The 144,101-nt window shown below is 34.1% G+C and overlaps 1 protein-coding gene across 1 annotated transcript; it reads right to left on the bottom strand.

The window, feature by feature from the left end:
* Positions 1–27,217: 27,217 nt before the first annotated feature.
* Positions 27,218–134,949, bottom strand: LOC106709806 (glutamate receptor-interacting protein 1). Its single transcript, XM_045678223.1, has 17 exons — positions 134,766–134,949; positions 119,671–119,790; positions 36,117–36,326; positions 35,693–35,937; positions 34,858–35,150; positions 34,396–34,577; positions 33,698–33,796; positions 32,606–32,762; positions 32,286–32,512; positions 31,917–32,062; positions 31,274–31,637; positions 30,966–31,121; positions 30,705–30,833; positions 29,908–30,432; positions 29,050–29,249; positions 28,800–28,907; positions 27,218–28,054 (listed from the first exon to the last, which is right to left on the bottom strand). Exons 1-17 carry the CDS (start codon positions 134,869–134,871, stop codon positions 27,983–27,985), a joined length of 3,339 nt encoding a protein of 1,112 aa, XP_045534179.1. The 5' UTR covers positions 134,872–134,949; the 3' UTR covers positions 27,218–27,982.
* Between the last annotated feature and the right edge of the window lie 9,152 nt (positions 134,950–144,101).

The following is a 144,101-nucleotide window of genomic DNA, read 5'->3' as shown; positions in this document are numbered from 1 at the left end:
TGCAAAGCTTAAGCAATGTGCTTGATTTGCAGTGGCCGTATCTGATGTATTCATAGGCACAGAGCAGACAATGTAATGGGCGCTGTGCAGTATGACAGCCGCCATTGACGGGACGGAAGTCGGTAAGATACCTCACGGCTGTACGCTGTACATTTCCAGTTGCTGTTGGGCCAAGAAACACACAAGTACACATCAAAATGTTATTTACCCAAAGAAGCAAGAGTAAAACTATTAAGTACATACTTCATTTTATGATGTTCAATTAAATGATTGTTAGAAATTTAATATCAAGAAGCAATTATAGCTAATTAAAAAGATATGTTAACTTTTAAACTATTTTTGCATTTGTATAAAATGGGTAGGTACAAAATATATATAGTTTAACATTATATGATTACTATTCCTTAAATTTATGTCACTTTCTAAGTTTCGCGGCCGTCACTTGTTAGAACTTAGTTATATCTTCCTTGTGGTATAGAGATTAGATTAAATTATTATCAACATTGATTAAGGCCATTAATCTTACATCGCTGACTTCGTGGCCATACGTAACTACTAGTTCAACATCCGGCAGGAAGCGCGGCGCATCCTCTCGCCGCTGCAATGACCGTTTAATGTTTATTTTATTTGTTAAATTCCTATATATTGGACAATAAATAACTTTATTTATTCGCGTTATTTCTGAGATTGCCCACGAAATTTATGTAGGCAAAGAATTTAACTTTAGTGCTATGGGATATTTGATTTATATATTTCTCTATTTAAAAGGAATATTATAGTAAACTAGCACAATTTTTTTATTGAATATTATTTAATGTAAAATATTTTTGTGTAAAAGTATTTTAAAACGCTTTTAAAATACCATACGTTATTCAATAATTCCTTTTACTGAAGTTTTATAAACGAGAATAGAATATAAGTTTATTTAAATACTTAGTGTAGGACCATAAGGTCCCTAAAGATGATTAAGGACAGACACTGGCTCACCACTACCACACTGGAGCGCAGGCGCACGTCCGCTTCGTACCGCGTTCGTCACTCAACTACCCAGAGACAGCAGTCCCTCCAGTGTGGTACATGAGACAGTGAATTGTATCTATTCCATAGACACAAACACTACATCCCTTCCTTGTTAACAAGTTTCATTTTATTATTATTTTCAACTCAATAAACATCTTATATATATTTTTTTTTACTGTAATTATAAATTAATAATTTCCAACCAGATTGTTTCATTCATTAATGTTTGATGTATCTTCATTTAAATTTCCATTACATTTCCATTCCCCTTCTACTCTTTTTAGATGTGTAACGTTCATTCTTAGTATTTGTCCAGTTTCTTCATTCCTTACCGTGACATGTAGTTTTTCCGACTACATGAGGCGTAGAGATAAATGTACTTGCAAGTTTGTTTGTCCTATCTAATTCTTTAACATAAATTTCGAGTCCTCTGGGGCAACCTCAATTCCAATTGAATGGAATTCTCTGTAGTCAGCAATAGAAGTGTTCCAATTTAATGGTAACCGAAGTGTTTCCAATTTAATGGTAACCGAAGTGTTTCCAATTTAATGGTAACCGAAGTGTTTCCAATTTAATGGTAACCGAAGTGTTTCCAATTTAATGGTAACCGAAGTGTTTCCAATTTAATGGTAACCGAAGTGTTTCCAATTTAATGGTAACCGAAGTGTTTCCAATTTAATGGTAACCGAAGTGTTTCCAATTTAATGGTAACCGAAGTGTTTCCAATTTAATGGTAACCGAAGTGTTTCCAATTTAATGGTAACCGAAGTGTTTCCAATTTAATGGTAACCGAAGTGTTTCCAATTTAATGGTAACCGAAGTGTTTCCAATTTAATGGTAACCGAAGTGTTTCCAATTTAATGGTAACCGAAGTGTTTCCAATTTAATGGTAACCGAAGTGTTTCCAATTTAATGGTAACCTAACTGTTTCCAATTTAATGGTAACCTAACTGTTTCCAATTTAATGGTAATCTAAGTGTTTCCAATTTAATGGTAACTTAAGTGTTTCCAATTTAATGGTAACCTAACTGTTTCCAATTTAATGGTAACCTAACTGTTTCCAATTAAATGGTAATCTAAGTGTTTCCAATTTAATGGTAATCTAAGTGTTTCCAATTTAATGGTAATCTAAGTGTTTCCAATTTAATGGTTACCTAACTGTTTCCAATTTAATGGTAATCTAAGTGTTTCCAATTAAATGGTAATCTAAGTGTTTCCAATTCAATGGTAATCTAAGTGTTTCCAATTTAATGGTAACCTAAGTGTTTCCAATTTAATGGTAACCTAAGTGTTTCCAATTTAATGGTAACCTCAATTCCAATTGAATGGAATTCTCTGTGTTCATTGACACTGTATTAATCCAATTTAATGTATTCACATCTACTGAAAATCATTACCACCAATTTAATTTTTTGATTACCGAACTCCAACTAATGAACTTTATAACAAACAAAATTACTTAATGTCACTCAAATGTTTAAATTTAGGACTTGTACTCTCATAATGAACATAACAAATAAAAACATTAAGTCTAACATTAAACTCGAAAAAAGAGATAACAAACATAACTGACGTAACAAACACAAATTAAATCTATTACTCCGCGAACTATCTATGGAATAAAACTATTTCGTTCGAAGGCCTTCAAATGTTTAACAACTGTCAGACGAGATAAAGAATTGTAACAGTATTAATGCTTTCAAAAATAAACTTAAATCATAATCATCGTTGAACTGTAATAATCTCTCAATATTTTCTACATATATAACTTTGTCATTTCTGTCAAGTTAGATTCTCTTCTATAGTTGTGTTAAGGTTTATTTTGCTTTATATTGATCCTGTATTCTGTATCTATATTACGTATTAACCCGCAAGCCTGTATGATATACATATTTATTTTTCGGGTATATCAATAATTGTTCAGCATAGTTTAATAACATTTAAAAACTTCACAAAACATTTGTTTATAGAAAACGCTTTAAACTTACACCTTCCTTACAACGCACAGAAAAACTATAACTATTACTTTAAATAAATGCAATTACTCATAACTATTTTTTTAAATAAAATTACGAGCACGGATTTTCAGAAGTTGTTTACGCACGGCGGTACGGTTCCGATCATATCTACTCCTTTTTTTTTTTTCATTGTAAGTGAAGCATTGTGTTTTTTTTTTTTTTTTTTTTTTTATATAAAGATCTTTAAACCTAAACCTAATGGTATTCATAAAAATTAATTAAATTAATTAAATTAAAAGAAATTTACATCATCTGATTAAATGATGTACTCATCGAACAACGCCATCAGAAGTCATGTCGTCATAACCAGAACAATGTTTACATTTCCGTGCATGTGACTGTACAACCAACTTAATGGATATCTGCAATAATTAACAACTGATATAGGAGAACGGTAGGTCTTGTTGCTAACAAACATTTTACGTATAATTTAGATATATTTTGTAGTACAGAAAATACAAAACAAAACAACAAAAGTGTGAGTCATTGTCACTATCAGTGGCTGCAATGAACTCCCCTCGAAGATATACTATGATCGCCATGAATAGTACGAAGAAAAGTATATAGATTAACCTTAAATTAAGTTGAAATATAATTTTTTTTTTCTCATTATTTTGCATAATAATATGCATTATTATGCATAAATTTCATATAAACCAAACGGCCATGCCAATAAAGTATTTACTATTTAATCACGATAATTATGTGTTAGTCAAATGCACACTTAGCTAATCCATTTCCTTTTCTTTTTGAATTGCAGTTGTTGCTTTACTAAGTATCAATGTTATCATAAGTCATAAGATCATTGGTTTTTGTATGTATCAATTCACTAATCACTCAGCGTTCCGGCTGACGCCATGATGTATTATCAAGCCGGCGTATCAACAACACTCAAGCTTAATGTCAAAATAAAATATTGAATTAAATAATTGAAAAATTTTGTATGTTGAAACAAACCCGAATAATAATAATATCATGTAGCATCGAATCTTATCCCTATTCTTTCGTTTAAAGAAAAGTTCTGAAGGGGTCTTTCCTGTTACTGAGTGAGGAATAGAGTTATACATCATAAAATACTAATATAATGTTTCTCTTATATTCGTGTCTCTTTTTTCGCTTGCACTTATTCTAAGGCACTTTAAGATATCCCTATTTTGAAGCTCGACTTCCCCATTCATTTGCGGCCAATATGGAACAGTACTAAAAAGTTTAATGTTGCAATCTTCACAAAAAGTTTTAAACTCTTAATTTACAAACTGCTGGCTCATTTACAATCTGCAGTGATTGAATGTGGATAGCCGAGTCGACTAAAGAGTTCCTTCAGGATGTTAATAATTTGTGAACCTGTTATGGTCCTGGTCACAGGTGAGCACAGTTAATCAAAAGTTAACTTCGTTAATCGTTAAGTCGTTAAATAAAAATGTAAGTTCGTTAATCGTTAAAGCCTTTAATCGATGAAAATTTAACGCAAGTTAAAGTTGACAGTTAAAGTTAATTTTTTGTTAATATTATAAGGGACAATCAGGCGAATGGCCATATGAATAATCTCCGAATCGCATGGACCGATTTTGTCGAGACTATCAATAGAACCTAGGCTATATTTTTTCCGCGCTTACGAAACACGGACGAACGCTAAACCTATCTATAGTTTAGTTATATTTTAAATTCAAATAAAACTTAGACGATTGGGCCGATGTACTACTGCCTGTACAATACACATGACAGCGAGCACTAGTTACACACACTTGTATACTACACTGACAATGATGGACAAATGACCTTTTCAGTCATTTTTTTTTATCGACATTCCGACGTCACGGAATTAGAGTTAACTAAATTTAGACAACACAAATTTTCTATTAAACTGTGAGACCTGGTAATATTCAAAAGAAAATAATCAAACTTTTGTGCAGTATTTACATGTATCTGTTACTATTTGCACCCGGATATTCATTTGCTCATGCTCCCACAATTGAACATTTAATTTTACGTATAATTTGGTAATATATATATATATATATTGCTAAGGACCCACGAACAGACTTAAGTATTAACTACTTTTTTTTTTATTAACATAGGTTTATCAATAACACTTCTTAACATCAGAGGGAACTTATTGTAACATTGATAAATAAACTATATAACCAATCCAGTGATACATCTCAACGCATCAAACTATACAACTGAGATGCCATCGATAACTTCTAGCATCTAATGATATCTCGTCGGATCTAATGTTATATGTTAAATAAAGTTAAATTGCTCTCAGTGTACAGAGTGTACGTCACATGACCACGACATAACGAAAACAACCGATTGCGGGTGATGTCTTCTATCTTTCTTATCACCTATAAAATCGTTATAGTCAATTAGTAAGAATATGTTTTGACTTATTTTCAACGACATTCTATTAATTTTAAAACAATCTTTCGATATACGCAAAAATCATAATTACACTAACACAATTATTCTATCTCTTTCTTCATTTTTTCTCGTTTTAGCGTATACTTTTTTTTGTTGTAAACAAACAAATTATCTTCGCTATTGTAATAATGTACGTCTCTTTTTAGCAGTCGTTGCAATATCAGCTGCTTCCTACTGAAAATGTTCGATTTAAATCTAAAATACCTTCAATTTAATAAAAGTTCTTTTGTTTTTACTAATGCTTCTTATTTAAAAGAAGTCCGAGACACATTAAATTCAATCTAATGAATTTCATTTTGTACAATGTAATAAAATAGTTTAGAATATCTCTAATGTAATAGAAATCCAAATTATAAATGTATACTTTTCAATACTATTTTACCTTACCTTATTAGGTTTACCTATTTACGCATTCATATATCCAATTTAATGGATATCCAAAATAGACGAAGATATATCACCAATTTAATGGAAATCCAGAGCACTACATATCTGTATTATCTACGAGTATATATATAAAAGAAAGTCGTATTAGTTACACCATTTATAACTCAAGAACGGCCGAACCGATTCCACTGAAAACCGGTGGGCAGGCAGCCCAGAACCAGGAAACGGACACAGGACAATCTTTACCCCGTTTTCTATCTTTTTATTCCGCGCGGACAAAGTCGCGGGTAAAAGCTAGTTTTAGTTAAAATGATAGCCGATTTTCAAAATACGGCCTGTACCTGTCATTTTACGTGAAATACTTAGTTGCAGTTAATAGATAATAGACCCATATTTCGTATGACACTGTCTTAGATCCTTGAACGGTTCGTTGAAGAAGATTCACAAATACCTTTGCCAGAAATATAATTATTTCTGAACAAAATAAATATGTCAGTTGATACTTATTGTAGCATTTGATGTGTCTCGTTACAGAGAATATTTGATGACCAAATAGTGAGTAGATTAATATAACAGATTTAAAACATCTTTACAAATAAATCAGGCCACCCGTTGACCCCGCCTTTTATTGACGTTCCTTACACTTATGAAGATTGATATTGTAAGTACTCGAAGGTATAATAATTTACAATAATTTCAATCGCTTTTTTTACAATTAATTTTTTAAAGTTAGCAATTTTCTATTTTGTTGTTTTTTTTTTTTTTTTTTCACCTCGTCGCCATTTGTAGGACCATAAGGTCCCTAAAGATGATTAAGGACAGACACTGGCTCACCACTACCACACTGGAGCGCAGGCGCACGTCCGCTTCGTACCGCGTTCGTCACTCAACTACCCAGAGACAGCAGTCCCTCCAGTGTGGTACATGAGACAGTGAATTGTATCTATTCCATAGACACAAACACTACACTTAGTATTTACAATTCAACGAGCTTGTTAGAGTTGTTCTAATATTTCACGTCAATTTAAACAATCTAATTAATTCGCATCGCGCACGTTTGATATGAAACTTTGTGTAATATAAAATTAAACGCGTTTTAACTACGAGGGCATTATAAGTTATGAGCGAATTATTCTGTACAAACTTTATATAGTTTTTGTTCATAAAAAGACTCCTTGCAACTTAAGAATTGTAAATAGAAACGCATGGTTCTGGGGTATTCAACGAATTGTAGCTAAGCATTAGTTGGTGGGTTACTAAAAAATAAATTGTAATAGATCGCTTTTACTGGTAAATTATAAACCACAAAAAGGCAAAGATAAAGGCCTACTGTATATAGGATATCTTATCTCTTTTTATCTATTTTTTTCTGTCCATCTTTTGTCCTCTATTATATTATAATTTAAAAAGTTAGTGTGTAAGCTCTCTACTTTCATACTCAGTTAGTTGCGCTACGCAAATCGCTGCTACGTTCGAGTATTGTTGTAGCAACTGACGTCACACTTCGTACAATATCACATCATGTTTTAAACTCGTGTTAATCAGAATTGTATTTCTATTATTTCTTTAAGCGAAAAAGTATTTTTTTCTTTTTATGAGTTTGTTTTTGCTTTAATACAAAAAAAATATTTTTGAAACTTGTCGCGATTTGACACTCGTATCACAATCTCGGCGCGCATCGAGATGATCACGTAACCGTAGGATGCTGCGGACTATATCTCGGATTAATCTTTACAAAATTCTCCAATCAAGTCACGTCGTCTCAGCTACATAAATAAAACTTTATGACAAAAGCCACTATTTACTCGCCACTTAATGTGAAATATTAGTCCTGCATTTAGATTTACTTAAAAAAATTCTTCTATCATTTACATAGAATGTTTGTTATCACATTATAATAGTGTATAAGTTGAAATATAAATGTAATCGTTAAAATAATTAACCGATAAAGCTTTCAATAATATTATTGTTGCTTAATAGTTATTTATGAATCAAGAAAATTTATGTACAAAGTTAATATAAAATGCGCGTTCTCTACTCACACTGTTAGCTCGTGGGTCGCATCTCGCGGGGGCCGTGTCGTGTCGTGTCGCTGGAACTACATTAAGTCGTGTCGCGTCCATTTTTCTTATTGTTCCAAGTTCCTGCGCTCGCTGAAGTGTTACGAAGAGTAATGAATTTTGCTCCATTTACAAACTTACTCGATGTTTATTTTCTACATAACTCAGTGTGAGGTGCGACCCGACATCTCCTGCTAGAGTCACGTACTTACACTTCCTTGTGCATGTTATATATTTATCAGCATACTGTATTGTATAAGATCACTATTGTTATATTATGGATAGAAAAACTGCATGGAAAAATTATCGGAACGAAACTTTGTCATAAAGTTGTTGTTAACATGCACAAGACAACACTAAACAAACACACGAGAACTTAGAGTGAACTGAAATAATAATAATTACTGTTCTGTATTATTAATACCGAATTCGATATTTCATATATAATTCAATTTCCAAGCTGTGGCTATAGTGGTATTTCATATATATTTAAAGGAATGTATTTTTTTCCAATTGGAAACATTTATCTATCGTGAATTTGAGGCAATTGTTGTATGCAAGTCGTCTGCGGATATGTTTTTTATCGGCGCAGTGTCAAGATTTATTATTTAAACGTGATCCGCGGCGCAACTCGCCTCTAGCGATGCATTATTCAACAGAACGATAAACATCGACACTGTTTCTATTTATTGAAAAGTTTTAAATTTTAAACCAGATAACGCTTTGTTTTTTCATACAACGGTTTTTGGAAAAGCCGACACAGCCAGATAAAAATAATATTGCACGGATTGAAACTAACTAAGGATTTTTCACAATAACTGATTACTAAAGAAAAAGCTGTTCAGATATATAAAAATTAATATTTCAAGTTAAATACTTGTAATAATTTTTAAGATTTTGAATTGTAAATTAACCAAGGGCCAAAATACTATAATACCAATAAAACTTCATTACACATAATTGTCAATGTTCAGGAGGTCCGGATGTGGAGGCTGTATACACAGGGGGGGGGAGGGGGTCACAATATATGTGTAGCGAAAGGCTACACAAAGGGTTGCTATTGCTATTGCCAGTAAAGGACTTGTCAATGACAAATGTCTTGACAATGGGGTGAATTCATTCAAGGGTGCCCTTTTATAAATGCATGACCACTTGATAAGATTTTAACTACTGATATTGATGTACGAATTGTGTGTGTGTGTACACACTGGGATAATGAAATTATTCATGTTGTTTTTGTTATTAACGCGGGCGTCAGTTGAAATGAGACGTGGCTCGTATCCAGTGTCAATAGATGGCGCGCTAGCTAATTGCACCAGCAGCCAGACGGCGTACAAACAAGCTGACAATTAGCTAATTGCACATTTAGAATAAACACAAATAAATACAGACAGACAGAATGGTGTGAATTCGTTTAATATTGAACTTTTTAAAATATACTACTATCTACTAACGTAGTAAAATCCGATTTTAGAATCGATTATTCGTTCAGGTTAATATAAAATAGATAAATCTAGAAATTAAACAAACCGAAATAACAATTAAGACTTCACATATTTCGATAAATATATAAATATAGTGCATGTACTTTACTAATGTGTGTATTCCCCTAACGTACAGTCACCTAACACAGTTACTTCACAAACGCCACTATCCAAACATGAACATGGTGATGTTTAAACAACACAATTTGCGGACACAAATATACACATTTACATGACATGACACCTAGGCAGGGGAGTATGGCTTATAGTGTAACATAAACTATTTTCTTGTAACACTTTTCTTGAATCAAGTAGTTGAAAAAAAAGTTAACAACTCAGAATTATTAGAGAAGTTCAAGTTTCATTGAAATTCGAATACTAATTGTAATTTTAAGATATTGATAAAATGTTAGTATAAAACAAAAACAAACTATAATTAGTACAAGAACTAACTTTTGGTTTCGTTATCTATCTTATCTATATCTATATATATAAAAGAAAGTTGTGTTAGTTACACCATTTCTAACTTAAGAACGGCTGAATCGATTTGACTTTAAATTGGTGGGCAGGTAGCTTAGAACCAGGAAACGGACATAGGATAATTTTTACCCCGTTTTCTATTTTTTTTATTCCGCGCGGACTGAGTCGCGGGTAAAAGCTAGTCTTTCATAAAACAGAGATAACATATTGTTATAAACGGGGATTTTGTCTCAAAAACCCTCGTTGAGTAACTTCACTCGTACCGAAAATAAAAATGTTGTGAATATTTAAAATACAAGTGTTGAGTAAGATTGCAGTAGTAACGGGGAGTACATTAAAAAGTTTCCAAGTGGGATCGGAACTTGTTTGGTATCGTCTCAGTCACTTTGTAAACACTGCACTCGGTTTAATTCCACTTTGTTAAGTCAAGTTCAGTCTTAACTGCCTCATTAACGGAGATCCTTTGACTTCAATTGCTCTAACGAGCTGTTAACGCTATCCCAGTCAAATAGAAACTATTACTGTAAAACTATGAAACATTTTTAATCGTTTATTTAATATTGTTTATTGTAGTATAGTAGATAAAATTACGTTAAAATATTAAAAATACACTGATCTGGATCAATGTGGATCTCATGTCATAGTTCAATTTTTTCTTCGCGTTACATAAGGGGTAGGTAGGGTAGGGGTTAGGTAATGAAATTTATTCATATTTACGTCTACATCGAGATAATTGAGTTTCGTACTCATATACTTGATAATAATAATCAGCGCAAGGATTTTATTAATTTTTTTGTCTTTCCAAAATTTCTGACAATCGGGAGTCATAATCAAGCAATTGGATTACATTTACATTTTTGCGTTAGAATAGTTTAAATATTTGTCCTGTATTATTTTCAATGCCATTCATCGTTGTTCACGTGCACGATTGTTTTTTCTGAGGTGTGTGTCGGGCTTTTCGTCTATTAGAGATTTCCCTTAGGACACGATCTAGGCGGATTGCGTCAGCCAGTTGTGTGCGTCGCATTTCGTGAAATGACAAAAAAGCCTGTAAAATATTTTGGATGATTAAAATTTATAACATTTCATTACATGTATTTACAGAGAGAGAGTACAGTTTTTATAAAAACATATTTTGAAATGTCTTTTAAACGTGAATTTGAGTGTAACAATGCTATTAAGGTTAGGACGTGAGACCTAATTTATTTTACTTTTAGGTGTCTTTGTTATCTTGTACCAAGAAGAGTTTATTTTATTTGTACTTTATTCCTAGAGAGTTAGGATTCAAAATGTTTTGTCACGATTACAATAGCCGTGTCTGTAGCTTACGACTTGGTTGTATCTAAACCATTAGAGTCGGTTCTCGTTTCGCTAAAAGCATACAATAGTGTTTGAAAATAATACGTTGGCAGTTTAAAGTTAGTTTCAGTACATATGTGTATGTTACAACAATGTCTGCTATTATCTATTGCCATCTGTAGTCAGTCCTATTATCGTAACTCTTGTTTGATAATAATATTGACATCTTGGTCATTCTCTTATTTATTTACTTATTTGATGAAACAAAAGTAAATGTGTTCTTACATCAGTTTTAGACACTATTATAAAAGGTTTCAGGCAACATGTAATTTCACTTACAGATAAACACAACGTATATAAAGTATCGGTGCGTAAACAATCAAATAATAAAACAAAAGAAAGAGAACTCTTTGAAGAAAAGTTACGACAATGTTCCTATACAATAGTTGAAATCCACATAGTAAAAAATACTATTTTAAAGTTGAACTGTTCATCGATAATTAAGCACAATGACTCGCATCGACTTTTAACTATATTCCTGTAATTGGGTGACGTGATCGTGCATTAAATCGACTTTTACATCGTCCTACATCCCAATGATGTTCGGTGATTTCATTATAAATGTGTCCATATGTATTATATAATTGAATCCACGAATTAACGAATTTTCTCTTTTGTTTTATTCTAAAACGAGCCGAATTTGCAAGTAGAGTTAATATAATGTTATTCGTTGTTTATTGTTTGCTCTACGTGCTCGTATCAACTTCCACCGGCATTTGACAATTCGAGTCGAGGTTAGCTTAAATCCTTTTTATATTATGCGATACGCATATCTGATCTCTACTAACAACTAAATAAATAAACGTATTCAATATTTCAGTGTACAATATTGTATATGCTAATGTTTTATACAATTTATAAAGAGGTGATAAGTTTATGTAAAATACTTTTACATCATTTAAGAATACATACCAAGAAAGTTATATTATTAGTAATAATTATACTTTGTGGCTTGCTAAGTTTCACTTCTTTGAGAATAATTTGAGTCTGCGTAATAGTTTGTTAGAACCTTACTAAGCTTTTACTTACATACAAGTTACAAGTTAAATACAAAGTAATTCGCAGTTCACTGAATTCGTCTTTAATGTTAAATGAAAGTTAATTTTCTCATCTCGCCCGAGAACAAATTTTGCAGCAAATTCTCAAACAGCTCGGAGGCAATATTTGGGCTTAAGTGGGACTTAATTTAGTTAAAATACATCCCGTTTTCGCTGACAACTTAGAAGTATAAGTAGACTTTGTAGAAATTATGTAAACGTGCCCGACCGGCCTACAATACGAGTTGTACTGTGAAATATTATAAAGGAGCCAGCGAATGAAGTGTTACTCAGTGTATATTTCTTAGCTCCAAAATGACCTATTTGTTCTTTAGAAATAATTTCTACGCTTGGTTTTGTTGATTTATAATTATATCTAATTTAAGCATGGTCCTTAGATTTACAGGAGATTTTGAAGAAAGAATTCATTTTAATCATTGAGCCTTAACTTAAACACTGAGATCAACTCAACTACATCACATCAACTACCTCACTCGTTCATGCAGAAGACACTTTGGGTAAAATGCTGACCAGGATTTTACTGAATATTGAGTGTACAGTGCGGAATATTTGCGCGTGATTTCAATGGAGCACAACATCTGCTGCTGACATTGTAATAAAGGTGACAATGACAACATAAACGCACGGACATTTCGCTCTGGGCGGGACTCACAAAGCTCTGTTTGCATTAAATTGTTAAGAGCCATTTTACAAAAATATTCTTTTATGAACAGCTTAATATGTATCAAATTTTTGGGCCATAGGAATATATTCAGACTGGTTTTTGGTTTCTTTAAGACATAGGGTAAAAGCCGGATAGTTGCCTCGGACGGATACATGCCTCAGTTTCAAATGCTCTATGTTAGACGTATTGACTGTGTTTCTTTTTGATCATAATTAAAAGCGTCCCCCTCGCAGGCCTTAGTGCCGCATAAGCCGTTGAAATAGGCGTATGTGTTTTGTCTGTGTGAGAAAACATCTTCCGCGGCGATACATTAACGAGCGCCAGAATTATATTGGTAAGTAATCTCTGTTAAATATTTTTATAACTGATTGCGATTTCAGTCAAAAATATATTTCTTTGAGTTCATTAGAGTTTAAATTGCACTGTTTATTAGGTTTTATTGTTAAATATGTTTTATATATTTCGTAAATAAAAAGGGCAAGTATCCGTATCAAATCGGATAGTTGCCCTACTGTCTTTTGCGGATTGTTGCCCTGCGGCAACTATCCGTAACTACACATTGTTAACAAGCAAAAACAGATTTTTTTCTTACTTATTTTTTTCATTTGCTTTTACTGTTTTTTCTTGGTGATTTTTTATTTGATTTTACCATAGTTTATCTAAAATAAAATAAATACTCAACAGCAAAATGCCTCGCAAGTATAAACGAAAGCCAAGCGTGGTGCCACGCCACATCAACTGGACAGAAGATAGTGTAACACTTGCGTTCGAAGAACTAAATAAAAAACAAAAAAGTATCAACGAAATATCCCGGACTTATGGCATATTCTCTCGAACCTTAAGAAGACGGTATTAAAAAAGAAACCAGCTGCTGGTAACCCAAGGTATGTCAAGGATTAAAAATTGTATATTTAGCTTATAAATATAATAATCTATTTACATACTTGCCTAAGAGCGTCGGTGGCTCAGGGGTTAAGCACTTGACTTGCAATCTGCAGGTCCTGGGTTCGAATCCCGCCATGTACCAATGTGTTTTTCGATTTTCGATTTACATATGTACATTTATCCGACGTTCTTACGGTGAAGGAAAACATCGTGATGCAACCTGCACATTTCTGAGAAGAAATTCAATGATATGTGTGAAGTCAACCAACCCGCACTTGGCCAGCGTGGTTGACTATGGCCTAGTCACCCCTAACTTGGGGTAGGCTCCGAGCCCCTCGGTGGGGACGTATAGTGAGCTGATGATGATGATGATGATGATGATACTTGCCTACTTATCTAATTGTATTTTAATACTTCTAGGAAAATATGCCCTTGGCTTTGAAAATGATAAAAGACTTGTTTCCCATATATTGCAGCTCGGAGACGCAGGATTTCCTCCTGAAAGAAGTTTAATTCGCCAATTAGCCTATCAGTTTGCCGAAAAATTAGGATTGAAGCACAATTTTAATAATGAAACGAAAATGGCTGGACCGCAATGGTTGAAAAGCTTCCTTGAATGAAATCCCGAAATAGGTGTGAGGCAAGCTGAGGGCTTATCAATTCAAAGAGTGAAGGGTCTAAGCAGAGCCGAAGTAACCAAATTTTTTGATCTGCTCATAACCGTCTTAACTGATAATGATTTGCTAGATAAGCCGGAGCGAATTTTCAATATGGATGAATGCGGTGTCCAACTCAACAATAAACCAGACAAGGTATTGGCCAAGAAAGGTACTAGAACAGTGAAATCACTTACTTCTGGTGAAAAAGGCGAAACAATTACCGTTGATGCGAACCGAAATAAATAACAACATTACATTTTTATTTTGGACACTTATTTACTGTTTTGGAGTTAATTATTGTTATAATTTTATAATTATAATTTAACTTTAAGTAATACTTAATCAAATATTGTATTTAATAATAAAAACTGATTATTTAAATTAACATAAGTTCATTTTTATTTGAAAATAAAAACAGACGGGCATCTATCCTCACATTGGGCAAGTATCCCCCCAACCATTTTTAACGTTAGGCTAGTATCCGCTATAGTTGGCAACTATCCTCTTTTTTAGAGGTCATATAAAAGTGGATTTACTTAAAATTTATAATATTTATAATGTTTTTATAGTTAGGGTATGTTAGAAGATTAATGAACTATGTTGGATAATACACTTTGAATAAAAAAATGTATTGGTACACATTTTTTAAAGGAGATTTTTAAAAAGTGTGGCAACTATCCGGCTTTTACCCTAGTATATTAGAGATTGTTAATACAATAATTTCACAATAACTAAAATGATTTTTGTCTCGACTAACAGCAGCCGATTATCATAATCAGCTCACTATACGTTCCCACCAATGGACTCGAAGCCAACCCTAAGTTTAGGGTGACTAGGCCATAGTCAATCACGCTGGCCCTGTGCGTTTTTTTCACACATGTCTTTGAATTTCTTCTCAGATTTGTACAGGTTGCATCACTATGTTTTCCTTCACATAAATGTACACATGTAAATTGAAAATCGAAAAACACATTTTTACACGGCGGGATTCGAACCCGGGACCTGCAGATTGGGAGTCAGGTGCGTAACCTCTGAGCCACCGACGCTTTTCGGCCAATCATGTCCGGAGAAAATTAATGTTATGTCTATTGAAGAGCTCAGAGCTCAGCAAATTAATTCTAAATCCGTATTAAACGAGCTCGTACCATCTCATTCTCCAATAATACGAATTTAATTAAAATTTATATCTGGTCATTAAACTTGGTCTAACTTATTATTGACTCGATATTCTTAAATATATAGAAAACTTTACACAAATTTAACAGAATAGAAAAGAGTTAAACATGATCAAAAGCTGTTATATCTGTCTATTATTTTAGTTATGTGAATAAGTTCTGACTAATCTATTTGAGATGTGTAGCTTTATAAATAATTTAGACACGGCACAATTAAATATAATGTAATGTGAAACAAAATTAGTTTTTTTGTAATCCGGGGGTGGGTTTAAAAATAATCGGTCAATTAAATATACGGGTTCTTGATGAGTGTTGGCATTAAAATAAATGGTCCGGCAATCGGGTGTAACGAGGACCGAGGGATTTATTTCGTGATTCAGAGCAAGCTAATGAATTAAATACTTGTGATTCAAGAGAGTGAGTGCGTGCCTCTAATGTGTCTGTAATGCCTCACCTGGGCTAATGAGACTCTTTAAATATATCACAATTTGTGATGAAAACTGAATACTGCTGACGTGTGTAAATGTGTAAAGACCCTATTCTTCTTCGTTCTCACTTCAGAATGAGTTGAGAGAAAGCTTTTGATAGAGAGGAAACTTTTTGATTGTTTGTTTGTCTTGAATAGGCTCAGAAACTATCGAACCGATTTGAAAATTTCTTTCACTGTTGAGTAGGTACACTATCCCCGGTTGACATAGACTATATTTAGTACTAGGATTTTTTTTAATCCCGCGCGGATGAAGTTACGAGCAACTGCTAGTTTGATAGAAATGTATATTGTATCAGAGTTTGTTTAAATTTTCAACTATAGATATACAGACGGTGACTTGCAAGGCCTGGAATAATAAAAAAGTCAATTTCGTAAGTTTAAGAAATAAATTAATAGTCAGAAGAAAAAGAAATTCAACAATAGTAGAGTATTTCTTGTACGCAGATAATAGTAGTGCATATATACTTGTAGAAACTATGGAGTAGGAAGTAGGAATAGGGAGGGAATTATGCGGAGACACGCCGCCGCTGTAATGAAGTTCCCTGAGTGCATAGCAACACTGCCTTTTGTAATACTTACTCATTGTAAACATAAACGATATTAAAATAAGAACTCGTTACTTTTTACTTTGTGGATCAGTAACAATTGTGAAATGTTGTGCTAATAAATAATTAAAAGTATATTAAATTTGACTGTATTTTCGACAGAAATAGGGAACATTAATACGTGATTTAATTTCAAGGAGTGCTTTGTATGTGCTCAGAAGACGTGTGTATCGCGTTTGGTGTCGACGCGGCGTTGAGGGAGTCGATGGCTATGGCGAGATAGCGGGATTCATTATCCGGCGTGCATTATGCGCCGGCACTTTGTTAGCAGATGGAGTGCAGCCGCCGCTACTGCTCGCTCTGTGTGAATCTAGGTCTCTGGAACACGATCCTAAACGCCTTTTAGTTTTTTCCATCCTAAGTACTACTCAAGTAGACATGTCACTTACTTTTGACGAATTTATAACTTACAACAAACACACAAATACTATTAAAGAAGTTTAATTAAATTATCATAAAAAATGCTGTATTTCTATGTATGTATACTGAAGTAAAAAGTAAAATAATTAAATAATTAAATTGTCATGATTTTTTTAAAATATTTATCAGAATTCACTGAAATTAATAATACAATTGTGGATTAAAATTTAATTTAGTATAGTTGTAAGCTGGCGATGGCTTACTTTTGATCCCAGAAGATTCGTTTTATTAATTGGTTAACATCTAAATTGGAAGATAATCCTTTTTCATCTGGCTTTAATATCCAAAAACGAAACCACTGTAAGAAAGGTCTGCTCTGTTTTAGCCCAAAAGCTTTAGAAAATACGTAAGGTTTTCGTAACGAAATTAAGGTGAGATTACTTTCGTACGCATTCAATATTAACTAAGTTTTCACCGCCGAAGGAGAAAGAGAATTACCTCGCCTTTGACATTGTTCAACGAAATACAAATTATACTCTGCGTGTAGATTTCGCCGATGTCGGCCTGTCTATTTTATAAACTGTCTCTATATTGTGTACCAAATTAAATAATTTTTAATTTAAGATTTGATTATATTAACTAACTTTTGCTGTAACTAATCATATCTTAAAAATTAACGTAACTAAAAAAAATATTAGTAAAATATTTGACATTTTATCACTACTTCAGTTCATTGTTGTCAGTTTTTATTATATCTAGTGCGATTAATAATTTCCGAAGTTAATAATTGGTCGGTAAGATACATAAACTTAGTTCTAACCTATCTTATAGGAGACAAAGTGGGATTCATTAAAAGTTTTTTGCCGAGTATCTTTCTAACTCGGTGAAAATTTCCAAGAGAGAAACATGTAAAAAGTTTTGTTATATCACATGTTTATTAATTAATCGCACTCGATTCAGGTTAAAAATAAGTTAATATATTGATAAGAATCAAAACAATTATAACCCTGTAAAACACATTGTAGGTTAAATTAATATTTCTATATTGCAGTGGCTCCGTATCCGTATTCAACAGTTTGAGAACATTAGCGTCATTCTCGGCCCGCTCCCGGTCTCCCGCTTGGAGTAAATCTTCCTTCACATATCCCGTCTTACAAGTCAGGTATATAAGCAAAATAATCTGTGAGTAGGATCACGTTTGATCCCGCCGTATAAAGGAGATTCATTATTATTTCACGTCGTGTACTTTGGCTCCGCTCGATAGCTTCTAAGTAATTCTTGTTTATGTCGACTTAACTATTATTTCGCTTTAAATGGGATCGAGAGTCGAGAGTGTGCCTTACTATATTTTATAAAAGGCTTTTTGCTGAACACTAACTACTTAACTAGATTATTTCTACATTGAACACTTCTGGCGTAGTCATTATTAACTTTTATGAAACATTATCATTAATTTCTTCTCGGCAAAATTGTGGCTACTAAAAACCAGCAGTATAAATATAGGCCTCTACAGTTTTCACAACAAACAGACCCTTAGTCGTTTGAAGTTGACAAGATCGTGTATGAAATTGAATATAGAAGTGACAGTGTATTTCTTTGATTCCGGAATTTACCTTCCTTGCACCCGGTAATGGCAACTATGGCTAAAATGTGACATTACCTTGTTTTCTTCCCAAATCTGACCACGAAATAAAAGACGGGTTAAAAGCTTTACAGGTGTATGAAAGCACAGGGATATTAGTTTTGTGGGCCTTGTATAATTTGACTAAGCGGACAGAGCGACGCTGACAGCACTAGTCACTAGTCAGTGCGGTAGTACGTTTAGGTTCTCACGAGTTCAAAACATGCTCTCAAATTGGTTTGATGCAAAACCCTCTGTAAATTAGTGGAGGCGCGGACGGATTTCGAACATTAATTTGTGGCGAATCGAGTGGAAAATGGAAATTTTGTGCACCCTCCAGCATCTGCGCAGCGCGTAGATTTAAGCTTCAATTTTTTAACTAGATTCTTGTTTGAAAATGCTTCTAAAAGAGAATTCATTTTTAGAAAGTGTGTAAAACTGTATTAAATAAGAAAAAAAATGGCGGGCGCTTTGTTGTTACATTTCTAAATAAATGTATTTTCAATTTAAATTCTTGAGGTTAGAGTTTATCTACCACGGCTACTATTTTTACACGTAATAATCTAATATTTTCCATGTTTTCTATTTTATTATAGTTAAAATAAGATTCATATTCTCTCTAAACGTTACGAAAAGCAACATCTTAAAAGAAAATATGAGTCCAACAATTTGGCGTCCAGAGAGCAGCCATCACTAGCCGCATTGTGCCTGGCCGCTAGCCAGGCGTATCTCCTTTGCTTTGCTTCAACATTTTGAAAATATTGCATTTTTAATTAAACAAAATGTATGAAAAATATTTTATAACATCGTGCAGCTTCAGTACGTTAACCAAAATTCGTTACCCTCCTAAAAAGGTGAAAATATCTATGTAGTCGTCTTTGTAAAGTTTATAAGACTTCGAATGTAACAGTTACACAAAGAAATAAATAAGAGGCCTGAACAATTCCGTGCGACAGAAAGTGGCCGTCATTAAAAGTTTTGCGCCCTCTTTCGGCGGCGTGCGGAATATTTCGTGCAAAGGAAACACATGACGAAGTTTTGCTAACTCGGACACAATGCAGGCCTTGATGCTCTTTTAAAATTTAAAAGTAAAGCAAGTACAAAAGAATTTCCTGTTGAAGAATATTACAAGAAAATTAAAATGGCATTAGTAGTAAATTAACAATTGAAATGTGGAGCATATTTAATTGTATACTACGTAGAAATAAGCTCCAATGATAAGAGGTGAGAGGTTTGGTATTTTTTTTTCTTAAAGAATGTAATTTTTAAATTAAAAACACGTAAGGTTGAAGTCAAATTTAAAAGCATCCAAATACAAATATAATGATCGAAAATATCAATGAAGTTGAAAAAAAACATGGATTAAGTTGAAGTACGCTTGCGATATTAAAATTGTGGCCGTAATTAGAAACAGCTGAATCGGTTTAATTCATTTCGATGAGATTTAGTTACATAATCTGATGGCGGGGTCGCGGGTCGCGAGGTCTCGGGGGTAGCGGGGGCGTGGCGGGGGGCGGTCGCCACAGACGCCTAGTTAATTTATATCGAAAGTAAATTATGTTTTATAACTACCGGACAACTATGTACGTATTTTAACGTAATATCTTAGTATTGAATATTAAGTTTTAATTTTTGTGGTAAGGATTGATTTGTAAATATCTGAAAAATGAAAACTAGTCCTGATTTTTCAAATACGGTTCTACAATTAAAGTTCATGTAAAACCAATTGAAATTTCTATTCCACAGTGGCAAATAGTTTTCGAAACATTAGTGCAAATTTAATAGATAATAAATCCGGGCCACCTCTCGCTTAAATCTAGCATTAATTTGCAGTAAATGGTATAGAAAATGAATTTTGTGCACCGGCATTTGTGAGGGTAGAGGAAAGCTGCGAAAACTTAAAGCACTTCTCAGTCATGATGTGTTTTAAAATATATCTTATGACGAAAGAAATAAGATTCATTGTTACTTTTTAAAGCGAATAAGTTGTATTTAAATTTACGATAAGCTCGTACGTGATGAGCATGCTGCGATCATTTTAAAACGAACAGTTGGAATTTACAAACTTTATAAGATGTTAAAATCTATGTTTTGGCTACTTTATAGGTATAAAAAAAAAACAGTTTTACATATGAGACAAAATTTTAAATAAAACTATGTACTGTGTGCTTTAAATATTTTGACAATTTAAACAGCAACATTTTGCGGAGATTTAAATGTAAAAGATAGTTTGGCCGAGATCCAAACCGCGTGACCGCGAAGCTTGTCTCTTGCCGTATTGTTGTACATTAAGTAATTTAAAACACTTCCTTTGGTAACCTTTATTAACATTATCACTTTAAAAATGTATACTTAAAATTTGCTATAATGTAATTTGTAAATTTTGTGTCAAATTTTTATCATATATCAACGAATATTGGCTTACGCGATACTCTATGAACATTATGTTAACTTAATTATTAATTCAAAACGAGAAAATCCACATCTCACCATATAAGAAAAATTTTGGGATTTATTCCTATGTACAGTTAGGATTCCCTCCTCCTCGGTGTTCCATTTACAGATTTTTTTTTTTTCACTTGTGTGACATTCCGACATTCTTTACAACAAGACAAACTGCGCCTCTTCTTAAAAATAACCAATTAGGTATCTGTGAGTTGCACATCGAAGGACGAAAACGACGGAATAACAGTAAAAAAACAATTAGGCGTGTAACAATGAACGACCTTTTTCATACAAATATATTTAAAAGCTGTAGGTATCCTATTGGTTATTGGTTGTTGTTCAAACGACTGTCGCTTTTCAGAAGGAATACCGCCAGCTTCCCCAATAGTACCTAAACCTTAATAAATTCGGAGATTATTATAATTAACAGTATATTTAGTTTGTTAGTTTAAAGTTTGTTTGCATAAAATTTCGCCTGGAGCTTTAGCGAAACAACTTTTAATTATTCAGCTTATCTATATTGTATGAAGTCAAAGTTTAAGTTGCCTACCCAAGTTTTTCAACTTTTGCCTACCATTAAAATTTGATCTATGTGTGAAGTATCGTGCGTTTTCACTGTTGTAATACCTGTATCGAAGCATTCATCTTATCACTGTTTTCCAAGAACAGACATAACGAATACGGGTGCTTTGTCTGCGGACATTCAGTTACAATGACAATATGTACGTCTTTTGTTTTTATTTTTGATATCTAAATAATTAGATAATATAGTACTAGCTGTCGCTCGCGACTCCGTCCGCGTGGAATTAGAAAAAAACTTAACTAAAACTTAAGGTAGCCTATGTGTTCTTCCAGGCTATATTCTACATCTATATCAAGATTCATGTAGCCGTTCTGGAGATACCTTCAAACAAACATGCATCCATCCATCCAACCATTTATCTAAACATTCGCATTTATAATATTAGTAAGATTGAAAATGGTCAAAACATTTGTATGTAACATATTTACAATGAATAATTTTAATCTTCAAATTTTTGTTTTAACATTCCCTGGATCTGTGAAAATTATATTTGCATAAACAAGTTGCTTTCGATAACGAATTTAAAATCATCGAAACACAAACGTTGAAGTATATTTGTGCGGAGAGCGTGCTTGACACAGATGCCACCTCTGCCGGCAATAATTAATGATTTCAAACATTACTCCATTGGACTTGTGCTACACAGAAACATATTCGATACTTTACTAGAAAAATATAAATAGAACAAAAATAATTTATTTATCTTTGCAATAGCATTCTCAGCTCATTTCTGTATTTTTTTTGCTAATGGAAATTTTTCCACGTCTAATTTCTTAATGTTGTTTGAACATTTGTAAGTCAAAGTAGAAACTGTTTGGTTAAAACCGTTACTTAATCTTCACATAGGTATATCCAACTAAAGTTTATAAAATGTGCTGTAAAATTTATAGTACATTGGAACCGAATCTTAACTGATTCATTTGTTAAAATATAACGATATTAATGCATTTGGCGTCCAAATCAACCTAGAACACGAGTAGGCTTCGTTTAAAGTGCAAAATGATAAGTGCTGAGCGTGCAAAGTTTAAACCTTCTCAAGTGAACAAACAGCCGTCGCCGGAAGCGGATGCCGGGGATTACTTCCCCTAGTTCCCCGGATTGAGCACAACATCCGCTACAATAATAACCAACATTCCTTCACTTGTTATTCTTACACAATAACTACATACTAAGAAATTGAGCAATGGTTTATAACGAGGTGAATATATTCCAGAACGTAAAGTGGTTCTTAATTCTTAGTTCTAATTATTTCGAACGAGTTCAAGTCAGAAAAGGATTGACGGATGTCTGTGGCAATGTAAGAATTCAATAGCGTAAAGGATATGCGGAAAAATCACTTTGAAAGAAATTCCTCAAATTTGATCAAAGTAAACAAGCCACTCCGCGATATAAGCCTTGCGCAATAAAAAAGGTTCAAGTGTACTTTCCAAGAGAGCCTTCGGAGTGCGATCCAAACCGGATGCGCGATCGACAAATTTACATTTTTTTTCTTTTCCGGAATTCATTCTGGCCTAAATTTTATATTTAATCAAGAAATGATATTGCGTCCAAACTGTGTTTAACTTCATAATATTAGGTCCTTACATATGAAATTGGCGTTTTTCGTACTGGCCACTTTAATCACGAATTTCTCCTCTTTGGTAAGGAATTCCAAATTCAAATTTGTACAGCTATAGACTCATGTATTTGTGGTTCGATGACCGTCATTCATTTGTTTTTTTTCTTCTGTTTTTTTCTGTTTGCGTCACTCATTTTACAAAATGGAAAACTTAAAATATCGCATTATTTACGAGTACGAGTTCCGCCGTGGCACTAGTGCTGCGGAAACGACTCGAAGGGTGAATGATGTGTATGGCGGTCGTGTTGCAAAAGAAAACACAGTTCGTTTTTGGTTCCAACGTTTTCGTTCAGGAAATTTCGATCTGCAGAACAAGCCCCGTGGACGGCCTGAGACTCAAGTTGATAATGAAGAGTTGAAGGCTATTGTGGAAGCGGATCCATCGCAAACCACGTCCGAGTTAGCTGCAGGCTGCGATGTTAGTGATAAAACTGTTTTAATTCACTTGAAGCAAATTGGGAAGATTAAAAAGCTTGAAAAGTGGGTACCTCACGAATTGACTGAAGCAAACCGGCAAACGCGCGTCGACTGTTGCGTTACATTACTAAACCGGCACAATAATGAAGGTATTTTAAACCGAATCATTACCTGTGATGAAAAATGGGTTCTTTACGATAATCGGAAGCGCTCAGCGCAATGGTTGGATCCTGGCCACCCAGCCAAATCCTGCCCCAAGCGAAAATTAACCCCAAAAAAGTTACTTGTAAGCGTTTGGTGGACTAGTGCCGGTATTGTTCATTACAGTTTTCTCAAAACTGGCCAGACTATTACGGCTGATGTCTATTGTCAGCAATTGCAAACCATAATGGAAAAGCTAGCGGCTAAACAACCTAGGCTGGTCAATCGCTCCACGCCACTGCTGCTTCACGACAACGCTAGACCACACCCTGCGCAACAGACGGCTACTAAATTAGAAGAGCTTCAATTGGAAAGTCTAAGACATCCTCCGTACTCCCCGGACCTTGCTCCAACAGATTACCATTTTTTTCGAAATTTGGATAACTTCTTGCAAGGGAAAAAATTCAACTCCGATGGGGCAGTCCAAATCGCCTTCAAAGATTTTATTGATTCCCGTCCGACTGGTTTTTTTAGTAAAGGGATCAATGAACTACCTATGAGATGGCAAAAGTGCATAGAAAATAATGGTTCATACTTTGATTAATTAAATATATTATATTAAAAAATATTCGACTTTTTGTTCCTCCCATACAAAACGCCAATTTCATATGTAAGGACCTAATACATTATACTCTGGTTTATATGATTAATAAATGATTGAATTTACATTTCTCTGAAAGCTGTAATAATATTTACTAGAATATCAACAAAACTAAATAAAGTTCGTAATGAAGTAACAATGGTGTCAGTCGGATATACCTATGTTTTTAACTATAAATTAATTATTATTTATAAGTTATTCATAACTGTAATTATATTGGTCCCTACTAACTCTTATCTATAGTTTTCAATTAAATTTAAAAATATATACTTTAGCCAAATTATACACAAGTTATTTGAGATGTTTCATTTTTCAATAAATTTTACTGTTATAAAATTAATATAATAATGTCATCAAACAATGAGAAGGTACTTTTATCTGGCGTTGGGAGCTCACAGAGACTGGATTAGGTTAGGTCCTGATGAATTATTCATTCCACTTAGTTCGCATTGTCCATGAATCTCCTCTCCTGCACTCCTACACGACTGTTGCTATATCTCTATGTATATCTAAATTTTAAATTACTACAACAAATCATTTCTAAGCTGATTTGATTTATTGTTGTCGAAAATAATTCTAGTATCATTATAATTCCGCAAGAGTTAATTCTGCTTAAGTTATCTGCAAATGATGCTTAGTATTAACATCTATATACATATATGAAAGAAAGTCGTGTTAGTTTCACTATTTATAACACAAGAACGGCTGAATCGATTTAACTGAAAATTGGTGGGCAGGTAGCTTAGAACCAGGAAAAGGACATAGGATAATTTTTATCCCGTTTTCTATTTTTTATTCCGCGCGGACGGAGTCGCGGCTAAAAGCTAGTTAATGATAAAAATGATTCTGGTTGCATTGTTCATGTTTTGTGCATTGTTGACTATTAAATAAGTTATATATTATTTGCTAGGCATCTTATTGCTTCAATTTAGCTATGTAACTGTATGTACTTAAACTGTTTTAAGCACTAATTATAAAACGACATGGTCTGTAAGTTATGGAATCTTAGCAATAGATTCCAAGTAAAATTGACTCTGGACGCTGACTTTAGATAAACAAATTTATGTCACGTAATATTATGTCACGTCCAATTAAATATTTATTTAACTGATAAATCTTCTGTTAAGTCCCTATTGTTTTGATCAAAAAGATATCAAATCTTTAGTAAAGTGAAATGGTATTCTATTGTAAGAACATTTTGTTGTTTCAATTAATTCTTAGAGATCTTCTTAGTTTTATTAATTAAAGTTGTTGAATCAAATAATACTTGACTTTAACTTATTAGAAGTTAGGCATTTGTACAAATATTATAAGATTATTGGAATTTTAAATATTTGAATTGTGAAAGGGGCAAAGTAAAAGACAATTTTTCAACCACGCATACCATTTTATTAAGTCGATTGTGATGCCCTCTTCTATATAAATTAGATAAACATTAATTGACAATACAAAATTATCCTTACGTATGAGGGTACAAAAATAAAATGTCAAAAACAATTATTATCTACGCATTACGCGGACGATTACAACGATAAAAGTCCTGTGGGATATTTACTAGGAATTTAAGTATTAAATACAATTTGTTACAAATAATGCATGATTTGAAAATAAAGATTTAATTATTTGTTTTTTATAACAATAAAATTATAATTTCATTACATAAAATTTGGTAAAGTTAAAGTACTTGTTTCATGCAAGTAAATGAAAATTATAAATATTTTGTTTGTTTGTTGTTTGTGTGAAAATTTAATGAAATATTTTATTCAACAATTTCATAATGAAAATTTGAGCTAAAATATAGTACATTTATAACAAAAGGTAGACATATTATGAAAGTTCAATTCAGTTAAGCTCATGTTTACAACACAATTACATTAGTGCCGCTATGCATACATTTTTAATAATTTAAAATTTGGGATATAAATTCAATATGCAAACAATACTAGTTTGAATTTAATTCTAACTACATTAAATTACATATACGAAGAATTTGTCTGACCTAGAGTTTTCACTAACGAAACACACGACTAAAAACATCGTTACCTTTGATTTTTCAAAGAAAATGACACACGTTTTTTTGCAGGTGTTTCATCAGTGAAAACGACGGTATTACACAAGGAACTGGTACAAAATTTGCCACAGAAATGATCATCAGATGAGATTTATCTTAACCTACATATTAACATTTGATAATTAATTTGAAACTCGCTAAAATATTAGGAAAACGAAATTTGAAGCTTTTATTTATAAAATAGAAAATCTAGTACGTAATTTTACGTAATTTTTTATTTAGTAATGTATAATCTAGACAAGTTTTCATAAGTTCTATCTACCCCTATTACACATCCTATCAGTCTGACGTCAACAAATACACTACTCAGTACATGTCTACTTTATGTACACGGATCATTTATATACTAGCATTATATACTTATACATAATGAAATGAGTATATAAATGTAACTTTATATTACAATATGGTTGATGATTTGGGTTATGTTACACTTTCGATGTTCTGTTTCATAAACTGCTTAACTTTGTTAAGTTGTGATTTCGTATCTAATACTAAAGTTATACAAATAATAATTTTCAATATGAGTAAATTATCTTTGGATGAAGTACAAATTATACATATAGTGATAAATGAAATCTTTGGTATTTTCTCTTTGTTGTGCGTTACATATGTGAAAGTCTAGCAATTCTGGAAATAACATATCAAGCGTTAATTAAGTTGTTTTAGGTGAATAACTATTGTCTCACACGCTTTAAACTTTTTTGAAATATAATTGCAACGAAATGGCAATATCGGTTTTAATTTATAATCAATTGGTTAAAGTCAGGGTCGGTTTGCCAAATCTAACTCGTATACGTAATGTGGATAATTTTGAACTATATTTTTCTGTTTAACAAAGCGCAGTAATGTTTGGCAGTTGTTCAAACTCCATGCGTTCTTTATATACAAAATTATTTGTGGGTTTAAAGTATCAATAGCACAAAGGTTAACCTCAACTATTGTGCCATAAACGTAATCCTAAAAAATGATAATAATTTAGGTTTCTTTGGTAAGGAATTTTAGGATGACAGAAGGCTTGTATTACATGAATAAAAAATATTTGCATTTTTTTACTTGTCAAATTATTTTGGTTTAGGCAGTACATTTGGTGGTTATAAACTTATGTTTGCATTATATTTACAATATTACTTAATCTAAAAATTAATTTAATGTAAATTTGACCTACGACATATCAAGGTAACGTAATATTCACACTATGTCGCTATGTCGCTATGTCAGTCTATACACACACAATTTTATCACTGTAAAACAGTCTGGGGTCTTTAGCGCGGGTCCACTAAAGTCGGGTTATGCACTAGATAGTCTTTGTCACAATACTACTGTCGCTGGGGCTCGAGCTGTCATCTGAGCGCGGGCTCTTCAGATCCTGCAACAAATTCCTGATTAAATTAAAATAAAGTGATTAGAATACTCCAAAAATAAATGTTTGTAAATAAATGTTCGTGGCGACCTTTGGAGGAGGCCTTTGCCCAGCAGTGGGCGTTGCGTGGCTGAGAAGAAGAAGAAATGCTTGTTATGATAGCACTCGACAGACTGGTAAGAAGCACTGTAGCAGTCTTTTGATTTGATGGTTAATATCAAAATGAAAGGAACCACTAAAGCTGTATTTTCTCCAAAAATATTATATTAGATTGTATCGTCATCAATTTTAAAGGCCAAATGTTTCCTTCACTCACAAAATTATTCTATAGAACAGTTTGAACAGATTCAAAGTTTAATAACATTTATTTGTAGGCAAGTAGATACGGATTTTGTATGAGTTGGGCGACGTATTGGAGATGCGTTACTTCACCGCTGATATCGCGCGGTAAAGTTTTAATGTTCGCTTCTCATATCATAATTTGATTTGTGATATCATATCTATACGTTATTCAAACGCAAATTGCCTCGTGCAAGGTGAAGGTTAAAAAGTCATAGGAATGTCTTTTTCAAAAACAAAAGTATGTTAAAAGTAAAGCCTAATTAGTGGTTGTAGTATACCGGAAAATGAAAGCACTTAAACATAGACATTTTCTTATAAAAAGATGGCGTTTGTCATGGCTCGAACATGCCAAGTCAAAGCGTTTAATTACATTGCAAGTGCAACCAATAGATATGTAAGTAGAGATTACCTTAGAGGTGACGAGGCGCTGAACGACGATCTCAAGTCTGTCACCAGCCGCAGCGATGAGTGGCACAGTCAAGCAGCAGTCGTAGTCCACCGTCCGCGTACCATTCACCTGTATCATATAAACTGGTTGAACCGGAACATACCCCTATGATATTCTTGAGAAGTATACGAATTATATGACATCAAAACTCCCAACAGAAGATCAATTAACTCGGTAGAATGGAGAAAAAATACAAATGAATGTTATGCACCTGTAGAATTCTGTCATAAGGCCTGAGAAGGCCCACGATGTCTGCGGGTCCGCCCTTTCGGATGCGGTTGATGTAGACGCCGCGCTCGTACAGACCATCAGACACGGAGAAGCCGTAGTCGTCGTAGATGGCGTCCTTGTACAGGATCACTTGGTGCACAGAGCCCCGCGCCGGGGACAGGGTCTCGCTGCTGTACAGACCTGACAACATTCACTGAACTCTATTATTTGGCAGACTTTATTTTGTTAACAACAAATAACGAAGTCCGTTTATAGGAAAAAGGTAAGGCTTCTGTTTTCAATTGGAGTAACAAATTGTATTGTAAGTTTTGAGCCCAGAATAATTTATGTAAATAGAAAGGGAATTTTAGAATTAGTTCAAAGCACATATTTAAATAGAAATTATTCTTGCAGGAAATAGATATCGTGCAAGTAAACATTTTAAATGTAACGTATATTTTTAAAACAGATTTACTACGTGCTTTGCATTGACAGAAGTACACTGAAGTTGGCTGGATGTTTGAAAGTAACTGTTCAAAAGTACGTTAAAGTTGGAGGACGCGGCGTTGCGTTGTCCGCAACAAAGGTGAATATTTATGACTTACTTTTCAGTCGTGACAATTTTGAGCTTCTCAGTAGCACCAACACAAAGAGAGAATTTTTAAAATATTTTACTCGTATATTTACGGAAGGTTTATTCTGAATTCTATATTTCAAATTCATTTTTCTTATAGAATTTGAAGTGGTTATTAATCGGTTAAAATTTTACCGTTCGTTCTTTTTATACCAATGCGATTTTATATTGATATAACTTGAAGCTTATTTATGTATAACAATTTACCTGCAGATGTCTACTTACCTGGAACGTCATTTTCATAAATAGGACTGGTTGAGAATTGGAAGCTGGAGCCGGTTGCGCTGGCTTTGAGCGGCGACTTCTGCGGGGTGGTGACAGTGTAGATACCTCCTCCGCTACCACTGAGGTAGTCACCGTCCCAGTTAGGTCGGCGGCTGCGAGGTGAAACCACTCCGTAGGGTCCCATCTGCACATAGTCGCACTTGCACGAGGACTTCTCCATGTTGTGCAGCTGACAGTCCTTCATGTTGGTCGTGAGGATTTCTATTTGATGCACGTCATCTTCTCTCGTTATGTTCTGTTTGTTCTTGAGAGTGTTGTCGGGAATGATGCAAGTGTTTTCGTAGTGGAAAGTCTTGAGTGAATTATTGAGGGAGTAGTTGGGCAGCGGCAGGTCGCTGACGCCGTACGGAGCGGCAGAGCTGAAGCTGGAGGCCATCAGTTTGTCTTCGTCCGTCGGCGAGTACGGTTGCTTATCTATTATTCTGCTCTTGTCCGGTACTGCATATTCGATTACCTCCGAATTACCTGAAAATTGAACGTAACCTTCATGAATAAAATATGAAGTTTGTTCGTCCATATTAGGGTAGTAAAATACTTGGCCGGAATAAGATAAATAGCAACTACTTAGTGCTATAGTAAATTATCATAATGATAGACGTGACTTGTAAATTGAATTGTCTCGTATAACATTACGTAAAAGTAGCTAGTAGTAATAGTAGTATAAATAAATATTTGTGAAACATGTTACCTTACATCTGTTAATGCTGTCCTACTTTTCTTATGCTCATTTAACTTACCGCAGTTAGCGCTTGTTCTGATGGGTGTGTTTTGATCCCAGGACTCCACTGCACTGTCATTTGACAATCCAGGGCTCGAAGTCGAGTGGCTGGAGTCTCTCGCACTCGTTTCGGCACTTTCTAAAGGACCTTTATTGATATAAAAATTAATCATTATCCATTACTGATAAATTGCACAAGTCGCAGAAACTATGTTTAATTGCAGCTTGCACTAGTTAGTAGCGAATATTGAGAATGTCACAGTAGTTGAGAGCTGGTTACCGGTGAGTTTTCTGCAGAGCTGCAGCTGCACTCGCATCCCGCTCTGCTGCAGCAGTTTGATGGCCTCCGAGAGCGGCTTGTTGAGAACGCTCTCTCCGTTTATACTTAACAACTCGTCACCTATCGCCAGCTTACCACATTTCTCCGCTAAACCACCTGAAGCAAGATAATTGAGATATTTATCAGAAATCTTTCCTTAAGTTTTATTAAAATAAATTTTAATATGAGCAAAAGGAAGTGATTGCATGTATGCACTTTTGGTATATACAATATACATACATATGCCACTTAAAGTATTTTGTTCTTACCTTCTACAAGCCCGCTTAATAAAATAGGCTGCGTTACATCCTCGCTGCCGGCTATGGTAAGTCCCAGAGGTCCGTTCTCCTGTCGTATCAGTTCTACAACAAAGACCGCGGCGTTTCCACCTTCACTACAACTGCCGTGACTTCTCTCGCTGTCCTTGGCGCTGTTGTTGGGGCTGTCCGTGTGATGTCCGGAGTCCTCTCCGCTGTGGATCATCGCTTTCGTTTCTATGTTGCTAAAGCTTTGTAACGTCAACTTCGGATTGTGTTTGTGAACGTTAGCCCAATCTTCTGTCAGATCTCGTTTTCTTATTTTCAATGTTATTATATCGTCGGGTGAGTTTTGAAGGATATTGAACGCCGTGTCCTAGAATGAAAGTTTTAAATAAAACCTTTACTAAAAAGTATAACGTAAATGATTCAATCACATTGATAAAACAAAAGTAAAAGTTGATTAACCTTAGTTTAATATATTATACTTATCTTGTTATTATTTATTATTTTTTTATAATTCTAAGAGCCTAAAATATATCTATATATTTAGCAAAATCACATGTTTGCAAATAGTTGATTTGGAGTCACAAAATTAAATATTCATAGAGAGAAAGAGGCGGCAATTAAGGATTACAGTAGGGCAAATATTTACCAGGGATAAGTTATGCAGAGGCTGTCCGTTGATGGCCAGCAGCTGGTCCCCGGCGGCGAGCGCGCCGCTGCGGTGCGCCACAGAGCCCGCCTTTATGTCCGAGATCATCATCGGCTCCTCGTTACTTAACAACTTTTGCTTACAACCTACAAATATGAGTACTCCTATGAATATATTTTGTGGTATGTTAATAGATATTTTTTTAATTAACTTAATTTATATCACCGTGTGGTGAGGCGTAAAACCTTAACCCTTAAATATCAATTTATATAGTATCATTGGGAGTAGTCGGCTCAGTTGTAACCTCAGACTGATCAAATTCTCGATGGTTAATTTTAATGTTATGATTTAATATACAGAGATACATACCAGTGATGGTCACCCCGAGACCTGCAGAAGTCTTGGCAAGTTTGACATTGAACACTCCGCTCGAAGCCTCTATAGTATTGGGCATGCTGAACTCCACGTTCAGTGTCAAGTACTTTGGATTGTGCGAGTCGTTTCTCCTCTGCAAGATTTCATTCGCCACGTCCAGTGTCAGATTTTCATGGCCGTTGATTGACATGACGCGGTCGCGCGTCTGCAGGCAGCCTGACCTACAATTGTTACAAATTTGTAAACGTCAGGTAAAAAAAAACATTAGCTGAATCGACAAAGTAAAGTTTGCTGTTTGAATTTATGACAGTTACCTGTAGGCGGGCGAGTGCGGCTGTACATGCGATATGATGAGCTGCGAGTTGTCGTCGTGCAGCGCGAGGCCGCTGCAGTGTCCGGGCGGCACCTCCAGCTGCACACTGAGCGACTCCGTGCGACACACGCCCACGTTCATGTAACTCTGCTGGTTGTCTGTCGAATATCCTTGTCTTTTAACGAAAGAATGGGAGAGCGAAGTGGATTTGCTGGAATGGGGACGTATAGAAATATCCTCTTTCTTTACGTTCCCTCCAGCATCCATTATAGATAGGCGATGCATCTGCAACTTTTTGATTTGTTTTAGATGTCAATATATTTACCGAGTTCAGAGTTCCGCTTGCTCGTTTGCCACCTACTACTAAAAAAAATCATTACCGTCCAACAAGGTCCAATGTAAATACATTAAATTGTTTGGACCCAAACTAGTAAACTAGTTACAAGAATTAACTAGGAGACAATAGTCCTAAACAAATATTGACCCGACCTTAATACAAAGATCCCTCGTTTGTCGGATAGAGAAAAATATTTGGCCGGCGTCACTTAGGTGTGGTGGAATATTTGCTAATGAAAATTGAATAAAGTTAGAGGGCGAATATTAAATTACAATAATTATTTTTGGAGGTTGTTTTTTTTTACATTAAAAGGTCACCTAAGTCCGCCTAAATAGCAAAGCGACCGCTGCCCACAGATATCCGCAATTGCAGATGCGTTGCCTACCTTTAATCGACAAAGGAGGAGGCGCACAGAAAGAGGATGTATCCTTTTCATGTGCGTCCCCTCCTCCATTAAACGCACTTCCCCTTCCCATCCTTTCCTTATAAGAAAACGGTGGAACGGGAAAGTGGACTAAAATTAGACCTCATCAGACTATACGTGGAATTGCTTCCACTTGAGGCGTGTCTTCTGCGAGGTCGTGGTATTGCAGCGGGAGAGAGTTGTTGTTGTTAAGAAATAACAAGTCCATTTATGAAACCAAATGAGTATTCTTATATCTTATTACTTTTATTACAACATTGAATGAGAATCTGTGTACTGAATGACATTGATACATTATTTACGTGTATTTTTGTGCAAGTAATTATAATTACCGTAGTCCTCAGGAGAGCCAAGCTTCGGCATCGAGCTCTGTCTGTAGTTCCTTTGACGTTTTTTTGTGTTGAGTGTCGACGATCCCGATATAGAGTTCTCTGAAGCAAAGAATATGGGTTGATCTCATCTACTTCACATTGAGGTTAATATGGCCTGTAATTGCAGATCTCATGCGGTGCATACTCAATAATGGAAAAGTAAAAATCGGACAAGTAAGTTAAAACTTTTAAAAATGGTTACTGTTTTTTTATGTCCAATCTAAAAAGTATTTCAATTAACAATAATAATTAAATGTGATAAATTCCGTCTTCCACGATAATGTGAAAAAGTGTGTCGCAGGACCATTGTCCGCATTAGAAGGAGGTCCCCCATTGTCTTGCCTTAGTCGCAGCTATTTGCATTAAGGAATTTCTAATTATTGCACTGCATTTCCCTTAAACCTTAAAGTCTTATTCCACTAACCTTTTAAAAAATAAATGTAGATAAGAAAAGATGTCACCAAAACCTATAAAATGAAATCTATTCTCGCTTCAAAGTAAGTAGTCATTGAAGTTTAGTAAATAGTGAAACGTGTGTTTAAATCAGTTCAGTTCAGAATGCCCGATGACATAAAACATTCGTACTTGAAGATTAACAGCCTGATGCATGTAGCACTAAATTTAAACATGTCTAGGGTAAATGTTTACTCGTGACCAACCTCTGGTGCCGGTGAACCTGCCGCCGTGCGCGAGGACGTGTCGCGGCGCCACGTGCAGTCTGGTGAAGCCAGCCTCGCAGCTCTCCAGGTAACACATCACCTCCTCCGCCGTGTAGTTGTTGCCCTCTATCACGTGGTCGTCGAACGCCAGCAGCTGGTCGCCGGGGTGCAGAGCCCCGCATCTACACAGTTGACACTTCGTTGTATTACTAGCAGCAGATGTTGCATTTAAACACAGAAATAGATATTTATAATTCTACAGAAGCTTAGATCTTTAACGTGACTCTGGCCCTTATCAATATTCATTTCTCTCTCATTCGTGGTCTCTCTAACTATTACGAAAATCCATAGCTCGTAATGTTGGCGGTTTTCAGTTAGACTTGGTTCCCGCCTGTTTGTATGCTCTCGCCGCCCAAAAGAAATCTCATAATTTCGCCATAAAGGTTAAGCGATCATTCTCACCTGTCACTGATACTCGCTGGCAGAATACTGTCGATATAAATAGCATTGCAGGTGCCGACTCTCTGGTAAGTGTCGGAGCCGGAGCTGTAGACGTCGTCGGAGTAGCGGTGGTTGGTGAGGAAGAGACCGAGGTCCTCGTTGCAGGGCCGCTCTATCTCTATGAGCAGCGGTCCCGTCGCCAGCTTGACCGACTCCATGATTGACACATCGTACTCAATGGTCAGGCTCGTTACCTGCGGACAGTTCTGCAGGATCTGGTGCACCTCTGATAGCGTCTTGTTTGTTAGTGATACCTGGAAATAAGTGGAAAATTCAAATATATGGTAAATGTAGTTTAATTTATTGATTTGTAATTTTTGAGCTTCTTACTATTTTTGTTTTTTGTTTTAATATTATAAAAACGGGCGGTCATTTGGAATATTGATTCAAATCAGCTCAAGAGAAATTAAGATACTTAATTCTTATCTTGGTCATTAAACATGCAACCTGTAGTTTTATATTTATATTTCACATAGTCGTTTGTTATTAAACCAGTCAACAGTTAAGTATGTGATTTACTGTTCGTAACACGAAAATAAATCGTAAATAGCCAAGTTTTGTTATGTTCAGTTAAGTAAGAGATGTTGTAAACAAAACAACAAAGCTTTTTAATGTTTTACTGCCGTTCACAGTACGTAGATTTGCATATCCAATTTATGGAAGATATAAAAAAATGAGTAGGAACTCATTTTAATAAGAAACATTAATAAAAATTAAACCCACCATCAAGGAAATAACTTCTCTTATCAAAATCATCTCGTATTGAATAAATTCTAAGTAAATAACTTTAACTTACATGATCGACTTTCAAGAGTCTATCGCCAGGTTTGATCCTGGAGGTGTGGTAGGCAGCGCCGCCTGGCCGCACGTGCGTCACGACCAGTGGCAGCGCGTCCAACGACCGACTGTTGAGCACAAGGTCCGCACTCTGCGCCGAGTTCTCCGGCAGACCGCCGCGTATCGTCACACCCAGGGACCCGTTCACTTTCTCCACAGGGACCTCAGCTAGTTTCGTCGTTATATACAGCGAGTTTTGCGATGCTAAAGTAAAATTGTATAATGTTAGGAGTAACCTTACATAAAAAGTTACAAAATTGACTAAAAAAAAATTCCTCTGATAAAAAAAAACGCATACCATATATAACATGATTAACAGACAGACATGAAAATTATGATGTATTGTGAGATGAGGTATACTAATTATTTGGGTTAGTACTGACCGTAATTGGGCATGTAATATTCGACCTCTAGCGAGGCGCGCTCCTCCACATTGTCGAGCAGGCGCAGCAGCTCATCGTTCGTGAGGCGCGCTGTGGAGATGCCGTTCACGCTGCATATCCGGTCGCCTGGCGCAAGCCGGTCCGACTCCTGCGCCACCGAGTCCTTCGTGAAGCCCACGATACTAGGCACTACGCCCGGCTCCGATCGACCTGAATTAAAGTTGTTATAGTCAAAATACAATAGAATGTAGACTAATTTTATGACCATGTATTTTGACATCAACAAGGATATTGTCGTTAGCAGTATCCAGTACTTGAAGGAGACAAACAGGGCGCTAGTGACGCGGCAGGCGGCAGGCGGCAGGCGGCAGGCGGCAGGCGGCACATGACTGTAACCGCGCCGCAACATAAATAACAATTCTACAAAACTAATTTAAACTTTGCGCTAGTTATCGCGCGATAACGTTTGTATATAATTCAAAATAAATTGTTAAAGCTGAATATTTCGTACATAACTTATTACTTAATGTCGGCTCGAAGCAATAAATTTATAGTTATGAGTAAAATATTTTACCAATTTATATTTAATTGTAATTGTAATGGAAGGTTGGAAGCTATTTTCATTTCGATAAAGGAATTTAAATTAGCTAAGAACTAATTTGAATTTGAAAGACCAAATCCTGCGTAATGGATGCGTCACTAGACACTTTTAAGAAAGCATATAATTTCAATTTACATAATTTCGTAGACATATAATTATAAAATGTCACTGTACGAGTAGCAACCTAAACTCAACACTTGGAAATAAACAAGGTGTGACATATTTGTTCACCGTAGCTCGTAGCTCGTAGCACTACGATCGTCGGAATACAAACAATTGGTAATTAATTCATCGGTAAACAAAATTCTAATATTCACTTTGCAAACATTCGAGGAATTGGCTTTGGAACTGTCGATCCACATTTCCATTTCATTAGTTTTCAATGTTTATTCCACATTTACATATTCAAATGTTGACGAATGTTTAACATTTGATGTGAGTTGAGTTGGAAGGGTGTGCGAAGGGAAGGCTTTGAAAAGTGCCGCTTACTCTCTCATGTTGCTATTTAATGAAAGTCTGTTCACCTATCTGTAAATAAACTTAGGCTAAATGAGAACTGATAGCAATTACCTGAGAGTTTAAGTTTTTCCCTGATTATTAAGATGAGTTTTTTGCCTTATTAGTTAATTTCCATTTAAAAATCGTTGATAAAAAATCTGCACCGTTCGAGATGTTTATACGTCATGTATTACACAGCGTACAAAAACGAAGCGTAATTTTTAATAATAATTGTATTTTAGTATTATTAAAGTGAAATAATAACACATTAATTAAGAAACCTCAGATACTCAGTTAGACTTAAAACATTAAAGTTTTGAAATATCTGATTATTGTTGAAATTTCTTGAATGGGATCTCTAAAACAATAGCTCGAAGAATTTCAAACTCTCGCTCCAAACTTAGCGTATTGTTTTGCTTCGACACCGTGAGTCGCATTGTGTGATGCGAAGGAATCTTTACAACAATACCTTTTGAAATATCTTATGTATTAGATCCGTGACCCTCAAATGTATTAGATACTAGCTGTCGAGCGCGACTCCGTCCCCGCGGTTTAAAAAAAAAACTTAATAAGTAGCCTATGTGTTCTTCCAGACTATGTTCTACACCCGTGCCAGATTTTATTAAGATCCGTTGAGCCTTTTCGGAGATACCTTCTAAGAAACATTCATCCATACATCCATCTAAACTTTCACATTTATAATATTAGCAAGATTCCGAGTAATTTTAATTTTAAAACAGTTAAATTATTTCGTGTTCTTAAATATGGCGACAATACGAGTAGATTTGAAGCATGTAATACATTCAATTGGTTTCATTGTAATGCATTTTGTACGAAATATATAGAACAATATGAGTAGTCCAATTTGTATACAAAGAAAATAATTTTCTAAACCAAGCGCATGCAAACGAATAACGTAGAAATATGTTTCGTTCATAACTTAACCCGTTCATCGTCGGAGTACATAATGATATGCAAATGAGACGCGATCCATGTGCAAAATGCTCCATTAGAAAATTTTCTTGGCAAAGCTTTCTCAAATATATTTCCTTAGTTTATGTGATCATAAAAGTTTCACGAAACGTATTGTCTGAATACTATAGTGTTAGAAATGATACAAACGAATGTAGATTTGATGAGAATAATATTCAATAGAATAAAGATAGAAAATTAGAAAAATATTTATAACTATTTTGTGATCCAGAATGGCAGATAGATGTTAAATATATTGTAGGTTGTGCAAGCTCAAAGGCTTGATCTGGATCTGAAGCAGGTTGTTCTCAACGCGTTACACATTTCTCCTGTAATGCAATTACTGTATTCCCAACTCCATAATCCGAAATCACCTTTCCCCAAAATAGAATTAAAATAGTGTTGTTTTAAACATATTGGTTTTAGTCATTTTTGTACAATCTTACAGACAAAGAGATTGATAAAGTAAGATGTGATAAAGTTTTCAATGTTTTCAAAGCAAAGTTAGTTATCATCTACTTTGATTTTGTGAATGAGGCAAGATAATTATCGTTACGAGGCTAAGCTAAGCTGAACCGAATTGAGCCGAGGTCGAGGTGAGCCAGACTGAGCCGAGGTCCGCGAGACTGCGCCACCCGAGGCACGCGGAGCGATCGTGTGCTATCTATAATTCAGCAGCTCAGGGCAAAGCCACTCGGTTGGAGTGGGCTGAGCGATAAGCGCGCAGCGAGATTAGCGCTGACCTTTAAATGGCCTTTCATTAGCGTTTCTAACGTAAAACGCTGATTTTCTTAAACAAAAATAAAGTAGAGGAAAACGTTAAGTGCTTTGACCCGAAAGCCGCGCCGTGCAGTTTAGGGATATTTTGCTGTTTATTGCTTTAATTTAGAAGCTTTTTGTCAAATTACAGGTAGATTTTTTTAATAATTTTTTTTAGAATAAATATGGTTTTGTTTAAATACGAGTCTAGAATACTACCTTGAAATCTATAAAATTAACAATCAAATCAAGTTTATTAAATCTATCCAAAAGAAGTAACAACATAGTGGCTGCAATGTGTAAAAAATGAGACACATTCCAATAAATAATAATAATTGTATAGAGCAAACTTCCCCACCGCTAATGGATATATTTCCGCGGCCGCTCCCCACACCGACTGTATTTCAATATTTTTCACACGGAGAGAATTTGAAAGAGTCGAGAATTCGAGATCAGAATTTTTCTGAAAATGGATTTCTTGCCCATTTTCATATTGAATTATTTTAGAAATAGAAATGACTCGTAGATGAGAAAATGTTTTACTACATTTTCTTGCTTACATTTTATTGAAGATGTGTTTCAGTACATTTGAATTTCATGAGAATATCATTTTTACAATATGACTTATATGTTTTGTTACAATAGTTTTATATTTGGATGATATAGATCATTTGCTAAAGTGTGTGTACATATTTGAGTTTGTTTTATTATTATTTTCCGTTGAGCCGATCGGCCTGGGTGGGTTTTTTCCCATTGGGCCGATCGATCGGGAAACGCTCTTCTGGGGCATTACAGATGATCAAAGTATTTAGCTATAGTTTACGCAACTTTGGGTTTCGACTGCAGTGACACTTTTATTAATACATATTGAAATCCTATTAAAAAAACAGAGACGATGTACAGTGCGACTAGCGTTGTCAGGCGTCCAGATAAAGCCGGACATAGGTAGGCTTTTTGATTGCGTGTCCGGCCAAAATAAACGGTTTTCCGGCTTTTGTTAGGCTTTTTACATTTCCCAAACGAGAGTGTACCTATTAATACTGAGACAAAATTCTAAATAATACGGAGTGTCCGACCTTTCTACCTAAATGTCCGGCCAAACTAGCAGGTCTGTCCGGCTAGTAGGTTTGGCGACCTGGCAACCCTAAGTGTGACTGTAAAAGTGTCGCAGCAGTAGAATTTCTCTACCTTTGTCTTTTATTATGCCAGCAACGAGTAAAATCAAAAGGAACTCTAATGTGTAGTTTATAAAATAAATTCAATTTCTGTTACCAAAAATACACAATTTTTCTATTGACTTTAATATGGTAATCATGAGGTTATACTATTATTTGAAAGGAACTTTCAAATGATTCACATTAGCAACACGTGCAGTTGGTAATTAATTGCTGAGTCATGACGCTGGGGCTTGCGTGACAAGAGTGAGTCAAGTCAGGCAGCCGCTGCCGTCGCCGCAGCGCCGGCCGCTGAGCCCTCGCCTTCGCAACTGCCCCACTCTACAGTGGAAATCACGTCATTAGCATTATTGTTGGAGCGAAATAAGGCATTGCGTGACTGTGCAACCAACGCCCTGCCTTTTAACTTAATAATCGATGTCTATAAAAATCAGCATGATATATTTAACGCTTCAATAGCTCTTAGATGGACACAGTACTACAGTAGAATGGGAAGAATACAGCTTTTTTGAAAAGTAAATTAATAAAAATAAAACATTAGATTAGCAAATAATCCTTTATTTACGTAAAGAAGTCTCAATTATTATCAGATAGTGAAGTACGTAATATGACAAATAAAAAGGTTTTAATATTATTAAAAGTAATAAAAATTACTCCTAATAAAATAGGTATATTGAAGGAAAGTTGGTACAAAAAAACAAATAAAAGTCGTAAGCTCATCGCGTGACTAATCTTATCTAAAGATATGCATTACAATCGCTAGAGATTAATCATTGTTCATGTTTAATCGATAATCGATTCGATTATTACCGATAATTAATCGATTAGTAGATTCTGTTATTAGCGATGTCTACACGAACAATGAATTGGTTTAATCGCTTCCGCGGCGAGGGAGAGTCGCAAGCTCACTCGCCTAATGGTTTTTCTTTGTAATATATTGAAAGGGCATTATTGCTGAATTACGATTCGGAATTTGATTTTAACACCGACTAATTATAACTTTCCAAGACAATAGATTGAGAATATAGATAATGTTTTCGCACATTTAAACTACATTCATTTTCCAAAATTATTAACATATTATTAACTGCAATTATAAAGGGCACTTCTTGTGCATTTAATAATAAACAACAACAAAACTGACGCCCGTAACCCAGAGGGGTAGGCAGAGATCACAGACTTCCATTTGGAGCGGCTTTGATACACTCTCTCGCTTCTTCTAAATTCATATATCTACGCATACATGCTTATATTAGGTCCTTACATATGAAATTGGCGTTTTTCGTACTGGCCACTTTAATCACGAATTTCTCCTCTTTGGTAAGGAATTCCAAATTCAAATTTGTACAGCTATAGACTCATGTATTTGTGGTTCGATGACCGTCATTCATTTGTTTTTTTCTTCTGTTTTTTTCTGTTTGCGTCACTCATTTTACAAAATGGAAAACTTAAAATATCGCATTATTTACGAGTACGAGTTCCGCCGTGGCACTAGTGCTGTGGAAACGACTCGAAGGGTGAATGATGTGTATGGCGGTCGTGTTGCAAAAGAAAACACAGTTGGTTTTTGGTTCCAACGTTTTCGTTCTGGAAATTTCGATCTGCAGAACAAGCCCCGTGGACGGCCTGAGCCTCAAGTTGATAATGAAGAGTTGAAGGCTATTGTGGAAGCGGATCCATCGCAAACCACGTCCGAGTTAGCTGCAGGCTGCGATGTTAGTGATAAAACTGTTTTAATTCACTTGAAGCAAATTGGGAAGATTAAAAAGCTTGACAGGTGGGTACCTCACGAATTGACTGAAGCAAACCGGCAAACGCGCGTCGACTGTTGCGTTACATTACTAAACCGGCACAATAATGAAGGTATTTTAAACCGAATCATTACCTGTGATGAAAAATGGGTTCTTTACGAGAAGCGCTCAGCGCAATGGTTGGATCCTGGCCAGCCAGTCAAATCCTGCCCCAAGTGAAAATTAACCCCAAAAAAGTTACTTGTAAGCGTTTGGTGGACTAGTGCCGGTATTGTTCATTACAGTTTTCTCAAATCTGGCCAGACTATTACGGCTGATATCTATCGTCAGCAATTGCAAACCATGATGGAAAAGCTAGCGGCTAAACAACCTAAGCTGGTCAATCGCTCCACGCCACTGCTGCTTCACGACAACGCTAGACCACACACTGCGCAACAGACGGCTACTAAATTAGAAGAGCTTCAATTGGAAAGTCTAAGACATCCTCCGTACTCCCCGGACCTTGCTCCAACAGATTACCATTTTTTTCGAAATTTGGATAACTTCTTGCAAGGGAAAAAATTCAACTCCGATGGGGCAGTCCAAATCGCCTTCAAAGATTTTATTGATTCCCGTCCGACTGGTTTTTTTAGTAAAGGGATCAATGAACTACTTATGAGATGGCAAAAGTGCATAGAAAATAATGGTTCATACTTTGATTAATTAAATATATTATATTAAAAAATATTCGACTTTTTGTTCCTCCCATACAAAACGCCAATTTCATATGTAAGGACCTAATATAATAAACAGTATTTCAAAAATACAAGTTGTTGACGCCTATACATGAGATATTATATTTGTTTCTGGTGGTAATTCAAATTGGAAGAAACAATGGCGTTTGTCTAAAAAAATTGGCGGGAGAATCTCGACGTACAAAACTGCGCGAGGGCAGGTTGCGTGTGTCCTCCGCCAATCACAGACGAGACGCAACATAATAGTCCCTTCTGATTGGTCCATATTGATGCGTCGGCAGGTACAAGATAGCGTGCGTATGGTATCTTTAAAAAAAAATCATTAATTTCACTTCTTAATGAAAACTGTAATTCATGTTATCTGAAAACATTTAATAGTTTCCGTATTTTAATTAAACATAAAGTTCGTTGTTAAGAAACTTTGACGTGGGCAGTACAATATAGATACAAGATAAATGATCGCTTCGACGTCTGATTAATTAACAAGTTTTTGCTGCGAGAAAATCAATAACATTGATGAAATGCGCAACGTGATTATTTTATTTTATTTATTTTAAATGTTTTATTATTTACAGGATATTGTCACATCATCCACATCTTTACATTACAGTTACATCTCCAATATGTGTTTATTTATGTTGTAGTTAAGATATTGTTTTTTTTTTTGTGAAATATGGCTGCAGACATTGACGCAGCCATAATTGTCGGCGGGCAGGCGACGTGTGCTATGCGATGGCTGACACGTGACAATTTGCCCACAATATTGAGAATTAGGTTCCGTCATATAACTTTTACAAAAAAAAACGCTTTTATGTGTAAAAGGATGAATGAAAGTTTCGTTTCATCACGTTATAAAATATGCGCATATACTATGTAAATATTAGAACAATTCTATTTTTAACTCTACAAAAATCTTCACATTTCGAATATATGAAAATTGATGGGTTTAAATTTTCAGACAGGGGAAGGTAACATTATCATATTTGATTGTTATTGTACAACTTGAAGCATCCAAGTTACTTAAAGTACTTTAAAGTTTAAGAAGTAATTCCAAGTTTAGCTACACTATCAATTTGTATGAAGTATCTCTGCCGTTGAAAGAAGTGGGACGTAAATTAAATTGCAGTTAAAACTTGGAACGGTATGAGTACCGTGAGATTGTGTAAGTTATGACTTAAGCGATGCGAGAGTTTCCTTTATGTGAAAACATAAAACGACGCATGATGTATGGAATACAATAAGGACATTAAAGGAATGTTACTGTTTCTTGGGAACGTTTTATGAGTGGTTTGTTCTGTTCTCTGCGAGTTTCAGAAACATTACGCGATAAATTATAAACAATTTAATTACTTTGAAATTCTATTTACAACAAGATGTTAGCGGTGTTTTAATCGACATAGTAATTATTGAAATAAAGAACTTCGGATTATTTCGAAGAGAACGTCTATTGCTTTAGCATTAATATCATAACTATATGTAATATTTATTTAATATCTAATAAAGTAATGAATGATTTGATGGATTAGAGTACTATAATTTACTGTTAATAGATTTCTGAAACAAATTATAATATTCTATATCACTAAATAACGTTTTTTTATCATAAAGTGACAAACGACCGCTGCCCGTAAACATCCGTAATTTCAGATGCGTTGCCTACCTCTCGACGGAGACACAGAAAAAGAATATTACCCCTTCATATGCATTCCCTCCTCCGCCAAATCCACTTCCACTTCCCATCCTTTCCTCATAAGAAAAGGATGGAAAGGGATATAGGACTAAAAGTAGGCCTCTGACATCACACTCATCAGACGAAACGCATAATTGCTTCCTCTTGAAGTCGGCGTAGTCGTAGAATTTCACCGGGCGAGCCGACCAATTCGTGCAACAGATGTTGTCGTTGCTGGCGTCTTCTGTTAAAAAACTGTGTTGAAATTCAACAATTTAACAACATTTTTTATTGCTAGCAAGAAGAATGAATATTGTAGGTACTGAGTCACGTGGAGCAAAATCAGTGCTCTATGTCACCTATAACTTTATAACTTTTATATTCTAATTATTAAAGTTTAATCCGTTATAAAGCTTTTCATATAATTTATAAGCTTATATATTTCACTAAGCTGATTAGCTAATGCCTTTAAAATTTAAACCTTTTGTGCCTAAATACTTACTTAAAGGTGAGGTGATGTATGTAAAGAGGACGCGTAAAGAATTAACAAATACATATGTACCCAAGTACTGTACTAATTTAATACACTTATAAAAGTTAGTTACCAATTAGAAAAAAGGAAAAAAACTAAACTAAACCAGATTAGAGAATATCCTGGATATTTGATGTCAAAAAAGTATTAAGTTAAAAGATACCTTTATTGTTATTGTTCAGTAAAACACAAAACTTCATTTTTAAAAAACTGTTTATTTTTGATAAACAACTATAACAAGACACTACGAAATAAAAAAAAATATATAAAACAACACAAACTTGTTAAATCATGAAAAAAAAAATCACGCACTAGAAGTAGTCATGAAAAAACAAAAGAAAACTCGACTCGATTTAATCATAAATATTTCACGGCGCCAATACGTGCCAGTGTTAATTAATACGCTGGTGGCGCCATCTATTACACACTGAACTGCGCTTAAACAGTTAGAAATAGAACAGAAATAGCTACATGCTGATTATGTGAACCGTAATGAAAATCACTAGTTTGTAATTTAATAAAAAACTACTTATTCAAAAAATTGTAGCCGAAGATATAAGAAAAGAAATATGTATGCAGTTTAAAGTGTAGAATTCAATTATGTACTATTGTAGCTGTTGATTGAGGGGGTGGTTGTGTGGGGATGGGGGGAGTGAGAGCTGCTGCGAGCTGTGAGTCATTTAACTCATGGCAATGGCGTAGGCGCGCCTCGCTACAGACTGACCACTTATTTTTACTACCACTAAGTTATACTTGTTATTCATATTGTATGTTGTAGTCATTTGATATAAGTAGGCATTTTACTAAGGATAATGAAAATGTAATAAACTTGGAATATATCAGAAATTTATGATGAAATATGATTATAATTTAGTTACTCGCCGTCATTTGGATATACGTAATATTGTGTTATTGAAATTAATACAATTAAATATTACAATCGTAATTTTATTTAAAGAACAAGAAACTAACCAAACAATTATTTAATAACAACAATTATTGTTTGTTATTGTTATATTAACCTGATTTACAAAAGAGGCAGTTACATTCTTCGGTTGTGCCAACAATCTAATACATGATCCGTTTAGAGTCGGCCGACGGGCGGCGAAGGGGCGACTGTCCGTGGGAATTATAAAGGAAAATCCGCAAAAATTCTTAACTTGCCGCCTCTCGCTACGTGCTTTGGCGTTGAAAGCTAAATTGTATTTTTCGAAACCCAACATTTTGCTACTTTCTATTGTTAATTTTTTGAGATGAAAACGAAGTTATCTAAAAGATTTTTCGTTAAAAATATGCTGAGTTAAAATGCGAATACTGATTGTTTAACTACTATAATGAAAATTTTTGTCTTGTCTATGCTTCATCTGATGCCAGGTGAATAAAACTTGACGATTGTAATGTGGCGTATTTAAATATAAGTTTTAAAATGATAACGCGTGAGATCACATGTAAATCGAGCGCGTTAAACTTGTCAGAGCGGTGGTAAACTAAATTCAATCAAGAGATACGACTGCGACAAAATTGCTATTTTATATCGAAGGAGCATACGCTGCGGGCTGAAGGAAATAACTTTCAGGTTTACCTTCACCATATTTTAAAAATTATTTATCATACATTCATAAGTATGGAGTATGTAAAAATAATACTTAGCAAGTTCTTTGTTCTATTTACATCCTTTTGGACTATTAAAAGCTAAACGATGCTCATTTGAGTAGTGGATTCATGAACCATCACTCGAAATTTAAATAGATGAGAAAGTAAGTTTATACAAACTAGGATTATAAAAGCATGAATACTATTGGAAAATTATGTTGACGCAAACAACTTTGGATGTAAACATCTTTGTGTCAAAGCAGGATGTTATGTTACCTAAAACCGTTAGATAATATTCATTTTACAATTTTATATGGATAAAGTTTTAAGTGAAATTAAATTTAAGTACTGGTTGTGCCATAAATGCGGACTGGTGAGTTATGCACTCCTCGAAATTACAACGAGATGGAGAAAGTTGGAGATGTCGGGAACTTTGTAGATCTTACGATTATGGCCCTGTTCGTCCACCTATCTCAATCATTCTTACTAAACTTTTTGATTTTCAAAAGGAGTGGCAATAAGCTTATTGTGTAAATGTTCGCATTAAATTCGATGAGATATTTCTGAGATTAATTCATTCTTTTGTTTATGGATTTAGTTTGGTTTTGACGAAACCATGATGGTATAACTGACACGAACAAATTATAAGTCATTTAAATTATTAATTGTATATCTAATCTCTTAAAGGCTAAAGCTGAACCTGATAGTGGATCTCGAACCATTTCTGCTCAATTTATAAAATTGAAATATTTTCTCACGTGTGAACCTATAAACAAAAATAATTGCTTACGTGTTATATGAGTATATGACAGTTGAAAATGTGTGCAAATTTTCTCAGCCTCCTGAAATTTCTCTTTAACTGTCTTCGAATAGTTGAATCAATAATATATTTTTAAAAATAAAAACCTTACCTCAAGGCATAGTTAACGTGAGTTTAAGGTTTTGCTTAAAAACCTAAATTTTTTACCTACAATATGTTGTACGTGCGTCGGCTGCCAATCAGGGTATTTATCAGGTATTTTCAGCCATTAATTTTTATGAAAATTATTATCTAGATAACATCAGTATCTGGTATTAAAAACAATAGTCAAATTTTATATGTAATTACAAATATAAATAACAAAGCAAAGACGGTGCCTCCAGCCTCCAGCCTCCAGCCTCCAGCCTCCAGCCTCCAGCCTCCAGCCTCCAGCCTCCAGCCTCCAGCCTCCAGCCTCCAGCCTCCAGCCTCCAGCCTCCAGCCTCCAGCCTCCAGCCTCCGGGCCGCAGATCTGACTTCGCCAAGCCATTTCCAGGCTATAAATTTATCTGATGTAAGAAAATCGTGTTTCAGAAATTTCATTTCTTTGAAGATAGAATTGAATTTCTTTACGACTGCTCCAATAATAATCGAATGAATAATCCATTTACGGAGTCGCGGCTCGCGTCAGCCGTGAACGAGCAATCCGCTACAAAATATCATGTTGTTTTATCTTTTAAATGCTTTATCATGAACGTACATTACCGTAAAATTACACCGGCGTGATATTTGTATCGGCGCATATTTTTGTCTTTGTTTTTTCAAAGATATTGAGCGGAATAGCAATATTTATAACAAGTGTCACAGCAGTCGAAATTTAATGTTACAATGCGATTTGTTTTACTGTTTGGGATATATTGTAGGAAACTGTTTTACATTATATATATAATATTAACTAGCGCTTGCTTAAAAGTAACAAAATTCCACATTATAAATATTCGTTGGCAAAGTTAAGTTAACACGGCCAATAAATCGCCTGTGACATCTTGAGTAAAGTGATTTAAAGTCTTAAATAGTTTGCCTTCGCAATTTGGATAGTAAATAAAACAGGGGCAAGGAAATACTGGGCCGGGACGTGTTGCGGCAACTTCCATTAGCATTGAAATGTCTGCTGCTCATTGTTCTGTGAAGCAAGTTAAGTAATTACCCATTGCTCTTGAACATGGAGGCAGCGTACGCGTTTAACTATAACAAAAGTGCGACAGTAACTTTTAATTTTTCTCTTTTATTTTTGACTCACAAAAGCTCGCCTGTAACAAGGTATCATAAGGTTAACAAGTGTTGCCGGCGTTAAAGGTCGCTCTTATCTTCAAGCACCCTATGTCCTATATAAGGATAGAAAATATTGATAGTTAATTGAGATAAAGTAGGATGTGAACTTCATGTTCAAGCTTTTATTCTTATCTTTACCTGTCCAACATTTTTAATTCTGTGCGTAACATTTCCTTTAAATCGAATTATCCCCAAATAATTCTAATCATTAGCTGAGCTGAGATATTTCACCATTTTATTTTGTGTGTATGCCATATATCATTTTGCAATGACTGTTATATTTTCTGTAGGCATTCGGTAACAATAAAAGCCTTTTCCGAGGTACCGATGCGTGGAATGAAGTCAACCATAAAATCGGCGCCGAAATTTTATTCAGCTTTATCTTTGTAGGTTTCGGAACACGTCGCCAAGATGTGCGCGTTAGTACCGGGTCACAGGGTAACTAGTAAGGTATTTAGGTCCTTAAGGCGCCTTCGCCAACTGACACGTGACTACCCTTTTTATTTCTTCAATGTCTTTCTGAAAGACCAGTTGTTACTATTTTTATCAACTAACGCGATAATAAAAATATAGCGTATAATCTAATCCAATTATTGGGGTAACAGATCTTTGAGTCTTTGTACGTATCCATATTTACAATACAAACTGAGACTAAACAATAAGTTAAATAAGTTAAAGTCGGCTAATAACCTTTATTGAAACTACGCAACCAGAACATAAGAGGTTCATATGGCGGCCTGTTTACAATCAGGAACTGAAGCTTGAAAGAATGATAACGTTTGGCCTTTGCCACAAATAATTTATTAAAATAACATTGAATGTTGTATATTATGGATTCAATTTAAATCATCAGGAGATATAGCAAATTTAGTTTTTGCTCATACGATGTATTTTTTAAGTCTGATGAGATTATCAAACTTAAGTCTTGTTTATGACCTCAAGAGTTATCGATGTTATTTTAACAAATTTCGAGGTGATAAAAATATGAAGCAAGGTGTTGAAGGGAATTTTTTTTAACGTATTTCGACTTCCTCCGGCTGTTTGTCCGGTGGCGTGTGTCCAGAGCCATAATTAGGGTCAGACGTTTTACGCAACACACTAAATATAGCCGGGCCCTCTCAATGGGAGAGTGGCCGCCGCTGCCGATACTGACAGCTGGTAATGGATCTTCAGAGACTCGGACTGTGTTTTTCTAATGAGTGGTTGGACTATACAAGATGTAAGGGTCGACAGTCGATAACACGGAACAAAAATAAAAACACGGTAATGCATACATGATGTACATGATGTAATTATAGATGCGTATAATAGATAGGGTTTAGTCTATGTCAAAATGAATATGTGAGGCTATGGATTCGCCTTCACATATTAAATGAGAACTGTAAGGTTGAGGTATTTTCCTGCTCAAGGCAACAATTGGTGCTACTGGCTCCATCGATTTCATAATTTAGCGTTATTCAGAAACTTTTGAGTCACACTAACTATTACCCGCGACTCTATTTACTTGGATTTCTTTAATCATATTGTGAGGTATGCGATGTCAATTTGATATATCAATTCTATGCAAAGTATCTTGACGAATCAGGATGTGTTTGTCCATACGTACGCATTGCTGATCTATAGCAGACGTGTTGTCTAAACACAGGGCCGCTGGACCGTCACAGGAGCGCGTCGCCCTAATAAAATGACTGGCTGTTTACAAATTACCGCTATTTATAAGTCTTCAATCGACGCCTTACTGCCAACATTAAGCTACATTCACTGACATTTCTTTATTCCATTGACACGGAATATAATACCTATACAATACCTATGAAATATATACATTTTCCAGGATATGTGTGTATTATAATTTTTGAAACAATATTGTATACATTTCTCAAGTTGTTTCAGAATTGTGGACATTTCCTAAGGTCGTGTGTTGACATAATAATTTTAGCTGATTCAAGGAAACTGGATTTTTGTAATTGTTTACCTAGTTATATGCGTTATATGCATATTACCTAGTTATAGTTCAGCACATTGCAAGACTACTCGAATAATGGAATTGTGTGTATTTTAGTTTACATACGATGTTACTATTGGACGGCGGCTCATTAAGACCATGTTTATTTTCGCGCACGCAAACACAAATACGTATAATTTCTCGTCAAACTTACGCCTTTGATGTCGCTTGACGCGCGCCGGCGTCGGGGTCTTGGGCGGCTTGCTCTTGACGCTGCGATAGCACTGCACGCTCTCCTCTTTGCCCTTCCTCTGCACCTTGAAGCTAAACATTGTATCCGCATCTTTGACACTCACCACCACACAAACACTGTCATCTCCGAGCTGCGTACACTACGGACACGCGTGCGCTTGCGCGTGCGCGGCTCGCACGACTTTGTTCGTGTTGTTTTGTGCGCGCGTCGATTTAAAATTAGACGGCGCGCGTCGCCCTCGCCGTGTCCGTTATGATTTTTATTAATAAATACTTGTATTAGTGGCAATAAAACTTTTATGGATTATGCCGAAGTTTTCAGGCGCAGCGTTATCGTGGTGGTTTACATAGGTACTGCATTTGACCGCCACGTGTATCTATGTAAATATTTATTTAAATCAACTGTAAATTTAATTAAATTCATACGTAATTTATTTCATAAACATTACACATGTTATTTCTATGTTCTTTAATCGGCATTGATAATAAAACTTTAAGTTAGTAAAAAAACACAGTAGTAATAAAAGAGTAATTTGTTGGTGTGGTTTAGAATCTGGACTGTTTATTTTCAAAGTAAATAATTAAACAATTTGGAACATTAATTTCCTTACTTTACCCTGTTGGTAAACATTTTAAAGTTATCTTTTAGTAATTAACGCTAGCGGCACTTTTCTCTAATTGAATTTTCATGCTGGCGGCGAGAAAATAAAAATGAACACAGCACCGAGCACCGAGCACTACGAATGTTGAGACAGTACAAACATAAAGTCATTTGTCTGTCGTGTCTAGTACTTGTTAAGACATTTGGTATGCATTGCGAATCATGAGACTTGAAAATGTTGAGGTTAAAATAAATAGTTAATTTTACAAAACTAACTACGAAATATTATTAAATCCATATTCTTATTTACTATCAGACTTCGCATATGAATATATGAATGTTTTCTGAAAAAGATTATAAATGTTGTGGAAACATAATCCTTGGTTAAATGATATAGTAAGTTAGGAATACATACATAGTATCTGTTACGTGTTTTATAGCTTTTAACAATAAGTGGCGTACGATTGTAAATACCTCTTCTATGTGTGATCCGATGTGAAAGGGTAAGGTTTGTAAAGTGGTCCCTTTGTAACGTCTCAGAATTCCCGCAAGAATAGAAAATGTCTCGTTTAACCTATCCCCTTACATCGGAACCCCTATGTTATATAACCTTTATGTCCTTTTCAACCCTTTTTACTATTTAGCCAATGTGAAACTGTGAGATAAATAAATAAAGATTACAAAAAAATAGAGACGAACGTTTAGTTTTTTCATGGATCGTGGTAAATGAAAACTTATCGCGATACATGTCATGGTAAATGAAAACATATCGCAATAAACAAATGGACAATTTGTTCAACTAATTTACAACTTTATGAAAAGTCGACATGAATAGATATCCAATCACAACCGCACTGGTCATTCAGGAATATAAATAGGCAATATAAGTAGACATATATTGTCTTCCATATTTAACGAATTCAGGAAGTGTTGGTTCATATGTAGCTTTTTAGAGTTACTAATAGACGCTTTCCCCTCCGGCGGCGTCGCGCGATCCGGGTCAAGTTGATCTATGTTGAAATAAAACACGTTTTAATACACCAGCTCTCCGCTCTCGAGCGTCTTCAACAAGGAGTGTGGAAAATAAACTGATATAATGATATGTGATTCACTCCGGAAACCGACGCGGATAGAAATAGCTTCCAAGAATAATAAAAATCTGAATTTTGGTTTGTGCCGTTGACGTGTCCTGGAAAGTTTTAAAGAATAAAAGTAATATGAAGAATTTAATATCATCTCATATTATTACTTTAACTTAAATAGCAGTGAATTAAAAAAATAATAGTAATCCCGAGATCAAGAATGGTCGAGTCTTTCTAATGTGAGATAAATAAGTTTATATGTTAAAGGAAAGAAATAAATGTCTTTTTATTTATTTTTCTTTCCAATATTCATAACATCAAAAGTCCATTTACTAAACCACATTCCCGACCATAAAATGACCGTTATAGACAACAATTTTCGTGTAAGTTACTGTATATGTGCCATTATTCCCGACGTCCCGGAGGCTTTACCAAAAACTGTTGTCTAATCATGAAGTACGCTAGTGGTGAGCGGGTCCATATGAAGGTATATGGTTGTAACGAGGCGGTGCGGCGTTAGGCCGTCGTTAAGTGCGTAATTAAAGCCTCCCGAACTGTATCGGCCGCTGCTGCCGTCGGCCGGTATAGCCGCGGGAGCTTTTCTACCTACGTTAAGGTGCGTTCACACGAGTCTACTTATTGCGCTGCTTACGATCTGTACGTCTGCTGTTCCCTATCTGTGCGTGTGATTCTCGAGCTGCGCCACGCAAAAAAAAAATTAAAGTTGCAATTCGTGAACTCTATACTTTCGCTTTCGCGGCGCATTTGCTAGATGGCGATGCATTTTTATGTTCTCATATCGGAAAACTTATGGAAGCTCTCTCGGTATTCTATTGTATCAGTGGTGTAGTTAGAATTTGAAAGCAGCAGAAGCCAAGAGATGGTTCTTGTTAAAGTTTCAGTAGCGACTTTGACGGAGACAACTTTTGTGGTATAATTGTTAATGTCAAAAACACTTCTAAATATAAGTTCGTATGGTGTATCATGACGGCAACACTATACAGCGTGTATCATGTTAGATCGACCGCTACCACGCCGACACCGACGGCCGTGTTCCGGATAATGAAACAGCTTTTATTACCGGTTGCGTTATAAAGCCGACGTCAAACTGCCACGAGTGAAATTTTATTCGGCCAGCCTCATCGAGATGACCGGGTCCGGCGAAATTGTGAAGGTTTTTGTGAACTATTCCTCCCTGACGATTACACTAACATGTTTCAAGTTTTTCGGTCGATTTAACGACTAACTTAAACAAAGAAATTATCCCAAATTTGTCGGACACCGTCATCCACATAAACGTCGGTCCGCTACGGCAGTAGTTCTATTTCAAGTTGCCCTTCTGATATGCCTTCCCTTGTAATAACTTTCTTGGAGTTAATTAAACTTGTCTTAGAGGATTTAGTTCAGTGATTTACAACACCCTGTAGAATACAGAATACTCGTGTTCTCAAATTAATTCGACTTAAGACGTAATACGTATATATTAATTGAGTTAGTAGTCGTAAAATTAATTTAATTTCTAATAAAATTAAAGTTTAATGAGAGAGAAAAAGTGCTAATTTATTTATCATAGTTCAAATATGACTTAAAGTATTTAAGAACTTTAGACATATAAAATTGTTATTAACTTTGTGTTGTCTTCTTTAATATGATTGGACAATACTGTTAGCACAACTAAACGATACAGTTGCTGTTAATATAGCAACATTATCCTACATACAGCAGTCGAGTGTAGCAAGCAATTTATGGCGCCGAGTGTCCGCAGTTGAGTCTCCGGGCAGCTGCTCCTTGTGTCTAGGTACGTCTCGTCTGAATATCACCGATAAGTATACACAAGATGGTCCAACTATTGAAACTAAACAAGCTTCACAATAGACAAGAATTCTGTTGTAAAGCATAAAGTTGTTTATATAATTTTTAACTTCTCAGATTCGATGAACCTTATTACGCTGTCAAATAAAATTTAAAGCCAGACTATTACTTAAGAGTTTTATTTTACCTTAAGTTTTCAATGACTTTTAAATAACAGAAATTACTTAACGTCTATATATTTTGATAGCATGCACAGTATTTGCTTTTAAAAATGTAAAAATTGAGTGAGTCGGCACCGTCAGCTTCGCATTACCATCAAGTGTTACGAGCTTGCAATTTGTTGAGCGCCACGCCGCTCGAAGCTCGGAGCAAGGTAAAAAATGTTAAAGTTTTTCAAAGCTTTAAAATACAGCACAAACATATTATGAGTTTATCATGTTACGCGATAAAACTGTTTGCAGTCCAGGCGGCTGCAGTAAACAGAGACACAAATAAGACAATAAGATGATGCCCTGAATGGTGTTGCTAACAAAGTTCAAATGGTCGTTTCATACTAACAGCTTGTTGTGATTTAAATTAATTTAAACATAACACAAGTACAAAATATGGGCTTAATTCACTAACATAAGTTTTGTGTTCATTTTAACAATAATATCAATCAATTGTAAAGTAAAACAACTAGATTTTTTCGTAACAGTTATAGAGCTATAAACGCGGAGAACATTGTATTGTAGAAAATCAGAAAAACAGCATGATACTGTCAAAATACACTCTAAGCACGAATAATACAAACTGCTCGTAGACCGATAGTAAAATGGTGGGTTGGCATTATCATGCACGTAAAGAGGGTGTCGTCGGAAAACGTTGTAAAAATTTTCCGCCACTTCAACGTTTGCTCGAAATAAACATTTTATACGCTTAACGTATTTAGTAGTTTACGAGAGCATTTTTAAACCCGTATTTTAATTGTAATCTGGCTGGATACTTACTATATAAAAAATATATATTTTATACGTTTTAGTCTTAAGAGGTACTTGTTTGGACTACCTGAAAAGAAAGCAGAATATTGTTTAGCGTTCAGTCACTCCACTCAATAGACTAAACATTTTTACATCATCGCACTTATTTGTAAGTCTATCGTGTGTAAAAAAAATACTGCCCCAGTTAGAAATAAAATCTACTGAAAAAGTTGTACGTTCCATTGTCTCGGGCCAGAGTTATTATTATAGATATTAGTAACAATTCAATTGTTAAGAACAATATGAAACATAGTTTTCATAACGGAAAACAAACATCAATAAGTTGTACTATGATCCCCCCTCACCGTCACCCCCTCCCCGCTCACCCCCTAAAGCGTTTACATAAAGCTGATTTATAGGTGTAACGCGCTGGAAGCAGCCAAGTTTCTTTAGTTCAATGTGGCGCGTATTTACATAATATATTTCGCATGTAATATATTACGTTATGCTCACCAAAGAGCGTCATATGTTACGCTATGATACAGCCGCCTCGTAGAAAGCATCGCTTATTTTTGTAGCCGGAATGACGGAATATTTCCGGACGAATAAACCGCATCCAAGTAGAAATGTAAATGGTCCGTTGTTTTTGTGGGAACCAAGACTACGTCGCGAGTCGCGAGGAGCGAGTCGAGCGTCGGAGGGCGCAAACAACTGGCGACGTTGCGCGATTTGTCTTGTGGCGAGGTGTGCTGCATCATGTAATGTTCACAGGATAATTTATTATGAACATTTTTGATATCTATTTCGCGAGACTCAAAGTTTTAGTGATTATTTTTGCAGTGCTGTTAAAAAACTCAAGTAAAACAAAAATAAGCATTTAGTTTCTTTTGTAATTTAGTTGTTAGTCAAACCTGAAATAAACGAGACTGGGATATTTTTCCGATAACAATTGATGTTACGAGCCATTTTTATCACACACTATTTAACACTTAACGCGAATATTATACCACGGAAGGTAGTAAATTTGAAGGAAACTCACAAACTTATATAGGAAGAAGAAACTTCCGAGTTCTATATCATTATCAAAAACTTATTAAGCCGAGCTCTGGAACGTTCTGCCGATTTATTACGCTTTAGTGATATCGCTTCTTCACGCTACGTTCGTTTTTTTCTGTAACATAGCTTTTATTGCTATACATGGGGGGACAATTTTCGTGTTCCTAAAACCATTATACAAGAAATTATTTCCGCACTCACTAGATACTGTGCCAAAATCTTCTTAATACTGGTGGCTATTATTTTTTATGTACAGTGTTATTATCTCCAGTACATTTAGCGAAACAACAATTATTGTATTTTGCTTCAGGTTTACTTAATTTCGTTGGTACGTTTTGTTTCTATTCTAGTTCTATATTTTTAAAACCTCAGCCGTTAAAGATAAAGTTTGATTCCTTACAAAATACAGTTGAAATAGAAAATGTTCTTTAATTTTTATTTCTGTATAATCTTTAATTAATTATTTTTCAGATTAAATGAACTCTGATGCATATGGAAAATAAATTAAAATGAAAATGCTGTTTGTTATCGCTAATAGGATACAGGGAGTAAACAATTTATGTGATGTAGAAAGATTTCTGGTTAATATTTCCTCCTGTGATACGTTTTATTTAAAAACCTTTTTTTAATTTTTGAATAATGGAATACTAAAATGAATCAAGTTTAACTTTTTGTAAGCTATGATATAGCGGTCAGGTATTTCTCAAATATTTAACTGTGTCAGTATTTACGCTGAACACTGATGCACTCCGCAGCGGTCGTGTTACGTACGCAGATATAAATCACGATGCTATCGTACAAAACGTTTATTGTAACACTTTGAACACACAGACAATACATTATATTTTATCACAGATGAGTTGAGTTGAATATATTTATTAAATAAACATAGTAATACAGAATATAACTGCGTAGTGCGTATATTTGTAATCGTGAAATTCAAGTGATTTAAACAAGTGCCTAAACAATCGAAATTCAAAATAAAATTTTAGGACAGACATACAAAAAATTGTTATTTGTAACATGCGATACATAATTTAGAAACGATCAACAAAACTTATGTAAGAGCTTTTGCCCAAACAAAGTTGACACATAGGATTCTTACTTCCTCCTTCTTGCTTTAATAGTTGTGATAACTAAGTTGACAGCAATAATATTATTGACATAATGAATCTTTGTATTTTTTATTTATTATCGTATAGTTTTTATATAAATTAAATGTACAATCATTATGTACGGGGCCTTATATAGAGTTACACAGGTTTATATTGTTAAAGGGACGTTTGAATCACTTGTCCAATGTTATTTACACAATAGAACATGACAGATATTACATAATGTAAGATAATATATAATATGTAGATACAACAAATGGTCAATTAGTTACGGTTCGATATGTACAAGGTAAACACTAGTAGCGATTACAAAGCATTTATCAGGCGGTAGTTACACAAGGCGCCGGAAGTCGCGTGTGGGTAAAGCAAATATGGCGGCCGGAAGTGGGTCGTAACTCACGCCACAGATTCCCGGTCGGCTTCCTCCGCAACATTCGCTACGGGACGACAGCGGGACGCTTTGTGCGGTGTTGCTAATAAAGAATTACGAGGTAGATGTAGATCGAATCCAATCAAAACTAGTATCTAATCGTTTTAAAAAAAATCCAAAAGCTCAAATAATTGAATCAAAGATGGATAATCATTAGAGTTAAAAGTTTTAATACCAATCTATGTTATATTCTTTGTAGAAAGGATAAGAGATGAGATTGTCCAGACGTCAATAAATTCCGTTGAGAAGACAACGAGCTCGCGAGACACATGCAGTCACAGATCGCAGTTCGTTGCCATCTCCTTGTTGTTACCTCGTCTCGTCTTAAAGTGACTTATGTACATTGTATAAAATAAATCCTTTATGAAACGAATAAAGGATTTCTTTTATAAAATGAATGTTTATTTATTTCGCGTTATTTATGTAAAAAAATCTCCTCGAGTGTCTTTATCGTTAGATCTACTCGTTTATCTTAGAAAGATAGGTCTCAAAGCAAATAATAAATTGGGTACAATCTGATCATTATCGACTTCATTATGTACAATTATTAAATTGCCTTTGAGTTTTAATACTTTCTTTACCATAAGAGGTTGCTGTTCAAGCTCAAGTTATTTACAAACAAAACTGGTTTTCTTTTGTTTGGCAAAAATTCAATTTCGTTAGCCTCTATTAGGTGTCTTGTTTGAAATTCTTTTGTTAGTTTTATTGCGGAGACTACAAAACTAGAAGACTAAGAAAACGAATCAAATTAACTCGCTTGTAGTAAAGTTGTTGCCATAAAATGCAAGACAACAACGACTCTGTTTAATTATACAAGTTTTTTGTGAGAACTCAGTGAGAACTGGACGATAATGAATCTGAATTTCATTAACGCGTAATTTCTCAGCGCAGCTTTGTGTTGTCGTTAATCAGATAAAGAATAAATAACGCCGCGCCAACTTGAGAACATTATACTTTTTTCAATTTAAGTGAATAAGAGAATAAACTTCTGCAGACGTTTTAGAGAAAAACAATGCTTAATTTTAGCTATTTGCTTATCTTTCTTAAGTGAAAATAATTAAGAAAGTGTTTCGTTTTTAACAAAATCTCATCTGCATTTTTATTAGCAACTTATTTGACTTTAGATATAAGATTGCTGCGCAATCAACCCTTTTAACACTATCACAAATTCAATGAAACTGTAGGGTTGGTTGAATTCCTAAATTAATAATAACAAGTTGAAGCATGGTGTATAACATGTCAAATTCGTCAGGCAATATTACCGATGCGTATTACGTAACCATGGTGCACACCGCTCGTTGGCTGATCGCGCGCCTGATTAACTCGATCCACATCACGCTACATCAGTCGTGTAATGTCGTTGCTTTAATCAGATGTAATGAGAGTTTGTTATGTATTTATTTTAAACTATATCTATAATTTCCCCGTCTGTGTCTAATTAACATATTTTTTTTGTTTATTATGTAATTATTTTTTTATGCTGATGTGTTAGTTTACAAGTCAAGTATTAAACCTCTAATCCAGCGACGCTCCTATATAATATGTAAGCTTAATATAAAAAGTAACTTGAGATGTAGAAAGTCTCACTGTTACAATGATCAACAAATGAGGTAACAAATCTGTTCTCGTGTTACAAGTCAAGTGTAAAGCTTCTTAAGGTTCTTCAGAATATAATTTGATCCACGGTAAGCCCCCCGGCTACGGTGTAAGGAAAGATGTTAACCTATTTAAAGTTAAGAATATTTAATATTAACTTTTGTTAAATTGCATTAATAAAGCTAAAACCTTTATTATTTTAATTTTATTTTCTTTCTATTTCCCATAGTAAAAAGGAAATAGAGCCTCTTCATAAAAAATGGAATTCGTTTAGAAATAAAAGTCTGCATCGGAGGGATATTGCTTGCATACGCAAAAACACCTCATAATATTTTATAGTTATTGCGGTTGATGTCGGTGTCGGTGTGGGGGGCGGGGAGGGGGGAGGGGCGCGGGCCTCGAGTGTTATTGAAAAGCTACAGATTGACAATAGTACAGCTGCAAATATTAGAAGTTTATATTATGCAACAAAAATTTAAATATAACTTTTTAAACGTAATTGGATTTATGAACCACAATAATTCTATAGATTTACCCCTCTTACTTTTGAAAATAGAGTCCTAGACCATTTTTAGCATTAGGTACGTTTGTGCGAAAATATAATAATTAGTTGCCAGCAGACAAAATCTAACCAATTTCAAAAGTGATTCAATAAAACAAGTTAATTAGTGAGAACATTTTAAGAAACTATTTTGTTCAAAAAAAGTTACAAAAAAAAAAATAGCCGACTTCAAAAAAAACAATCTCAAACAAAATGCACTGAAAAGTAACCTAAAAAAACCAATTTCAAACAAAATACACTCAAAAGTAACATAAAAAAACAATTTCAAACAAAATGCACTCAAAAGTAACCTAAAAAAAACCAATTTCAAACAAAATGCATTCAAAAGTAACATAAAAAAACAATTTCAAACAAAATTCACTAAAAAGAAACAAAATAATGTCATGAAAACTCTCTAAACTCTAGTAGTTGCTCTCGTTGCGCTCTCTAATAGTAGGGGCTCAGTTTTCCGCAACTCCACGACAAGCGCGTATTTTGCGTGTCTCTAAACTCTAAAGAAAGTTCTCTTCTTTCTTGTAACATGTCTATATTGTATAATTATTGTTATTTCGCAGTCGGTGTCGGTCGAAGTAAATAGATGACTTTTTATATTTGAGATGTATTAGACATACTTACGTTTATGTCCCTACTTAGGCCGAAACCGACTCCAAAATAACAATAATTATACAATATAGACATGTTACAAGAAAGAAGAGAACTTTCTTTAGAGTTTAGAGACACGCAAAATACGCGCTTGTCGTGGAGTTGCGGAAAACTGAGCCCCTACTATTAGAGAGCGCAACGAGAGCAACTACTAGAGTTTAGAGAGTTTTCATGACATTATTTTGTTTCTTTTTAGTGAATTTTGTTTGAAATTGTTTTTTTATGTTACTTTTGAATGCATTTTGTTTGAAATTGGTTTTTTTTAGGTTACTTTTGAGTGCATTTTGTTTGAAATTGTTTTTTTATGTTACTTTTGAGTGTATTTTGTTTGAAATTGGTTTTTTTAGGTTACTTTTCAGTGCATTTTGTTTGAGATTGTTTTTTTTGAAGTCGGCTATTTTTTTTTCTTAAAATTTTTGTTTTATTTCACAATTTTTAGTGAATTTGAAGTTCAATTACAAATTTCGTTAATACGTATAAAGACATAAATAAGACAAATAAAGAAAAGGACTTTCCTATTTGATATGTGTGTACTTCAATTCAAAAACTAATTTAGAATGCAGCAGATAACCACTTATCCTCTAAACAATGAAATAATTATCAAAATCGGTATACAAATTGAAAATTACCGAACTAATACATCGTAGCGTGCCTTTAATTTTGTCCAGCCGCGCGCCGCACTAGCATTTTTCGAATGCGCGTAGTTTTTAATTATTTAATATCTCCCAAACTATTGATCAGAATTACATAGTTTAAAGGCTAATGTAATCTGCATTTAATACTCTTGCCATAAAACATATTTATTTGGATAAGGATTCATATCGAATATAATATAATAGCGTCGTAAGCTTACGGCGCTGTTTTTCGTGTCCATTTTAATCGAAGTTTGTTTACAATAACATGGTTTTTGTGAGACATCCATAGATGATAGATATATGCCACCCAAGACTTTTATTTAGCAAATTTAAGGATCTATAATTACTCCAGACATCATTTTTATGTAAGTCATATAGTTTGACCTACGTAAGCCCAGAAAGCAAAATTGTGCTTTTCATGTATCATTTTTCGTTTCCGCGTAATTTTATTCTTACGATATCTCCTAAACTATTAGACAGAATGATATAGTTTCAATTGCAAATATAATCTACATTAAATTCTCTTGATAATGAACATGTTTATTTACGTAAGGGTTAATACTGAACTCGAATAATAGCGTCGGAAATAGGGCATGAATTTAATTGATGTTTCTGAAGAAAAAAATGGTTATTGTGAGAAAACTATAAAAGATAGATATATGCTATCGCGGACTTTTATTTAGCACATTTAAAGAGCTACAATTTGCCATACATAATTTTTATGTAGGTCCTATAGTTTAGCCTACGTAAGCGCTGAAAGCAAAAATGTCCCTAATCTTCGCAACAAATTTTGAAGCTATATTCAAAATCTACTAGTCTTCTAGTTATTTAAAAAAAAAAACAAAAAAATGGGACCCACCTGCAAGCACTTCCTTTCGATTAAAATATTTTTCATCAAAATCGGACCACCAGGGGCGGAGTATCGCGGTAACACACATAAAAAAAAAAATACAGACGAATTGATAACCTCCTTCTTTTTGAAGTCGGCTAAAAATCATTTGAAATGTTGGAAATGTGGGAAATAACGTTGAAACTAGTGTGACGTTCTTAGGGATAGTTTTTCCCTCTGCTAAAGTTTCTGGTTCTCTCCATTAGTTAATTAATGGCACATAGGGCTTTTAGCTAACATGTTTGACTTAGAACTTAGGCCGCTCTAACTGTATTACGACAAACTAAAAACTACGCCTTTCCCTTTCTCTTTTTCTAATCACTTTGACGTCTAACAATTCATTTTGATTCATCCAGAATCTTGATCATTGATGATGTACAAAGAATTAAAGTAATGAAACATAATGTAATTAAAACTAAATATAAACTATGCAATGAATATCGTAACACTAAATTAAATAATGAGGCCCCATGACACATGTGTTAACACCTAAAGTAAGAAACACCATGTATGTACGTCGAGTTGGTAAATTTAAATCTATATATATAAAAGAAAGTCGTGTTAGTTACACTATTTATAACTCAAGAACGGCTGAATCGATTTGACTGAAAATTGGTGGGCAGGTAGCTTAGAACCAGGAAACGGACATAGGATAATTTTAACCCCGTTTTCTATTTTTTATTCCGCGCGGACGGATTCGCGGGTAAAAGCTAGTATACGATAAAATTTTCTAAAGATTCTGTCGCACTTTCATCAAACAACACGTATCAATGTAATTTCAAAGTGTTTAAGCTGTTGAGAAAAGTAGGTCACACTCTTTGCTGCGCCGAAAATCTTACGCGTTAAATAAATGAGTTGTTTCATCTTAATTCCCGGTAAATAATACTTGAGCAAAAGACGTCTACACTGAAGTCGGCACACGTTCCCCAGACTTAGTTATTAAACCGATTAGCAGTCGGCAATGGCGCAGAGACGGAGGTGGAAAGCGATTGTATGTGAAACACACTGCCTCTGTGAATTAACGAGGGAAATTTTGCTCGCATTTAATTAAACATTCTTTTCAAACAAAGTATTTAAATTTTACTGCAAATCAAACTATACTAAAATGTGTAATTTCCTCTAGGCAATGCACTTGCAGTAGCAAAAATATAATTAAAAACACAAATAAGCCAAGTTGAATCATTATAGTCAAAGGAAGATTACCAATTTAGACTCCTTTAACCTTAAAGTTAAGCTGTAGGCTCGGCTGCAAGACATTGGTGTCCTTTGCCTTCCTGTCAGTCGACTAACAAAATATTTAGATTTTATTATTTCGTATAACATATGAATCTTGTAGACACATAAAGAAAAATTACGACATCCAATCTCGCTAACGGCTTCAGATAGTTTATCGCGAGGCGCGCTCTCCGCACTTACTCCCATAACATTATTTTTTTGCAAACGAGAGAACTTGGCCAGGATTGTTTACAAGTTCCCTTCAATATATACTTATATGTTACAACTATCTCTTTCGTATTAAATATTAGTGTTTAACGATAACAGATGTATGATATTTCTTGATTGTATCTTTCCGGTTACATAACATAACGACCCCCTTTGTATACTCTAATTAAATATTAAAGAATTCGAAAATAATGCTTAATAATACACCCTCTTGAATCAAGAATATGTGGTAATCAAAGCACACATTTCAAATAATATCGTCAAAAGTCAGTAAAAATGTTTTTATTTTGTTTTACTTAGAATTAATTAAAGTGAAAAAGAAACGAGGCTTAATTTGATCTGAAGGAAATGGATTTGTATTGTTGAATTACGAAAACTCAGTAAAGTAATTAGGTGGAAAATGAGGAATACATTTTCTCGAAATCTAATTTTGTTTTAACAATTTCATTACAATACAAAAAAGACAAAAAAAAACATTGAAATGTTTTCAATGACACACTCCTATTTCTGTGACAATATTTTGTTTTGTATATTGTTTATTCCTAGAATTAATTACCAGGATTCGGTTTGTACTTTCAGCTAATTCTCAAAAAAATAACCCAAATTACATGTTATCTTCGGCGCTAGTCTAAAGATTTGTCCGTTTTGTTATTCTTTAGTTATTAATTGTGTTGTTTTTCCTCTCCCTCCTGTATAAATATTTACACGAGGATAAAAAAGAACAAATCAATTATCACATAATATATAGCATTGAGTCAAAGATGTGTCGTACCTATTAAGTCATCTGCTTTTTCTGTTGAACGCCACGTACCTGACAACAAAATAAAATAAAATAAAAACTGATAGAGATGTATGGAGGAGTAGTACATACTGTGCCGACTCTCCATAGGGATAAGGGCAGGTTGATGATGATGAGATAATATTTCAAATTTTTATACAGAAGATAAAAAAAAACAAAAGAGAAAGATGTAGGTACAGTAATCCCTACCTATCCCTCAAGTTAAAGGCGGTATTGAATATATTAACCGGACATGAAAACAAGCTGTACTCACAATCAGTTCTATGTCTTTTATAGCATTTGTGATCGAGGTGGAACTGAACATTTCCATCCTAAGCTATGCGATCACTTATGCGAGCTCGGAGTTCTGCCGGAGGAGCAAATAGAATGAAATTATCTCCTCTCTGCAGACGTCTTAGTGGTATTAGACATCGGCCTGCATTCACATAGCTACTGATACAATTAACAGTATTTAAATGCTCTGTACCTTATCTGCTTTTATCCAAATGGGTTATGAAGTTATGAAGTGTCATCTGTGATCCAACAAATTCATGTTGGCCTGAACATTGGCATTTTAGTTAGTTAAGTTATTTAATAACATTTACTTCGTACCGATTCTTATTAACTCTGTCAAAGCTATTCATAATTATGATGCAGCCTCGCAGCAAGGTGTAGTGAAACATTTATGAATTAATGTCACTAGCGCCCTCTACATGAGAATATTCAATATTCAGCTCATGGCCGCTGTACACGTTGAATATTAAGTGCACATACTAATTACAAATGCTAAGGATTATGTGAGGTCAATATTCTCACCAATGAAATGCTTTTCTGTGGTATTTCAAGATTTCTTTTTACATCATTTCTTAGCTTTCGACATTAACCCTGCGTTTCCACTGTGAAAATATTTGTACAAGGGAAGATTGTGATTTGCTTTTCTTTAAGGGAATAACAGTTATTTGTCAGTGGAACCCTACGGTGTGATTAAATTTTATACAAGAAAGCACATTGTTGAATAAAACACAAAATAATACAAAAAGAAATAAATTGAATATTTTTTTTGATACTCAATTAGTGGATTATTGATACTTGAGTTTTCGATGAAAGCTTTTAAGCAAGAAGTGTTTTTGCAAACAATACGAACGGGAAAATAATTTTCGTATTTGTTTGGTGAAGATAACAGATTGAAGTTTCCATCAATCCAATTCAACTCTTAAATGTTTTGTGAAATATTCGAAGTACATCGATTCGTTTATGAGTGGCGATTATTCACATTTTCCTTTTATGCTTTATTGACAAATTTACAAATGTTTTTAAGAAAATAATCAAATTTAACTTTCAAACTATCTTATATATTATTCTTTAAGTAAATGAACATGACCTTTAGAGCCTTGAATATTAAATTAAATGTAACTCTATTTAAGTTTCAGGATACGTTGGGCTCCGACCCGATCGTACACAACTTGCTTCAAGTCGGACGATGTTGACGGGCTTCAGTGATTAGTGTTCTTGTTTTGAAGGTCAATTTCTGTCCATTTCTTATAGAGTTTTTAAAACATTTTCAATTTAAATGTAATTCTTGTTTCATAAAGCACGCTATTATAAATAAATATATTAAGAAAAATTGTAAAGGATCCAAGATAAATAACATCATTTTCACAAAAAGTATTTATTTTGTAATCAATTTTGTTTCTCAATCGTAATAAATGTAATTATATTTTGTTAAATGTTATTTTATTTAACTTTAACATTGTTGAATTCAATTTCTCTTTTCCATGGGTTTTGTCGACGAGCGAGAATCATTTTTATATTTTCGTGGACCGCTAGCGCCCGCCCGGGGCCGCTCGATCTGAAAAACATCATATTTATCGCGAGATCAGTTGAATACAACTCCGACCCTCCCCAGAGGTTGTTTACGTCCTCCAATTCCAGCTATTAAAAATTAAATCATTCCCCCGTGTTGTGCTTTCGACGTTTGTCGATGAGGTTTATTATCATCAAATCAGGATATTAAATTTTGCCCTCGTTTTCTCTCTGTGTTGACTTTTCACGTGATTTATTTATAAGTTTGGAATCCTAACTCTTGAGACGTAAGTACGTGCTCTTTTCTAATATTCTACTGTTTGTTCATATGTACCCAGATTAAATGAAAACAAATCTGAACGTTTATTAGTTCCTAAATATTTTAAAAAATTCCTATTAAAATCCTTTTTTTTGTGACTGAGTAGATACTGTTTGCCTTGAGGAGGCATTTACAGTTTCACCGGGCTTGAGGTGGCCGGGCGCAGATGGCGCTTAGCCTAAACCTCGTTTAAGAGTAACTAGGCTCGAGGGCTCCCTCAGGAGCCTCGGCTCGGGCTGTTACTTCGTTATTATTACCGGATTGGGAGGTTTTGAAATCCTAAACCCCGTCGCATATTTATGGAATAGACATCAAATAAATAATTTAACATCTACATCAAATCATAAAGCTCTAATGACTATGGACAGGTTATGGCACTTTTGACCCTCGTCAATACCATGTGCTATGTCAATCTGTTAAAACGATATGCACACAGAAATTATTGGAGTAGCGCTCAAACGAGACGCACTTGTATATTATATTTTTTTTTTATTTTGTTATTAGGCACAAAAGAACCATTAATACTGATAAAGTAATTAGAACTAAGTTGAAACAATGACCTTTGATTACAGTTTTAATTGTCTAAGATTGTTTTAACATTGGTAGCGGCTTGATTGAAGCGCCAGATGTTGAGAACCATTACAAAGAATGTAGGCGCGCGAGTGGGAGCGGCTGCGACTGTTTTCAACATTAACTGTTTTAATGTTACAAGTAAACTTATTGTCGGCAATATTTAGCAATTACTTATGTTCTAAGAAATAACTAAATTTTATTATATTACGAGATATAGAAATGACCTTATATTCATCAGATTTGTAACATTATCAAAAGCTTTCCTTAATTTTTCTGACAGTATGTGTAATTTGAAAATCGAAAATTATAGCCATTTAAAAAACGAATTATTATTGTTTGTATTAATTTTATCTAAAGAACTATATTTAAATAATCTACGAAACTTCAATAAAACAGGAAATAAAGTTTCTGTTCAGTTGCGAGCGAGCAGTTGTTCAGGTGTTGCCGGCGCTAGAGTCTGCGATAAATTTTAAACACCAAATCAAATTTTATAGCGTGAAAGAAGAAGTAAGTTTCAGTGAATTACAAAGTAAGTTAACGTTAAAATTGTAATATGTTAAATATTTTTGGTTGAACTTTATTAAGACAGAGATTATTTATAAAATATTATGTTCTGGAAATTATAATTTTTCTTTAGCTGTAATGCGACGAAAAACCTATTGACTATTGATGAAATGTCTTAAATTATGTCTAAAATAAAAATAAAGCTTTTACAAAAGAATGCATTCAAACAGTATGATTTAAATCGGAAATCAAGCTCATATTTAAAAGACGGTTAACAAATAGCATAAAAAAACGAAAAACAATTGAAATGAAGAACCGGGTCAAGTGAGTATAAAAGCAACGATTCCAGGTAATTTCCCTCAACGTTGCCAGCATTTCCCGAGAGTCATTTTAAAACAGTTTAAAACTTTACAAGTTGAAACGATTCAAAGATCGTATCGTATCGCATCGTGCAGGTGAACAGAACAATAAACAACTCAGTTTCCGAAACGAGTTGTAAATCAACGTCAAAACGACAACTTGCTGAGAAAAACATGCCGACTGAACGTTTTCCTACTTGATGAACGTAGATTAATTACTTTTAATGTGACAGGGATAAATATGATCAATAAATAAAATAATTATTAAAAGTGCCCAGAAGCAGAAAGGTAAGAAAAGATATCTATTTAAAGTCAATGTTGCTTCTTTCGTCTTCTATTTTAGCAGTGCTTATATAATTGCTTATTACGTCAAAATAAGCAAGTCCGCTATCTAACTTGGTAATTAATTTCATGGTACAAAACGTAATCTAGAATTTGACTCTAATCCACATTAGTAAAGTGAATTTAACTCTTTCACAATGTAATCGTATTTTCTTGAATTTGTTTTTGTAACATCGACCTCGCAGCAATTATAGTGAGAGCGAAGATTTGTAGGAGCTTTCTTTAAAAGCAGTTTTGTGTAAATACCGTCGTAATCCTCCATCAGGCTCAGATATCCGGGATAATCTAGCGCCCGCCTGCCCGCCCTTGGCACGCTGAGCCCTCCGCAAACAGGATGGATTGCAACCAGGCTCCACTTAGATGAATACCAAACAAAACACTTTCGATACATAAGTTTCTTTTATTTGTAATTTGATTCTTAGGTTTTTTTTATTAATGCCAGCTTCTTACTATGTCTTTAGGAAACAAATTGTGAGTGACGTTCCTACTTTCCCATCATCTTCTTTTACTACTCAGTTATCTTTAGTATAATGGTCCTTTAGCGTGTGTTAAATAACCAGTAAGCGACACAGATGTTACATTTAGAGTCATTGATCCTAGTATATTTATATTCTTAGTGAGACATAACTCAAAACCCTGGCTAACTGTGTGCCAGTGTCAATTTTCAAGTATAAGTTCTGTGCCAACATTGTGCAAATTTTTCTCTGTGACTTATTTAAAATACAATGCAACATACAAGTTTGAATAATGTTACATTTTAGTTATGCATTTGTAACTTGTTCCAACAGGAACAAACTCTTTGTGGCGGGTTACAAAGACGACTTTATTATTAAAATGTTATTAGAGAATCGGGAAGCTTCCCCGCAGGCGCATGTCATGATGCTATAAATTTTATTCTGGAAGCTACGAGTCTCATTTTCCTTTCCTTTACATTTATATAGGAAATTCGAGCTTAAATTTAAGTTATAACTTATGTAATACATGTGATTGTTGATAAATTGCTTCTTGTTTATATCATATTGATCGTTATTAAATTTCAAATTGATATTATTTTACCTCAAGGTTGCTTATAATTTTCCCTGAAGTCTCAGAATGAAGAGCGTAATATGACCTTGACTGAAAAAGTGTGACCTTTATTAGAGTTGTCCTTGAGAAAGTCAAAGCTACAATTTAAGAGTCCCACTTGATCCGGCAAACCTCGGGGATAAGGACGGGACTTATCAACGTTGCCAATCGCAGCTTGCTTCAAATTACGTCTCTTTAGGGATTTGCTGCTATCATGTGCGGACATAGATAAAATGTTCTTTGTTAATGCACATTGTGTAATTTCACATATTTAACTTAAGCTTGTCTTAATTTGTAGTAAATTTTTTTACGATTTAAGTCTAAAAAGTAACGTGCTCAGATATATAAAGTTCACACAAGTCATACTTTGTGTTAAAAGGTTTTTATATCGTTCTATTTATTGTTTGTATTTATAGGGTAGTCAAAATCATTTCAATATAAAAGGAATAAATATAATCGTCATCTATAAACGCACAAATACAATAATTCTAAAAACTATTTCATATTCAAATCCGAAGTAACGTATACGATGAGAGCTATAAAAATCCCTAGCACAATAAAAGGTTTTTTTATCAAAAAAGCCAACACATTCGGTTTGATGTTACGCATATATGTACTAAAATTTAACAAGCGAATGGTTTGCCAAAAAAAAAAAAAAAGATTTCACGGCATTTATAGCGACTTTTTAATTGCAAACATATTTTATCCGCGTTACGTTGTACAATCAATTTAATTTATCTCTCGCACTGGAGCGAATGCGTTTTGGAATAGATCGTAAAACTTCCAATTTAGAAAATAAATTAAACATACGCACATTGATCACTTACATGGATAAGTAAACAATAGCTGCTGATATTGTGAACACCTATTTACTGAATTTAATCATTTACAGAAGCGTCGGTGGCTCAGGGGTTAAGCACTTAACTTGCAATCTGCCAATCCTGGGATTGAATCTCGCCATGTACCAATGTGTTTTTCGATTCTCGATTTACATATGTACATTTATCCGACGTTCTTACGGTGAAGATAAACATCGTGATGCAACCTGCACATATCTGAGAAGAAATTCAAAGATATGCGTGAAGTCAACCAACCCGCACTGGTCCAGCGTGGCTGACTATGGCCTAGTCACCCCAAATTTAGGAGAAGCGCCGAGCCCCTCAGTGGGGACGTATAGTGAGTTTATGATGATGAATCATTTACAAGAAGAAGTTAACATTTTAGGAAAAAAGTTGACTTACATTTAAGTTTGTAGTAAGCATTCACGTAATGCATTTGAATGGTGGCTGCTCTGGTTTGGCACATATTGTGGTAAACGTTAAAGGACAGGTCAGTATTATTTGAATTTCAGATGTGATCTTTTTCCTCGGAAAATCCTTTTGTAAGATGGCCAATATTGAACCTTTTCACTTGATTTGGAAAGTGAAATCGACCCTTTACCACTGCGTTAGACGACGACGTTTTAATAAAATCAAGTTTATGTGAAAGATACGTGTTTTACCTCAGAAAAGTTCGTGAAAAACTAGCAGATGCCCGCGACATCAATCATGTATAAGAATATTTAAAATAGAGATATAAATAACCTATATCACCCGGGAATAGTACAGCTTTCCAACAATAAAGGAATTTTTAAAATCCATTCCGTAATTTCGGAGCCTATTCAATGCAAACAAATAAATACTCGCATTTATAATATTAGTAAAAAGTAAAGATTATATGGTTTGTGATCAATAAATTACAGTAGAACATTCTTCATAGGACTTGGCCAATTTTTATGGCGGCGAAAAATATTTGAAAAAGTCTCAACGACTCTTCTTATCTTTGCAATTATTAAAAAGTTTATTCCAAACAAAAAAAATGTAGTTGAATAATAAAAATAAATCCAGGGTATATAAGAGATGATAAATCACGAACTGGAAGTACTACATAGTAATAGCAACGGTTATTTATTAATGAAACAAATCATAAATATAGACAGACATTACAGAGCACCGCAATGTACTGCGTACCAGTAAAATAAAATGCAAACGGTTTGCCAAAAGGCAGTTTTCGGGGTCATTTATTTACATTCTTTTAAATTGTGGCTATATTTTAAGCCCTAACATTTACAAGCTAAGTTATTTATTATTGGCAAAGCGTGGCTAGTTTTTTTTGCGATCGGTTGATGCTGCGCCTAAAAAAGTAAACAAAATTGGCAGCCGCACACAGTCTATGCCTTTATTTTATAACACGTGGTGAAGTTTTGGACAAATAAATGAAAGTTTATTGAAAGGACGTTGGGATTATTAGAAGACTGTTTCCTTTTTTCTATCATCAATTAGTAATCCCTTAGAGTCAGAGTGATCGAAGCTAGTGGAAGAATGAATGGTGTTATATTTTTAAAAGTTTTTGAATCATTTTCCGCAAATCAAGCAATCGTCATGTTTGTAATGACTTAACATCTCAATTTTTTTCTTTTTTTGTTTGTATTAAATATAAGAAATTTGGAAGAAGACAATTCAACTATAACAATGAAAATATTACTTCATGTTCAATAATATATTTCTTAGGTAAATGTATATTTTGATAAAATTACATTTTACTAACATGAAAACTTCGATATTTGGAACATCGAATCATGTCACTAATAACGCTCCACGATATTGAAAAATATTTTGGTGTACGAGGTTACTTTTCAATTTTCATTTTTGCAATTTCAATATTGTGATAGGTGTGACATTGATTCTTTGAAGATATTTTGTTTCAAGTTATCTTTTATAGCAGTATTGTAGGTACAGAGATTGGGAAATTGAAGAATTGAAATTTACTGATTACCATCTTTTATTTATCAAGTACAGTTAAGCTCTTAACTTGTTTAGTAATGATAATATATTCAAGAACTTAAATATAACACGGTGTTGGTATTATTGTTTCATAAGTCAGTTTTACATCATCGACTACTTTGTTAGCCGAAGTAATTATCAAAATTGATATGTTCTTTGTTAGGTAATGTACCGTATGGCTGATACAGTACCTATACTTGATATTGTAGATCTATTATTGAGAAATTGTTAACGCCTTGTAATTACTATATGTCGTCTAGAGGTTTGACTAATTCAAGATACGTATCGTTCATTAATCAATTATGTATTAAATTATATCATTGAAATTCAATATCATTATTTTTACAACAAACAAACGATTTAAGATTTTACGCTGTCTCAAGATTGTTTTAAAATATTTTCTTGGTCACGAACGGGTCGAAAATTCGAAAATTATAATTCTAATTTTAAACCCCCGACAAATTTACAAACAAATTTAAAATTCAAAATAGTTTACCTGTTTATTCTGTATAAACATTTCTCAGTGTAACATTTGTTGAAGCTTTTCATTTTTAATTTTAATATTTGTATAACATTATTTACAACGTTACTGTCTCAGTTTTATATATGTTTTCATTTAACTTTCATATTTTACATTAAAGGAAAAATGTAGACATCATATTTGTATTTACAACAAGATCTAGATATAAATATGAAAATTCTTTGAAATCGCGAATGCTTATATCAGACAGAGGTAAAAAGATATTTTCATCACATCCACATATCCCTCATTCTAAAAGAATTTTTGGGTTATGTTGAAAAATAAATTAGGCAAACTACATTCCAATCACTCATGTTAACATACACACACACATACGTGAATATTGTTCAAATTATTTAAACGTCGACACCCGAACTAAGAGGAGCAGTCGACAAGGGCAACATCGGAATTTCAAATGTGATACCGTACCCCCGGGAACTTTGATGTGGAGACGGCAATTTAGCAAAACAAGTTTATAGTAAACACGCCTCACTAATTTGCGGCCGGCGGGTGATGCTACGTCGCGACTTACCAAGCGATATTTGATATTTGAATTTGAGGCTAACTTCATTAACAATTAGAAGTTCATTTGTTGGTTTGCACAAATGTGCAAACCAACAAATGTTCATCTTTCCTTCGTTCGGAAACTGTTGATAATAACTTGAGGTAGACAGAAATAACAATAGTGTGGTTAGTCAGAAATGAGACGAATTGAGTCGACGACATGACACGACTATCTAATATATAAAATTCTCGTGTCACAGTTTTCGTCACCGTACTCCTCCGAAACGGCTTGACCGATTCTCATGAAATTTTGTGAGCATATTCAGTAGGTCTGAGAATCGGCCAACATCTATTTTTCATTTTTTTTTTAACTGCACGCGGACGGAATCGCGGGCGACTGCTAGTATAAGTATATATTTTTGCAAAATTAATAATACAATTCCGAGTTGAAAAATCATTGAATGAAATGTGATATTACATATATTACTTTGTTCATATTAGCGTGAAATCTCTAATTACGATGAAAATTGAAATTGAATTAATATGAATATTCCAAAATGATAACACTTATGGAGACCAGCGCACTAAGCTAGTATTGTAATTGTTATTGATTACCAATCAATCGGAATAACTAATTCATAATTAATAACACGAAGTGCGAAGTTATAAAGTAATTAACAATATAATAATGCTAAATTAAATAAAACATTGTATATGGAAAATAATTTAAAAGGAAATTGAAACAAAATTATTTAATATTGTAAAATGAAATATTTTATGGAGCAGAAAATACAGTGTGCAATTATTGTCAACGTGATAAACAAATTTTAACGAAGCAATACAGTAAAAAATTATCAATTTAAAAACTCAACTTTCATTTATTAATTACTAGCTGTCGCCAGCGACTCCGTCCACGCTGTATTAAATAAAAACTTAATAAGTAGCCTATGTGTTCTTCCAGACTATATTCTACATCTGTACCAAAGGTCATCAAGATCGGCTCAGCCGTTCCGAAGATACCTTCAAACAAACATCCATCCATCTAAACATTCGCATTTTTAATATAAGTAAGATAGTAAGATTAGTGATATAAGTGTACGAGTATTTGTTGGTTAAATGTACATTATTAAGGTAAACGCGAAGTAAACAAATCACTATGAGTTGTTTATGTATACAGATAATAAAATTGGAGTATCTCTATGTAATATCGTAAAAAAAGTCATATTTTGTGTATGTGATATATTTGCCATACCTACATAAAACAAAAAAAAAAACATTATTTTTTAATTTTTGTCTGTCTGTCAACAAGCCGCGATTGTTCCGCGTAATTTCCGAAACAACTAGGCCGATTTTAACGGGACTTTCATTGGAAGATAGCTGATTAAAAGTTACTTTTTTTTAAGTCTACATTTTCAAAGTCGTGGGTGTCCGCAATATTATATATTTTTGTACCTCAGCTTATATGTCGTTAGTTTCCATAGTACACATTCTCGGGACTCGGAGTCTACCCTAAGTTGGAGGTGGCTAGACTTTACTCAACCACGCTGGCCCAGTGCGAGTAACTTTAAATACGTCTTTGAATTTCTTATCCGGTATGAGCAGGTTACATCACGATTTCTACACCATAAGAACATCGAATAAATGTACATATGAAATTCTATCGAAAACCATAAATATGGCATTGCTCGAACCTGTACCTCTAGATTCGATTAGCTTTAATAACAGAGCCATCGGAGAGCTCTTAATATACATGTAATATATTTTAATTTATGTCAAGTATGCTTTGAAGTTTGCATGAATTTTCGCTTCGTAAAGAATTTTTCTTGCAAAGTAAAGCAGGAATTTTATGAAGTTTTATAAACGTTAATAAAATGCAGCTTTCAGTATTGAGGATTTTAAGTAGGAAACGTGTTTGTATCGTTAAGCTCCATTTAGCGAAAGTCAAATGTTTATTTGACGTCACAAACGCGCGCCGTGACGTCACGTCACAGATTTGAGATTTTTAAGTTTAATTTGAGCCCGCGTTTATTTTTTAATTTGCTTTTTAAATAGCTTTAAAACTAATTCATTTTATTTTTATATTTGTAGTTCTTATGTCGAATTTAATTATATAATTTGCGTTAACCAAGCGGCAAGAAATGAACAACCTTTTAAATTTAAAAATGTGATGTTTGTTTAACTAAGGTAGAAGCAGTAATTAACTAAAATTGCAGTGTTTCATAACTTTATGCCAGAAATACGAACACAATATCTGCTTTGATAGTTTTCTTAACGCTTTCTGTTTGAACACATTAGAGTAGTTAATACATGAAAATCGCTTTTATTGTTTTTGTTATCGCACGTCATCAAATTTGCATCTGTGATCTCTTCCTGCCAAAAAAATACCACAAATAAACAATGAACAATGAAACAATCCTGCAAATAAACAGTAAAACCGCAACTGAATTGCAAATATGTTAAAACAGATTCGCAACCGCAAAAATATTCATAACAAACATATTGAAGTTAACATTTCGTTAAATAAGTGACAGCACACTATAAATATTAAAAAAATATTTGAATTTATAATTCAATATGAATAAATGTAATACGACTGATAAAATTTAGGAATTAATTCACTTTATTATAAAACTTGGCTACAAATGGTAGCAACCAGTACCGCGGCGTTTTAAAAAAAATATCTTCATAATATCCGAAGGTAATGTTTGTTCAGTTAAATTAGACATTGTTACTGAGCAGCGTCATTGTTACTAAAAGTCTGTTATTTTAAAATTCTAATTGCATATAATTTCTAGCTTAGCAAGCGATTCAACGCTGTCGCCATCTTCTGAACTGTGTTTTGCACAGTCTTTGGAATTGCCATCATAAAGTTTGAATGGCATACCTGCAGTAGTCAGAGAATTTTCCGTATTTTTCGAACACAAGCTTTGCACGTAAAAACGATCTCGTACGTGTTTTTGTAGCGCGCCTCAATCCAGTTAGCACAAGCAGTGCTAGTTAACATGCTCTCGGCTTTTGTAATCTGGTTATCATGTTCTGTAGAAACAAAATTACACCAGTTTACTATCAGACATGGCTGCAGCGTACTGACTAAATGAATACATGGAGATATTTAAATACAAAAACCCTTTTGTTTTGAAATCACGTACCATAGTAAGTTTACCGAGAAATAGGTGCTTAGGATTGGTGCAAAGTATTAGATTTTAAAGGTTTTAGATTGTTATTATTATTAGTTTTAATATAATGTAATTATTAGTATAATGTTATTAGTTGAACAAACGATGAAGTAACAAAAATATGCAAAGAAAATTAAACGTTATACGAACATAAAATTTTTGTTGGACTTTAAATGACGTAATAATATCTTAAACAGTATATTAACAATACATTAACCAAGAAAAATGGTGACCTTTTTAGAATATGCTTACTGTTTCTTTTTTTTTTGTTTAGATAAAATGGGTATAAAATATTTAAAACTTTATACTCTCTAGCAAGCGTATAATAAAAGGAGATGTTAGCACGAAGACTCTTGAAACACAATTATGATGTGCCCCGTTTTATACTTATCTTAACGTGAAGTATCCTCGTGCAGGGGCTGGAATGTTCTGTACAATTTGAGATGTTTCTGTATCAACCGTGTCGTGAATAGTGAATGTTTTGTCTCGGCCACTCTGTTTATATAAAACTTGAAGACATCTGCAAGAGCACCTCGTATTAAATAGCGAGGGCGTATGCAAATTGTATATTTTTTCTATCCATAGAATTGACCGACTGACCGAATTCGAAACATTTTATTTTTTGTTGTATATGTAAGCGCATAATCTATGCGCATTGACGTACGGCTGCTGCGTCTGCCGTCAGTTTGACAAGTACGCGAATAAACCAGTCTGCACCAAGCTAGCGGTCGTGTCATTACTCCCTATATCTAACAGTGGCGACGAGGATTCGAAATACCCACTTATGAAAATTAAAAATGGCAGTGTCGTATTTCGGTGTTTTATCGAGTTTCGATCATAACGTACATACGTGGAAGGTGTACAAAAGTCGCATAACGTTGTGGTTTATTGCAAACGATATAAATCACTTAAATGATGCGGCGGGAGTGAAGCGACGCGCTATACTGCTCAGTGCGCTCAGCGAGGGTACATACAAGCTGGCAACGGATTTGGCGTTGCCGAAAGAGCTGCAAGATTTACCCTATGAAGACATCCTGGCCCTCCTCGACGCGCATTTTACTCCGAGACACATCGGGTTCAGCGCGCGGCATAAGTTTTACTCGGCGGTACAACAACCTGCAGAGTCGCACACACAATGGGCGGCGCGGCTGAGAGGGTTGACGGTGAATTGTGGCTTCAGCAATATGGAGGAAGCTGTAAGGGACCGCTTTGTAATGGGCATGCTGCCCGGCATCGAGAAAGAGGAAATATATGGCAAGGATCTGGCCAGCCTGCCTTTGTCCTTGGCGGTGGAGCTGGCTGAGAACATCAAATGCGCGCGGGCGAGTGTCGCCTGCGCAGCGGCCGCGATCAGCGTCGGCGCCATCGCACCTACGGACGCTGCGGGTGATATCGGACAATACGGAAAGCAAAGTGTCAGTGTAATCAGTAGTAAAAGGACGAAGCGCCCCGCTTGTGGCAACGTTAATCATAATAGTTCGGAATGTTATTGTTTTGATTCCAGTGGTAATAAGTGCAACCGAAAGGTTAATGTAAAAAGTGTGTGTAGCAAGGTTAACCTGTGTAAGGTGGAATCAGCCGAGACGGACGAGAGCGACGACGGTGAGTTGTATCATATCCGTTCTTTCACGGGGGAGCCCATGGTGGAGTATATTGAGTTGCATGGTGTTAGGTTAAAATTCGAAATCGACAGCGGCTCTGCCGTGACAGTTATTTCGGAACCCAGTTATAAACGCCATTATAGTAAGGTATCTCTGTGTCCATCGAAAAAGAAATTATTGGGTTACACAGGCGAAAGGATACATTGTTTAGGTGTTATGTCTCAGTTGCCGATATCGTATGGCGGGGTTACTCGCGCTATAGACGTGTACGTAGTACGCGGCGGAGGTCCCGCACTTCTCGGTAGGGATTTTATTTCGAAATTCAATCTGGAACTTGCACCGGTTAAATATTGTGGGTCACCTACTTCAATAGAACAACTTCAGGCTCAGTATTTCAAAACATTTTCCGACACTTTAGGAACTTTTAAAATGTATAAAATTAAGTTATTTCTGAAAGAAAATTCGCAACCGATTTTCTTTAAAGCCCGGCCTATAGCGTTCGCGCTTCGAGATAAAATTACCGAAGAGATTGATAGGTTAGTCGATTTAGGGGTGCTCAAACCGGTAGAACATTCTGACTACGCGTCTCCGATCGTGCCGGTCTTAAAGAAAAACGGTTCCGTTAGGATATGTGCCGACTATGCCGTGACGATAAACAAACAACTCGTCGTCGAGCAATATCCCCTGCCCACGGTTAACGAACTATTTTCGAAGTTGCACGGCGGCGAACAGTTCCCCAAGTTAGACTTGTCGAGCGCGTATAACCAACTATGTCTCGACGAGGAGTCACAGAAGTTGACGTGCATCAATACGCATCGGGGTCTTTATCAGTATACGCGTCTCGTTTTTGGGTTGTCCTCCGCGCCAGCTATTTTCCAGCGTGCCATGGAAACTGTACTGTCAGGGTTAGACGGAGTATTGTGTCTCCTCGACGACATACTCGTTACCGGTCGGAATAGGGAGGAACATTTGAGTCGCCTAGGTGCCGTGTTACAGAGGCTCGAGGAAGCCGGCCTTACATTGCAGAAGGAAAAGTGTGAATTTTTTAAAGACGAGATCAGTTACCTGGGTTATGTGATCAACAAAAATGGTTTAAAGAAATCGCCGGAAAAAGTTAAGGCGATAATGGATGCACCTAGGCCGACTAACGTAAGTCAACTTCAGTCATTTTTAGGCCTAGCGAATTACTATCGAAATTTTGTACCGGGCGCGTCAACTATACTAAGTCCCTTGTACGAATTATTGAAAAAAAATAGTAAATGGAAATGGTGCAAGGTCCACTCAGACGCGTTTCTTTCCATAAAAAAAAGTTTAGCATCGGATTCGGTACTAGCTCACTTCGATCAAAAGGCTAAACTTATTTTAACTGTGGATGCGTCCCCCACAGGCCTCGGCGCGATATTATCGCAAGTAGGAGGGGACGGTGCCGAGCGGCCGGTCTCGTTTGCATCGCGCACGCTAACGCAGGCGGAGAAACGATACTCGCAGATTCAAAAAGAGGCAACGGCTATAATCTTCGGAGTGCGCCGCTTCCATCAATATTTGTACGGTCGATCGGATCCTTTTGTTTTGCGAACCGATCACAAGCCTTTAATTAGCATATTTGGCCCGCATAAAGGCATTCCAGAAGTGTCTGCTAATAGGCTCCAAAGATACGCATTATTTCTCAGCGCTTATAACTTCAATATAGAATATGTTCGCAGCGCTGATAATAGCGCGGATTATCTATCGCGCGCGAGTCTGGTGGGGGCGAGCGAGCGCGGCGCGGGGGCCGCGGAAGCAGGGGGCGCGTCGTGCGCAGACGCTGCCGCGGCGCTGTATGATAGGGCCGCGTATGTTTGTTTCGTGGTGGACGGAACGCTACCGATAACCGTTAGCGAGCTGCGACACGAAACATCTAAAGATGTGATATTGTGTCGTGTCGTTAATTACGTTTTAAACGGATGGCCAATTAAAATCGCTGATTTGAAATTAAAAATTTACTTTTTATGTCGCAATCAGCTGTCAGTAGAAAACGGCTGTTTAATGAGAGGACATAAAGTTGTAATTCCTGCTTCCTTACGTAACCGAGTGCTAAGTGAATTACATACGTCTCATTTGGGCATAGTAAAGACCAAGGCTGAAGCTAGGGCTAGGTTTTGGTTTCCGGGAATCGATGATGCAATCGAAAAATTTATAGGATCTTGTGAGGTGTGTAACAAGTTGAGGCCGTCACCGCCACGAGCTAAAATGTCGCCGTGGAAATATCCACCTCAACCATTCTACAGGGTGCACATTGACTTCCTAGGTCCACTGAATGGTCGTTCATACCTGGTGGTCGTAGATGCGTATACGAAGTGGGTTGAGGTATACGATACGAATACTAGTACAAGTTCCAATGCAGTAATCGAACGGTTATACGATTATTTCGCGCGTTATGGACTTCCTAAAACGGTCGTAAGCGACAACGGGACCTGCTTCGCTTCACAAGAATTTTCGAGCTTCTGTGCAAGTAACGGAATTACCCACCTAACGTCACCAGCTTACCATCCCGCTAGTAATGGCCAAGCGGAAAGTTTGGTTAAGGTGGTAAAGAAGGGAATTAAAAGTAGTGTTTTGAGTAGCCGGACAGCAAAAGAAAGTAAACTACGATTGTTGAAATTTCTGTTTGATTATCGCAACTCAATACACTCGACCACGGGCTTCTCCCCGGCTGAGCTGGTGTACGGGCGGAAACTCAGGTCGCGATTGGATTTATTGGATCCCAGAACACCGCCGTCGTCGTTCGCCGGCCTCACTGATGCTGTAGAACGCAAACAGCGCTCGCAAATAGACGCACATAGGGGGAAAAACATAATTTATTTTTCTCCGGGTGACCAAGTGCTATACAAAATGGTTACAGGTAATAATCAAAAGTCTTCGTGGCTCAGAGGGACTGTTATTAAGAGACTCGGGAAGGTATTATATGTAATACAAGACAATACCTCTTTATGTAAAGTTAAAAAACATAAAAATCAGTTGATGTGTTTCAACGGGTATACTTCGTACACCTGGGATTGCGACGATATAGCCATCGGTAGTCCTGTAGGACAGACTTCCTCGCAACAGCCAGGTGTGGCACAGGACATTACAGTAGGGGCTCAGCTTCAGGGGGAGGGTGAAGAGGCATGTTCGCCTCCGGCCACGCCGCCACTGAACCACCCCAATGTCACACTGACCAGAGGGGTTAGGCACCCTGTGTTGTTGGATGAGGAAAGTTTTAGTTAATAATGTTTTGTCAAGTTATTGTTATTCCAACCATTTTTAATATTGTGATTTCTTATTTTATGTGTATGTATTGTTTTGTATATGTGTTAAATATTGTATATTACATCCATCTAGGGGGGAGGGATGTTGTATATGTAAGCGCATAATCTATGCGCATTGACGTACGGCTGCTGCGTCTGCCGTCAGTTTGACAAGTACGCGAATAAACCAGTCTGCACCAAGCTAGCGGTCGTGTCATTACTCCCTATATCTAACAATGATCATCATTTGGAATGAAGTCTATTTCGTAAAAAATTTAGAAAAAAAACTTTGATTTGTTGGAAGCATTTATATTCTTTAACGATTTATTATAATACTAGCTGTCGTCCGCGACGCCGTCCGCCCAGAATTAAAAAAAAAAACACTTTATTAGTAGCCTATGTGTTCTTCCGGACTATGCTCTATATCTATGCCAAATTTTATGAAGATCCGTTGAACCGTTCCGGAGATACCTTCAAACAAACATACCCACTATCCATACAAACATTAGCACTTATAATATTAGTAAAATTATGAAATGCAAAAATCATTTTCTTACTTATAAGTTACGTTACAGTTATCTATTATGCACTTGTTTGCATGTATTCCGCATGTGCAGCTGTGTCCAGACATCATGTACGTTGGTACAATTTAACGCGAGCTCTAGTTAGCCCCCCCCCCCCTCCCATCCCCTACCAAAGCTCGTTAAGGCACGGGTGCTGTTTCGTAATCCGTTTAGTAAGTTATCAGGCGCACCGGAAGGGGAAAACTGTTTAACCCTACACGACTCGGGTAAAAATTACCAATTTTCGAGCAAAATTTCTTTACTGATCATATTACACGTGTGTTAGCGTTGTTGAAACTGTCAGATGACAAAATACAACAGATTAAGATAAGATAGTGTAACATTTTACGTTAAATTTCTGTTTAATTATAACTTTGGTGAGATTTTAAGATTTTCCTGATTAAATGAATACTTACTCAACTTTTATTAAAATTTTACATCCAAGTTATTTCTTTGTTATACCTATAAATAGATGTTTTCATACACGTCTACAAGATTTTGAAAGTTTTATGTCTTGTCTAGTGCCCAATATTCCTTGATTAGAAAATAAAAACCAATTTTAACGTTTTCTTAGATAAATAAATAGTAGTTGCAGAAACAAAATGTTCTTTAGACATTTGGCGAGAGTTTAATTTCCTCTTGTGAAGATCCGCCAGCAGTTTGGAGATTAAGGAAATTGCAATCACTTTACTTGCACAAAATACATTGGAAGGAATTATCCAACTTAATAAACTGAGAATTGTTTTTGTAAACGTCTTCTAATTTTATATTTTATTTTTCAAACTCATAGTATATTTAAGAAGAATGTCCAATAAGATTTAGATCATTTTGTAGACTTATAAATGCTACGGAGGAATAAAACTGACATAGCTATTTCTACTGAAAAATTATACAGGGTACCTGGAAAGGTTTGTACAACGGAGCACCACAGGTTTCTTGGTTAAAAACATGATTTAACCCAACTTACCTCTACTTAAAGGGGCGAAATTTAGGCGCAAGAGATCTTTAACGTTTATAATTATTTTATATTTATTCGAATATCTTGAAAATCTTGCTTTCGCTTGGATAGACTTTAATTATATTAAAATCATGTTGTTTGTATGTATCATGTATAATTTTTTGTGGGACAAATCTTTGATATAAAGTTAAGCTCGAAAAGCGAATAACAAAAAAATGAAATTCCTATTTTCGTAACCGCCTTTACAATCTCTGTCAAATTTTTATATACAATATATTGAAGTAAGTGAACAAATGAGATGCAGAGAAGATTCGAATTTAGTATTATGTTTGATACGAGCTGAATGTTTAGAATGCAAATGTCTAGTTGTTGTCTGGAGGTATCCGGTGCGGCGTGCCTCGCCAGCCGGAATTTATTCCGACACAGCGGCTTATGCAATCCCGGTCAGTATAATGTGATTGCGTATATGTAACTGTCGAGACATTGTTATGATATATCTCTATGTACTAATATCTCTATAGTACCTAAATACCAGTATTTTCTTTTGTTTATAACGAACAAGGATATTTTAGCGATAAATTTATATCCAAATAAAGTGGTCCGAAAAGGATTTTTTCGCATTTCAAAATAACGTATTAAGTATTCACAATCGTCGAATGAACTTAGGTAAAAACTAGGTTTTAACTTCAAAGTGTCGAAGCAACCTTAATGGAATAACGCGTTTAAGTCAAGAATAACTTGAGACGAGACATCAAAAGGCGAACGAAGGGTGTCTGTAAAGGTCTATGACCTCGGGTCAGCACGGCAGCCAGTATTTTTAAAATTAAAATTATAATGTAAACTGAAATACAAGATGTTAAAAAAAACGTATTTTTCGTATACAATTGCGATATTTGATACAAATTAGAGTTTAAATTAAAATGTAAATTACAACTATAAAAATAATGTATTACACATTAAATTTAAAGTTATATTACAGCTTTAGGAAAGAGGGTTAATGTTACTAATAACCTCAGATGTGCCCAAAGTTAATTAAAATTAATCCCAGTATAACATTACATTCCATCGCAACTCTATGTTAGTTTATTTAATAAATTTAAAATAACAATAACTTCCTTTAACTTTTACCTAACGTCAGTGAAGTAAAAGAAAAACAAAAAACAAGGCAACAATTCGCCGACCCTCGTCACGTGTTGCGAGACCGTTCGCACCTGCTGCTGCTGAGTAATAATATTATAAAACCTTCACCGAGAACCATTAAAGCCTTCGCCGGTTTCAAACTTAATGTTAATTCTCTATTTATTTAAATTTCTGTTATAAATTTAATCGTAATAATCAGGTACTATACCGGCTTAATATAAGCTTGAGTTTCTACTCGGTATTATTATTTTTTTTATACCCTGCGGTGACAAACAAGAAAGCGGCCACTTGAATAAGCCGGCCGAAATAGAGAAGTGACCACTGCCTTTTAAAGGATGGAGGAGGGGACGAACAGGTAAAGAATATTTACTTATAACAAAAGAGAGGAAAGGGAAGTGAACACTCATCAGATGATACGCGGAATTGCTTCCACTTCACGCTTGTGATTGCAACAGTCGAGCTGGCATATTCGTGCACCAGATGTTGTTGTTGCTGGCGTCTAACACTTCCTGTTCATATTAAACGCTTCTTACAAACAAGTTCTTACTTAACCTCGCGGAAAATCATATTTAAGTGTGGAAAGGAATACGTTCCACGTCTCACAATGTTGACACAGTACCTCGGCATTCGGTTTGTGGAGATTTGCAGCGCGCTGTCGCTCCACGCTCCTAACTTAAAGTAATGCGTATTTCCTTAAACTTCCTTCTTTGTAACACGTTGTAACAAATGTATGTACATGTAAGTTACCGTCAAAACATGTTTGTATAAATTTAATTGCAAAAATGTATTTCGTAAAGATTGAAACAATTCTGATCAGTTTTTAAGATTTATTAAGACAAAATTAAGTTCAAGAGAATAGTAAGTAATGGGCTATCTTGTTTGTACAACTTTGTAACGAGTTACGATACGATATATAGTGTAGTTTTGTTTATATACACATGTAAAGCCATGTAACTAAGTGTAAGGTAGGGGAGAGTGGGGCGAAGCAATATCCTGTTTTTTACGGCGCCGTGACGTGTGAACTTTGTGACAGATTGCTTTTTACTGATAGACGCGGCAATAAAGCTTACTTTACTCAGTTTTACTATCCATCTCCCGTCTTGTTTTTTTTCTTTTCCTTATCACGAAAGTTACAGTAACTAATATAAGTAAGAACATTTTTTTACAAAGTAATTATAAACATTCTAAATAACTATTACTGTAACATTAACATTGAATAAACAATTACTAAATAAGATGTCTCATGATACGTAATTAGTCTAGACTCCATGACAATGGCAATTGGACACACTTTTGTAGCATTCATTAATGACACTTAATAAGTCCCCGCCGAGGGCGAGTGTACGGGAGCAAACTGGAATTAATACGTTAGTGTCGGTACACTCGTTGCGGTTCGTTTGTTTTAACGTTGATAAATCATACGTAAGTCAAATGTATTTAATATAATTGATCGCTTACTATATTGGAATACTTGAAAAGCTGTCAACAAAATTGAAATAGTAAGCGTGTCGTATGGATCGTCAGATACGATAGTATTCTCTTTTCTTTATACAATATCATAAAGTGTCGATAGAAAATACATTGTTACAAAAAATAATAGGGTGCTATTATATTTCGAAAACGATCCTGACTATGTAATTTTACTAATATTATAAACGCGAATGTTTGAATGGATGTTTGTTAGAAGGTATCTCCGAAATTGCTGTACGGATCTTGATGAAATTTGGCATAGACGTAGAACATAGTCTGGAAGAACACATAAGTTACTAATAAAGCTTTTTTAATTCCGCGCAGATAATAACAATAATAACATTTAACTTCAACAAAACAAAAGTAAAAGATGGCTATAATTGAACAGCAAAAATTGTTTGAACGTTTGTCTCGTTAGCGCAAAAACTAGTGCCAACTTCCTAGATCTATAAATATTAACAAACACAAAATTTCCTTTTGTTATTGATTAAGGAGGCAGGATACTAGGGCTTGAAGAATACGTTATTAAATACAACGTAGCATAATATCATCCTAATGCTAAGTGCCCGCGCGCTGTACTGTTGACTTAGAAATTCATATCTCGCTGAATTAAAGTTGCCAAGTCGCCGAGTGGCCTCGCCAGTTACACTTCTGCATCATATTAGTTAGCATAAACTACTCGTATGTTACATAAAACTTATGCTACTTCAAGTAGCAATATCAAATGAGGTGAAACTTATTATGAACGTAAATAAATATAGCAGAGGAAATGAAACTTTTAATAAAAAAGTGCATAAAAAAAATCAGATTCCCGCAGTACTTTACGGCAACAGATTTTTTTTTGTGTAATGGTATAGAATGAATTTAAATAACTCAACTTTTCATCTGGATTTCTTATAATTTCTTCTATCTAATTAAAGTAAAAACTAAACATCAAAAATACTGTCTGACGCAAAATTCCAAGAATAGCAGAAGTACAACTAATGTTATCTGCTTTAATTAGTATCATTTAGTAGTAAGTGAACTCAAGGAATATTACATATTAATATACAAATGTGTAAAATTCAATATTTCAATGAGAGAAAAACAAACTAAGTAAAGTCCCTTTGGAGTTGTCACAATTCGGTAATCCGTTCAATACTTATTACATGAGGTTAGTCTCCTGCGTCACATTATACTAATAGATCTTTATGTTTTGACAACACGTTAAATATAGTTTAATTAATTAATTATTTATTACTTCATGAAATTAGCAACTTTTATAAAAAAAAAGATACTTAATGTTTTTTCTTTCTTTTTGTTAATAATTAAAGATTACTTGAATACATTCCTTTGAAAAATAAAGCAACCAGCAAGTAAAAATTTACTCTTATTACAACATTAAGTATACTTTTTACTTTAATTTAATAGAAACTAACGCATTTACTTCGTTTCTAAACTTGTGTTTTAGAAAGAGTGAAACAGAAAAAGATTTCCCAGTTAATATTAAAGTGCTGCCGCGGGTTCTGCTTAGTGGGTCATTAAACTTAATTACGTTCTCTGCGTGTGTACGTTTTTCTTAAACAATGCGGTAGTTTCAAGAGACCTCGGAAATGAATTACAATGTGCAATGGTGCAATTTTAAAATGAAAACAAGAACATTGGAATGTTCTCGGTCTTGGATAGCCTAAAATCATTGCTTTTTAACCAAGCACTTATAGGTTCCAGTGAAAATCTACGGTTATATACTATAATAAAAAGAAAGCTCTTTAGTTCCATCTTACTTCTTATTAATATTATAAATGCGAATGTTTGGATATTTGTTTGAACGTATATCCAGAACGGCTTTACGGATCTTGATGAAATTCGAAACAGATGTAGGACATAATCTGGAATAACACATAGGCTACTTATCACTGTTTTTTAATTCCGCGCGGATGAGTCGCGGGCGACACCTAGTGATTTTATAACGGAACCCAGATTGTCCAACAAGGTTACCGTAATATTGAAAATCAAGCATGAAACGAGCATAAAAACACTTACAGACTGAAATTACAATTTGACTATTATTGGGATTTGTTATTGAAAATATCATCCTGGCAAAGTTGATTGCATTATTAATGGTGGCATTATTAATTTAAATGATAATGAATCCAAATAACATGCTTTATGCCGGTCGAAATAATAAAACGAATAACAATCATAGAAATTACGCGTTTCTATAATTTCAGTCACGTTGTAATAATATTAAGACAAATAACATTTCAAATAACAATTTATATTTTTATAGATTATGTTAAAGTTTAAATGTAATGTATTTCGCTAGATTACAGCTTACAGTAATCTAAGAAAATATTACATGAATTTAACATGTAATCTTTTTAAATAAAGTTAACAGCAACTTCTATTGAACGACTCTTAGGAGAAATAACTCCACTTAAAAGACAATATTAAGAAAGAAAGAAAGAAACATCTTAAAAGCTATATTTTTACACATAAATTATTTGGTAAGCATTTTAAAATGATTTGAAGAAAATGTTTATCTTGAGAGGTTAATTTTAAAATCGTTGATGTCGAAAAAATAAAAAACAACACAATTAAAATCCTTAAGACAGTCAATCTTGTGTAACGTCTGAGGAAATTAAAAAGTCCAACAGTAACAAGGAGAACGTTAACGCGTTTAGCTTCAGCAATAATTATATTTGTGTCGACCATAAATTCGCACAAGAAGTAATTTATTTCAACTTTAGCATCGCAATGAGGTCACCAACGATTCCGTTTTAAAATTAAACAAAAGTAATTACCACAGAGTCCGCTAATAAAGGTCTTCATCGCAAACGAAGCTGTTTACAAAAAGCCGACAAAGTTCACTTCTCCCGCGACGTTATACTCGAACTTATGTTTTTCATTTGCTTGAAGTAATCTTATTTGATCTAAATTTCTTATTTTGATTTATTTTTTACCCAACTGACCCAGAAGGGTAATATTTTCGTAAGTTTTTATGTATGTAAGTTCTGTTGTGATCGCTTGGAGCTTAAACGACACAATCAATTTTACGTGTAATTAGCAAACAGTGTTATTTTACTCAAATATTGACGTATAACTTTTAATTATGTCGTGGAGATCTGTTGCTACGAGTATAGTGAGATTGTATAAAAATTCAATCATAACAAACATCATAAAGTTTACTTCATTCTTTTTATCTTACTTATTACGAGTATATGACACATAGAATTGTGTGAACATAATGTAGAAGTGAATTTCTCTCATCAAAGTAAGGACGCGGAAAAGTACTATTTAAAACGTAGCGAATAACAGCAAGAACTAGTTTAATTTGATCGCTTAAAGATTTCTATTGTTCGGATAGGATTCGCGGACTATGCAAATTCTGGCAGCGTGTCTGCCCAGTCAGCAGTACTGTCTGGATGAATCGCAGAACTAAAAGACTGACATGTGTTTTGTTTTATACCGCCTTTCTGGATGTCGAGCTTATTTATAATTCAATTAACTGTCGCCCGCAACTCCGTTCGCAAGGAATTAAAAAATATAATATGTAGCCTATGTATGTGTTCTTCCAGACTTAGTTTTAAATCTGTGGCAAATATTTCACCAAGATACGTTCAGCCGTTCTGGAGATACCTGCAAAAAACATCCATCCATCCAACTAAACATTCGTATTTATAATACTAGTAACATTTTTTTAAATTGCTGTATCATTAATAAATTGAATATCATCCTATAGTATTTTTTAAAGTAGGTAAAGAGCACAGGAACCTAGTTAGATGTTGTATGGTGACATGCAATCTGTATATTTGAACAGCAACGTTCAAAGTGGAAAATATATTTATCTCTTTTAATCCATGTAGAGTTAAAAAGTAAGGTACTTATCATATGGTAGGTTAAAATAAAATATATAAGCAGGCAGCGTGCAACAAAGCTCAAAGGTTATCATTACCCAGTTTACTTCCGCTGTAGTCACGTGAGCGGGCCGCTAAAAGCCTTATCACAAAATACAATATTCTTTATCTCTCACGCTTGAGTTATGACAATGCTAAATAGAATAAATGGAGCGTACACTAAAATGTTATATTCTATGTATATATTTATTAAGAGTATTTTTACAGATCTGCACTTCGGACATTTGATGTAAACGTTGACGTAAAATAAGATTGGTTGTAACAACACATCAAATTTCTAATATAATAGAGAAATGAGCGTCAGTGGCTCAGGGATTAGGCACTTGAAATATAATCTGCAGATCCTGGATACGAATCCCGTCACGTACCAACGTTATTTTCGATTTACATATGTGTATATATCCGACGTTCTTACGGTGTAGAAAAACATTGCGATGCAACCTACACATATCTGCGAAAAAATTCAAGGATATGTGTGAAGTCGATCAACCCGCACTAGGCCAGCGTGGTTGACTATGGCCTAGTCACCCCTAACTTAGGGTAGGCTCTAAGCTCCGCGATGGCGACGTATAGCGAGCGTGATGAGACAAATTTCGCGATGCAAAGACGTTACTGATTATGTAACCATTACTATGAACATTTATAATACAAATGTATGGTTTAAGGAAACGTTAAATTTAGAAAATGCAACATAAATAGCAGGAGAAGGTGATGCCGGTGTCGCGGTAAATTTCGGTCTCTCAGACGACGCGACGCAAGAACCCGCTCTGCGCTGCTCGAGCCGAGGGGAGATGCCACCGCATTTGCATTGCAAATGCCCACTCACTCATATCGAATTAAAGTCTCTTAAATTATCTGTAACTTACATTATGAACTATTGCATAAATTTCGTACAGTCATAGTAATTTAAAAAGAAATTTTGAAATGTCTGAAATGTGAAATTAAAAAAAAGAGGTATTCACGAAGCAATATACAGAATTCTATGTAGCGTTACAGTCACTCTTATTACTTCAAATATAGTAGTTATATTTTTCTTTAATATTCTCGTAGATGTATCACAAAAATTCCTATAGTAAATATACACATTACGTAGTTCTTTTCTCACATACGGTGATTTATTGTTTAGAAATATACTGTTAATTATCTTTGTCCGAGCTGCACTGTAACAAAGGTTTAACGGCGAGCGCTGGCGATGTATTTATATATTAATACCCATTGTTTTACATTAATATTTAATGGATAAGCCCGATGTAGTTGTAAATACATATTTACCTATAAAATACATAACCTGACAATTCTATGAAATCGTTTTGATGGCTCATCTCAATTTTACAACTGCGCGCGGACGGAGTCGCGGGCGACAGCTAGTACACATATATAATTATTTTAATGAACAATTTTGTTGTGATTAATTGTCTTTGAACCAAACAACACTGGACCAGTGTGGTTGACTATGGCCCAGCCACTCTCACTTGAGTAAGCTCCAAGCGTAGCCTCGGTGGAGACATAATATAGAGGTAAATATGAGCTGATGACGACAACGACATTAATTGTTATGTCCTGACTGACTTTGGTAATGTTGGATCGATGTAAATCCGTACTACTCGTAGTGTGACCTCCTAGACTACCAGTTCACCAATTTGAAAGAGTGAGATTTTGTTCAATGGAATTATATAGGTATGGTTAGTTGAGCTTGTTATTTCATTATACATCACATACTCATAAACATCAATTCACACTGACCTGTAGCAAACAAAGTATAAAATAATCCATCACTATACTTTTAATTTTGTTTACTCTGCTAACCCCATTTTACTTTCAAAATTGTCGTCGACAGATATTTTCAATATACGATAAAGCTCGTGAGCCTTTTTTTCTAAAAACACCTTTTTCAGCTTTAACAAGGCCATCAGTCACTCTGAAAGGAAAACCTTATTGATCTGCCTTTTTCTTTGAAATCCTGTTATTCAAAGGTTTATCTCAAGGTTTTCAATAATATAAAATTATACTATACAGTAAACTCGTAGACGGACAGATTATTAATATTATGTTGTGCTTTTCTAATTTTAAATTCCATGACCGTTTAATTGTTCCAATTTTGGTGTGAGAGTGATAATTGGCATATCATAATATCAGCCGGAATTAGCGGTGATAAATATTGGGGTTAATTAAAAAATAGAATTAGTTTTTAGGTAGCTTTTCGTCAAATCTGACACTTTCATAGTCTATGTATCTTACTTATAACTGTATCAGTTATTAAAATCCTTTGAGAATAATTCGGAAAATATAATTTATTTTAATAGACTAGACGTTAGAGTAAAGGTCTCTTACATAAGATTAAATTTTAATGAACTAAGAAATGGATTAATTTCACGCTTAACATCACTTTGATTAAAAACTTGATAGTTCTTGTAAATTATTAATTCTTTTTGGAATGTTGAAAAGATATTTCATTTAATATTTTATTAAACTTTGAAAATAATTACATATTTCGTTCCCAATTTTATATTGCGTCTCATTTAATTTAGAATTATAGTCTTTGAATCCTATTTTAAATACTTTCTCAATTTATATCTTTTATGAATTTATATTGTAAATATTACTTTAAAAAATTACATTTTGACTAACAAGAATTTAGCTTAAAATTAATTTTAATTTAATAAAACAACAATTACCTTGTTTAAATAAAATATTTTATCTAAAAAAAAATCAATTTTCCCACTGAACTATAACCAAAGGATGAGTCAGTGATCAAGAAAATAGAATAAAATTCATTTTTATTGAATGACTTTTTATTTTATCTAAAAGATCAACGCATTCGTGCGTATTTTTTAATTCTTAACGAATGAACGATCACGTCGTCAATTACTGTTACGTGAGCACGCTCTGAGGATCCGTTCTGGAGCGGAGCTCGTTCACAAAACAACTGATTAAATTAAATTTTCCATGATTATTTAGATAATTATTTCTTCACATGGATATCGTAATATTTTTATCGTATCATTTGTAAAAAGTGGGATTAATTTGTATTATTTTATTTTGATTTTAATACTTAAATAGCGCTAATCTATAAAAATATGTAAAAACTCATTGAAATTCAAATTACTAGACGATTCTAACTATATACTCGTAATAGAATTTAGTTCTAAATTCAAATTGTCTGAACCTGTTAATAATGGAGCCCCGCAGATGGATGGAGGCAATTTGTGAGATGTCCTGAGTGACTTTGACATTGTGCGACCCTCCCGCGAGCCCCCGCACGTCTCTCCTTGACTCAGCAAGACATAGCGTGCCCCCGCGCACCCCGCACGACTCCACGGCAAATCTCAAATGACAGCTCTATAATGAAAACTGACTAAAGTTCGTTCCTGCGGTCGGTGAAAAATACAAGATAATTTTTTTATGTTATTTTTAATTAATGAACCTTGTTTTCCAAATGAAAAGTAATTGTTACGTATTTAATAACCTAATAATTCTAATTGTCTAACAAACAATAATTCGACTAAAGCCAGCTACACACCTTTAGTTTTAACTGCACAAATATAACTAAACACGCGAACTGTTCAGTTAAGAAGTACGTTTGAAGGCAATATTGTAACTGTTAGTTAATAATACAGTTTTCAGTTTTGCCAACACACATCTGACACACAGTCTTAACTGTACATTCCGTCTGTTCAGTTAAAATTTAAGGTGTGTTACCGGTTTAATATCGATCTGTGACTGCGGTTTCTACCTTAATAAATAGTGCTTTAACTTTGTAGAAACAATAATGCAATATATCAAAAGTTCTTGTGAGTAATTGCTGGTAATAGAAACGGCTTGCGCCACCTCTGCAGTCTGTACCAACTAATTAGATCCCTATACGACAAAGCCTTCCGCGCAGTTGTTGCGCTGCACACCGCTAAATAATTGCTTAAATTTAACCAAATTATGCAGCTTACATTTCACAGCAGTGCTATTACTATTTAATAATTAACGCTTACTTGACTAGGAAACATTTTTCCGACGTTGTCACGGAGAAGGAAAACATCGTGATGCAACCTGCACATATCTAAGAAGAAATCCAATGATATGTGTGAAGTCAACCAACCCGTACTGAGCCAACGTGGGACTATGGCCTAGTCACCCCTAACTTAGTGTAGTCTCCGAGCCCCTCAGTGGGAACGTATAGTGAGCTAAATGATGGCTAAGAAAGAATTTCAGAATTTGTTAAATGTTCCTTCCATAATCCAATTTCTGTAAGTTTGATAGAAGTGCCTGGTGTCTTTTGTAAGTAAGACGTAATATGACTCAACTAGTTATGTTATTGTGACTAATGACAGTTCTATATTGAACTCTACGAGTAAATATCATTTTAACTGATCCATGAGAGCTGCGTCAAATCAGATTTGATGCGGCTCCCAATTAGCAATCTAGGATCGTGACGCGCTAACGGACTCCTCACTTCCGCAAAACGGATTCATCTTCAAAGAGATAGTTTGCTGTTATTTATTAATTTACGGCCCATCACTAGCCTGTCATATTAATTATTTATGACATAACGGAATGAAAAGCGACCAAATTTAATCATAATAAAAATGGCGTGAATGTATGTAATATAAAAAAAAAAGTTATTTCGTACACGCAGTGTATTTGCGTTGCTGAAAAACTATTTTTTTTTTTACTTTTTCTGTATGTCCGTGTGTCGTTGGCCGCAAGGCCACGTTTTGTTCAGGTAATCTCTGGAACTTCTAGACCGATTTTGACGCAGAGATTAGATGCACTCAGAAATTTTATAGGTTATTTTTTCAATTCTGCGCCTATTCATTTTACTTAACTTACCTGTTATTTAAACGTACTTATTTGAGAAGCTAACAATATTTAGCATCATTAATTTAACAGATATTAAAATTAATTGTAACACAATAGTAATTTATTAATTAAACAAAGTCATTTTGAATTATTAAATACGAGACATATTACGAAGCTTAATGAGAAATTCCATTATAAGGTATTACGCATTGCTTGTGTCTTGTAATATTGTACTCATAATTTGTGCCAATTAACTTATAATTGTCATCTTAGTCATATTATAATTACGAATGTTTGGATGGATGAATGGTTGAATGAATGTATGGATGTTTGTTTAAAAGTATCTCCAGAACTGGGTGTGCTCGGCAGAGCGAAGCAGTATTTCCAACCGGGCCATCGCCTTCAGCTGTATAAGGTGCAAGTTTGGCCCCACATGGAATACTGCTCGCATCTCTGGGCTGGAGCATCCCAGTACCAGCTTCTTCCATTTGACCGCATACAACGGGGAGCGATTCGAATCGTCAACGACCGAGTTCTTACTGATCAGCTCGACACTCTGGCGTTGCGGAGGGACGTTAGTTCCCTCTGCAATTTCTACTGCATCTGAACTGTTCATCCACAGAAGAACTGTTTGGAACAATTCCTGCCGCCGAGTTCCATCATCGGACGACACGACAGACCGCCAGGTTCCATTCACACTGCTGTACTGCTGGCAATCCACAACCGTGCTGTTTTCGCGTAGCTCTTTACCGCGTACCGCCGCGTTGTGGAATGGTCTGTCTTCGGCGGTATTTCCAAACCGCTACGACTTAGGGTCCTTCAAGAAGCGAGCGTATCACCATCTCAAAGGCCGGCAACGCATCTGCGATTCCTCTGGTATTGCAGATTTCCATGGCGTCGATGAACACCTTGGTGTTGCCGCTGCTCGTTTGCCCCCTTCTTTTATAAAAAAATGAAAATTTTTACTTTATTCTATTTTTCTGTTCTGTCTTTGTACGAATCGAATGACACCTTATGTCATTTTTATCATATTTTATCCCGCAACATGTCATATATATATACATCGGTACAAAACACATAATATGATAAACGTAAGAAAATAAATTATTATAAAATAGTAAATAAAACGAGTTCAAATCATTCATTTGGCGGAGGACGGAACGCATAGGATGAAAAATATCCTCTTTTGTGTCATGCTGTCTTCATATGGAGAGGGAAAAGGGCAGAAAGATAGGCAGGTATTTTTTTTTTAAATAAGAAATATTAAGAATGAATGACTAGCAAGGAAAGATCATTAATTAATTTAATATTGAAACGTTAATAACCGAGAAAACTGTAAAATCAATTTTAGTCTGTGTTCCTAGTACTATTGTAAGAAAAACGCGGCTACTTTTTGTTTCTTTGCCAACAAACTTATACAAAGACCTGCTGCGCTGAGCAGGACGTCCAGGTACAGTTCAGAGTTTTATTAAAAATTCTTGCTCTGAGATCTGAAAAGACACGCCTTCAACGTTGCATTTTTACTTTGGTAAACTTGGTTAAACAACTATATGGAAAAAAACATAATTTGAATGAAAAAACATCACAAAAGCACACATTATATTGACGCCAGTCAGAATAGAATCATTTTTTACAGTTATGAATTACAACAAATTGATTCAAGTGTGTTTCAGTACATAACTTAAATAATTATGAGTCTTAAATCAAAATGTGCAAAGAACAAACAGTAATAGTCACAAAGCGGAAGTCTTTTTAAAGTGCAAATTTTTAAAAGTATTAAACTTTACAAAATTATCTTTTAAACTATGATTTATCAAAGTAAATATCACTACAACAACTTTTTGAAAAATAAATTAAACACCGAAGAATATTTTCTTTTCGTGCTGCTTTAACTTCCTTTGATCACAGTAACAAAGTAAAGCGGCAAAAGCTTATCTCTGTTGTGAAATAATAGTTCATGGTTTAATAAAGATTTTTATATAAATCAAGAAATAAGCAAGCACTTACCCGACGTCTGATTTACCGGACTTTAAATATTTAAACTAGGTAAGGAACAATTAAAGTCATAATTGTACAAAGTTCGAGAAGAAGTTCCCGACTTCTGAGTCATGAACATTATCAAATTAAAGGAAAAACAAATTAGTTATTAAAATATTATGTGGGTTTTGTTACATAAAATTTGTAGAAAATTAACATGTTATTGTTTTCGCTTTTAAAGGTTGAAGGATGTTTTTGAAAAAAGTAATAGGAATCTCTCTACAAATATAAAGAAAACATATTGAAAATGAATGTCCACTGTCTGAAAGATGAGATACATTGTAAACCGCGTGATTATATTAGTTGAACGACGGATTAAATGATAAAGCAAAAAAAAAAGAATTACCATTTCGAAACTCGTGACGTATAGTTCTAAAACGTTTTATACAAAATCGATCGACAATCAACCAGCATATTAAGGTATTATAAAGGGGTCAAAAGAAATTTAGGAATCTAAAGATTTCGTTAAATAATATTAATATACCATAAATTAAATAATAATTGCTCGAAATATATATGTACATAATATATGTATACATGAATACGTCGATGGCGATTTAATTAAGCAATTCTTGTTTAATGTTTAATAGAAGATAGTTTGCCATGTTAGAGATACATAGGAAATTCGTGCAATTTTATTTAATTTAAAAAAACGGATAGCATTCCAGTCACTGCGTTTTGTGAAGTGCGTTTAAATGTCTTTAAAATATTATTTAGGATTTTATTTTATGATGATAAATGTCTGACAAAAGACAACAAGCATTCAACTTATAAAAGAAAAATGTGAAAGATGTTTGCAAAGTATCATTGTATATTTTTGAAAAGAACAACGGCGGCCATATTGTACACTCTGCTAGTTTCACTCATTCATGAATAGAAATAATGTTAAAATGATGAACGGGTCAAGTAAATTTACGTTACAAAAATCACTTATTCGTGTATGTAGTAAACGTCTATTTACAGAAAACCTTTTTTTTATTGAAAGAAAAAACAATAGGACATATCATAGTAATGTTATAAATGTGAATTTTTGGATGGATGGAAGTTTGTTTGAAGGTATCTCTAGAATGGATCAACGGATCTTGATGAAATTTGGCATAAATGTAGAACATAGCCTGGAAGAACACATAGGCTACTTATTACGTTTTTTTTTAGTTCAGCGCAGATGGAGTCCCGGGCGACAGTTAGTTATATATACCTATACTAAAACATTCCCACACAAATATATACCCGCGAAAAACTTAACCCTCGTCTCAGTCGGGCTTAACAGTATGTTGAATTAACTACAAGATATTGCCCTACGGTTATCCTGTGAAGGAAATATGTATGTGTATATTTTCGCGTTGTACAATTAATCTTACTCTCCGACAATATGCCTACACGTGAAAAGATACATGACCGTGCGAAATTCCGCTATGATACGTGCAATTTCTTTTGTTCAACATATTTCTTGTGCAAAGAAGCCGACTTTAATAATTTCTATAAACGTTAGTTTGATCTTTTGTAATAAAGTTTTTAGACACATTTAACATGTCCTTGCTTTGTATGTTCTTGTCAACCATTATCTTGATATTGAAATGTTTCATAGTAGAAGTAGTAGTACTTTTGATCTCAGAGACCAACTAAAACATTCTTAAGCGCGTTTAAATTAAACTTATTTACACACTAACATAACGTGTTAACGTTTTTTTATAATCCTTTTTCGCTTTACAAACTCGAGTATCATATAAAAACAAAAAGGTTCGATTTATTCTAAAAAAATATATGTTGCGAATACAGTGATCATGTGAAAAATGTTTTTTTTTTTTGTCAAAATATTAATAAAACAATTGACTTTATTATGCACATTGAAAAACGTACCACCGATTGAGAATAAATATTCGCGTATAAACTAGTTCGTTTCAAAATGGTTGCAAACTTTTGAAGTGCGCTTAATTTCACGGTGGACAAAGTAAGTGAGTCCATCTGATTCGATTCACTGCTTTTTCAATTTTGTAGCGCATCCATGTATCGTAACGTATTGGACGATTTGCCGGGACACGCCGCCGCCGCGCCGCCGCTCCGGGCCACAGGCGAGGAACGAGTAGAGCTGCAGATTCCATCTTATTTTAATATGCATTGTCAAGTTAGTATACACTCTGATATGAATCTAGCATTTTTAATCAGTAACGTTTTTCCATTCGATATTTAAAATAATCAAAATATTTTTACAATATAAATCCATAAATCTATCGATGTATGAAGTCAGTTAAAAAATAAATAAAAACAGCTATGCTGGAATTATTATTCAAAATGTGGTGTTGTCCGCGGGGACCGACGGCGATGGTCAATTTAGCAACATGAAAAATTGCTTATCGTCGTCAACAGAAGTACCAGAGTAATGGACTTCGGACAGCGCATCGATCATATGTTAAATTTGATTTATTCAGCCGCGACCCGCTGTTGTAATATTTAACTCACTGATAGTTTATACTTCAAATGGTTCACTTTGTATCGTGAAAACGCGGAGAAACAATAGAAAAAAAAACTTGAGGGAAATACAATAGAAAAAAAGGGACACCCGGATGGAACGAAGTTCCTTTCGATTAATTAGTGAAGGAACCAATGTTTATTCTATGAATAAAAAACTTAAGTCTTCACAAGAAGTACATTTTATTTCTATGAATTTTCGTTATATATTGTCACGTCGTTGTCATGGTGAAGTAGCGCTCATTCGTCTATAGCAAAAAGTGTCGTGACAACTTTTCGTAAGAATTTTTTCCGTCTAGCCCCCTTTCACAACGCGCGATAAGGAACTTCGTTCCAATTATTAAGGTTGAATTTTGTGTGTATGTGAATGTATGAATAGTTTTACAGATATTAGTTTTTATCAGTTGAGATCATCAGTTGTTCTATTTGTGAATTTTAAAGGTCAGCTCTTTAAACTTTGTGCATAATAAAATTCAAAATGTTTATACGATCAAAGTTCTTTGCGTACTTATAATAATTTATGTAGGAGTTCTCCCTAATCTTAACTATGAATAAGAAACTACTAGAGCCGTTTATTTCAAGCATTAAAATATGTATAAAATATTCATAGAAAATCTTGAATTTATGATAGTGTTTTTAGGTTACTTTTCGCAAATAACCTCACGTTATCTTGGAATACGGCTACTGTAGTGTTTGTTACTACGGTACTGTGACTCAATATTGGTAAAGATAAAACATTGTTTAAGATAGTTGATCTGATTGAGTTTACTTACGTCACAATAAATAAATAGCATTTTTACTGTTTTGGATTATTTTATAATTTCTATTTTATAATTAATAAATTAATAATTATTACCTTACTAATATTATAAATGTGAATGTTTAGATGGATGAATGTTTGTTTGAAGGTATCTCCACAAGAGCTCAAAGGAACTTGATGATATTTGGCACAGACATAGACCATAGTCTGGAAGAACACATAGGCTAATTACAGCGTTTTTTTTAACGCCGCGTGGCCGGAGTCGCGGGCGACAGCTAGTTTATCATAAATATGAACTTATTAATAAGAAAATAAAATGGCTGTGTAGATGAGTGAGTTAAATTATTTAATAAACATATAAAACTTGGTCAACATTAGCAATGATTGTCAATAGTTCGGCAAACGTTGTCCAAATGTTCGTTTATTTGAAAACTTCTTGTTAAAATGTCATTTGAATAAATTCAATATATTCAATGCAGTTCTGAGAATAAAGAACACATATACATTTTGTATTTATAACAATAACCCACAAAAAATGAGGTTAGAAAATATTTCTACCAGTAATGTTAATCTGTAATGTTAAAAAGTTGTTTCACAATATTAAAAATCAAATGTTCTTTTTTGTTAAAAACGGGCGTCATGTTTAAGAGCCAACCTAATGTTTGTCGTACTAAAATAATTTAATTGCAGAAAACTATACTTTTTATTTGAAAAACTAAGTAGTTAGTTACGTATAAATACTGTTTGAACAATAATCAAATAGACTAAGGAGAGCTTAAGTTTTTTTCCACGGGACAGACTCGGCTAAGCTGTCCCAGCGGGACACATTAACTCTTTGATTTTATTTACCTTTTCTCCTGCACTGCAATAGCAATCCTTTTAACATTGTTTCCCCTTTTTTCTTTTTCATTTTAAACTCTGAATTATTGTTCACAACAAACTGATTAATGAGAATAAATTATAAAAATCTACTAGTCTTCTAGTTATTTAAAAAAAAAAAAAAAAAAAAAATGGGACCCATCTGCAAGCACTTCCTTTCGATTAAAATAATTTTTATCAAAATCGGACCACCAGGGGCGGGGATTCGCAGTAACACACATAAAAAAAAAATCAGTCGAATTGATAACCTCCTTCTTTTTGAAGTCGGCTAAAAATAGTAGATATCATGATTTTGGTTTGTTTTTATTATTTTTGCCTCACATGAAAATTGCTAATGAAATATAATATATTGTTCGGTTTAACCGTAGAATTGATGTTATTTCAAGAACGTAAATTAGTTCTTTAACATTTTGCTTATCTTTATATTTTCCCAGCGATTGTGTAAATTTTTTTTTTGCTCTATATTCGGCAATTTTATCGTTAGTATAGACGAGCCTTAAATCATTACTATTACAACTCGAAGTATTATTACAAGTTTCCATTGAATAAGTTTGTTGTAAGAGAGGTGGGCTACGGATTTAATCTATGATTAATGAGATAAGCCTGTGAGGAGACACTCTCCTTTATAACACTGCCTTGAATCGCGTCGCCTACATTTATAATGATTTATTGCGGCCATTGTACATTTAATTTTAAAAACAAATCTAGTTCTTGAATAGATTAAACATCTTTTGTTGAAATTGAATTTGAAAGAGATCGCTTTTATGACGAGATATTAACAGTAGTATCAAATGTTAGGGCGGATGCGATGGGGAAATTCGAAGACGTATACAGATGGCTAAAGCGGCAATGAGCAAGCTGACCAAGAAATGGCAAAAAAGAGATGTGTCAAACGCCACTAAACTAGGCTAGTGCGTACTTTAGTCTTCTCGATATTTTTGTACGGATCAGAATCATGGCCAATTCGAGCCGCCGACCGAAAGAAAATCGAGGCTTTTGAAATGTATAGTTAGCGGAGAATGTTGCGCATACCATGGACAGCAAAAAGAACCAGCAAGTCCATTCTCCGTCAACTAAAGATTAGCACGCGCTTTTCCACTACCTGCTACCTGCGAGTCCTCAGTTACTTTGACCATATTGCCCGGAGACAACCAGACAATCGGCACAAACTGGTTGTAGTAGGGAAAGTTGAGGGTAAAAGAGCAAGGGGACGATCGCCTATCCGCTGATCTGACCAAGTTCAGACAATATTAGCATTCAACATTCCGACCGCCATGAGACAAGAGATAGAGCAGCTCGTCGACACATCAGTGAAGGCACTTTAAGATGAGCACGACCTTCAGTAATGAAGAGCACGAAGAAGAAGAGATTAAATGTTACAGATTTTTTTGTAAAATATGAAAATAGTTGTACACTACGCTACTTTTACTAGTCCATAAAATCATAAATTAAATAGATGATCATAGTAACGACGAGGGGATACGAAAAACGTAATATCCCTCCATATTCATAAAAAATGATTGAGCGCCCTGTCTCGACAGGTGAACGCAATTTAACACATCTGATATACTTTGTAGCTATTCTTTTTACTGTCAGGAATATTAATGTACCATAACTCACACAAAACCCCTAATATTTAGGATTTCTTACTAGGATGATGTAAGATAAAGAACTCCCACTCCCACTGCCACGGCCACGGCGGCGCAATCTCTAATGTACTGAAGATAATAATTTACGTCTTATAAATTTACTTTTTATTCTATAATTCTTTATTTTACCTTTTCTTTTTATATATTTATTTTATATTATATAATTAAAAACGTGAAATGTATTTCTAAAACGATAAGGAAATAACCCAGCAATAAGGTCCATTAAACGTTTCAATTAACTTCAATAAACATAAACGTAGAGAATATATACAACCAACAGCCGGAGGGCACTGAAATCGAATCGTTGACACAAAATTCAATTCACAAAAAGGGCACCGTTTCAAATGACCCTTTGGGTAGTTTCACGCGATACGTTTTGAATTGAAAACCGACTATTAGCTCTCAATGAACCTTTTCCAAAAGGTTTGATTGTATTTAGTTAGTCTATGGATACTCAACTTTATACTCTCTGTTTGAATATTTGATCGTATTACAGTTTACAATTGCTTTCTTTAAGTGGCCAGTGATTTTGTTAATAATACAAATATCAATTTAATGTAGTTATACAGCGCCATGTTCATGACAAAAATTCGCTTAAGATTATGAAACAAGACAACATAGTTATTTCTTTTAATTAGTATAATTAACCGAATTGAGTTAAACCAATACTCAGTTTATCAGAACGGCTTTTGAAATGATAAAGCGCGTATTTTTTTGGAACGAAGTTCCTTATCGCGCGTTGTGAAAGGGGGCTAGACGGAAAAAATTCTTACGAAAAGTTGTCACGACACTTTTTGCTATAGACGAATGAGCGCTACTTCACCATGGCAACGACGTGACAATATATAACGAAAATTCATAGAAATAAAATGTACTTCTTGTGAAGACTTAAGTTTTTTATTCATAGAATAAACATTGGTTCCTTCACTAATTAATAGAAAGGAACTTCGTTCCATCCGGGTGTCCCTTGACACCTCTCAAGTTTTTTTTTTTCAGTTTTTCCCAGTATTCTAACACCCTTACATAGTATATAGAAACGTATTAATTCCAATTGGAAGGTGTATAACAGTAGTGAAAATTAATGTGCCATTACAAGGATCATACCGTAATTTAGCGGGAAGGGCGGCGTTAGCATTCGTCTGCAGGTTTATGCGGACCCGCAATAAACGTCTATGGGGAAATTAAAGAATGGTTTCTGCGTAATTTTTCCCACATTTCGGGTAATTTGTCGGATTTACCTCATTGTTTCTTAAACATGATAAATTACGATGTTGAATAAAACAGCGGTAAAATAAATGTGTTTATTCCAAATCTGTTTTGTAAACTCGACGTCTTTTGTTACAATGGTAAGGGAAAATGTTTTACTGTAAAATGGAATTCTATTAAATTATTACATATCTTACTAATACTCGTACTATAAATGCGAATGTTTTAAACGGGTGGATGGATGGATGTTTGTTTGAAGTTATCTTCAGGATGGCTCAAAGGATCTTGATGAAATTTGGCATATGTGTCGAACATAGTCTGGAGGAACATATTTATTATATCCATTATTATTTTTAATTCTACGCGGACGGAGTCGCGGGCGACAGCTAGTCTAAATTATAATTCTATTAATTAATTTTGTTAATTAACCTAAGCAGGATAATACGAGAATTTTTATGCCCCCAACAAACATACTTACCAATACTTTCAAATTTGCTTACCTGAAACAAAAAATAACGTTTAAATATTAGAATAGAAATAAAAAAATAATTTCGTTTGAGACACCGTGTATTTATCCATTACTAACTTACTTATTACTTACATTACTGACTTTATCTGACTTTTATGTTAGAGGAAAAATGTTCTTTCAACAAAATCTGCCTAAAAATGCTTAGCAATCTGTTAGTAGTAATAACACCGCTTTGATTCCCTTGACAGCCATTTTACAAACAACCAAACGGCAATATTAAAAAACCGGCCGTGAACGGCGACGCAAAAAAAATATTTGCAACGGATTTCTTTTGTGTAAATACTTTTTAGCCGACTTCAAAAAGAAGGAGGTTATCAATTCGACTGTATTTTTTTTTTTTTTTTTTTTTTTTATGTGTGTTATTAGCCGACTTCAAAAAGAAGGAGGTTATCAATTCGACTGTATTTTTTTTTTTTTTTTTTTTTTTTATGTGTGTTACCGCGAAACTCGGCCCCTGGTGGTCCGATTTTGATAAAAATTATTTTAATCGAAAGGAAGTGCTTGCAGGTGGGTCCCATTTTTTTGTTTTTTTTTTAAAATAACTAGAAGACTAGTAGATTTTGAATATAGCTTCAAAATTTGTTGCGGAAATTAGGGACATTTTTGCTTTCAGCGCTTACGTAGGCTAAACTATAGGACCTACATAAAAATGATGTATGGCGAATTGTAGCTCTTTAAATGTGCTAAATAAAAGTCCGCGATAGCATATATCTATCTTTTATAGTTTTCTCACAATAACCATTTTTTTCTTTAGAAACATTAATTAAATTCATGCCCTATTTCCGACGCTATTATTCAAGTTCACTATTAACCCTTATGTAAATAAATATGTTCATTATCAAGAGAATTAAATGTAGATTATATTTGCAATTGAAACTATATCATTCTGTCTAATAGTTTAGGAGATATCGTAAGAATAAAATTACGCGGAAACGAAAAATGCTACATCGCGTTACAATGAATAGCACAAATTTGCTTTCTGGGCTTACGTAGGTCAAACTATATGATCTACATTAAAATGATGTATCGAGTAATTATAGATCCTTAAATTTGCTAAATAAAAGTCTCAGGTGGCATATATCTATCATCTATGGATGTCTCACAAAAACCATGTTATTATGAACAAACTTCGATTAAATTGTACACGAAAAACAGCGTCGTAAGCTTACGGCGCTATTATATTATATTCGATATGAATCCTTATCCAAATAAATATGTTTGATGGCTAGAGTATTAAATGCAGATTACATTAGCCTTTAAACTATGTAATTCTGATCAATAGTTTGGAAGATATTAAATTATTAAAAACTACGCGCATTCGAAAAATGCTACTGCGGCGCGCGGCTGGACAAAATTAAAGGCACGCTACGATGTATTAGTTCGTTAATTTTCAATTTGTATACCGATTTTGATAATTATTTCATTGTTTAAAGGATAAGTGGTTATCTGGTGTATTCTAAATTAGTTTTTGAATTGAAGTACACACATATTAAATAGGAAAGTCCTTTTCTTTATTTGTCTTATTTATGTCCTTATACGTATTAAGGAAATTTGTAATTAAACTTCAAATTCACTAAAAATTGAGAAATAAAACAAACATTTTAAGAAAAAAAAAATAGCCGACTTCAAAACAAAAAAAACTATCTCAAACAAAATGCGCTCAAAAGTAACTTAAAAAAAACAATTTCAAACAAAATGCACTCAAAAGTAACGTAAAAAAACAATTACAAACAAAATGCATTCAAAAGTACCATAAAAAACAATCTCAAACAAAATACACTAAAAAGAAACAAAATAATGTCATGAAAACTTCTTTCTTTCTTTCTTCTCTCTTTCAAAAACCCTCTAAACTCTAAAGAAAGTTCTCTTCTTTCTTGTAACATGTCTATATTGTATAATTATTGTTATTTTGGAGTCGGTTTCGGCCTAAGTAGCGACATAAACGTAAGTATGTCTAATACATCTCAAATATAAAATGTCACCTATTTACTTCGGCCGACACCGACTGCGAAATAACAATAATTATACAATATAGACATGTTACAAGAAAGAAGAGAACTTTCTTTAGAGTTTAGAGGGTTTTTGAAAGAGAGAAGAAAGAAAGAAAGAAGTTTTCATGACATTATTTTGTTTCTTTTTAGTGTATTTTGTTTGAGATTGTTTTTTATGGTACTTTTGAATGCATTTTGTTTGTAATTGTTTTTTTACGTTACTTTTGAGTGCATTTTGTTTGAAATTGTTTTTTTACGAGGCAAAAATCCACGGAAAAATATTTATTTGTTTGTTTAACTTTGCTCACGTTTACATTTTAAATGAAAAAGGTTAATAATTAAAATAGGATTCTCACGAAATTATATTCATAAAATGAAATTACTGTGAAAATTTTAAATTAGTTTTCATTTTGATAAAAAAAAAATGGTGGATCAAAAATCTTTGAATAAGTATTCAATCTCACCAAACAATTCTCACGTATTTTGAATTTATTATTTAAATCAAAAAATGATATTACTCATTTTTTCTTTATACTTTATTTGTGTTGAACAATACTTGACACAAATATAGCTCATTGAATTACGGAAACGCTGGCGCGGCGACTTCGAGATGAACTCTCACTGACGAACGTTTGATGGCGCGCCTCGAGCACCCTCGGCGTTGCGGCGTCCCCGCGTCCCGGTACCACCCATTAAGTTTTCATTCTCTACCCACTTATCCTTCGATGACCAAAGAGGGTTTATTTTAACGGGATTGTAAAAATTGACAGTTCGACTGTATTACAGAGGAGTCATTAAAGGTGAAGTGCGCTTTCTTCACGAAATAACCAAGTTGTTTTTGTTTTTAAAATAAGTTAAAAGTACGCTTTGTTTTCCAAGTAATAAATTTTGTATTAATAACTTGTGTGTCGCCGCTTTATGAAATCGGAGAAGCTTTTTAATCGCACTTGTTTCCGCAAGAACAAATCTGCTTGAGATGGTAAATTGCTCTCCAATAATGCAGTTCATTTTAACCGTCTACAGCTTTTTGTAGAAACTGCGGCAGAAAATTACAGCGAGACAATGGCATAAGACTGAAAGAATCAAGTCTATATTCTTTTAACGGTTATACTTTGTTCATTTTTTCTTTCTTTTTATTAAAACATAGCCTGTATATTTTCTAACTTAATTTTCATTCACACAGACGACAAACTAAGTATAAAGTTTTTTAGACATGAAAACATATTATCTTGATAGTATTGAAAATCTTAATAATTTCCAATTGTGTCACGTATTTCACATATAGAATCTTACTTGGACCTAAAGTCATAACCCCTGAATAGTTGATGCTAGTAGCGACATACAATTTTAATTATTAAAAAAAATAACATTACAATCATAAAATTTGAACAACTTTCTACTAGCTACAAAGCTTTTTCATTTTAAAACGCACTGGTATACCTACAACGCTTTTAAATTAGTTTTTGTGTGAAATAAAATGCAATTTCATTTGAAGGCACATGTAAAAACTCATATTGTCTGAAACGGGTATTGTTATAAAGCTTTCGGTAATAAAATACCAGCGTGGTGTCACATAAACTAGATTTTAAGTTTCAATATAAAATTGTTGTTAAAAAAAACATCAAAAAATACCTATAATTTTATCTCAATTTAGATTTGGTACGTGGATAGATTTTTTACATCGAAACTATGTCTGGGATTTATATATGCAAGTCTATCTACATTCTTACAAAGACTCTTCGTTGATAGGTGTTTTAAAATTTTACGAGACGCCATTTTGTTTTGAATATCTGTAGATATAGTAAAACGAAACGAGTGAAGAATTTAAAGTAGTACGTGTTTTCATTAAACATTTAGTTTAATGAGGTTGGTATACTGTTTGCATTGAATCAACATTTTTAGTGCTCTCATTTAAATGGGCATGAATAAATTAATCGCGGACGACTAGTTATTGTATAATGCAACGTTGCGAATTATTTTAATTAAATAAAATAAATCTGAATGCTCCAATGAATTATACTTTTATTAATTTAAAGCTAAAGCGTATTTAATTAAAAACTTTTCCTGTCAAACTTTTAGATTTTCTACTTGAATAAGTCAAACTGCGAGATTTTAATGAAGTAGAAAAAATTATGTCAAGACCAGATGACCCAATATTTTTAAGATATTTATATGTGTGATATTTTTAGCTATTATTCACACAAGCAATTTATTTTGTATATTGAGATTATTTGTTATGTCTCCTAATTATTGGGAGTGCAAATGGTTTAGATCATCAGCTACCCTACGTGTTTTCCTTCTTAAACATTAAAAAAGCTTGTAACAAATTCTTGTAATTACATTATTATTGTTCTTAAAATGAGTGTTAAATAATTTGCAGTAAGGTGGCAGTTGACACGAATGCGAGGCGGCGAGTGGTGGCGCTGGGAACGCTGACGCGATCACTTTCACAACGAACTCTTGACGGCGGCTTGAGGCTGCTCGAGCGGCTCTCGACTTTCAGCCAGCTGTCTCGCCAACATTGGATCTTCATACCACTTACATGGCGAGAACAAAGCGGCTTTACCCGCAGATTATACAGATGAGCAAATTAACAACGGATTTATACTCGAAAATACAAAGAGTAAAAAACTTATTTTGAATTTATTGAATACTTACAGTTACGAATAATACTTAAGCAGTGCAAGAACTACACGCATTAACCTAACATATCCATGACTTTTATATAAGTTACGATATACATAAATTTGAAGCAATATCTATGTAATTCATGACAAAAATCTTGGCGTCGCGACTTCAAGACGAGAGCGCCGGCAGGACGGGGTGCGGACGTGACTGGTCACTTTATTGTATTGGCTACCGTGACTTGAAATATTTTAACTTTTGTTTCACAATTTGTGTATTTTAACAACAAAAATTCAATTAAATAACCAGTTTGGTTATTTCAGTGGTTGCATGTTACCAATTTTTATTCTATTATTGTGTAGCTAATAAGTTAGATCACTCAGATGATTCTTAATTTAGACATGCTAAATTGCAGTTCAAACCTACAAATTAAGAAGCAATTCCGTTTGAGAAGTTATTAATGATTGCAATCAGTTATTTATCCATCTCTGTAAAGTAAAAACAAAGTTGATTCTCTCTGATTAACCGTTTACTTTTTAACCAAGCAACGAATTTATAAACAATTTTCACAATTACTTTCACGGAACTCAAAGCCAAAATTGATGACGTTGGAAAGACTTTCCTACGTAGGACCTAGCGTAGTGACAAAACAAAGTGCGATCCTCGGGCATGGACATTTCAAGATTAATAGTCTCCAATGTGCCACAAGAAATTTGTAACGTTTGCCGGCTGGAGGGTTGCAGGGGGTTGATTGGAACATGGCGGAGATGCTATTTGTATACTCTATAAAGGACCTGTCGGAATCCCATTTTCTTGGGGAGATAAATCACCTCGCGGTCCGACTGCGGCCTTTGTATCACAGCCTGCGAAGTGAGAACCCATCTATGTATCAACAATAAACATATTTTCTTTGGTATTAATATGAAAAACTAAATATGATTTTAAGTTACATAACACGTGGGGATTCAGAAATTGTTTTACCTTTTTATGAAACCTATATGTATGTAAGGTTATCTTTAAATTAAAGTTAATTTTAAGACATATTTCCTTTTAAAGAATTTGAAAGAACAATGTTGTTGCTACATAATGTTCACAAGAATTTAATATATCGTCCGTCTCGTATGTATTACATTAGAGTAGACTGTTGTAAATTGAAATCCTTACTTTTCCCAAGTGTCAAGAAAACGTAATTTAGTAAGGCGAGAAATTCGAACGGGTTCTATTTCGTACATACTGTTTTGTTCAGTTTTTTGCGTAGAAATAAGAATTAGGAACTTCACTTAAACAGAATTTTATATAGGTAATGCGGTAAACGTGAATGTAAAAAGGGTGGAAACAATTCTTTTGTCCTTAAAACTACCTAAAAACGATGAATTTTTTAATGCTATATGTACTGTGAAGTTATAAAAATTGTAATATTGTATTTTCGTAAAAACAGTGGTAGATCCTGCAACAACAATATTTGTTGGGTGTACGAATGGGCCTGGTCGACCGGTAAAATACCACGACCAACGAAGACAGGTGTCAAGTGGAAGCAATTCCGCGGACAGTCTGATGAGTGTGCGTACTGGAGGCCTAACTTAAGTCCACGTTTCCTTCTCACTCTTTTCTTTTTAGTAAAGGTTGTGAAGGAAATATAGATTTAACGGAAGAGAGTACGCTAAGGAAGGGGAAAATCCTCTTTCTGTGTGTCCCTTCCTCCGTTGATTGAAGGTAGGCAACGCATCCGCATTTGCAGATTCAGAAAACCACATGCTCGTTTGCTACAGCTGCTGTTATAATATTAGGTCCTTACATATGAAATTGGCGTTTTTCGTACTGGCCACTTTAACCACGAATTTCTCCTCTTTGGTAAGGAATTCCAAATTCAAATTTGTACAGCTATAGACTCATGTATTTGTGGTTCGATGACCGTCATTCATTTGTTTTTTTTCTTTTGTTTTTTTCTGTTTGCGTCACTCATTTTACAAAATGGAAAACTTAAAATATCGCATTATTTACGAGTACGAGTTCCGCCGTGGCACTAGTGCTGCGGAAACGACTCGAAGGGTGAATGATGTGTATGGCGGTCGTATTGCAAAAGAAAACACAGTTCGTTTTTGGTTCCAACGTTTTCGTTCTGGAAATTTCGATCTGCAGAACAAGCCTCGTGGACGGCCTGAGACTCAAGTTGATAATGAAGAGTTGAAGGCTATTGTGGAAGCGGATCCATCGCAAACCATGTCCGAGTTAGCTGCAGGCTGCGATGTTAGTGATAAAACTGTTTTAATTCACTTGAAGTAAATTGGGAAGATTAAAAAGCTTGAAAGGTGGGTACCTCACGAATTGACTGAAGCAAACCGGCAAACGCGCGTCGACTGCTGCGTTACATTACTAAACCGGCACAATAATGAAGGTATTTTAAACCGAATCATTACCTGTGATGAAAAATGGGTTCTTTACGATAATGGGAAGCGCTCAGCGCAATGGTTGGATCCTGGCCAGCCAGCCAAATCCTGCCCCAAACGAAAATTAACCCTAAAAAGTTACTTGTAAGCGTTTGGTGGACTAGTGCCGGTATTGTTCATTACAGTTTTCTCAAATCTGGCCAGACTATTACGGCTGATGTCTATTGTCAGCAATTGCAAACCATGATGGAAAAGCTAGCGGCTAAACCACCTAGGCTGGTCAATCGCTCCACGCCACTGCTGCTTCACGACAACGCTAGACCACACACTGCGCAACAGACGGCTACTAAATTAGAAGAGCTTCAATTGGAAAGTTTAAGACATCCTCCGTACTCCCCGGACCTTGCTCCAACAGATTACCATTTTTTTTTAAATTTGGATAACTTCTTGCAAGGGAAAAAATTCAACTCCGATGGGGCAGTCCAAATCGCCTTCAAAGATTTTATTGATTCCCGTCCGACTGGTTTTTTTAGTAAAGGGATCAATGAACTACCTATGAGATGGCAAAAGTGCATAGAAAATAATGGTTCATACTTTGATTAATTAAATATATTATATTAAAAAATATTCGACTTTTTGTTCCTCCCATACAAAACGCCAATTTCATATGTAAGGACCTAATATTTAAAAAAAACACGTAAATATGGCGCTAGATGACGTTGGCAAAGCACCTCTCGACTTTCCGCACATATTCAAATATTTCATTTGGCAATAAAATGGATAAGACTATACAATATTTGCGCACGGATGCCGATTCTATAATACATTCTTCCACGTGACTTAATTCTTTGCTTTTTCCTTAAAGCATTTTTCTTTTTGCCGAAGCGATAAAAGAAACCTATTGCGATCGAGGATTTGGAAAAGAATTGGGAATTTTGTTATTATTTTCACAGACTTCTTTTTCAATTATTACATATTTCTCAATGAGATTAACATTGATTACATATTCATCATTAGCTTATGTAACTTTGAGTAAGACAGTGACCAGACATTTAGCATTGGATTGAATCACGATTGCAAACTAATAAAAATTATGCCCATCTTATTTACTTCATTACGAAAGTGTAAAGCCCGCTATTCACGCTTGGCAAACGCCGGCGAACACCAAACATGATCGTGTGGTTTGGTGTTTTCTGTTTGTGCTAGTGATCGCTGTTTCTATGGTTTTTCTACACAAATCAAAGGATGTTCGGCAAACGTGGACAAGCCAGTTTGTGTTCGGTGCTTGGCACTTGTTTGATGATTGTGGCTATTTGTATGAAACACCAAGCATCTGGAGCGGTCATAATCGTGTTTTATTAACCTCAGTTGTAGTTTTAAGTCATTTATTCTTTCAAAGAAATTTATTAATAGTTACATTTTAGTTTTCTTGTTAATTTTGTTTTATAAAGATTTATAAGAGCGATAATGTTGAGTAATTAATAAACAAAAAAAAAATAACTGGCAACATAATAATTTTCACATTATGTTCAAGGAAAAAACTCACATAATAGTACGGTCGCTAACGGGACGGTACAACAGGAAAATAGTGAAATAAATGATAGGCATAGGGAATATCTGTGAGAATTTATTATGTAGAGTGTGGAACTGTGAGGAATTCCGTATGCGGACGCTACAGGCGCGTCGTATCACGAGCTGATGATATCAGTTAATTTCAACTACGTCATTTTATAATTGGGCTGGAGGCAATTTTCATAATTAACAAGGCTACAGATTCACTTAATTCAGTGGAGCAAGTTTTAATATTTCATAGTTTATTTAATATCTTTAAATAAAATAACACATCGATGAACTCTATTTATTACTATTTTACATATTTTATCATTTAACATTAATAAAATACTAAATAAAATTAATAAATAAAATTTTGAACTATGAAAATTAATCTTTCTTTTTTTATTGCGGGAAAGCAGACCTACCAAATTAAACAAAGCCGACGACCTAGTAAATAATTTAAGATGAAAGATAAAATAAAATGTTCCACTGTTTAAAGAATCGTAATTAAATTTTTCGTGTTCATACAGAATACTTAATATTGTAGAAATAGTACTTACTTTTTGACTGTGTATTTAAGGACATTTTGTTTGAATTAAATATTCTATTCAAACCTTGCTACAGCAGGGGAGAGAACAAATTAAATTATTACATTATTAAGAACATAGACACACAGAAAATTACAAACATTAAACAGTTGTAAAATCAAACAATAATGTCAATAAGTATTTACAATAAATAGAATTAAAAGTAAAAATGACTTCTAAATATTGTGTGTAGGAGTGTGTTGGCTCGCTCTCCGTCCGCTGAGGCCGTGTGTAGTGTTATAATAAAGAAACGTTCTCATAACAAATGACGACACGTAACCAAGGTAACGGCATTCTATCATTTTCCGCACGAACAATTAATCTTCCGAGTATAGACTGCTCTGAGAACGTATCGACATATGGAATAGTACTTAGTTATTGTTTCTCACTATAATATAGTCGGACGCACTTATTTGACCTTTTTACACGTTATTTATGATCTGTATTGAGCCGGGACTTGAATTTGTAAAAATGTTTTCCCTTGACAGTGTAGCAATATTAACAATGTTTCGATAGAATGTTGAAAAATACATCTTTTTATTTTAACTAGGAGCGACTCAATGCTCGAGTTTTGTAGTGCAATAATTGGATTTATTTTTATCTTTTATTTATTTCTAAAATACTCAAGTTCCATAGTATTTCTGCGAACTTCATTATTTTTTTAATACAAAGAGTGTCGATTTCGTTTTCTTATTCTTAAATTCGTTGTATACTAGAAATAGCAAAACCTAATGCAATTTAAAACATAGTATTTTGTTTTTCTTTTGGCTCCTAACAGACGAAGAAACTCTCAATGAGCGAAATGCACTTTGAAAATAAATTGCTGTTAGCAATTGTAAGTTTTATTTCTACTTTAAAACCGAAAAGTACTCTTTACTGTTAAAGGTTTTATATTGAAACTAAATACTGTTATATCAATGTAAAAATATGATGTCTGTTGTCATTTTTCAAGAGTATATCAATGTACTTATATCTCCTTGACTTAAGGGCTTAACATAACGAGCTAGAAAGTAATTCCTAGGAGGTACCGACAGGCACACACTGTCAGTCATGACAAACACTCTAGCGCAGTATTTGCGGAGTTCCGCGCGATCGGAACTTTTTAATTAAGTAGAGTGCTGCCCTATTAACCTTGAGGACCTTCAGGGATTTCTTGTTGACTTTCTAGAGTGTTCAGATGTTACTAATTTTCTTTAGAAAAACCCAATGGATCAGTCGAGACAGTTTATACTATTATTATCTAATGATTAAAGAGGACTAACTTAATATATGTATAAATTTAAGTTAGCACCTATATTAAAAATCATTTGCTAGCTTGTATGTAAAATGAAGAGGCCATTTTCTGCATTAATATCATACTTGTAATATAAAAATGAAACAAATGTAATTGTTATATACTTGTTTAATACTAATCTTGCTGACGTTGTAAGTTATTTGAGTCTTATACTTTCCGAATTCCTTATTCATTGTTTATATTTCGCAATTGTAATACTGTTATCTTTTATTGTCTATTTGCGAAAACTATAAAATCTCAGTTTTCCAGTTAAATAATTAAATTTATATATATTATCAGAGAAGGGACAATAAAATACAATAGCCAATATAATAGCTGGCGGCGAATTGGGAAGCCGTAATTAACTAATTAAAGGAACGCTCGGTGAAGTAGTTTGTTCAGTTTGACGAGTGAGCCCCGAATTTGTAACCGCTCTTAATTGTTCCGACAAATAAAACCGAACAAATTAAATGCGGCTCGTAATTAAAGCAAGTGGCGTGAGTTCAGTTGATATTGATGATATACGCCGACTTGTTAACCGAAACTCTCGATACTGTAACGAGCGAAAACAATCATAGAATTTGTCATTACATTCGATCAATTTGTCAAGCAATTCACTACACTCCGGGCACTATAATTGATATCGTTCTTCAAATACCTTTAAGCTGTTTAAGTAAATTTTTGTGAGTTGGCTGTTAATTCAAAGTAAAATGATCAGGCTTGCGACTTCGTCAGCGCAGAAGAAAGAAGTATATTATATTGCCGTATAAATCAGCTACCTTTTCAATCAAGTCTCGTCAAAATTGACCCAGCCGTTTCGGAAATTAGGTGGAACAAACGCGGAGTTGCGGTCAGACAGACAGACGAGACCTTTAAGCATCGTAAAACCCAGCTTTTTTTTTCGAAATATGATTATTTTCGATTAGTACACAAACATGGTATATTTTATATTATAATTTATGTTTAGATAGTCTAAAAGGCTTTAGCAATAAAGTTTTGTATATATAAATATAATAAGGGTTGAGTATCGTATAAAGATCCGATATAGAATAAATTAGACATAGTCATATATCGCCGTTCATGAGGTCGTAAGGGTTAGTTATACAACACCCGGGCCGGAGATTCTTAAGGGTCGCATCGATTATAAGCCACTAGCCATTCCGTAGACCGTTATAATAATCAAATCTCGTGTAAGGCCTATCATACGAGATGGGGGTCACGATCCGTCGGGGGCATTTCTCTTTACGATAACTGGATCAACTTTGCCAATATCTTGCCGGAATTATTTTAATTACTGCGAACAAATTAAGATCGTATGTATCTTAGATTTATAACTGTTTCAAGTATTATTTGATATGTTTACCAATATTAATTATTTAAAATTATGTTTAATGACTTCGTATTGAAATGGAACACAAATAAAGAAAAAATCTTTGTTTTCCGAACCATAGATTTAGAAAGAAACAGATAGACCAGGAGTAAATTAAATATTTTTACAAAATGTTTTAATTTTAATTATCTTAAAAATTGTAAATAATTTGTCATTTTAAAATTCAAATTAGGAAGAGTTGTCGCAACCTGTTCCGTTTTTAGAAAAGCGGATCCCGACAAAGTTTATAACAACTTCTAATTCAAGTTTTGGGATTAACAATCTCTTAATACGGTATAATTTGTGACTCCCTTACTCTTGCTTAATTTGAGGTCGAGATAAAATTTTGTTTAATTTTGAGATCATTATTTCGCTTCAAGCCCGTTTTCGCCCTTTTTAAATTTCCGCTTAGGTACGGGTTTTATAAAAAGATACCAAATTTTAAATTATATTTAGAAGCAGATTAATCAAATTTCTCATTAATTTTTACTTTTGGCTTTTTAAGTTTTTGTTTTAAAAAAATAAACCGCATTTATAAGCAATTTGTAATTCATCTTAGTTCAGTATTTTTGGTTGATTAAAACGTTTAATTAAACATGAGATTTTTCATAGTGTGGCGCCAAGCGGGGGTCAACAATATAATTGACGGCAAGACCATTCAAATAAAAATTAACCGCACCGCGCTGAGCCGCTCTGTGCTGAGCCGAGCGGCTGCAGAAAGGCGTGGATGGATTTAAAGCGTCAATTAGTGCGGCTACGACTGCGGCTGCGGCTGCGGCTGAGGTGGGGGAACTAAAGAACAATGGCAGCCGCCTATACATCAAAATAGTTGAGACTAAATGATAGCGTCTAAGCATGAAAAATATCTTAAAGCGATAAGAATTAGTTGCGGAGCAAATATCTGAAAGAATTTCGGCTCGAGGAAGCCGCAAAAAATAGATATTTTGATTTTAATTTTTCGTTTTTTAAGGTTACGTCATAATGACAGCTAGAGGAAATTCGCAATGAAGGTTGTTATTTAAGTAAATATCTAGTACGTGATTTTATTTTGTATATTAAATCAGAACTGTATCGTTATAAATCAGGCAGATGGTGGTTACGAGTAGTTATGTGGCTGATTTCGAAAAATATAAGAGTACCACTAGCTGTCACGCGGCATGTTGGTACTCTTTGCTACGAACGCCACACGAACTCAACCGACACAAGGCGGAGTATTTGTGACGTGCGTGACATTTTAAATGTTGCCATAACCATAAAAGCGAATAGTTATAACATAGTGCGGTTTGCATTCATTTAAAAATGCCTGAAGCCCAAAGAACTATCTTTTTTCACTAAGTATACACCTAATATAAATAATAAATATCTATTTGAAAGTAAGTATTGGAATATCATACATAATAATAATTTCTAATTCGTACACTTTACTAAATATAATTCCAAAAATACGGCATTCTTTAAATGGTGGGAACACTTTAATGGGTGATAATCCGATTAGTCAATATACATTCTTTAAATTATTATAATGTTTCTGTGGCTTCAACAAAAATAGAATTATTTACGTAAATTATTAAAAAAATATGTAAATTAATTGTATCTATATGACATTTCTAGACGCTAATTTTTTTTCAACTATTTTTCTGCCATTGTTCTTTGTACTTCACACTCAGTAAAAATAGTTTCATAGTTTTGCATAGACTAAGATTCTCCAGATGTGAGACTTAAGTACAATATTACCGTCCGTTTCATCTGTGTATACTGATTGTGATACAACTGATTGTGAAAAAAACAAATTTTCAATAAGCTTAGACTTTTAACTTATTGTTTTTCCACTTTTGTGAACAATTATGTTTTGGTATGACAAAGTTATTAAATTTCTTAAATATTTTAAACATTGTTAGTCACATTTAGTTTATTTAAATGCACGTTGCATAGTGCATACACTTCACAGCTGTCGAGATGTGTTCCTGGAAGGGGAGGGCTCATAGAAGTGTGCGGTCGTTAAGAGGGTAGAGGGGCAAAGGGGCAGAGGCTCGACGACGGTGTTTATTGTTGAGGTTGCGTTGCCGGCCTTTTTGTACGTAACTGCGCAAACTGCGTGAAATTCAAATTGCCCTGCGAAGTGCTGAGGAAACGTTCCTCGTAAAGTCTATTATTACGATTTCACAAAGGAGATGAGGGCTTCGTGTGCTATGCTTTTTAACTTAATATTGTCATTGTCAAAGGTATGTTTTAACGGTCAAGTGGAATATAACAACGGATACTAAAAGAGGTAGTATTTCCAAATTAAAAAAAACAAAATATCTGTCATGAAATGCAATAATATCGTGACTTGACACTTAAGAGATTAAAAAGTATGGACAAATTCTAAATATTTAGGTTGTATATACATTTTCCTCGTAACGCACATTCCAATGCAATCATAGACTCATCATTATTAGTACGCTCATGTTTTCTACTTATTATTAACCTCACAATCCATTGTTAAAATCTGTTTATTCTTAACATGCGTCGAAAGAGCGTAAGTTAATACCATCGTGGAAGATTTACTGTGCAATTACCGCGTCAAAGAAAACCACCGCTAATTCTGTGCTCGGCCCGGGGTCAGGATGCGCTGTTTGATAAACACATCTGTTACAATCACTTTAAAGTTCTTTACTATACAAAACGCGTAATAAAATCATGGACAAGGTGTTTGCGCTCATGAAACGCTACGCTTTTACGATTCTCCGTTTAACGTCATAGTAAAACTGGGAAGAAAATACAACGACGTGGTACAAGATAGTTTCAAAGTTCGCTGTAAAAAGAGATTTATAAATAGTCGTAGGATGTCATTAGATAATGTTTTCCTACTCTGAACAAACGTGTTTTATTATTTCTTTGTTACTTTATGTCGTTATTGGATCCGCTAAAGTATCATAATAAAGATATTTAAAAGGAGTCAATTTGTTTATTTTTATTAAAAAGGTTACTTAGGGATAGTGTAGGATGTTGCACCCGTTTACGCGATGTCCGTTTAAATTATTATCATGTGGCATCTCCTTTAGATAGATTGTTATTTTGTTGTATTAAATCTTCCTAAACTCTTCTAGCTTTCGCTTTGTATCGATTAATGACCGCATCTGTAGTCGAAAAGTTCAATAAATATGTAAATTGGGTTGAGATTAACCCGGATGGGAAAGAAATTCGCACCTCCCGCCGAGCCGCGTCGTTGGAGCCCGAAGATTACTTATTACGTCGCTCTATCTAAAAAATGATTATAAAAATATGAATAAATTACAAGAAACAAGCTTTGAGAGCTTCAAATAAAGAATAATGAAATGTTTACTGATCAAATATTATCTACATTTGTACTTCAATAAAGAAGTTATTAAACTAGCAAACTGAAATTTGTTTTGAGGTCTTTGAAACTTTGGGAACTTTGAAATGAAAATGTTATATAAAAACATTATTCAATCAAAGTTATTTTGTGAACAATAATAAGGTAACTATGTAAAATATTGGTTCAGAAATATTTTCCCAAAGTGCACATGACATGCTATTCTTCAAGTAATAATACTTTTGCAAAATGAATTAATTTTAATGTAATACCGTCAGAGGCATGAGTTTTGCGACGGAAATTGTGGTGTAATTTCAAAATGGCGCTGAAAGAATTCCGCGGCTGCCGGATTTATGGTCTCACAGCGATTTATGTGCGGTGCAGTAGAAGTCTAAGTCACAGAGTATACTTGACAGAATAACCACTTTATATAAAGTTGAGAATTTCTACTAGTGTTTGTGCTACAACAACTATAAAAGGTATTTACGATGTAATAACTTTGGATTTATATTTTGAAAAGTCATAGTTGTTAGGTATTTATAGGATGTATAAGTCATTCTTAAAAGATATATATGTTATTGATATCAGCTTTTATTATCATATCTATTTATAAGGAGTTCTTATAATACTTATTGTTTTTTTTTTTAGATAAGGAAAGGTTTCCTCTCAATGGAAATAGAATGTAATTATATTATCGGTACAATTTTGTTTTTAAGACATTTGATTCCTTGGTAAGCTGCGTAATGCTACACTGTGTCTATTCGTTTTTATCACGTCTTTACTAATACAAGTCCATATAGAGAGATATATCGCGTCAAGATTGCTTAGCATTTGTTTTAAAAACTTTATTGGTTACTCAAGTATAAAAATCTTTAATTAATTCTGTTCCATATTACGACGAAGGAAACACAATTATGTATAAGCCTTGGTGGTGTAAAAATTACAATTATGAGCTTTTAAAAAACCCTCGATACTTCAAGTAACTAAGTTGTAAGAATAAAGAGAAGGCTAAGGGTCTTAGTGACCAATTAACTACTCTGCAGCAGTAATAGTCGATTGTCCATGGTTGCATTCTTAACATATGATGTGGATATATTACCTGCCAGTTTAAGTCCGATCCTCTTGCCGGGCGGCTTGAGCAGCTCGATGTGTGTCCGCCGCAGCCCGCGCTCTGTGCACAGCCCGGAGTCCGTAGACAGCGATGTCTGCGACTTGAACACTGCAATACAACAACCACATCTATACTAACAATCATACAACAAAAGACTGCACGATAATATAACTTTTACGTCGTAAAGAAAAATAGAACTAAGCAAAGACAAATAACAACAGAATGCGAGAATAACAGGCCTCGTAGACAACTAGTAAGTTGTGTGATTAGAATCAGAAGGGCTATTTGAAATATAAGTAAAGATTAAAATGGTATGAATTTTTCCTTGATGTAAGAAAGACAGCTTTAAAGTTTTACTCGTTTACGCTAATAACTCGGTGTACTTTGATAAACTTCTGAAAAGCACCAAATAAATTCAACCCTCATAAAGTCAACCCTCGCCTAGAATCACACAATGATAAAAGTCTTAAAATAATGTCAAAATGTGGGCTTTACGAAAGATGAAAAATGTAAAATCAATTGTGCTGACTAGTGCCAGAAAAAAGTGCATAACGTCAAGACCTCTGCGATTCAATCAATCGCCACAACTGATCGTCGCCGTTGACTTGCTTCGATCTGGTCATCCTTGCTTTTATCATCCAATTAATATAATACGAGCAAACATATACGTTAGTTGTGTAATATATCACTTCAACTGTATCGAGGCATATCGTACAATTTATACTTTCAACGCGAGATTAAATAATTCGCAATTGAAATATGGCGGCAATTTGGACAAACAACAACAGGCGAGCTTACAAATCTCTCGCGGCCGCTCGTTAGCGCCGACTTTTGCTCAAACTGCAGTTGCCAACTGAAATAACACCGCAAGTAGGGATGTGCGCGATGTCGATAGCTTAGCCGACGCGCTAATTGATTGTCGACGTAATACTTTCAAAGTGTAGCTTTATATTACTGTAAGAAATAAACGTTTAATCTCTTTTAAAGGCTCCGATTTCTTTTTGAAGCTTTAAATTTAAAATAGTTATTATGTGGTTCATTAAAAAGTTCTTCTACTTCAAACGATATATTTATATATATATGACGGCGTATCCGCCAAAGTCAAATGACTGGTTGACTTTTAGCTGTAAAAGTCTGCCAAGCGAAGCGTCACTGTCGATGGTTGTGAGGGCGGCCATCTTTGAACAGTGTTGTTCGAGACGGCGCCCGCGCACCACTCTTGCGACGAATCGCTTAGTATCTAATTAACAATTAAAATCTAGCGCTTAATTAAGTTGGTGTTGCATTGGTTAGACACTACAGTGTTCATTCCACTGTGTATTTTTGGTTACCTAACCCTTATTAAACAACTGCGATTGCAACAAGGACTCGTGATCTGTTCACGCCCACCTGCCGACATACCCGCTTTTATACTCGCACAAGATGATTTCTGATAAAGGCTCTCCTGCCCCTTCATATATATATTTCTTAACCAATTTTTACATACAGGTTAAGAAAATAGGAGATTTTTTAACACAAACAGTTCCAATTAAAAAGCTAAGTCAAGTCGATATTATAATCATCGTAGCACATCACTATGATCTCGAGAAAGCGCGACACGGCTACGAATCTTTTTTCAAAGTAGAGATGAAAGTTAGCAACAATATTGTTACGACGGACATTAACCGCCCACCGACCGCCGACCGCCGACCACCGACCGCCGACCACCGACCACCGCCCTACTCAGAGCTGCTAACGAACATTTACAAACACTCGTTATCTTTAATTACGATTTTAATTTGGAAGTTTTATAATTCTACGCATTTTCACAACATATTAAAATTATTACGTAAATAACTAGCCGTCATATTATAATTCATTCCCTTTCTTCTCTCTTCCACACAATCTGACGAAACATTCATTCGTATTTCTCTACCTTATTACTATCTAGATTTTAAAAAGCTTTTTCATTATTTAATTAAAACATTTGCCCATAGGTCTGCGGTTGCCAAAACATGGCGTTTCATTAAAACCGGAATTTATTTTTATCTGTTCATATTATTATTTGTAGACGTTTGAAAAAAGACAGTAGCACATTTAGTGACGTAGTATAAGAAAGAGACAGCGAGACAGTTGTATCTCATGTTATAGTGACGTAGCACACCACACATCCGGCCTCGTTACCGCGGCATCCGGTGTCACCACTTAGGAGCGCGTCTGTCTGCGGAATGAACGATAACACATAGCAGAACTCACAGGCCACAAGATACGGGTTACATTAACTACAATATACATTACGGTGATTTGTCTCGAGAAAATTTAATTTTTTATAAGAAATTTCGTTTTTAGGACATACATACTAATAGGAAAGATTTAGTATTTGTGTAACAAATAAACTCGAAAAATCTTTTACCATTAGAAAGCTACTTAATCATCGAGTACCATTATACTATATTTATAAATAGATTTTTAGCCGACTTCAAAAAGAAGGAGGCTATTTTATATCGGAAAATTTCCAGACGTAATCGTCGACAAAATCTTGTCAGTAGTATGTTAATTACTGAATTTCTGTGTGACAGTGTTCAGTGTGCACATGTATTTTCTAAATGACTCCAATACAATCTTATTAATATTGTTAATGCGAAAGTTTGAATGTTTGGATGGATGGATTAATGGATGTTTGTTAGAAGGTATCTCCACAACAGTTAAACAAACCTCTATGAAATTTGGCATAGATGTAGAACATGGTCTGGAAGAACGCACATGCTACTTGCTAAGTTTTTTTATTACCTCGTGGACGATATCGCGGGCGACAGCTAGTAATCTATATTAATATGTATCCTAAAATAGTGTTCAAATATAAAAATAGATAAACGTAATTTATATTTTTTCTATTTAAGACTCTATCTGCATTACATTTCTACCTTAATTAAATATGAATTTATGACAAAAGCATTTCTTTTAAAATTAACACGAAAAGGAAAAATTTTATAAACTTTTGTCTGGGAAAAAATTTATACACAGCGCGGTTACATTTCTGCAGGCGACTGCTTTCAAAGCAAAAAGTGGCTCCGAATAAGACGTGGCAACTAAAAATTTACGCTGAAAGTAACCGAGTGTACGGGACTGGAAACTAGAATATTGTTGGTAATTTTCTACAGATGTAAACTAAAATATAAGTTTTATAAAGGATAGGAAAATATAAAGCAAAAGAATTTCATTAGGGGCTTAGTGTTTACGTGTTGCGAAGTTCGTTGTGTTCCAACTCAAGCATTCTACTAATATTTACAATATGAATGTAGGCAAAAATTATCCTCCATTACTCGTATTATATCTATACAGTTTTTTTTATAAGAGAAGGGGGGAAACGTGTAGCGGAAACACCAAGGTGTTCATCGACGCCCATGGACATCTGCAATACCAGAGGAATCGCAGATGCGTTGCCGGCCTTTGAGATGGTGATACGCTCGCTTCTTGAAGGACCCTAAGTCGTACTGGTTGTTTGTTAAACAAATACAAGTTCACGTGTCTTGCAGTCTATTTGTAAGATCTAACTAACGTAATTAGTATTAATATTGTGAGAATTGACGAAATTTAATCACATATGAAAAGTATGAATATCTAAAATAAAAAAAAAATCGTTTATTAACTTTTAATTCAACAAACTTTAAAGAATTTTGAGCGAGAACTATTTGTTATTTGATAAAATCTGTTGTTAAGTGAAGTCATAGATTAAGCGGGGCGCAGAGCATCTCTAAGCTCACACTTCTGAGAGGCTTACGTGAGGAATAGTTCGCCGTGGTGGCCGTGGCTCTGCAAACATTTTAAAATCTAGAGAAAACAAGCGCCCTGGGAAAAATACTCTTACCTCGAGACGACTCAATTCTACGATAAGTAGTAGTTTCTACGAAACTCTCGATAAGATAAAGGCACACAAAAAGCTTTAACTTTAATAGCGTTGTTAAAGATACAAAAGTGCAATAGTTTTTCTTGTATATTTCTGTAGACACTGATCAGTTACATTTTATTGTATAATAAAAGGGGATTCACATAACAGTCGAGTCAAGAATGTTGTGACATTTAATCAAAACGAACGAATTAATGTTATATTTCTGTTTTAACTTAAAATACGAGAATCAAAATAAACAATGTCTCAGTATACAAATGCCGTATTCAACTCTGCGAGTTATTTTATTACGTGAGGTGAACGACACAGTTATATTCCAGATTTTCAACCCTTAATTATAAAAGTTATAATAAACTGGCTTTTGTTATTGTATTAAAGTTGGGTTCGCTTTCAATATTAGGGAAATTGTTATCATTTAAATTAATTTATTAATAAAAATAATTTCAACTCAAATACTTCTGTGAAAAAGCAGCAATAATAGCAATCATTTATTTAAACACTTTCTCCTAAACTAGATCTTTTTGATTTAAAAAAAAATCTTGGTGTGTGATTCATTAATGTTATTTTTTATTTACATATCATTAATTTAAAAAAAAACGTGACCTTATTTTGTATCTCCGATCAATCAAGTGCGCAATACAATAAGTGGGCACGAGTGAATTACGATCCCTCGTTAATACTAAAGAATGTTGGTCGCAGTGCTAACGATTTCTGCTGCTAAGTGGCTGTATGAGAAATTATTTAAGATAGTAAATACTTATTACTTACACATTAGCGACGTAGAAGTGATATAATAAAGTGAAGCGATTTTAGAATTACTATGTCAGTTTTAGTTTTTGAATACTACGTTTGTATTTTATTCAATTTTTATAACCGTTTTCAAATTTTTGTACTTATAAGACTTTGCAATTTCTTTAATTATTGCAAGAAATTAACAGTCATTCTCCTTACTTCTATTTATAATTTTAAGATGACTAACAAAATGAAATTTATTTATATGTTAAATCGCTGTCACTCGCGCTCGCGCCGCACATAGCAATAATGCATTAAAAAGAAAACAAATGTGGCACCCTTCAGCGTCGTGAAAGCTTACGCTATTCGCAATGAAATTTACTCTCTTCAAAGAAACCAACAATTTATTATTATTTAGCTGCAAATTAACTTCTATAGAATCAAAATGACGTTTTTCATTTGCCAGGAGTGTTTGCGAAGCTTGTGACGAAGTTTAGAAATTAAATTATTAGATATTAGACGAAGTTAAGTTGGACAAACTTCTAACAATGTGTATTTTACATTATTTTTCTACAATACTTCTTTATTACTTCGATGATAAAATTACGGAAATAACACTGAAAGCGACGTTATAAACGAGCTACCGATCGCTTCGGCGGAGTTTTTACAATCCCACGCGCTTCCTTTGCCATTTCCGTTACGGAATAGTAAAAAGTAACAGAAGGAAATAGCTCATTATCTTCAGCAAGGTCGCAAGACCCTACCAAGGTGTCTGGCGATCACGTAATCCATTACCAAGGCTGCGCGTGACTTGCGAAGGGTAACTTAAGCTCAATTTTTATTGCATCCATATTCCCTGATGCTGAAGAGTGCAAACAAAAGAGCGAATATTAATTTCATAGTTGTAATAACACACTGTGTGATTTATAATTCATTTAGTTGTTAGTTACATTAAATAAATTGATCAGTAACTTGTATTTGGTGAAAAGTTAAGAAGTTTATCGGCAAACAAATGTCGGGTTAGATTTTTGTCGCGGTGTGTCGGCCGCCCTACGCCCGCCGACCAGTACAATTGTGAGCCTCGTAAATGATAAATGCTTTGTATCGCCGGCCTACTGTAACTTGTGGAAGTCACAGAGTCCACCCTTCTTTCTGATTTATTATACATAACATAATGTATACGGCCGTGCGACTTACTTATTTGTCGTAGTGGACAGTAAATTTTATTGCGTCCCAAAGGACCGGTCTGAGGAAAATATATTCGACCCATTTATGTTTAGACTTAAATATTTTAAAAACATTGACTTACAAAATATCTATTTGAAAAATAGCTAGAGATAAAACATGTTCAAACATCACACATTACAAAAAGAATGATGTTTAAAAGTAAAATTTGAAGTCACATATCAACTTGATATATGATGATATTTTTACGAGAAAATGTATGAAAATAAATTAATAATTCATAAGTTATCTGCGCTGGTACCTTCTACTAGGCCAGTGTGACACTCCGCATGTCAAAATGATCCAACTGATAGTGACAAAATGTGCCAACAAGGTCACCAGTGAGCCCCTTTTAGTGGTATATCGTAAAAAGTATATTTTATGAGCGACAGAAAAGTGTAGCTTTTAACATTACGTGCTTATTTAATACGACATTTTATTGACTTACCTAAAAGTTGTCACCAAAAAGGTGACTCGTGATACCTTGAAGTGAAAATGTCAAGTTTGTTGTATACAATATTGTCAATTTTTGTGCTCAATAAACACTGTTAAGATGAAATGTTTACATTGACAAATATCACAATTTTAAGACTAACTACTGTTTAACTCAAATACATTGCACGTGTTTGTGTGTACGATCGTAAATAACAACTTCATGATGTGCTTACTGTTTGTAATAAACAAAGAATTATTAGTTTATTTTAATACAATTCATAGATTTTAAAGAATTACGCTTATTGATGTCTCAACTGCGATTTACGGTGCAGAGACTATTTTTAACATTTAACTGATTTACGAGCCATTAAATCCAGAATCAAAGTTAATATTTTAATTGTAGAACTCTTATCATTATCATCGCAATTTATTATTATAGATTAGAGAATATATCAGAATCGAGTTCAAGCAACGATCGTGGGGATGTCACGGCATGCATTATTCAATCAGCACACGCACTGTCTGACGCTCATAAACTGCCCCCCCTCCCCCCACACACAGCCCCCTGCGCTTTACGTGATACGTGACGTGTGCCAGTTTTTCTGCTTTAATTAAATCTCCCCTCAGGGAGGTACCTCTGTGTCGTATGATATGCATACTTGCTCCCAGGAATTTCTTCCTTCCTTGTTTCGTCACATAAACCTACAATATAAATTTAAAACTACTCAAATTAAAGAGAGTTAAAAGCAAAAGTTTTCTACTTTGCACTAGTTACGAAACATCCTTTATGAGAAAATTTGTTTGACGAATGTTGCATTATGGAAAAAAGTGCGTTTTAAATTCATCGGATTTTGTTGTCTCTGAGCAATTCATTAATATCAAATATTCAAAATAACCGTACAATAATAATTTGTAGACAACTCCTAATAGAATAGATATTTGTAATGTTCTCTGAGCCAAAATACAATTACTTGCAACTTTAATTTTCAGAAGTTTGAACTACTTCGTTAGCGAATTTTATCAATCCAATTATTTGCAAGATGGAAACAATGCTACCGAATCGGATAACTTGCCTGATGAAAACCGTCAAAAATATAATTGATTTTACCTATAGCACAAAGGACGTATGACTAGTAGTTATGGGTTTTGACTGCAGAGAAACATGTTTCTTGTCACTGCAGTAGAAACGCACCGTCACTTAAACATCAAACGATACAGACCAAAAGCTTAGTCATTAAAAGTGTAGTCTTTGTGTCACCCTGCAACTTGACACGGTTCAAATGCGGTTCAAAAAAAAAAGTCGCGGAGTACCTTTTTAGACTCGGTTTATATCAACCGTTCCTAGTATTGAAATGTTAAATGTAATTTCTATAATTTAATAAAAAAACACACAAGAAATATTATCGTTGAAACAAACTAAAGAAAGGGATTGAATTACTTTTTTTTTTGTTAAAAATACCAAACTAGAAAAGCTAATAATTATCACAACAAAAACCTATTAAAAACAGAAAAAGTTGTCGAAAGACACAAGAATACGTACAACGTCATAAACTTTGAAATTACCTCCACGCTTTCATCTCGTCACGGGTTAGTAGATCAAGATTAAGGATTCATAGAGCTCAAAACGTTCCACGCTGTAGAGACACCCGCATAAAATTCTGTCGATGATTCTCGAAGATTTCTCAGCAAACAACGCAAGGGTAATGACATAAGGGTGGAAGCGGATGAGGCGTGCAAAAAATATTATCGTCGATCAGAATTTTCGTAATTCATACGAGTTTCTTGTTGCTTTTTAACTTAATCTTATGATATCACATTATTTACGTGAAAATTTTTAATATTTAGTAGATTTTAATTTAGATATTCTTTTACATTTAAATCATAATAATTTGAGTCATGTTTCAATTATAATTCAGTTGTTATTTTTAATGTAACCGGATAAAAGTTAATTCTCAAATTACAATGTCCCAATGATTACTGAACTTGCAGTAAAATCTGTTGAGTGATTCTTGAGCCAAGAATATAAGAGACATTTGGTCAACAGTTATGACGTGTAAGTCCACATGAAAGCAATGGCTTTAAACTAACCTAAGAATAAACTATCTTTCACGCTTCACTGTTAAATTTAGTAACCGTAGCTTATAACTCATTCACGTCCGTCCCCACATGAAAGGGGCTTTAATTAACACCGGGGTTTGAGACATATCCAAAAGCAGAAAAAACCATTTTGCGTTTATAGAAAACTCAAGGGAAGATGTACATTTTTTGTGGAAGACTAGTGCAAATTTTATACCTCCCTCTTATCCACAAATAACCAATTTAATTTTATTAGACAAAATTTTGTTTGTTATTTGACAACATTTATGAAAGCTTTTAACATAATACCTAAAACTTGACGCAAACAGTTGTGATCCATCTTTAAATTCAAAGTTAATTCTTAAAGATGTTATTTGATAGTTTTAATACTCTGTCAAGGTGAATAAAAACTCTATCCTGAGTAGTTCTGCGCCCACATCAGCTCTAATTACGTATGAATAAAGCATGACGGTCTGCTAGGGGCGGCTCTGCTACTTCCATTTATATCTCGTATTATAAGACGAGGATTCAATTAACCTTTTGGCGTGAATACGCGTAATACGAGCTGACTGCACGCACGACAACAAATGCGATATGACAGTTGGGCGTCGCCGGCGACATCTACCTATAGTATGTTCTCCAGATGAAATCTAACATTAATAGTATTTTAATATAAAACTAAAATGCGATACTTTATGATGTAAAATTCTGGAAGAATACTATAGTATAGAAGAATGCCATGTCTTTTTTGGGATATTTTATTATACCAAAATGTGGCAAACGAGCAAACGGCCACTTAAATTTGCCGAAATAGCGAGGCGACCGTTAGCCATAGAAATCCGCAAATGCAGACGCGTTGCCTACCTTTAATCAACAGAGAAGGGGACGCACAGGAAGAGAATATTTCCCTTTCCTTTGCGTCCCCTCTTCCGCTAAATCCACCAATATTTACCCGATGTGGACATGTCAGCACATTAGTACCGTTAGAAACTGAACGTAGAGAAGTATAAGAAGAGGGGTATAACAATGAAGTCCCTTCTACATCCACTTATGCTGTATCTCATTTAACTAGTCTCCCTTTAACAGAGCACACTGTCGTTAAAATTAGAACTGTCGATGCATCCAGTCTTGTTTTGATCACTTAACTCCAGAAGAGCGTCGTTTCCTGCTCTACTATAAAAGGAATATCTTCACTAAATCATGCAGTTAATCTGTCAGTTATTGTCAAGTGTATGAGCGCATGCACTTTGTTCCGCACTCACATGAACATTAATGGCAGAGCGTATGCTAATTGCGAAACCGCCTCGAGCTTTTTGTGTCGAATCAATTGCGTGAGTTGACTATTTGTATTGCTAATTAGGATCACTGTTCACTGTTTGATTCAATCCAGAGAATCGTTTACTGTTTTACTAACGGTGTTAAGTCTCTTCCGTGTACACATTATTTATTTTATTTTATCTTAATTAAAGTTATGTGTATTTTTTTAAATAAGAAAATTAAGATGTAATTTAATGAAAATTAAATTAAAAATTGAACATATTATATAGCTGATGAGTTAAAGCTTTTTAATGAAGAAGTACCTATTATTAAAAACATTTGACTTCATTACATTATATTTCAAAAGCAAAAGCAATAATCACCGTTAATTTAATCTGTTTTACTTTGAATATCTATGATGAAAAATCTTTTTATTTTATATTTTTGAACCAGAGACTAAAAAGTTAAAAATATTAAACGGTGTGTTATATTACTAACTTTATAAAACTGTATAAAAACTTTTAAAATCTCAAAATGGATTAAAGTCATAACTCACGTGCGGTATAATAAAGATTGTAGCGCATTTATCAACTCTGCACCCACTCGGAATTACTCCGTCTCGTGGGCGAGAAGCCGACGCATTGCGGTCAAATCTAAATAGTGGTTCTGCGTTGCCTGATCGACTAGTCCAAGCGTATACGTACAGTATTTCTAAGAAATTTATCTTATTATCTCACTGAGTCGTAGGTATGGAGTTGATAAGTGCGCTATAACCCTATAACACCGCCGGCCGCGGCCGCTGATGTCTGCCTGGTGCAGCGGGTTTTCATTTACCCCGCTAATAATTTCACAAAACTTTCCCCGACTTCAGTTTCCGTTTTCCCGCGCCTCAATCTTACCTTAATTTCACCTCGCCGGAAACTTTTAATGCACCACTTAAGCGAAACTTTCATCTAAAATTTTACCTCTTGTTACGAACACCCTTTTTCCTTTTTTTAATTTGAAATAATTTACTACGAAATTCCAAAAATTACAGGTTAGTTTAAAGAGATAATTTTCGTAGGATTATACGCCGGTGTTAACATTTGCCATTTCTACTGAAGAAAACATTTTTTTATATGAATTTAAATTTGAACAAACGTAGATAAAGCATTTCGACATATTCGTTTTCCGTACAGAGAATTTTTCAAGTTTGTTTTGAAGCACGTTACCTGGAACGAAGATTTGAGAACCGTACAAACTTTTACATTCTTTGAAAACTAAGCGTCGTTACAAATCGGTGCATTTGATCTGTCTCGCAAGTTTAAAACATGAAACATCCAGCCGTATTTCATATAAAGCATTCAGAATGTGAATGTATGAGATTTTATTCTGTTATTGTATACGTGTTAGATTGTTTATTATTATTAAGCTGTATAAGTGGCCAGAGATCATTAAAACGGTTAGTGAATTTTATTAATTAAAAATAGACTTTCTACTCTACAAGTAGAAACAATATAGTGACAAGATGTGAAGCACAAAACTTTACGTTACATCGTGAGTGGGTGGATGTATAACGTCGATGCCTACACGACAATGTGATCCGACATTTTCTTGTAAATAACCACATCATCGCATACATACATCAATTACTTGATCCACCTAAAAGTGTGTTGAACTAAAATTGTTACTACTTCTAACAACACATTTTAATAACCTAAAGTGATTCTTTGTTTACAATAAAGTAAAAGAGGCCCAATTATTGTTAAAGAGTAACTTCTTCAATCATATTCAATAACAAGACTTTTTGATCATTCTTCTCACTAACAATATGCTTTTTGTTACATTTGTTAATAAATAAATGTTATATTACAATGGCAATTGTAACAGTAATCCTTTGTCCATTCGCAAAATAATAGGTTCTTTTGTAGATCTCGAGAACATGTATATATAATATAAAATGTACATATGAAAGATAAAAGGAGGTGACTATTTTTTCACGAGTAATTGCGTTCACTCAATTCAGCAGTCACTTTTCATCTGAAATTTCCGTAGTTTTTTTTGCTCTCTTTTCGCTTTCGCAAACCGACCCGGCGCGCATTCAAATCATCTTTTGTTTTATTCTGTCTCCTTTTAAACTATTCTGCCAAAGAATCCTAATTAGGGTAGTGTGCCATCGCAACTGCCGCCATATTGCGACCCCATTGTTTCTTAAACCGGAACAAAAGAAATACAAATGCTGACTGGTTAAGGTAAATATTAAAATTAAAACAGGCAACATTATCTGCATACTTGTATTTTTAATATATCCCGCAATATAAAAACACAGTAAAGTACTGGACATTAAATTTTCAAAACTATACCAGAGTATTATAATATTTTGTTATTATAAACTTGTTAAAAGTTATAACAAATAACTAAAGAACTCGTAATTTTCAGAAATATAAAAACTCATTTCAGTCACACGGAATTACGAGATGTCTAAATAAATCTGAGTTACGTTGGCAATACCCTCCGCTAATAAATCAGCCGCAAATTTTAATTTTCATTGCTAATATTTCCATAAAAAAAAAACATTTTTACATAACTTTTACATTTTCAGCGCTGAATCTCAGAATAATTCCTCCCTAAACCACTGCAAAGTTTTAATGTGCCATTTCAACGCGAATCGAGATGAACACTTTTTCCTTTCGAGTACGAGATTTTTATATAGGACTTTATTTTTCGTTACATATTAACTTTTCTTGGAGGCAAGTGTCACGACGTTAAATTTATAGTGGATGTTTCTTCCGCCAATCTTATCACGCTGGCACATCGAATTAGAGGCGAGAACGAGTCACTGTTTCTGCTTGAAGGAAATGTTTACTACTCCACACGAATTACACATACAAGTAGTAAATATGGAGGGGAAAATATTAAACCTTTCTTTTAAAATATTTTATTTAAAGAATTTGTGAGTTTATAAATCGTTTAAAAGTTGCACTCCGCAATCATCAACATTGTTGCAAGTTGCTGTTGAGAGCAAAATGATTGTTTTGTTAAATAAAGCGTTTTTAAGCATCTTCGTGACAAAAAGCTCGAATTATTGGAACAAAGAAACAATTCCTTATAAGGTTATATTTCGCAAGATATTTTTGTAGCAAATAAATAAAATCCTATTAATTTTCATTATGAAAATAGTCTCGTTTTTGCTGGAAAAATATTTCATAATTCTTATTCATACATTGTGTTAGTATTTTGCAAATCATTTTTATAATATAATTTGTCACATTAAAAAGAAAAAAAAATCTTCCTATCACATTTTACGCCTTTTTGGAAAAAGATTTTAACGAGGAAAAGTAAGAAAATACACTTTACCATAGCTCTTTTTGCTCATTACAAAAATGTCTGACGTCACAACTTCGGTCACAATGTAGAATGCTGAGTCGCATATTTTCAGCAATTTAGTTTGACTGGTATAATATAATAAAAGGCATCCAGAAAAACGTGTCGTGTTGTTAATCATTGTATTGAAAGAATAAAGGTTATATATAGAACTTGAACAGTTAGAAAATCTTATTTTTTTAATGTTTTTATTAAAGTTTCGTATAAAGTTTTTTCGACTAACCTTATATTTATTAAGATACCTATCAACACAGGTGGGCACAGTTAATCGAAAAGTTAACTTCGTTAATCGTTAATTCGTTAATTAAAAAATTAACTTCGTTAATCGTTAAAGCGTTAAATTCTCGAAAATTTAACGCAAGTTAAAGTTAATCGTTAACAGTTAACCATACCAAAATTATACATACTAATTTTACACTTATGTGGCGACACTTGTTTAAAATAGTAATTTGACTATACATTCTATAACACATTAATATTATAGACAAGTATGAATGCATTATAGTGATATATATTTCACTACTAGTGCGGAAAGCCTGTCATTGCAAAGAGTTCCGACAAATGTCAACAAGTTGACAGTTGGAACAAGTTGTAACGACTTCGCGCGTGTACTAAACAACTATTTTGATACAGTTGCGAAAAAATGAAGCAATAATCATAAAAACTTCAATGATTTTTTTTTTGTAAAAACTTCGTGGTTGGTTTCTCTTTATAACAGACATTATTTTGACAGTTGGGAAAAAGAACGCACGAGTTTGGAAAAGCTAAAGAAAAAGCACGAGTAAAAAAGTTTTTTACAGTTGCTCAAAAAGTGGCGTATTGCAGGAACGAAGAGCGTTCGGAATGTGGGCATACTCGACATACTCGTGCTTTTATATACTCGTAATGAAATATACTATTTCGAACCTTCTTTTGATTTTGTCCTGTTGGTCACGTCTTTCCCGGACGCTCTGATGCATCACACTTGCACGCGAACTTCACATATATCAATTATCAACTCGTTCGTTTACCATTCGAGTCGCCGACAGTCACCCAACATAGCTGTACTTACGAGCGTGGCGTGGCACGTAATTTAAACAAAATGACAGCACGTCTCCAAGTTTCTAATTTAACGATTAACGGACTTTTATTAACGGAAGTTGACTTTAACGGAAGTTAACAAAAGCGTTAACACTTTTTGAAGTTAACTTAAAAGTTAATCCGTTAAGCAAAATGTTAACTTCGTTAATTAACGATTAACGGATTAACGAGTTAATGCCCAGCTCTGCCTATCAACAATGTTCTGAATATGTAATTTTAAAAATGTACCTAATTTTTTGTTAGACATTCATAGCAGAACTCTATTTAGTACTAAATTTTAAATTTTTGCTAGCTAGACTTTAAAGGGCACATTCGCATAGAAAAAACCAATATAAGTTGAAAAAAGTGCCGAATAAGTATTTGACGTTGTTATTTTAAATATAAAATTTCGACAGTCTGCGCTCGGAATATAAAGGGGAATATTCAAAAACGAGTCCCGAACGAAATTGGCAAATCATTGCATTCTCAGACGCGGCTTCGGGGCGATGTTGTTGCCAACGATATTGGATGCCGATGCGAAATTTTCGCCGAAAAAACAGGCGAATTATTAGATAAAGCGAAATCGTTGTTGAACCCTCTAATATTAAAATATCGTTTTTAATATTACCTTTCTTTATCGATTAAAATTTGATGATAATTTTGTAGCTACTCGCAGCAATGATTGATGTATCAAAGTAAGTGAATTATGACAACTCATTCATCTATTCATTAATTCATCATCAGCTCACTATATGTATGTCCCCACAAAGGGGCTCGGAGCCTACTCTAGTGGTGTGACTAGGCCTTAGTCAACCACGCTGGCCCAGTGCGAGTTGGTTGACTTTACACATATCTTTGGATTTTTATTATGTTTTCTTTCACTGTAAAATCTAGAAATAATTGTACTTATATAAATCGAAACACACATTGGTATACGGCGGGATTTGAAGCCAGGATCTACAGAATACAAGTCAAGTGTTTAACACCTGAGCCACCGAAACTCGTTGATGGTTATTAGTTATATTAAATGTGAATAATAGTATGAACGTACCATCTAACTCGTATCCCTGCGCACCCCACTGCGGCAGCTCGTGCGAGTACACTTTGGGATCAGTTTTGCTGCCTATGGAGATCTTGAGGCTTTTCCACAACTTCATTTTGACAACATATTTGTCGGAACAACTCTACACTTCACTTAACATCGCGCCACTTACTCGCACACACTAATCCATTAGAGTACCTGGAAATAAAAAAAAAATAACAAATTATATTGAAACATGTTGTGTTAGATAAAGTTACGTGATGACTAAAAAATAGTCATTAGTCTGTATGTTATTAATAAAAAAATATTTATGTTTATGTGATTAAAACTGAGTTAAAATAAACGCTATTCGGTTGAGATGTTCTAAGACCTATAAAACATTCAATGGTCGTCAAACACAAGATATATAACAATCGATAGCAACGGTTACTTGCCGATGTAAATAGCTTTAGAGTCGATAAGCAATTTTTACAATGATTGGAGCGACATCCGGCGGTTACGGGTCGTTGGCTCCCATGAACTCAATACCGACGCGAGAGCTGCCTCTTGCTTACAATACTATTCTTTGTCAATTAATTTAAAAACATAAGAGATATTATAAGGTATAGTCGAGGACGTTTATTTCGTACCCATTTCGATAAAATGTCGAATAATTTGTCATAAAAATTACATAGAAACAAACGTGCTAATTTATAGCTCTTGTAGTAGTATTTTCTGTGCGATATTTGATCCTAAGTTCGAAGTGAATTTAATTGACTGTACATCAAGGAGCTGTTGATTACTCATGTCCATTGTCTGTAAACAACCGCAAAGATAACTCCCCCTATTCATAGTATTTAACACTTAAAACAGATTTCGCAAATCATACACTCGCTAATAGAATACTGACTTGCGTTTTGCGAAACGATTCCGTAGCTCGTAGTCCCGTTCGTAGCCGGCGGCCCGTAGCACGGACCATGAAAGCCACTCGAATAGTGTTGACTCATTCAGAAGAACATTAAATAAACAAAGAAAGTCAATAACGAGATTGTCTGCGAGTAGTTAATAGCAGGGTGAAATATGTTGAGAAGCAAACTTTGCTGAAATGTATGAACTATAAATCAAATACCTACTTCAATTTTAAGTAATTGAGGCTCTTGTTGTCTTTAAGTAACACATGTTCTGTTTTGAGAAATGAATACAAATTAATTCAAATTATATATAAATAATGACGACTTAGAGAAAATCTGGTGTTCAATTAGAAGTCTAAATTATGAAGAAATGTTGCCATTAGCAAATCTCATTGCTACTTATCATATATGTTAGATTTATAATTTTTTAATATAATCAGAGCTTAATAAAGTCCGAAAAATACAAATAAACAAGCTTAATGTGTTCGTTTCACCGTAATACTTAATGATTACGTGATAGGAAGAGCGAAGCGCGAAGGTCGTTGAGCCGTATAATGTGGGCACATTTCATCACGAATTCGCATGTACTGAAATATACGCGTATGGGATAATTCATTCGATTACTTGCGCCAATAAATCTTTATAAATTTTAAAGGGATTCCACTTTCCGATCGAGGTAGGATTGATTTTGGATTATAATAATGAAAAGGGTCGTGTTTTCGGTGAAAAATAATACACAAAAGTACAACCCAATAAGCAAAAAAAATATTTTAGACATCAAATCAATGTGTTTGCTTTGGTATGCCTACTGCTTACTTTACTTATCTATATATATAAAAGAAAGTTGTGTTAGTTACACTATTTATAACTCAAGAACGGTCGAACTGATTTAACTGAAAATTGGTGGGCAGGTAGCTTAGAACCAGGAATAGGACATAGGATAGTTTTTACCCCGTTTTCTGTTTTTTATTCCGCGCGGACGAAGTCGCGGGTAAGAGCTAGTTATTTTTAAAATTTAAATTTGCGAAATGTTTTAGAAAAATTATACAGGTCACTGTTATTGAGTGCTTTTGTATTATAAATTTGTAATTTCGCTCTAAATAAAATTACTTTACAGCTACGTAAGTTAAAAATACATTTGGTGAATAATAATATACGATTGTCAGCATAAAGTAGCCTCTTTTATTAAGCAGTGAAAAAGGGAACGAATTTAATTCTAATGAATAATGTATCTCCATTTATGCTCCATTCATAACGAAGGCAAAAATAACAGGGAAAAAGCTAAGAATACTTTTTATAAGAAAAATAAAAGTTTTCGGACTAGAGTTTTTATAAGTGTATTATATAATAGACTTACTTTATGTTATCTGAAGTAAGTAAAGATGGAAATGGAAAATTGAACTCCGTTTTATGTAACTTCAAATAGATTTAGCTACTTGAACATAACAAAAAGGAAAGATTTGCAAATAATTTTTTTATAAGGGAAGTGGGCAAACTAGGGGAACAACGACACCAATGAACATCCGCATCACCAGAGGAAATGCACATGGATTGATGTTTGCATAAAATGAACTCAAAAACTACTGGATCTGTTTATAATATTTTTTACTATTAAATTATAAAATATTACTTTATAACATCTATATTAAATAATGTTAATAAACGAAAATAAATTACAGATGTCAATAAAATAAAATACGACAAATATTAGTCAATGTTTAATCCATATTAATGTATTTCTCAAGTCTTTAATATCCGGCAATCGGTTAATATGAATAATTTGAACCCCTCTTCAATTGTTACGACTTAAATAACTGGAAGCCAGTAATCGGTTAAGTGAAGTCTCGTTACTGTACGACCGCGGTCAGTCGGCTTACGTTACCCTTGAATAATTAATACCTTTAATACCAGATTCCTATAAATTATTTAAACTACTCAATTAGCACTGATCATGAACTTCTCCATTGAAACGATTTAATAAATGATTTATATTGTTTGTGACTGATACATTTAAAAAAACATTACAAGTTGCATAAAAAATGGGTTCTTGTACAAACAACTTTTCTAACTTTAAAGTATTTTATATCTTTTAATGGCTAAAGAAGTTGCTTTTTGCAACATTGAAATATAAGTCATTTTGTATCCTTAACTCTTGAAGAAATATGGCGACCGCTGAAAATGGCGTGTTCGGACATCATCGAACATCAAAGCGAAGTACGTTACGGACTTGTTGAAGTGGCCAAGTATTACACGGTACAACTTTGTTAAGGCAAATCCCTTTAAAGTGGTGGTCGAACACGTCAAAATTACAAACTTTGCCAATACACTTGTAAACAAATGACTAGTAAATTTTGGTGTAAAATTAATTAATAGTAAACCAGAAACCGGCGAAATTAAAATCTGCTTTTAGAAGAAATACAATACAAATAATCTCCAGTTAATTAATTTATTTGTAGTAAGATCAACAGCAAACAGAGTTAACAAACACATTAAGCAAAGATTTTACGAACTTAATAAACATTTCTTCGCATCTCAAAGTATATACAATAATATAATTTGCTCGTATATTCCAGATGACATTTTAGATTAGCAGAGCTAATTCCCGACGGCATTAACATTAATAATCAGTCATTAATTAATCACATAGCGGTCCTTTCCAAATGGGCGCGTAAGTCGAATGAGAGAAGAGACACAAAGCTTGTAAAATATTCATGAAAATTAATTACAACGACATCCTTGAGGTATTAGGGACCAAAAATAATTACAGCTTAAAAGACCTCTGGGTTATATTGTACCATTTGCGAACGGATTATCTATCTTTCTTAATTTGATGCAAATATTCCTTGGTTAATTACCTGGAAAATTAATTAGGGATTACTTTTAAAACTTTTTTTAATTACGGTCGCATAATTGATTTCTGGGAAATCTAAAGATAACAAAACTAATTAATTAGCTCTCAATATCAATGTTTTTGTTATTGTACTTTTAGTTAATTAGTTTAAGAAGTAAGATAGTAATTTTGATTTTGCAGTTTTCGTCTTCTGAAATTAAAGGGTAAATTTATGTATGTATATTTATAATAAATAGCCGTTGACCGCGACTTCCTCTGCGCAGAAGTAAAAAGCAACTAGTAATAAATATAGCCTATGTCAAATGGAGTAAGTGAAGCTTCCCAACAGTGAAAGAATTTATCAAATCGGTACAGTAGTTTCGGAGGCTATTCAATACAAACAAACATACAATCAAATCATTCCTCATTATAACGTTAGTATATTATGGCACTGGTAAACAATGTTTTATTTAATTCTAAACCTCGAATTAAATTACAGCAGGAAGTGGGGTAGATAGAATTTATGAAACAAAACACAAACAAAATTGTCAACTTGACAAAAGGTAGGCGAGGCTTTTCGCTTTCAGGATCTCTTTGAAATGTAGCGAGAGTTAAACGACTTTTCATTGACTGTATAAGCTTCGGTTAAATGAAAGCCTTTGTTTTAATTAAATCGAGCTTAACTTGAATATTTGTAAATTATTTTGTTAATTTCTTAAATAAGAGTTTATTGTGTGATGACTTTCTAAACGTATCGTCAAATTAATGCTGAGCTTTAAATTAATTTTTAATTTACATCGCATCGTGTATATTTTGAGGATACAATATGAGAAATTCGACTTTAATATTCTGAAATAATTAAATTAATTTTGTCTGGAGGCAGACGGAGAAGTTTCCGGAAACTCTTGCATCATAATGAGCTCGTAACCTCACAGGTGTGATGTGAATTTAAACCCTAAACTCATCGTCCACCAAAGTTATAAAATATATCAGGGTCGGTAACACTTATCAAAGCATGTCTTTATTAATTTTCGTCTTAACTAAAAAATCCCGCTTTGAATCAAAGTTCAAAGATACTACAAGGTTCATTGGCAACGTTAACTCTATAAATAAAATCTATATTTAGTGCGAGGCGCGTCTTGCCTTGTCCTGTGTCTCCGGAGACAACAACAAGAATATGACGCGGTACATTCCTGTTTCCTCACTTCACTTTCAAGTGCACAAATGTTTTAACTGTTTATATCTTGTACACGGTGTTTTGATAGCGGAACTTTATTTGAAATTTGAAATTGATAAATATTGTTATAATGAACATTTAACGCTAAGATATGGTCTTCGTTGTGAAGCTGCGTAATCAATACTTTTCGCCTAACTTCAACTCTTGACGCTTTAATTATAAAACGTACTTCCAAAGTTATAAACTTGAAAAGGGGGTTATAATTTTCTTTGAACTTCCCTTCGGTTTAAATGATTTCAAAATGCGAGGAATATTGAAGTTTCCTGCTAATAAAGTATCCAAATAAAATAACCTATTTCATTAACGTAATTATTTAAACAGCTGTATTTTGTTTACTCGATTTTATTGCCTATTTAAATCGCATTATTTAGAATTACTTGACAACAATAGATGTACAAAGACTCGTAAAGTTGTACAAATAAACAACAGGGATTGTGTTGATTAACAATTACAAAATAAAAGTTTGTTTATTTATGGTTCGCGTCTCGAAATAGCGTCGATTTCCCTTTTACGAGGAGATGTGAGTGGACGCGTTCCCTCTGTCTTATTGCTGCTCTGTGCTGGGCACAGATAAACAATTCCATACTCATTCTGAGAATTAATCAAAACGAATGAACAGAATTATAAATAAATCTTATAAAATTAAAAATTGTAAAATTAAAGATAAATTTGAATTCATATGAATTTACTAATAAAGTTATTTTTTTGTCTTAAAAAGTTTTATTTTCCATTGAGTGAATTTATCCAGAAAAAAAGGATATATTTTGGCACGTAATGTGGAGTGACCTACTTTCTAGGTTTGACTATATGTACATTTTGTGTTCATAAATAATACAACAAAACGGATAGTGTACCAAGAAAATAAATACAGACATATGTCGTAACAATAGTTTTTCTACTAATGTATGAAACCTAAACAGCATTTATAATTAAGATCAGTAAATTTTAGTAATAATTACGTTGTAACAGCATTAACATCAACGTGAAAAATAATGTTCTAGACTAAATCAATAAATCAACAGAGAAATCAATATTTTAGCTTTATGATGGTAACATTACGTAAGTTATATGAACAGCTAACAATATCAGATAAAGAGTAATTGAAGTGCAGATGCATACTTATGAAGCTTAATTGATCTCATTTATAACAAGATGTTTCTTATCGTATTACACTATAACTACTGGGTATTACATATCTAACTATGTGAGAAGATGAAGAGTAGAAATCATAAGAAAATTTATATAAGTTTACACATCTCTTAGTTATAGATACTGATTATTAGCGTCTATTGTTTCTTGCTAAGTCAAGAAAGCACTTTATCCCATTTTGATAGAAATCTCTTTCGGTGTTTCACACTTTAATAGTACATTTTTTAATGCAGTATTTGTGGGAAGATTATTAGTAATACTTCATTGGATCACTTGAAATCAAGTGTGTTTGAGTTTTCATACATTTGAGTTTGCGTGTGACATTAAATTGCTTGTAGAGATTTGAGAAACGCTTGTTCGAACACAGGCGAGCTGTTTATAAAGCTTGCCATTTGATTAGACAATTGAACCTGGCTGTAAGCCAATGGTTCATGAATGACGACGTTTGTTACTAACTTTTGAATTATATTGTAGTCAAGTAACATCGTTGTATTGTTGCAGTGAATGAATCAGTTTAATAAAGTGTCAAATGTTAATCAGTAAGTTTCGGAAGTGATCCGTGAAGTGAAGTGAATGAATGAAGGTTAAGTTTCTTTGAGTCTCCAATAAGCAATAACTATTTTTATTGTAGAATGTAGGATATTATTCTTCAAACACTGATGTTTTGGTCAAGTTCTTAGAGTAATGTCTAATTAATTGTTTTTTTATGTAGTAGATTATGGTAATTTGGTTTAGGAAGTTTACTTATTTATTACCATCAAAAAGAGATCTGATCAGAATAATAAAGTGGATTTTATATTTATGAAATATTAAAAGCGACATGGCCAGTCAGTCAAGTCAAACTTTACTTAACAAAGTTGCTTTGAGCAAAAACCTAATTTACAAAGTTTTATCTTTAGTAAGCTTTATAGAATTTTGTGTCAATATTAATAAACAGAAAATTTCTGCTAAAATATATTAGTAATTCTTCGGGATTTCCTGGATAAGTAAGTAATCAACATTTGTATAAGACTCCGGAGACAGTGTGAAAATGGACATAAACGGTCCTTTTTCCTCCAACAATGAGATTGCCTGTATATTTTGTTTGCTTCAGTGAAAACAAAGGACATGAAAAGGTCGCATTAAGGTTATTCGTAAATAAGACGAGCGTCAAAAATATATTCTCGCATTTAACCGTGATAGTAATCTTGTTTGAAATATTTCCTTGCCTTTTACGACAATAATATTAAATTCGTTTTTATAATTATTTTATTCTTATTTTATCATTATCCTCTAATACATAAATATTTGCTAAAATTCAGTTACTGTTTAGTGAATTTAACAAGCCCTTCAGAACGTAAAGCTCCTAGCTTAAGTCCGCTTTTCCTTCCATTAAACCTCACATTTCAGTTAAAGGCAAAATTTCAGAATCCCCAGTGTTTAGAACAAAGCTTCACAACCCTTTCTTGCAGTCATCTCGTGATTCACAAACATTTTGTCGGCGGACCTGTGTCCCTCGTCACTTCTATTTTCGTCACATTCGTCGCGTCGTGTCACTTTCTAATACAAAATCATTATACACTTAGAAATGTCGCCCTCCCACTAAGCGGTAGTTTTAGTATGATTTACTGGAATTTGGGGGAGCTTACGTGCATTTCGTTTAGAATAGCTGTATTCAAATTAACAAGTTCCTTTATAGATTTTATAATAACCTCCTTCTTTTTGAAGTCGGCTAAGAAGGGATCATGTCTAATGTATGTAATGATATAAAAATAAAAAATCTTTATGTACTAATATTTTGTACATATCTAATTTAAATTTAAATTCTTGTTGTGACTTGACAACTGTACGTCATTAAACGTTTAAGGACACAGTAATGTATCTGAACAGTATTGACTATGTATTATTTTATTAGTTTGGTAAATTAAAAAAAAAAGTAAGTTGGCACAGACATCTATGTGATCTAATAAATACATAAATAAACGGTGCTCTTTCACCTTTAAAAAAAACTAAATGGAGCAACTGAAAGTATGTATAACTTGTACAAATACAGATAATAAATCCGATCTGTCAACATAAATATGTAACATAACAGCTTTATAATGAGCAAAGTATGGCGAGCGTAAACATCTGTGGAATATAATCCCTTTTATAAAAAACTTTCCTTTCAACAAAACCGTGTTTTTTTCTGTATCTTTACGTGAGTCGGGGAGAGTGGGCGAGGTTGGTACACGGAGGGTTTTCAAAACGGTGGGAAATCGCGGGACAAATGGCGTTTCATTATTTTGACACGCACAACTCTCCCAACATCCCCTTTAGTCAGCTCCAGTTAGTAGGATTAACTCGTCTTGCGCTCATTAAGGTGTTTGTAGAGAATTACTTAGTAATTTAATTTAATGGATATATTATTTTTTTATTTTAATTGTTGTAAAAAGAGAATATTGCCATATAAATCTGCTTTCCAAGGTTTTCAGACTTTTTCCTTAGTAGCTTTAACGTGGTGCACAGACTAAAACTTGTCCGAATCAACATTAAGCCTGCTTTCGTATGGGCACTTTTTTACGCCGCGTTAAAACGTATTCGTATAGAACAAATGCATTTCCATGTATCTGTTAACGGCAACACTTTTAAAACGCGACGCTTAACACGCAGCGTTGCAATTTAAGCAGTGAACGAAGGAAATAAGAGTGATTTTAAAGCCTTCATCGTTTGAGCGCCGCCAACGCCGAGATTTAACGCGGCGTTAAAAAAGCGTCCGTGCGAATGCGGGTTTTTTGTAACAATATCATTTTAGCACGAGATAGAGTTAAGAATTATTAAAGAGAAACGTACAATCAAACGTACAAGAATATAAAAGAAAGTCGTGTTAGTTACACTATTAACTCAAGATCGGTCGAAATGATTTAGCTGAAAATTGATGGGGAGGTAGCTTAGAACTAGGAGACGGATATAGGATTTTTTTTATCTTGTGTGCATTTTTTTTTCCGCGCGGACGAAGTCGCGGGTAAAAACTAGTATTAAATAAACATCGCAAATAGCGCAATACGGCAAGGTTGAATGATCGAAATCTGTTCATCTCGTAATGAAAATGATCAGTCGTTGTTACCCTAATAATAGATAATTGATGGGGGTCCGGCCCCGACCGGCCCCGCCAGCCCGGCTGCTACAGCCGCTCTCCTCACTAACTCTCAGTAGAAATTAGAACAGACACATGTACCCACTTGAATTAAGGCACAGGAATTAAGACAATTGTTTCTAAG

Source organism: Papilio machaon, chromosome 6, assembly GCF_912999745.1.
Source record: "Papilio machaon chromosome 6, ilPapMach1.1, whole genome shotgun sequence".
Classification (NCBI taxonomy): domain Eukaryota; kingdom Metazoa; phylum Arthropoda; class Insecta; order Lepidoptera; family Papilionidae; genus Papilio; species Papilio machaon.
Note: the sequence above shows the minus strand (reverse complement) of the source record. Positions and strands in the feature narration are given on the sequence as shown.

Excerpts from the sequence above, each read along its gene's own strand:
- LOC106709806 (XM_045678223.1), bottom strand. The coding sequence starts at position 134,871 with ATGAAGTTGTGGAAAAGCCTCAAGATCTCCATAGGCAGCAAAACTGAT. Across the intron at positions 35,151-35,692 it reads GACTCTTGAAAGTCGATCAT|GTATCACTAACAAACAAGAC; the intron begins GTAAGTTAAAGT and ends ACTTATTTCCAG. Across the intron at positions 32,763-33,697 it reads TGGCTCTCCTGAGGACTACG|ACAACCAGCAGAGTTACATG; the intron begins GTAATTATAATT and ends GATATTCGACAG.